The sequence below is a fragment of the Phaethon aethereus genome (genome assembly GCF_964289735.1).
Source record: "Phaethon aethereus genome assembly, chromosome: 5".
NCBI classification, from domain to species: domain Eukaryota; kingdom Metazoa; phylum Chordata; class Aves; order Phaethontiformes; family Phaethontidae; genus Phaethon; species Phaethon aethereus.
The window spans coordinates 19664062-19808240 of NC_138579.1; the positions used below are offsets into that span (position 1 = coordinate 19664062).

The 144179-nt window shown below is 38.0% G+C and overlaps 2 protein-coding genes across 6 annotated transcripts in view; both read left to right on the forward strand.

The window, feature by feature from the left end:
* Positions 1–23178: 23178 nt before the first annotated feature.
* On the forward strand, positions 23179–80097 carry RPS6KA5 (ribosomal protein S6 kinase A5; the record flags this gene model as incomplete). Of its 3 annotated transcripts, XM_082000480.1 has the most annotated exons (15): positions 23179–23350; positions 28036–28151; positions 28959–29066; positions 47904–47987; positions 51048–51151; positions 63563–63713; positions 65158–65319; positions 66558–66683; positions 67403–67536; positions 70757–70850; positions 73188–73358; positions 76762–76953; positions 77564–77723; positions 78712–78875; positions 79858–80097. In XM_082000480.1, the coding sequence occupies exons 1-15, from the start codon at positions 23194–23196 to the stop codon at positions 80095–80097; spliced, it is 2163 nt and encodes a 720-aa protein (XP_081856606.1). In that variant the 5' UTR covers positions 23179–23193. The 3 variants fall into 3 exon arrangements, with proteins under 3 accessions (XP_081856606.1, XP_081856607.1, XP_081856608.1); XM_082000481.1 differs by lacking the exon at positions 47904–47987; XM_082000482.1 differs by lacking the exon at positions 28959–29066.
* A 16627-nt stretch (positions 80098–96724) lies between these two features.
* TTC7B (tetratricopeptide repeat domain 7B) overlaps positions 96725–144179 on the forward strand; it is a gene marked incomplete at both ends in the record, with an annotated part of 151145 nt that continues 103690 nt past the window's right edge. For 2 of the 3 annotated variants that reach the window (XM_082000320.1, XM_082000321.1), the window contains 5 exons: positions 96725–97030; positions 116458–116612; positions 117750–117918; positions 134906–135036; positions 137227–137348. In XM_082000320.1, the coding sequence (XP_081856446.1) occupies positions 96910–97030; positions 116458–116612; positions 117750–117918; positions 134906–135036; positions 137227–137348 (698 nt within the window). Of the gene's footprint in view, positions 97031–116457; positions 116613–117749; positions 117919–134905; positions 135037–137226; positions 137349–144179 lie in introns of those variants that run through there. The other variant, XM_082000322.1, reaches the window with a different exon arrangement.

Sequence of the window (144179 nt, forward strand, 5' to 3'; positions counted from 1 at the left end):
TTTGGGCTTCTCAGAAGTTTCCAGGCAACTTGAATACTGCAGTAAATCTAGATTTTACTGTTCGTTTAGAAGTACTTTCAAAACATAATCAAGATGTGTATTCTCAGTGTTTATTCACAATGGAGGTGCTATTAACCTGTGTCCTTCATTCCTTTTTCCCTTCCATCTTCTTTTTTCTTCGTGATGAAATAAAAATAAGTACACGATGCTGCTCATCGCAGAAGTTTGAGAACCGCTCCCCTGGGTTAAGGTAGTTGGCATTCTCTAATAGGCCGATGGGCAAGGCAGGTGGTGGTGCTGGGCCTCTTTAGTCGCATTCAGCCTTCTGTCCCTCTGTCACTCGGGTCTGGGGGCTCTGTGGAGGTGCCCCAGTGGAACGTAGCTATCACTGCAACTTAAAAAAAAAAAAAAAAAAAGGCGCTCTTCCTGATAGCTACGCAGAAACCAAAGGGCCAGTAGTTTCCTTCTCTCAAAAAGAAGCAAGAGAGCTGGTGGAAAACATACTTGTTTCATTGGGTGTTGCTAGATTTCCGTGTGCAGGAGTAAAAGGGATAGAGGGGAAGGAAGTGGAACACATATACTCTGTATAAATACATGTATAAATTTACTCTGTAAATACCTAGCTATGTCTAGATTTCTTTTGTAAAAGTTGAGACAGCACATATCCCTGCGGGATAGTTATTTAAAGATAGATTGAGGAATAAACACATCATATAAACTAGACAAAGAACTGTCTAATATAGCATAATAAGCAATGTCCATTTTGATCCTGATCTTAAAGCTTTGTAGATTCAGGAAGTACGAATACTTGCTTTTAATTTAAAAATTCTCAAGCTTGTTTGTGTCTTTTTAAGCTTCTGAAATTCAACTTAATAGGAATTGATTGCTTCTCCCCTTCTCATTCTCTTCTCCTTATTAAGTATTTGGAAAACTCTGCTTTCTGAAAAATGCTTTCTAGCAATGGCTTGTCTATTTCTGGAGCATTAGGGTGGAGGAGTGTGCTGCTCTGTCATGTACTCCTGGGAGACTCCTACTCCTGAAGGTGTCAATAGTGTCATCGCTATGCAAGACATATCAAGATACTGTTTCAGAACTTGTTGCTACACGATGCCCAGAGATACAATAATTTGAGGAGAAAAACTGCAGTCAGATTCTATGTAAATAATCTGTAGGATACTTTGGATTTTTTTTTTTTTTTAGTTTTTTTTACCGTGTCTGGCTGTGTGGGTGCCTAGCTGCTGGCTAGGGTCAACCCACCACAGTTTTAAAGTGTGCAGCATGATTATTTACTTTTGGTAATAATTATTTCCCAAAATGATTGGGAAAGGGGGTGAGGGGACATGCAAGAACTAGAATTAGAGCCAGAGGATCTTTGTTGCTCTTAAATACTGAGGTTGTATACTATGAATATCCTTTTAACGTGCGATTTGTTTAGATCCCAGTGTTCCCCACCTTTCTGTGTTGTTTCTTTGATGTTGCTAGCTCTGTGACTAACTGAATGATTTAGAATTACGTATCGAAAGTAGCTGTCAGTTGGCAGATGAAAAAGAGGTCAGTCTCCACAGTGCTTTGAAAGAATGTACTGTTGTGGTAGAAATAGTGGCTTCTTTGAGAAGGGAGTGTCTCGTATAGTGGAAGTTGTTGCTTGAACCTCTTGATAACAAACTCAAAGTACAAAGAATTATGTATTCAAATCAACTAAATGCAGGTGAACCTACACTTATACTTTGCATTTGCAATTACTTGGATCTTGAAATTACTCTAAAAATATTAAACTAGTTAAGAGACAGGCATTGATTATGGTCAAGTGAGTAAGTGAATATACTATAAAACTTGAATTCAAGATGAAATTAGTATCTTCAAGAATGAAACAAATGATTGTTGTTACCTTCAAGCAAGCGTTGTGGCATATGAAAATGCACAGTTAGAGCATGTGTAGTGCTATTTTTACACAGCTCCCAGCTGATTGTTAACCCTATCATACCATGGTTTGACTTCTTTTAAACTTTGACTTTGAAATTACAGTGCTGGCTTTAATATGTAGGGTCAACCTTAATTGTAGCATTATATCTCTTAGGGCCCTGAAACTTCTCTATTGTGTGACCAAAAAGCAATTGCTGAGAAAACATCACTTCATAGGCATGTAGATTGGGTCTGTGATAGAGAGGGAACTGTGGTGCATAACACTTGAGTGCCTCTGTGAGATGGCATGTGATTTGGTATATTGAAAATACTGGGCACCACTTCGTGTATACAATTTTTATTTTAATGATGCAAAAAATCAGAATGTCCCCCTGCTGCTGGAGAAACTGTAAGCGTGCAAGGATTATTCCTTCAGTTATTTTTCAGATTAGACACAGCAGTGACTTATAGGGCATATTGAAGTTAATAATGATTTTCTCCTAATGTATTTAGTAACTTTTTTACCTTTCCCCCCCAATCACACAAGCCATTTCTTCCTTGATAGAAACCTAACAATTCAGCCACTTCAGAATAGTCACCATCTTTCTTTTCTCACTTTGGGAAGGAAATTAGTTTTTGGGGAAAGTGGAATCACCTTCTCTTTTCAGGAAGTAAAAGAAATAAAGATGCCAAAGATCAAATAGTAGGAAGTGGTGACTGTCTCTGATTTGCACTGAAACCCTCCAGTGAAAATAATAAGCAAATGAAGTTTTGTGCAGCATCTGTTTCTGGAATCTTATAAAGGAAAAGGTTTTATTTTTTGAAGGCTAACCTCAGAGTTAGTACAACTTCTAATCTTTTTGGAGACCTGAGAAGTTATGTATTATTTAGAGTGAAAATAGTATCTCTTCGTGTTTCCTGATAATGCTCTATAACTGAACAATAGCAAATATAAAGCCTATTAGAGAAATTTTTTTGTTTGATAGGGAAGGATATGGACAGAGAGGGAAAGACTTTTGATGTAGGAAGGTAAGAAGGAAATAGAACTGTTAACAGTGAGATTTCCACCCCACCTCCTGTTGGCTTCTGTCATAGCTGTTGTTTTCAGGGGAAGAAATAAAATAAGGTTCAAAGGATCCTGAACCTTCTGTGTATGTGACTAGGTAGGAAGTTACCCATCTTGCAGCATGCGTGTGCACTCTGTGCTTTGGCCAGTGAGAGGCAGAGATCAGCAAAACTGCGATCTTGAAGGGAATTTGTGATACATTCCATGACTTTATGGGCAATAGGCAGTATATATGTTGTTTGTTTTGCTTTAAGACGTTATTCTTGTCCTTTTGGCAGGTCTGTTTTGAAGAGGATACTGGATTCATTTTAATGCTCTCACAAACTTTGGACTAAAGAACTTGCTTTACTTTACAATTTTTCTGACTGTAACACGTGACATGTGAAAAGGCATGTATCAATGCAGGGCTCCAGAGGCAGAAGAATTTGGAACCTCTACTTGAGTCAAATAGTCAAACTTTAAACTCAGTATGAAACTATAAAAAGCTTTGGACAATAAATACATGGACTGTTTGAAAGGTTTACTATTGCAAATTCTTAGTTACTCCTTCTTGAATGAGAACTTAAACTAGAATTTGTAACCTTTATTTTTAAAGTTCATATTACATCGTAAGGCATTGTGAAAATTTCTATGACTAAAAAACCATGATGAATCACACATTAAATAGAGTATTCAACTTTTGCTATGGAGCTGTACCGGGCACCTCTACAGTATTCTGCTTTTTATTTTTAAAAGGAAGCATTCTTATGAAAGTTTAAAGATACTTTTTTATCGATATTTTCTGTAGACACAGGTTTATTTTTTCTAATTTGACTCTGTACTAGTTCTGTATATTGTTTAGAGAGCAGGACATATTAATAGTTGAATTATTTCAAAGCTCGGATTGCTTTTACTTCACTTTTCTCTTTTGAGCACTAAAATATATGTGTTCTCATATTGCTGTGGGAAGTATAAGGAGTGTTTGAAGAGAGTAAGTTTATGAATAAATTAATACAACTTAAATCTCTGGATTTTACTCTTTACAGAATCAATACTTCTAAAAAATGTTTTGTAGTCTAGGAATTTATTGTTATTTATCTTCTGTAACTTTGATTATGATAAGCTTTGATTATGAAGGAGGAAAATAACTACTGATCTTTTGTGTTATTTTGTGTTGTCATCCCTTGCGCGCCCCCCCCCCCCCCCCCCCGGCTTTGTAATTGTAACAAACCTGGCTAAAATGATCTGTAAAAGGGTCTGGTACCACTGCTCGTTTTGCTGTCATTGCTTCAGTGGTATTCTATAAAATGTCTAATATGAATGAGGACTAGTAGTCACAGTCTTCATTGTCAGCCTGTTTAGCTTTGTTCCAGTGTATTCTAAATGTGATGGTTTAAAAGCTCATGCTGGATTCCACAAAAGAATTAGGAGACTTACATGCCACTTTAACGCACTTTAGGATTCTATTCAGGAGGCAATTCAGAAAACACTTGCCAGAGTTGCTTAAGCATATGAGAGAGCCTGGGTATCTGAGGGTGTGATTTGCAGCTATATTCTTCATGTAAACGTTTCAGTTGGATCCCCCTTATTGTTTGGCATCATTTGATATCTTATGGTAAACACGTGTGTGCGCTCTGGCTTGCTCACGCATGTGTTCTCTCTCTCTTCATTATACAATCCTAATGATGAGGTGCAAGCTCTGCTAAGATTTCTTTGCTTCTGACTCATTCTGTAGATAGGCAGATGACCTGGTTTATGAAGGACTCATGTTACACGCAGTCACCTTACTTGTTTTTGTGTTTTGTTTTGAGATCTATTGTGACTGTTTCCTCTTTCCATTTTTTGTTCATGTCTGCAAATGTTTTGTGCTAGCTTGGACAGATGGTTATAAAAGCTTTACCTGTAAGAGGGTAATTCTGAAGATAATTCTTAAGCTTCCTGGTTAATGTCTGCATAAACTAATATGTAAATACCTTCCATCAACATTTAAATTGTCAGTTGCTCCTCTTTTGTTGATAAATTAATCTATGTTCTGTTACTTTTAATTCTGTGTCCAAAGTGCCTGTGCTCGAATAAATTGGTGTTTTTTTTGAAGTGTTGTACTGATTTCTTACGATAGAGAAGACCAATGTTGATTCATATCTTATACTTAGATATAATTTCTTGTTTGAAAAGATATGCACAATCTTTAGATACCTGATATTTTGATCTGACTGTTTCAATTCTGTTCAGTATTAGATTATCTATAGCAACTTTATTCATTAGCATCTTGCCTAATTACTTTTGGGTGTTTTTTGGCTATTATGTGATGTATAGTGTTAATGCAGATTAAGCTTCTAGCTAACCATGGAGGTGCTTCTAGGTTGAGTCTTGATGACCTCATAGTGATTCATCTCACAGTAATGACAAACCTCATAGCAAAATTACCTGTGTAATAGTGAAAGGGCTACTGCTGGTGAATGCAAGTGGATGTTTACATGCAGCATTTTCCAATTCAGACTGTTGTGAGTCTGGATTGTTACTCTTGAATGTCCGCACTTTTATCTTTATTTCAGCTTCTGATGTGCAAATGATAACTTTGAGATAGTCTTCTGCAGCTTCAGTCTATTTTCATAATGGTAACGATCATTTCCTTTCATGTGTCCCACAGCATTTCATGTTTCTGAATTGCCACATACTGTATTCTGCTTAGCTGGTACTTCAGAGGTCTTTGTCATCTTTGACTGCGTAAAGTTTTGGCTTCCAGGACTTCTAGAATGGGATCAGCAGCTTTGAGATTTTGAAATTTTTTTTTTTTTCAGATTGTCTTCTCCTTAAGCATTTAATATTATAGAGAATGAATTGTTGTCACCCCAGTTACCTTAGTTGTGACCCTAGAGTTCAGAGTAACATGAATTGCATTTTTTTCTTCTTTGATGTGAGTTCAGAACTGTGTGTATGTTTTACTTTTGCTCTAAATTCTTTTTTGGCCTAAGAAAAATGCAGGTAGTCCTTGAGATGCTATGCTTTTTAAATTCCATTTTAAGTCTTTAAGATAATTCCCTGTCCTGATTAAATGGTACTCTTGTTCAGTGACCTGACAATTACTAGTTGGTGATGGTCTGTCACGCTTCAAGGACTGTGGAATATTTTTCACTTCCCTTCACAAATAGTCCTCAGTTGCAGTAACCAGCTACAGTCGAAATATAATTTTATATATAGCAGAAAAACATTATGCATTTTCTTCAGTGTCTAACAAGCAATAGTTGTGTGGTTTTTGGTTTTTTGTTTCCCCCATTACCCCCTGAAAGGAATGTGCTAGTTTTGCTTAATTTCAAGGAAAAACACCCACCCTTCACTCTGAGTAAGTGATAATCTAGAGTTTGTGTTCATATAACTTTGAAAGCAGCATCTGTTTGTTGCTGTGACTTAAAAAAGTAGATCTGTTAGGTGAGTGGAGATGGGCCGTTCTCTGAAGTAACAGGTTAGAATCAAGTTGATCTTGGTACCAGCCACTGGACACCTAATAGTTTGAAATATTATAGAATATCTTCTCTCCGGTTTTCCTTCTTGCTTTCTCTATTCTGCTCTAAATTGTCTGAGGGTTCATTGTTCATTGTTTTGCTCAATAAAACAGCAGAGATGGTCTCATGTTGCACAGAATAGCAGAGACAAGTCGCAGCTTTCAGGCAGAGCTTGTCTTTGAAGGTTGCTTGATCTAGTTCAGTAGAGGAAGCTCTAGTTTATCTGCTTCAAAACCTCTACGCAATGGAGTCCAGAAACAGAGGACACAGCACATTTTAACTTGAAAACAACCACTGTTGAAATATTATTTCTTAAGATCATAAAAGTACAATTAAAAGCAAATAAGAGTCATTACACAGTACCAGCTTGCGCCGTTCTTAGTTCACACTTGGCCGTCTCAAAGTTCAAGTATAGTGCAGGTGACAGTCATGTCTCTTATGTCATCTGGAGGTCCTCCATCAAGTATAAATGCTTTGTTCTGGTTCCCAGAATTAAACACACTGTCCTACTTCTAGGGGGCTGAGAACAACAATACTGATCTCCATGCATTGGTGTCCCTGCATGTGGAGGTTTGTCATCTCAGTGGGAACATTTCTAGATATTTGCTTTCTTTTTGCCTTCAGAGGTGATGATTGTGACCAGTATCACTATTTCCTCTTTATTTTTATGGATGCCATGATGTCTTGGCCTTTCCCCTTTAGTCTCTGTTTCTGGGTTGATCTGTTGTATCTTGCAGTTGCCCTCAGCTGCATACTGTCCTTCTTACCATGTTGGTCCAATGCTGATATCTGTGGACTACTGTAGAAAATCTGTAAATGGAAGCTTTTCCTAATTGTGCACCCATGCATTTAGCTTGTCTTCTAGACGGTGCCATCAGTTTACTGCCTTTTTTTCATGATGTATGACCATCCTTTATACTGCTGTGTGATGTGTAGCTTCAGACTATTTGTGGAGAAACTCATCCTGTTGACTTGGGCAGTACTTTATTCTAGTCCAAGCTTAGTTCCCTTCCTTGGTACGCTTCAGCTGATGCATCAACAGACTTGAAGAAAAAGGTCATGGAGAAGTAAATTTTCTGTTTCTAAAACTGCTTTTCTTGTGTTCAATTCTTAAATTAAGAGCTTCCCCAAAGCCACTGTTTCTGAATGGCATCTTTGTGTACACTGATGTGTTATGGTACTATTTGCTAGAAATACTAGCTAGCTAGAAGCTAGAGTGTACGTCCTGTTGGCAGATACGTTGTCTTCATGCAGGTTGCACAGGCAGTTCTTGGGTCAGGTTCTGATACCGGTCCTAGTGTGGTGATGTCTGTGGGGTGCGAGAAGCCTTTCACTGTTCTGTCAGTGGTAGTAGTAGTGGCCTTCCTGTTGCTATCCTTTAAAGCCTCTCAAACTTGGAATAGTTGTCTTGTAATTGTGGAAAGTGTTCCTTGTGAAAGATCCCACAGCAGTGGTCATTTGGGTTCCTGAGAGTGACCAGTGAATACAATAACTGGTCTCTAGGGATTAATGCTCCTGAAAGCAAGTTCAAGGAAATGTCAGTGTAATGACTTCAGTTCTGGAGAAACTGTTCCTCATCTCGGCTAGAATGTCGAAAAGTGCTGTGCTTGGTTTTGGCAGATGAAGGCAAAGAACTGCTCTATCAGTGTCGTTGGAAAGAATGTGCACAGACACAAGCTCTTCGGCTTGCTTTTCTCAGGATATGACTTCAGAGATAGACTGAGTGCAGCTACTGAGGCTGGAGCAAGCCATTGCCAGCTGTGGCAACATTGTGAGAAGCACGTTCTGGGAATTGTTAATCTTTTCTTGTAACTTTGAAGATTTGTTATTTGTGTTTTTGTTTTTAATGGTAATTCTACTTCTTGCTTTATAAGGAGTAAATCTAACAGAGTTTGTATGTGCCAAGTGTCCTATCATACCTCTATGTGTTTTGCAGCACCTTTTAGCTATCTGATCTTACAGGATGGCTTTTTTCCTCAGTATAATGCAAAAACAATGAGGTGGGACTTATTTTATAGGGATTATATGCTTATTTTTGATTTAGTTTTCCCCTTTTACTATGAAAATAATATTATAAAAACCTTCAAGACATTTAACTTTTTTTTAGGATAAGGCAATTAAACATCCTAAATGGAAGTAAAAATGGGATTAAGTGGATAGTGCAAAATTACAGCTCACATTGAAACAAATACATAATAATTCAAACTAGCTGTCTCTTAGCTTTTTACTGTGGAACCTCATTAAGGTGGCTAAGGTTTTACTAATGTTACTGAATATGGAATGCGAGTTAAATTGAGTTTATGGTACAGTTTAGATTAATGAATTGAGTTTAGGACTTGATCTCTTTTTAGGACTACAGCCAGCACGACAAATCTTCAGCATGTTACTGGAGGTGCAGCATTTCTCCTTGTGTTCCACTCTCTGTCTTCCTATTCAGTTCCAAGAATATGGCAGGATTAAATGACTGTTTTGCTTTCTGTAAGGGTGTTTAATTGAGAAGCCTTCTGCTGACAGCTCTTAGAGGATGTGAGATGGTAAAACCTTTCTGGAGTACTCCATAATGGAAGATCCAAATCAGTGGGTTTCTCGGTGAAAAATTTCTTCCTATTCTGAATGCAGCATGCACTTTAGCTAGTATCCAGAGAAGTTCTATGTCCTGCATTCTTCAGTGACATCCACTGCTTCATTAAAACTGTGGACACTCTAGCCCTGGTCTCTTCAGGATAGTCCCTGACTCCTGCAGGAAAGACATTTTACAACTGTATACATGGAGTACCATTCTCACTACTTATTAAGAAGAGTAATACGTAATACTAAGTTGCTTCAAGGCAGACTGCTTTCTGACTGTGACATGACCTACTGTAATGATATAGACGCTAACTCAGTCTAGATTTGCCTTACCTGCTATTACTTCTTTCTTGGCATAAGTGCATCTTACTGCTGACTTCAGTGACTGTGATGTAGCACTAGCGACAGTGTTTGTTCTATTTGCAGTGAAAATAGTACAGCAAGCTCCAGTTCAACTCATGTGGTGCGTATTGCCTCGTTGATTTGCTAATGATTCTGGTTTGCCTAGTACAGATTATTAAAATGGAACTGATCACCAAAGTAATATTTCTCTAATAATAACTTCACTGTGCTTTGTGTTTTTTGTGTGTTTGTTTTCTTTTCTTACATGTAGCATTAGGATAGCTTGTAGATTCCCGCAGATTTGCAGAAATCATTGTCATGCGTACTTCTGTTTGTACAAGGAAAAAAGCCTGAAAGCTCTTTTAAGACTTTCTAATCTCCCAGTAATTTCAAGTAGTCTCTCTGCATGTACTCCAAGTTTGATTAATCCTGCGCAAAGATGAATGATAAGAATTGAAAATAATATTTTAGATACAATTTCATTCGTGCCTTGCATGGGAGCACTAATGTTGCCCTACCCAGACTAGATGCATTTTGTGTATGTGTACAGATTCCTAGGATTGTTGGAATAAGTCACGAATTTGCTTTTTCGTTTATTTAGTGTTTGGATTTTTTATGCTTGTTCCTCCTTTGCAGAGAGATGACTTTCTGAAGCTTCAAGTTTTCTGTTTGTTTTGCATTGTTGAGTTACTACAGTTCTGTGAATGGAGATTAATGATACTTAATTTTGATAATTAATTTGGAAAGCACACTGTCTTGATAAAGTTTCTTAGAAATATCAAACCAAATGAGAACTTCTGTTGAATGGAGTAAGGTAATTTCAGCATCTCCTATCAAAGCGGGTATCGCTTTTGGTTAGGAGATCTTTGTACTTGAAATCGGTGGTGCTACTGAAAGCTTCTTGCACATCTTTCCTAAGCCTTTTTTTTTCCCCCCCTTTCTTCTACTAGCCTGTAGACATACAGTTTGGCTTGAAGTTGCTCTTGAGAGGCGTTCTTTTAGCAGCCGTGCCAGCTTACGCAGCTTCTGCTGCTTGATGCTGCATTCTTAATTGTGCTAGTAAAACTGTTTGTGCAGCTGCTCGTTGAAGTGGATGAGGGAGCTGAACTTGGTTAAGAATAATCAAACTTTGTTACTTTTTTGCCTTGCTGCTTTTACCTGGATCATTTCAATGAGCAACTTTGCTGAATCGCCTGCGGTCATATTGATACCAATGGATGGGTGGTATTATGACAGGAATGAAAGATGGAAAAAATGGGAATGCTTAAAGCTTTCTTTTATCAGCTTATAAAAAGAAAAAAAACCCACAAAACCAACAACAAACCAACCCACCACAATTCCTTTTTCAAATAGGGCTCTTTAATTCCCTGCTTAGAAAAATGTTAGACAAAAAAAATACTCAAAAGTGGTTTAGATTTGTATAAATGTAGAACCCCCTCCTCCCAAACTCCCTGACAAATGAAACAACTTTGTAGCAGCTTAGATTTTTCCAGATTTGTTGATTATGTAGATTCAAGGTCTTTCCCACTCGATGGTAGTGGAGATTCTTTACAGGTTTACCAATCCTATATTAAATGCATGAATAGTTATTGGAGCTCTACTTAAGTCATCCTGAGCACCATATAATCCAGGAACATTAGAGTTTTTGGGGTGCTAGGGCTAAAGGATGAACTGATTGCTGTTTGTAACTATGCAATGAGAGATTACAGACAAGGTGGAACTAGACTCTTTCAAAGGTGCCCCATGGTAGCATTAAAGGTGGTGTATACAAGCTGGACAGGCTTAAGTTATTGTTCTGTGATTTGTATACATCCGGGAACACCGTTGTCGGGGAGAAGATTGCTCTCCCTTGCTTTTCAAGTTGAAAGAATACAGTATGCAACTGGAATGTCCTTTTAGTGGTGCTTATTTCATTCATCTGCTGTTTTTACTGAATCTGTAGTAATATGTCAGAATGATGTTTCAGTGTACTACATACCTGACATGAATTTTTTTTTTCCCCTGCAGCAAATTTGACAGGCCATGCAGAGAAAGTTGGCATTGAAAACTTTGAACTCCTTAAAGTTCTTGGAACAGGGGGTAAGATACACTGTTTTTCTAAGTTGAATGTTGGAAGCATTACTTTTAAGTATAGTTTTGTTTTCTAGCTGAGGTTTTGGTAATTGGAACATTCTTGAGGAGTATAGATCACTTGCATAGCATAATTTGCATAGCAAAATTAGTATTGCATAGCGTAATTTTCTTCCCTTTTTTTCTCACAAATTGCTCAAAATTTAAGGTCGTGTTCTAGCTTACAGCACTTTAGAAGATGAATTTTTTTCAAAAAAATGAGAAATAAATAGTCACAAATCAAGCTGTTTAATACAGTTCATGAAAAATCTGATCTAAGTTAAGGCATGGCCTTGATAATTTCATTAAATTTTTAGACTATGTCTTAATGAATTTCTGAAAATAAACCAGTAATGTTAGTACATAATTGAATAGGATACTCCACTCTGTAACTGTATGTTCTAGAGTTGGCATTGGCTCTAGTATTTGGTTTTTCTGTCCTTTTCTGTGAGGCTATAATTGCACAAGCTGCTACATCAGTGAGAAGAGGAAAGGTTTTTGATTCTTACATTTAGGTGTCATGCAGATTCTTTTGTAAATTCATTAAGCTGTTAAATCACCTGAGAGTATATTTTTCTGTTTCTGCAGGAATTTTTTTAAAATTTAAATTTAACAGGCTTAACAATTCAACCCTTGCTGTTCAGTAGTTAGTGGTAGAGGCAAGGAAGCTTTAATATTCATAGATATATGTTGCATATTCATAGTAGGAGCAGCTGTGCTGTTTTGAAGTGGTCAGTATTTGTCTGAGTGGGGTTGTCAAAAATGAAATTATTTATAATTATGCTTTTATGTGAGGATGCCTTTTTCTCTTGCTGATGGAAACATTGGCTGGATTTTTAATTATATGTATGTGTGTATAAGAAAACCAGTCCCATGCCTGAATTTTTTTCTTTTTTCCTTACCACTGCCATCAGTCTGAGATCACCTTAATATTATAACTATTGCATTTGAAATGCAAATTAAGTTTTGGTGGTTCCATAAGTGTCAGTCTTCAAGTTCAGACAAGTAATAGCCTGACCTTCTCCGACTGTCTTTAGGCAATACCTTTGAAATACCCCTTTTACTGCTGTTAAACTGTTGCCTGTCATTCATTTCTACCTTCCATGCCCTCCTTCGTGAACAGATTAGCCAAACTTCTCTTTGTGTTGCCCCAAAAGTGGGATCGTATACCTGGTGCACAACATGCCGATATACACATGGAGTAGAGGTATTTTATTTGTAGCATATTTGCACAGATATGGGTTCTAGGTGGTATTCCAGAAAGCTAGCACACCACTCAGAGGAATCACCATGTACTTATCCCATTACATGATTAGCAAACACAATAGAGAACCCATCCAAGTTTACGTTCATTGGCTAGTAATTACCACATTGCTTATTATTGGTTACATATACTCAAATTGGCGCACATGCTCCTAGGAAGAGTGGGGGGTAATTTACATAGTGCCTCAGTTGAGTTGGTGGTCACGATCTCCCCCTGCCACCTTTACCTTTACCGTAGTTACTGTGGATTCTGCTGACCTCATGGCAGGTACATTTTTCAAGAGTACAGAAGCAGCTAAGTCTTCACGGTTTACTGCTTAAGTACAAATACTTAATCTTCTTGACCACCAGATCCAGTTTCATTCATCTTTTTGATTATGTTAAATCCTACCAACCTGCCCACTAGAATCTTCCATTTGCCTCAGTTGTCATGGGATACTCTTAATCATAGCAGGTAGTTCTTAGGCTCATAGTGCAAAGCTATTCTATTCACTTGGGTTAACAGGGTAATTTTCGAGTGACGCCTTTCAGAAAAAGCTACTTCAATGGGTTGACAATGGGACTGTCAGTGTGTGTATGTGTGAAGAGGAAGAAAAAGCTGAGGAAGCATGCCTATCTGTCTTCATCCTGCTCTAGTAGTCACATTGCTCCAGAAACATCTTCTGTCTTAGCAGACTTCAAACTATTTCAAGAACTGACTACAAGATTCCTGCAAACTTCAGGAATCCAAGGTCACCTTGGGTATCCTGGAATGGCATTTGTAGGAAGAATAGTTAGGGGATTTTTTGTCAAGGAAATGCTAGTGGCACTTTTTAAATATATAGTTTCAATCACAGCCTGAGATTTTTTTGTTTGGGAATCTAGACCATCAGGACAGTCAAGAAGCTTTGTTCAGTCTTAAGTGTATCACAGCTAAGACTAGTGCACTAGGTGTGTCAGAAGTTGTTGCTTGCTGGACAGCATTAAATGCCACTGACCTGATCAGAATGGAGCTAGTTCTGTTTTTGGGAAGTGACCATCTGTGAATTGTCAGTGTTTGCAATAACATGGAATTGCTGAAAATAGGTCTGGAATGGACTTGAAGAGGTCTTCTAGTTGCTTGGCCCAAGACACAGTCAGTTATACCTGCATCATCCCTGACAATGACTTGTTCTTAAAAGCCTCCTAGTAGAGATTCTGCAGCCTTCCTAGATGTTCTTGCTGAGGATGTTTAATTTGACAAGCATTCTGGGGATTGCAATAAGCAAAAATCCCGTCTCATTCTTGCAAGGGGTTTCTGAAAGCACATTGTTTCACAGTAAGATCTACCTGAGTTAAGTTTCTTCTGTAAATGTCATCCAACAAAATTTTGATAGAGCTCTGAACACCATCTTCACTTTAAGTGTGTTTCTAATTGTTATGGTCAGAAGACTTGTGTCCTTTTCTTTGACTGGACAGAGCAGAACAGAAACTGAAGCAAGATATTAGCCATTTGGCTAAGATGATCCTGAAATGTTCTATTGTGCAATGAATTTTTGTATTGGGCCTACTGTTACAGAACCACGGGGAACTTGCACAAATTGACTCTGTTGTTAATTTAATACCATACAAGCCCCTTTGTGAAAAACTTATTTTTTAGGAAGTTCTAGAACTACCTTGTCAATAACAAGAATTACTGTGTAAGCGCTCCATCTTAAGTATGGAAAACAAATGTTGCAGACTTTGCTGCTGGATGTGAAAAGTCTGGGGCTATATGTTCAGTTACTTAGCTATCTTACTGAATGTATGCTTTTCCTGTGCAATGTCCCTTTCTTTTTTTCCCCACAACTTCCATAGCAGAGAGATTATTTTTCAAAAACTTTGTAAGTCTCTAACCACCTGCTTGCATGCAAGCTTTGCTATGAGATCTTAAGCATGTTGTGTCATGAGTCGTAGGGTCCTGTTTAGGCCTGCAACTTCTTGTTCTCATACTTAAATTGAGATTGGAGGAGTGAGTGTGACTACTTGGACTTCTCAGTTCTTTGTGCCACAATATATGTTTACTTGGGGAATGAGAAGAAGCATAAAGATAACTGTACATAACCACAGTAACAGAAGTCAGAAATATTGGAATAGCAGGCTCTTATTGCAGACTTGTCTTAAATGATGCTGTACAAGAGTAAGGCCTTATTTAGGACTTGTACTCTTGTACAAAACTACTTGTCTGCATTTCAGTTTTCATCTTTAGGTTTGCTCTCACAAAAAATAAGGAAAAAGTTCAGAAAATATTTGCATGCCTTCTGTATTGATACATAAGAGTTTGAATTATCTTGTTCTGTAGTTTTGATTTGACTAGAATAAGAAAGGAGGATATTTTCTTCAGTGTATATCTAACTACTTTTTATCTATGTATAGTTGGCAATCTGATTATGGTGAAGCTAAATGCCATCCCTTTGAACAGTAACTTCCTGTTGGCTACATTGCAAGTTGCAGGTGCTTGTTAGATGCCTTTCACTTTTCAACCAGGAAAAAAGAAGTAACTTCATTATTTCAGAAATTGGATGGATTTCAAATGGGGGGTGTGTGTGTATAGGAGGGTTGTTTTGTGGTTTGTTTCTTTATTTTTTTTAAACTTTGTTTTTAATCAGGGCCTAGGGGGAAGGCAGGGTGATTCCTGGAACCCAGAGACCCCTCCAAACAGCCGTTGTATCTCCATTAGTGACTTGCCCCCAAATTATGGTTGAGGTAATGAGAGAACTGTGGGTTTTTTTGTTTTGGGGTGTTAAGGTTTTCTGAAAATTGAGAACTTCTCTGTTCTTTTATACTAGTAAATTCTATGAAGTTGAAGATGGGGCTGGGAGTTGAGGTCATCTTAGACAACTTGATTCACAGAGACAAAAGGGATACTATTGCTTTTTTGGGAGCAGTTTAAAGAAAAATAAGGAAGGGGGCATCTGATGGCTTCTGTTTACATGTTGCTGTATATTTTTAGGCAGCAGCTATCTTTACTCTGACAGTAAAAGCTTTATCCTGGTGTGAGCTTTTGGGTATTACTAATATTACTGTAATATAGCTAATGCTAAATAAAAGCTGTGATGTGGTTTAAAAATTCTTCACTGTGGAGTTATGCAGCACACGAAGTGTTTTCAAACTGATACTTAAATGATCTACAGTAGTGCAAGGCAGAATATATTGGAACTTCTCAGTCATTTTAGGTGATGACTGTAGATGCTATTTTAACTAATTACAGTAGTTTAAATATAGTCTGCTATGAAGCAACTGGAATAACTAAAGATGATACCCAAAATATGTTAAATTAAATGATACCTTGCTTAAGTATATATAATTGTGGTAGTTTCATATAGACTTGGTGTTTTTTTTTCAGGTAACAGCAGTGAAGGTTTACTAAAATCTTCATTTTTAAGTTTTATTTTTTAAAAAGACAAAACCAGATAAGATTATTAGAAATAGTATCCTTATGTATTGATGTTTCTCCTGTGGAAGTGATTTTTTTTTTTTGGTGATAATTTTCTTCAGGCTATGGATCAGCATAATTTCATACTTCTTACTATTTTCTTTAATTTCTTTAATTTCTTTCTTGTATTCCTTTATGTCTGGTTTGTTCTTACACTCCCAGTTGGAAGCATGCTTCTTATATTTGGCTTTTTTGTGTTAAAAGAATATCATACTATACATGTTCCTCTTATGACTTGAGTCTCACAGAAAAAGACAAGGAAGCAAAAATCTGAGTTAGTAGCCTTTTAATCTAGGTTGGATCCTTTTACATTGCATTAAGGAGCTATTAATAGAATAAACTTCCCAATTGAAGAAATAAGTAAAACAAAATACATGAAAGTATGCCGCTGTAAAGAACGGGCTTGTTGCTCTTGGGAGCAAATTATTGCGTATTTGACTTCTATGACTTGCCCATGTTCTACTCAGTATATAGTTTCTGAAATCCCAGTCTCTCTTTGTTTAACTCCTTTTCTCCTGCTGTTACTGTGTAGCATTGCTAATTTGGAATTTTCAGATTTCCTGTCCACTGAATTTGTTTTCAGCTGTTCCTTCTATCTAGTTAAAGCTTTTTTCCTGTGACGTAGAAAACTACTGTCTATTCTATAGAACAAGGTTACTGTACAGCAAAGTAATCTGACTGCTTCTCAAAGCCATGAAGGGAACAATGCGAGAAGGTGGCTGTGTTGGCTTATGCACGCCCACTTGGCTTATTTGCTTCATTCTTTGTAAAAGTGTTTTTAAAATAAAATAAAAAAAGTTAATGTAGAGTGCATACTGGGTCACGCATTTTTCTACATACAGATTATTCCTTTTTTTTTCTACTTGACTGTTGCTTTTCCCGATTTTAATGACAGAACGGAAGTGGCATTTTTTCAACTGTACTTACGAAGAGACAATGCAAATGGTTCCTGAGCATGTACCCTAATAATCTGATCTGCCGCTTGAACTACAGTGCACTAATGAAGACATAAAAAAATAATTAGAAACAAAAATATAACTGCTATATATAAAAGAGAACATTTTACGTTACCTTTTGGAATTAAATGCTTACATGGGAAGGATATTCTCCTTACATGTAGAGATACTTAGAATCTGAAGGGTATATTCATATGAAGGGGAGAAAATTGGTAGGATGAATGTCAGATTTAAATAATCTGCTCAATAATCTTGTTATGCAAGAGGGTATAACGAAGTTCGTCTAAGAGGTCAGAAACTATCCTGATAAAATGAATGCTGTGAAACTAGGTTAGATCTTTCAAAGCATGTTGAAGAAAATATAAAATATTCTCCTCTCATAAAAGGAGGAAGAAGAAAGAAGCGGGGTTACTGTGCTCAGGAGAGTGAGCCAAAATTAGGGAGTATCTAAAAGTAATTCCAAACTCCAATAAATATTTTACTTTCTGCTGAGGACAGCTGTCATGAATACTGAATGGAAGGTGGGATGGCCAATAGGAGACAGTTTGGAAATAGGAAATTGTTCTTCTCTATGAAGAGCAGACTGGAAAGAGGGGACTGTGTACAATCTAAGAACCTGGAACCTGGACAAATTGGTCCCATTCGTCCATCAGAGAATTCTGAAAGAATCTGGACATCAAATTGCAGATCAGTAGCAAAAATTCTTACTGGAACTAATGTCAGAGGTGGTTCAGTATAACTGGAGAGAATAGCAAATGCAGTCCTACATTTAAGAAGGAAAGAAGGAAGTAAGAAGATGATCCAGGCAGCTATTGGTTAATTGTTCTGACTTCATCTGACTTCAGCAGTATGCAGTGTCTTCAAAGCAATTTTGAAGAAAATAATTTACCTTTAATTTTTGTAATAATTAAAAATGAATAGCATGCTTAACCAGCTGTAGATTGTCCTACTTATGAGAGCCTTCTTCTAAAAACTTACTTTCTTTAAAAAAGAAAAAAAGTTAGGCATATATTGCCTGCCATACCTGTTTACTGTAATTACATTTACCTTTAGCTTTTTTTAAAAAGTAAAAGAACAAAAAAAGCACAAAAGCAAAATGCTGATAGAAAGGACATTTTATGATGCAACTTCCTCTCCCCTGTCACTTTCTGCCTTTCTCTTTTATCATCTCTCACTCACTTGTTTAATGGGACAGGGAACTTGTTCTTGGGGAAATAATAATGTTGAAAAAAGTCCATTAAAGATTCTTGCCTATCTGATGTTTAGACGAAAGATGACAGGTAATGTCTTGTCTCTGACAGTTCAGTAGTAGACAAGAAAAATTGGAAATGCTTATTCAGAATGGTATTATTTGATCTTTGTTAAGGTTTTGGCCTGGCTTTTTTCCCTGTTTTTATCTGCTAGAGCTATATGCCTCTCTGACTTTGCCACATCCCAAATGTTAATTCAGATGGACAAATACCTTTGCAGTGAGAGTTCTGCCTGCAAATCCTTTAGGAAGGTTAAATCTAAAGACTATTTTAACAATAGAAAGTGCGGAGGAAAGAGGTCATTAAGAATATACCATGTAAGAATACAGTGAAAGTTATTCAAATCCTTAAATAGTTTGTATTTCTGAGCCTTTGGCTATTGTTGTCTCATGATTATTCTAACATTGACAGTAAAAGGTAATTGTAAGAAAGGGGTGTACCTTATGTTAACACTTGAAAACACTGCTTTCAAACTGTCCATATACAAATGTCAAGTTTTGATGAGTTTAGAAGGCTGCATAAACCATCCTGTGTGCTCTAAACAATAAGAATTTCTTGCCTCTTTCTCTGTAAGAATTAGCTGGCACGATGCAATGGCTTAATATGCTTCCATCTATACAGAAAGAATAAAGAAGCAAAGAATACTTTATATTTTTCATTCATTGTCTTTCAGCAAGTATGTACTTTAGAATATTCAAATGACTCGCTTTATTGTTAGTTATGATGATGTGTGTTAGAATGAATGTGTATTCAGGAAAAAGGCAGTAGTGAAAGGAAAGTTTTAACCCGCAATTATATTTTACTGCCTCACAAATTAAGTGGAAATTTGGTATAAATTGTTGGTATGAAATCTCTTATTAATCTTACAGACCTGATATCCATATCAATCAGCAACTAATAAGTGCTTTTTAAATTTTACTTTAGATCTTTATTGCTTTTAATAAACTGCAAAGTCACTGTAGCATAGTTTGTGTATGTATACTTATACATATATAGTATGTATTATATAGTCTTAGTTCTTTGATAATTTAAAATATTTTTAATGAATTTTGGGGGCAAATATTTGGTGGCTGTCTGCGTTTCTTTATGGCGGATATATTGCTGGCTAAAAATTTCTTCCCTGGAAGTAGTTGAGATGTGCATGCGATTATATGAGAATGAATATTAAAATATGTCTCTCTGAGAAATTAAAGAAGTGTTTCTAAAATAAGATGATCAGGTATGGGTATTCTTGCAGTTAGCTTATGTGCCTTTTCCTTGCTGCCACTCAAATGAATTGTTTTTGCCCTGTTGTCTTTTAAGTAGATTTCTCACAGTGATATCAGAGATTCTGGTGTTGAATATATCATGAGTCATTTGATTAAAATAGTGCTACTTAAGATTTGTTCTCATCAAAACTGCTGAGAGTCCTCATCATTCTGTCAGTCCTTTTCAGATTTCTGAAGAAACAATTTGTACCATGGTGAAGCTTTATGTTGCAAATTATTTTATGATAACACTAGTTTCTAGAGATTTCCTTACACCTATTACACTTACCAGATAATTTTCTCCTATGCTGTATGTAAAGCTGTAGTATGTTAACATACTGCTAGCATTCTGCCACTGAAGATGCATTATTGTATGTTTTTATGAAGTGTGGTTAAAGATGTAGGTAGCCAAGTGTTAAAATCTAGGGGCTTTTGTTTATTTTACTGTAGCTTAACTTAATGTGCTTCAACATTTCTGATAAAACTGTTGTTTCCTGGGAACCTAAGAAAACTTCTGCTGGGAAACACGAAGGAAACACTGTACCTCTCTGAAAAGCCCAATGTTAAGCTCCAGCTGAAGATGGGTGAAAACTAGGGCTGCTCCCTTAAGGAGTTGAGAAATGCAAGCTAAGGCCATTCTCCACACTGTTTTTGTTGCGTATTAGTAGAATGCAGAAGTGTTACCTACATTTTTTGAGAAGTAACTCCTTAAGATGTAAATGCTACTTTTGTAAGTAGCGTTCTTAAACCAATGCTCTTGGTAGTAGAGGTCTGTTTTTCAGATGCTGAAAATAATGTAACATCCAATACTGGACTAATAGGGTGATAACATTAAAATCATGATATGTATAACAGTATTACTGTGGTCACAATACTATGGTCTGTACAACTTTGATTCAGATCACTTGTGTCTGTACATCATGACAGGATTTATGGCCCATGCCTATTTTACTGAAGTAATCTGTTTACATCTATGATTATCCATTTCTTGAAGATCAATTGGCAACTATTGAGTCTGATTTACACATACTTGAGATCTCATAACTACAGTTAAGGTTGTGAAATGCTATATAATACTTAACATCTTGAAAAAGATTGTCCAGGGTATCTCACGTTTATCTCCCCAAAATAGAAAGATATGTTTACAACTAACCTGTTCTGATTCTATTTGCGATTCTTCACAGACGTGTTGTGAAAACCTGTTTTATGAAAACTTTCATTGGGAATAATGGGTTCTGTAAAGAGGGCGAGCGCATGATTCCTTAGGGTGTGATGAGTCAGGTAAAGAACTTAAAAAGAATTGTTCATTACATGAGCACTATCACGTTTGTACACTGAATGAAGCCCAACTCAGCTGTAGCAAAAAACCTGCATGTCATTTGATAACTTAAAACTGTTTATTACCTGTCTGGTAACTCCAGGTTTTCCCCAGTTTTTCATGTAATTCCTTACTGGGAGCAGTGTATGCTATGTAGCATTTCTAAAGACTAACTAAATTTGAGTGTCTTGCATTGGGACAGTATACCCTGTCTAGTGTATTTACAGTATTGAGATACTTGAGCATTCTCTTTGAGAAAGTAATGTGAAGATTAAATCATAGGGGTTGGACAAAAGACCCAGCTGGTTCAGTTTTCTGTCTCTCATGATGCCTTAAGGAGACCCTACAAGAACATAGAGAGGCATGCAATGATGGCTTCCTTAGTGAACCTGTAGCAGCCTGCAGTTTGGGGTCTGCCTGAGCCAGAGATTCTCTTCTGTGTTCCTCTCCCTCAAGGATTTATGTAAACTCTTTGAACTCATCTAGGACATCTGCACCGTAATGTAACAGTAGTTCCATAACCTAACCACATATTTGTTTGTGTGTTTTGGGCAGTTTGTATTTGTGATGCCTAATGATTTCATTTGTTACCTTTAGTTATTTCTACAAATAATGAAAAAATGTTCTTTACCTTCATACAATTTTTGATTTTTAACTCAAAAGAGACAAGAGAAGGGAGAGACCGAGATAGCATGCATCACTCAAGATACAAGCACACAAAGATTTCATACCACAGCATCAGGGATTGCTGGGTTTGTGTTGGAGGTTTGGGGGATTGTACATTTGCGTCATTTTCCCCCTTCAATACTTTCCTTGAAGTTCTAACATTCTATTTGCTTCTTGGATTACCACTGGTATTTTCTCATAGGGTTGTCTGTGGTAACTCCAGGTATTTTTATTTTTTTTCCCCCTCCATTATAACACTATGCACAATTAATTATTATCTTACTTCATGTGGATTACTCCTTTACCTGCTTGGAATTTTATCTGCCATTTTATTTTTCAGGTGCTTAACATTTTGATACTGTGGTACAGTTTTCAGCAGTCAGCTTTGATTTCTGTTGTAGTGGATAATTTACTAAACCAAGAAAATCAGCTTCCTCACTGTTCATATAGGACTGAATCAGGCAGGGTGAATTCTTGTGGTGACCTCTTTTCAGTGAAAAAAGCTGAATTTTTTTGTTCTTAACCTTTTTGGGGTTTTTGTGCCAATATGCATCTTCATTGTTGAGTGATTGTTTCGTGTCTTTAAGATCCTTTTTTAAGGGAACTTGAAAATCTAAAGGAGTCAACCATATCATTCTCCTTCCTCCTTATTCCTTTGAGCAATTATTAATAGAAATAGTTATCATCTACAAAAGTAACACTTTTTTTCACATAATATCCTCTTTGTGTATCTACTAATTCTAATCATTCTGTTTCTACAGATTTGCCTAGTAGAGGTATCAAATTTACTTGTGTAAGTTCCCAGGAGCTCTTTTTATTTTTTTTTTTTATAGAGTCCACATTTACTACTTAATACTCCAGGATGGAGTGTATTTTTAACCAAATATGTAAACAGAACACCTAGATTCAATAATTTAAAACTCTGGAAAGACTACCTTTTGGTCCTGGTGACTATTTGTTTTACTGTTTGTGTTCAGAAAACTTTCTTTTTGAGATAATTCCTCTAGCTTATTCTCATTTAAGTCCACTGTGGGAGACTCAAAGTTTCTATGTACTAAATACAGATGGGAAGAGTTCATTGGCTTTTCTATGGGTTTTGGGAACTTCAGTGGTATAAAGCCAGTAATGAAAGCATATAAGTTGTGCCAGTGTGGGCAAATTATTTTGAGGACAAAAAAATAGCAACTTTCTTACTCCAATCTCTTGATAAATTCTAGGTGTGGCAGTTTTAGGTTATTACAAAGGAAGAAATCGTGAGCTTTTAAAATTGTTTTTAAATACTGAAACTGTGATTGTTTTTCGCACTTCTGTGTTCAGTCACTAAGCTCATTTGGTTGAAATTTTGCTCAGAAAGGTTCCATCTGAAACAAAAAAGTGTTCTGTAAGATTTTAGCCTGAATAGTCACTGTTTTCCATAATAATGAGTAGTTTAAATAATGATATCGGCCAGACCTGTAGTACAAGTAGGTGACTGTTATGTGTTTTTGTTTTGTGTGTTTTTTTTTCTTCCCCACTTTTTCTTTTTTAAGCCTACGGAAAAGTGTTCCTAGTAAGGAAAGTAAGCGGCCATGATGCTGGAAAGCTGTATGCCATGAAAGTGCTGAAGAAAGCAACAATAGTTCAAAAGGCCAAAACAACTGAACACACAAGGACAGAACGACAAGTGTTGGAGCACATTAGGCAATCACCATTTTTGGTCACATTACATTATGCCTTCCAGACAGATACAAAGCTTCATCTCATTTTAGGTGAGTAGTTTTCAGGATTCAAGTCTTACGTTAATGAAAAAAAAAGTGCCCTTTTATCTCCTTAATATATTGTAGGGTTTTTTCGTGTGGTCTTAAGTACTGTGTGTTTGGAGATTGGATGAGAGACCTAGGAAGTAAAATACTGTTCATCTTCCAACAGTGTCTGTGTGGTTTTCCTGTTTGAACCTGTGTGCTACTCTGACTTAACCGGGGGTGGTGGTGGGAAGTATTATCTGTGACTGACTTACAGCAAAAAATGTATACGACAGTAAGTACTTAAACCTGAAAAATATTTTCTTGACCTTACCTAGAAGATGAAGTTTTGATTTGCCCTTTTTTAACCATTATTACATATTGCATTAGTTTTCTGCAGATTTTTAGGCAAACTGCTACCATGAATGAAAAAGGTCTTATCTTTATGAATATGAGCATTAAAGTGATTCAGTTTATTTTCTCTGCATACTGCCTTCGTGTATGTGGCACAGAGGTTGTTGGTAAGGTGGGATGACAAAACATGATTTTTTTAAATTAGGATTAGTTGGTTGGAAAGAAGAAAAAAGTAAGGAAGTATTTAAGCAGCAGAAAGCCTTCTAGTTGAAATAATACTGCACACTTCACTATTAAGAACATGTACATTGTCCTCGATGTGATCAGTGTTTTTGAAGTGTTGTCATCTGTCTGAGAGGTACTGTGTGGACCAATTAATACACTGTGTTAGCACTGAAATGCTGCAAACTGAAAGATTGTATCAGGCAGGTCTTTTTTTCTGAACAAATGCGCTCATAATGTGGACGATGCCAGTTAAAGATGATTGTGCCTTTATTTCTGGTCAAGTTCCTCACAACACTGGAATCTACAAGTTGTTAGTACAGTTTCCTGCTGTAAAATGCTGGTGAAAATACTTGTATTGTGGATCAGTTTCTTGTTTTATGCATTGTGATACTTCATTTTGGTAAGTTCTACCAGTAACTTTTGTAAATCTGCATTTACAAGAGATGCTTGATAATGAACTATTGTATAGCGAGCCTTATTAGAACATTCTTCATTCCACTTCTGTCCTTGACATTTTGCTTTCCGTTTTGATGTGAAGAACCACATCTATTTCTGTAGTATTTGCAAGGTTGGCAGAAGACTGGTCAGATGCTTTCTTAGGGTTTTCAACTCTGATATAACTTCTGTATGTGCCTGTCTCTCTATTCCTTACCTCTATCCATTTTCAGGACAGTAATGTTTTAGGGAAAGATGCTGAGATTAAGGAGTTGTATTCCTTCTGCTTTATTCCCCAGTTTCATTGCCTTCGAAGAGTCCTGTCTTTCTCAGGAAGATGAAGGATTTTTCCTGGTAATGAGGGACATGTTAATACTCTCTTCCAGTTCCTGGAGTAAATCAGCTTTAAACTTTACTGCTTCAAGAAACATTTGCTGCAAACACTTTTTGTTTTCAAACCATTTGGTTGTTGAGTATTGATACACTTGCATGTTTCAATTTTTGGGTGTTAAGAGGCAATGCAAAATCCCACATTTCTGTGCTGAAATCAGAGCTTGTTCATGAGGCTTGGTACCACTCTAAAATTAAAAAGCTTTCTACCTTTCAGGTCAGCAGCAAATTTTGTGTTTGGTATATAAGATGTATTTGTAAGAAAATTACAAGCAATTTTAAAAAAACTGCTTACTTAAGAGTATTTGAAAAGAACTGGAAAACGAATTATAAACTAATGCTTGGATGCAGAATACATATTTGCAGTGAATTATTTGAAGTAAATGGTCCTTTATTAGAAATACGAGCTTTGCAGTTCCTTTTAGCTCATCACTTCCATTTATTGAACCTTTAGTAACAGGCTGATTTAGACAAATTAATACAAATCTATTAATGTTATATGAATCTACATCACTGACTGTCAATTCTTAGGAAGGTGTTGTATGTGCATCCCTTAGTTTCATATACTACAGTGAGATAATACAGGTATCTGAGGAGCTCAAGCTTAAATGAGGTATTCACTAGATTGCTTTTGAAAATGAGAGTTGGTAACAGCAATAAGGATTCTTAGAAATTCCTCTGACTAGGACATTAAAGAAACATTAAAATATTGTCACGGGTTGGAAAATGCTAAAGAGACAAAGTTCGAAATAAGTTGATAGCTTTGCGGTTCCTTGATGATAACCTTTAATAATTAATATTTCATATTTTATTTTTTAAGTTATTGATCAGTAACTTGGAAAAAAGTATGAAAGATTAAATGAGATGTAATTTGAACATGTATTGTAAATACTATAGTACCATTCTTTAAATCCAGATTTTTTTGCCTAGAAGTAGTTTAGATCCCATTAGAAATCTTAAGAAAAATCCAGCAAACCAAAACAAAAAAACCCCCTCACACCTGAAATGGATGTAGTTACCTAAAAATAAATACATAGTAGTGGAGAAATTTAGGTGACAAGGATAATTAGAAGGCCCAAAAAACTTCTTATATGAAGGGAAAATTAAAAGCCTGACATTATACTCTCATAAAAAGAGGAGGGAGTCCAGTAGTTCTGAAGAACATTACATAGCAGATAGAGCAGACTAGGCACATGCCCACCATAACACAATGTTAAGGTGATGTTTAAAGCAGGAAATTCGAAGCTGATGTATAATTAAAGGCCTTTTGTTTTGTGTTTTGCTTTCCGACAATGGGTCTACATGAACCCGTTCTCAGACTATCAGTTGGGGCCAGAAAGGTCCTTATATTTATTCTTTTTTAGTAAAAAATGGGAATAATTAGAGAGGGTTTAAAAATTTTTTTTAATCACTTTTTGTAACAGTGACAATATCTCCTACCTAGCATGGCCTAAAGCTACTTTGTAATTCAATTTGGCTTCACACACTCCCTGACCAAAAAATAACTGTTGCAAGTTTGTCTGATCAGGTAAATCTTTGTAAATCACTTCTTTGACTTTGGTTTGCAATTTATGTGTTTCAGAGACTTCTGCATTTTTGCGGAAACGAGTCTCTGCTTTTGTTTTTGTACCTATCTGAAGTTGGTCTATGAGCAACATGTCTTTTTGGTTTTAAGAGGTTTTAGATTTGGAGCCTCAGTGCACTATTTAATACAGTTCTTCATGCCGTCAGATTATGTAGCCATATGAATTTAGACTGGATCAAGTGCAGACGTGCAGCTGCATTTCTGCCACATTTCCAGAAAACAGGGTTTGGAGTTGATTTCCAGTTTTTAGGTTGACTTTAAGCTATGATTGAAAGAACAAAGTATTTTGTCCATGTGAGTACCAGTTCTATACAAAGGTTTTTGCACGAGATTAACCTATTAATACTTAAAAAAACCAAAACAAAGCAAACACAAAACAAAACTGAACTGTAAGATAGAGCTTTTATTGAAGTAATTGATTCTTTTTTTTTTTTTCCCATTGTGCTAGCTGTGCGTTTGATCATGCACCAAGAATTTGAAGGACGGTTGTTTCACTGGGCTGTGGTTAGTGTTGTAACCTGAATAGAATTAGGCTTGTTCTGCCACTCCTGTGGCAGCTTTGGTTTGTGTCTGGCACACTCCTTTGAACACTGCCTGGGGATTCAGTTCTTATCTTGTATGAACTTAACAGTTCTGAATAGAAAGATTTTATAATTTGTTTCTGTTATCTTTGTTTTCTCTGTGATCAGAACACTGAAGGTTTTTTTGGAAGAAGGAAGCAATTGTAAAATATGGGTTATTTATACTTTATTATAATTTTTTCATACGCTTAGTGATCTAGTAAGATCTAATCTTCCTAACATTGTTTGATTCCACTAATATTCCTTCCTAAGCAGACAACTGGAGAACAAAAAAGAGGAGAGAGATCAGAATACATATAATTTGTATATATGCTTTCTCCTTCAAAGTACTTGCTACCTTTTAATAGGATTGGACTTTTTTCATGGATTTATGTATTAGACCAGTGAATCCATAGAAACCATATTGAAGACAATGTTGAGTAAGATGTTGTGGGGTACACCTCAAATACAATATGGTGGCTGTGGGGTTGCAAATTATTGGCTTTAATGTACACTGCTAGCTAAATGTGTTTGTGTTGCAGTAGAGCTCTGTTGTAATAATTACATTTTCCCCTCTCCTCCCCCCTGACTCTGGGAAAACTCTTGTGTCATAACCTGCAAAGAATGAAAGTGTGGTTTCCATGAGGGAGTGTATGTGGAAACAATCTCTTCCAGTAAGTTCTGCCACCAAAGTTCCGCTTGCAAAGGGTAGAACTTGTAATGGCCCATGGTTGATTATTTCACCTAATACCTGGTTTTTGACTTGCCTTTCTTTATGTCAGTCTGCCTGGTTGTTCTGAAGTATTTCATAAGAGTGTGCAAGCATTTCATTTGTAGATATCATTTGTGCTCCTTTCTTTCCATATTCCTAAATAACTGAAAGACTTGATTTTTGAAAAAATATTCATCTTTATAATTTATGGATATTTGAGACTTATTTTATGGTTTTGCTGCTTATTTAAAAGTTCTTCATGGTCTTCCGTCAGTCCTCTAAGAAGGAAATTGAGTATTGTACAACATGATGAGATACTACTGAATTACAGTAAAAACATCCAATCCCAGAATATTGTATTCAATAACTTACAAAGTACCTATTAATATTACAATAAGAAAATTAAGTGGTCAGAAAGTGAAATTATAAGGTTCTTTGTTTTACTTTTTAGACTATATAAATGGAGGAGAATTGTTTACTCACCTTTCACACAGAGAGAGATTCTCAGAAAATGAGGTGCAAATTTACATTGGGGAAATTGTTCTGGCACTTGAGCATCTCCACAAGGTAAAGTAACTATTTTAGTGCTGATTTTGTGGAACTGCGGCTGTATTCCTTTCACATCATATAAAGTTATTAAGGAGAACTATTTTTTTAGATTGTTCTAAATTCAAAGTAACTTAATCTAGCAATGGGATGTTAATTGTATAATTAGAAATACTTCCCAATGAAGTATCTATTCATGTGCACCAGATTAAGGCTACAAGTTTTTGTCTGCAGTGTGAAGTGGTGTTCTTGACAAATGATTGTTAATTTTTAGTAATCCTCATGAAGTGACTTATGTCTGCAAAACTGATTTGTAGTCAACATGAACGGTGTTTGGATTGCATTGTTGTTCAGTTGTCCTTGGTTTTGATACAATTAAACAGTAGAGGTCTCAAATTCTGGCCCAATTGTAGACATGAAAAATATCATTTTTCAGAGGTAATTAAGTAGATTTGTAGATTATTACAAAACATGCATGTTCAGTCTAGAACATACTACAGAAGCATCCATTTTCATTCTTAATGAAAGCAGAACTGAGTTTTGCACTCAACAGCAAGTATTTAGTCACTTTTAAAGGGCATACTACATCATTTGAATCAAAATTTTAAGACCTTAATGCACAGCATAATTATTGAGAATTTTTAAGTCTCTGGAAGTTATTTCTTCAAAGGCTTTTTAAAATTGTCCTTTTTGAGGTGCAACTTTCAGGTGTCAGATTACCTTAATAATGGGAATTTTGCTAGCTTCATATTTAAATGCATTCAGCAATGTCTCCTTGATGTGGTTACACTGATTTGGAAATACTTTTTTCTTATATTCTCTTTGCAGCTGGGGATCATATATCGGGATATAAAACTTGAGAATATTCTCCTTGATTCTGATGGCCACGTGGTGCTGACAGACTTTGGTCTCAGTAAGGAGTTTCTTACTGATGAGGTGAGTATTCAAATCTCCAGTAACTGTGGACAGAATCCAGCAAGAATACAAAGTCAGATTCTGTCTCATTGAAATCATGAACACATTTGAGAGGGGAGAAAAACTGCTTTCTAGACTCTTACTTCACAGAAAAAATCTAGTAGTCTGTTTTACTGGGTTTTGAGCTTTCAGTTGATTGGTCTCTGGCCTTCCAGTGTTGTCAGATGCTTTTGTCTGTTCTAGTTTTCCCTGAAATGCCTTCATGCTCCCTCCTGCTGCCCTTTAAGTGATAAAGGAGAGATCCCCATAAGTCTGAAAAGCCACTTACATTATTATTTTCAGATGCCTTTTTAAAAACTCTTGACTCTGCTAATACTTTGCAGTGACTAGGCAAATGGTATGCTATGACTCTTCTTTATGCTAATAATAATTAATGTATTATTATCTCGTCTCTTTCTCGTGTCTTTGTGTCACTTTTGATAAGCTTAATTGCAAGCTTTTAGGATAAAAGCTTATCTCTTATTAAATATGTGCATAGTACCTAACATAGTGATCTCTGACTGTTGATGTTAGTTGTTCATTATTTGTAAGGTACAGTTTTTAGCTCCAAATACTCCTTTTAGATTTCAGAGAGTCAAAATTGTGCAGAATTTTTCTTCTGAGAGAATTGAAAAATGGCTATTTTTTGGCTTTCACTTTAGATACCAGAGGTACTGAAATTTGGGACTGCAGATCTAAAAGTCTTTGTTAGAAGCAGCAGAGGGGTTTTCTAAAAATAGGTAACTGGTAGTTTCCTCTAGAATATTTGCATTTCAAATGGAGTCTGGTAGGATTTGGGAGGTACCATTTTAAAGGATATGAAATGTTACTTCCTGAAGCAGGGAAATAATACATATAATGTCAGTATATTCCTTTTAAATTATAGCATGAAGCCAAGGGATTAGCAGCAGATTGCCAGACCAGTGCAGGAGGAGAAATACAGAGAGATGCAGTTTTGAGCAGTAAAAAATGATAGTAAAATGTGTGGCTAGGGAGAGTAGGACCTGCTTAGAGCTGTGAGAGAAGCTGTGCTGGGCACAAAAGAGAAAGTAAAGAATGGTATTACTGAACTGATGGGAGAGAAGAGGAACAGTCCTCCAGCCTTTGAGCCAAAGTTGAATGAAGCTGAAATCTTCCCTGTGATAAGAATGTCATAATGAATCAGGACCTTCTCTAAGTCTCAAAACAGATGGTTTTAGCAGCTATACCCATTTCTCATCTGTGCTCACCTTTGGGATGTCATTTACAAGCAGTGCAAGGAAAGGGGAGGACTTCGATAAGCATCAGAGATGTCTGTTTGCTTTTCCCACACTCTGAATCGGATTCTTCTTTCTCCAGTCATTAAATAAAGCAGTCTTGCTGCTTGGTCATTTAATGCTGGTTCCTCTGTCTGTAATCCATTCTGGTTTTGGTATACACCTCAGAAATATCTTCATTTATCCATTTTTTTTCTTCATATTCTCCTTCACATTTTATATTTGCCTTCTGTGTCAAAAAAGCTCAAGTTGTCTAGTGTTTCTTTTAAGGAAAAAAGTAATTGCAATGATATTGTTTGCTTTCAAAAATCTAAGAAATTGTCTGCACTTGACTACAGTGTTCATGTGTGCCGCTGTAATTTAGCTATTGAGCCTAAACATGATTAGAATGACTCATTTACACGTAGAAATTGTAAATATGAAGTGTAAATTTCATATTGTACTCTCTGTAGACAATTCAGCTATTAGAACACTTACTGTTTACATTACAAAAGATACTTAAGTTTCTGAACAAGCATAGTTACGAGAGGTAAAATTTGCCTGTATAACTACATAGCTTTATCTCTGTTTTCATGCTCATTGAGCAGCACTCTTTCATCTGACTTACACAGTTGTGTAACTTGATTTAAGAGTGTCGCATTTGCAATTTAATAAGAGCAGTATGCTTTCCATTCTGCCCCTTTCTTCACACTTCTTTCTTGGCCCATCCTGCTTCTTAAAAGAACTTTGACATTAAAAAAATTCTACTTCCAGAAGTGGAATTTATTCTCTTTGGATTGTATTTTCTGAAACCAGATATACTTAGGTTATTAAGAATGTGTAAAAATTATCAGCAATTACAAGCATGTAATATGTTTAGAATTCTTATCAGAGAGAATTCTTTACCATGTATTTATGAATTTTGGATGATTTTGTAGTTAGGGATACGTGCTAGGAAACATCATTGTGCAACATTTTCATTATCCTTGCTTTAATCTGATGGGTGTTAAATATTTCCAGGTATCTGAGCAAGTATAGAATATTACAGAAGTTGCTTTGTAGTAAGAGTGCAGTATTTCTTGAGTATAATAACTATAGCAGGTTAATTGACTATTCAACAATGAAGAAATGGGAAGCTGCTTTTCCTAAGCACTGTTCGAGTGAAAGGAAGCAAATGCATGTGACTTCTAGGAAAACAGAAACCTATTGATTTCTGCCATGCATTTACTGAGGCATGAGTGTGAAGAATGCATTGTCAAGTATCCTCTTTCTTTTACAATTATTACGTGAAAGTGCTTATAACATGCAAGAATTGCAAATTCAAGGTGAAACGAGTGTGGTTTTAAGAGCTCCAAAGCATTTTATACTACTGTTTTGCTAAAAACTGAAATTTGTCTTGTACAAATGAAATGACAGTCTGGTTTTATCTTGTTTTATCTTTAAAATCAGGTCCATATGCTTGCATTTGCATGCAAAAAGAAGAAATAACCCAACTGGAATAAAGTAGTTGAATAAAAATGAATTTTCAGATAGGACAGTATTACGAGGTATTTAGGTATGAAATGACCACTCATATTCGAATTTGATTTAATATGTCATGAAGACCTACAGTTTGACTAGCCTAACAATAGATTGAGGTTAGATAAGGTATTAAGAGATTGAAATGAATAGTACCTTTTTAGTATTAAGTTTTATAGCATTTGCATTCTTAGCTCCGTAATGAATTTAAGGCTAGTCTTTCTGATTTTTAACTCTCAACTGAATTGCAAAGAAAATCAGGGTAAAAAGCACACTTTTTAGCCTTCTCCTTTCTTGCATCTCAGTTGAGTTCCCGTATATCTGGCACGTAGAATATATTTGCACATTACATTAATATAAATTATTATTGGGGTCTGGGGGAACTGACAGGACTGACAGACTCTATTGAAACTTCTACAACACTGTTTTGTTCATTGCATAAGTGCAATTACTTCAGTGTTGCGAGCCTCTTGAAAAAAATTGTGTTGCATTTACCATTAAAAAAAACCCCCAAACACCTAAGTTTTTGGGGTTTTTTTGACGTGCTATTTCTTGTGTAGCATTCTTATCTTCTGGGTTTGTAGTTTAGGCATATTTTTATCTTTTTATCTCATAGCTCTACGTGTGTGCTGGAATTGTTTTGATTTGGTTAATGTCAGTTTAACCTAGTCATCAGGTCTCGTCTTCATTTTATTGTTTATTGTTAAAATGCTACTTCATTTTTTTAAATCTTTTTTTTTCCCTCACATTTCCTTTAGTTCTGTAACTACACTAAAAATCATACTTGGTATATATGGAGATCATTACATCTTAGACAAAATAATCTGAACACATTCTTTGAATTGTAGTAGCCGTCTATTCTATTGGACCATGCATAACAATTAACATTTTTTTCTTGTTAATTAAATCCCACAAAATACACTTTCTTCTGGAGTATAGCAAAACAATCGATTCTTCTGCATTGGTACACATCTTCTGCATTAGCTTAAATTTGTTTTGAAGTTTTTGTGTTTGCTTAATGAAGTTTAAAAAACTTACGTAGCAAATACTGAATGTTGTCAGTTGTCAAACAATTTATCTGAGAGCATACAAATGCCTTAGTAATAATATAAGAGTAGATATTCTGTATGAAGGATGATTGAATTGTAATCTAAGTTAGCTGGATGGATATCTGCGTATTTGATGTGTAGAATGAATAGTTCAGATACATCATTGTTTTCCCATCTGAAAATCTCTTAATCAGAGTTGCAAATTTATAGAGTTGCAAAGTTATAACTGTCAGTTGCTTTTCACTGTTGAATTGTTGTTTGTTTTAATTTATTAACTGTTTGAGTGAACATTTTGTTCTGGAAAGAAAATTAGTATGTAATTTTAAAAGATTTTTAAAGGAAATTTCATTGAAGGGGAGGAAAAAAAAAAAAAAGGTGGTTACTCCGTGATGGATTTTGGTAGATAAAGTAGGAAGAGATCCATCCACATTCTCAGAGCAGTTTAAAGGTAGTCCAGAACAGAGACAAGCAGAAGGAACAGTGGGGAAAGTGACTACAACTTGACTTTTGTTCAGTGTTGTTTGAACTGTCATCTCACGAGTGACCTGGAAGATTAGTTGTGCATTTTTAAAAGACCCTTTATAATTGTGTAATTAAAGTAAAAAATGTCTGATCAAAATTTGATAGTGCATCCTCTGAACATTGAGCATTCCCACGCAAAGGTGAGTTAGAATAATTCATACTGCAGACGACTGTTACTATACCTGCTTGTGTTTTAGTTAAACAATTGTTCAGTCATGTAGACTTAGGACAGTTAAAAGGAGTATATTTACATTTCTGCAAAGAGGAAAAAGTAAGAACTGAACAGTGAAGTTAGTCCACAGAAGTTAACATTGGTTGTAGATCTGTCTGGACAATTAGTCATCATTTCCCTTATTTTGGAAAAGGAAATGAAACAATGGCAATTTTTTTTTCTTTAATTGGTGTACTTCTGTTGGTGTGTTAAGTGTCCTGAAATTGAATGGTATAGAACCTACCAAACACTCTAAAGGCACATAACTGAAGGGTAGGACTCATTTAATTGCAAACTCGGGTCATCAATGATCAGATGATTGTTCGTGCCTTAGCTCAGGAAGTATCCCTTTTTCAGTTCTTATCACGAAGATGATTGTGTTTTCTCAGCATGGAGCAGTAACGCAGAAGACTGGAGCACAAAATACATTCTGTCCAGATTTTGATGCCAAAATCTCAGTGTCATTAAGAATTGTTGCAAGACAGATCATGATTTCTTACAGTGACTGCTTTAGGATACTCTTTTCTTATTGTAATACACCACTTAAAAAGCACATTTTGGGGAGAAGTACTGATCTGTGTGTTAAATAGCCTGGTATCTTCTATCAGATCATAGAATAATATGTTGCTAACTTTATTTCTGTTTTCCAAGGGGAAAAAAAGTAACTTTTTGAGGACAAATGCTGCCATCCTCATTAATCTTTTTTCTCATACTTTTTTTTTTACCTCTTTAATTACTGCAAATACCTAACTTTAATTAAACTTGGGCAACCAAGTGTGAAAAGCTTGCATGACCAGAGATTCATGGCCATATGAAAATGAATTTAGAACCAGATGGATTGCATTTGAGCAAAACTGCCTGCTCCTACTTCTCTACCTTTTACATCTGGTGCTCTCTGATACTATAAAAGCTTATTTGGCATCTCTTATGCATATTTTTTCTTTACAGTCTCTTTTTTAAAAATAAATTTTTGAAGGATTGCAGTGGCAGCTAGGAGAGTTCTTCCCAGAATCAGTACACTCTCATACCTTATAATTTTGCCTCTACTTGAAGAAAGAGGACTTTTTCAGGTTTTGCTTTGTATACCATTCCTCTGTGTTTTGGTACTGTTACCTCTCTTCTCAAAAGACCATACTTTAGAAAACAAGTCTTCCAAAAACTGGAATTTTGAGAAGAACCTAGTACAAAATGTTCATCCGGGATGACAGTGATACATACTTGCATTCCTCCCACACAATAATGTGCTGTTTCTGATTTTTTTTTTTTTTTCCCCTGCAGAACTGAGACTTTTGTTTTCTTTTCTCTTAGTTATTTGCTTTACAAATCCATCATCAGGAAGCAGTTTAAAGAATCCCTTGCAGAATTGCAATTGCATTGCACAATGAAAGCAAACATAGCCATTGTATAAATATGTGAAAAGGGTTTCTTGAACCTCTGCTCGACATTAGATGAGGGCTTAGCCTTGCATTGAGTTACATTTTGGGACTACAGTTGTAGAGGTCGCATGTTTCTTGGCTGGCATACAGTAGCAGGTTTAGCTGTTCTTGCTCTCCCTGTGCCTATTCTGCTGGCAGGCAAATCTTATTGTTACTTGGGGGCTTTTCTGGCAATTTTCATGTGCCTTCCTAAACTGATACTATAGTTATTGTTATTTTGGACGACTAAAATGATGGCAAAGAATAATGTTACAGATTTGATTTCTATGGAAACAGTTTTGTTTTTCTTGGTGCATTTTTATTTTTGAGGTAAATATCAGTAAAATCACTTTCAGCTAGCATGACCTCTGAGGTTCACTGAAGGTACGTGTCCTGTTTCTGCATGGAATTTATACTCAACATTCTTTATTTGTGATTTTCCTGAAATGCAAAATCCATTTGGCAAGTCAGCTTGTTAGTAGCACCTCTGCTAATGTGGCCTCTACAGCACTGCAAGTAAATTTCTATTTATGACAGTATTCTTTTGATTTATCCTATGGTCCTGTTTTTTTCATTAAACTTACCCAGGAAACTCTATCTCACTTAATCAGTAGGTTATAGATAGTTTGCTGATAGCTGATGTATGGCATACTCAGTGTGATAAGGAGTTGAAGACTTCAGCAATAAGTTCTTCAGCCTTGTAATCTGTTTCTAGAGGAACTGTGGTTCTTGACTAGTTTGTCAGGGAGCAGCAGGATGGGAAGACGGCTCCCAGGATTAGTGAGCTGGGAACCAAGGGTGACAGCAAGGCAGACATGGATCAGTATGCTTACTGACCAGTGGCACAATCCCACAGCTGCCAAATGAGAAGATGAGAGCAAACCTAGTGGCAATAAGACAGGCTCAGACAACAGTCCAGTGGTTATCAGACAAGCTTGTCATGAGGAGGGAGGCTTGAGGTCAAGTGAGGATTTGAAGTTGGTGGCTCAGGATCAGTGAGGTACACAGCCAATTACAGGCATACCTGCATCACAGCTGACACAAGGATTGAGAATGGGAGCCTGAATTTCAGCTCCCACCTGAAGGTGGAGGAGAGGCCCCTGACAAGGTTCCACACAGGTTCCTCAGCTGCATTGTGTCAGTGTTGGTCTTCAGCCCAGATGCCTTAACCCCTAGGACTGGGGAAAGAGGTTGCAGAGCCTGTTAATAACCCTGACATGGAAAATTTTCACTATTTGTGCTTGTAGCCAAAACCTAAGTTATGTCTTTCATTACATAATTACATCCACTCACAGCTGTACAAACTAGCAACAATAATGATACTGTCCCTTGTATTCTAGAAGTTCTGCTTTATTTTTGTATTTCTGATTGATGGCATTTGCTATACTACTGATAGAGCCCAGAGAAGGTCTAATTAATGCAACCCAGAAGTTAACTTTGACTTTGAAGTTCCTTTAACAAAGGAAGGTGGACAACTTTGGACCTGAAACATTTGTTGAGAGGTATAAGCAGTTAAGGAAGGTAGTTTTCCTCCAGCATATTTTCCTGGGTTGGTCAAATGAAAAGCAACAGTGAGACTTCTGTAGTACAGGACAAATACTGGCATCTGTTCATACCTAGCAATGATCTATCACTTCAGGCATTTGAAGAGATTAAGAAATGGATTATATGTTACTGTTCAAAGGACAAGAAAATTATTTTGTTTGATAACCTGTGAAACTCTTTAGGTGGGCTCATACCCCTAGTTAAGTCTGAGTCTTACTCCTGAATGCAGTAGTGTAATACATCCTTTCTAGCCTTTATTATCTGAATTTGCTTATTTCTCAACTAATTACTTTTCTCTTTAATGATCTCATAAAAATAGTTGAATGAATGATTCTTCTGTCAACTTCCAAATATGCATTGAATAAATTAAAACTATTAGAAGGGACAGTTTAGTGTGTATTGTTTAAAATGTTCTTTATTGCTAGCTAAGAAATTGGTAAAATCGTAATAGAAGGGTTATTTGCCCTACTATTCTGTCTGAAGCTAATCCTTTTATATATGATACTGATAAATGTGCACACTAAGAGATTGGAGGAACCTCACAAAAATATATTAGCGTTATTCTTCAAGAGGATTCTCTGCCTATTTAGCATGTTTCCAGTACTGTTACTTCTTGCTGCCATTTCCAGTTCTGAATTGGAGTCTGCTTTTCTGCCTTACCCTCTTAAGTGAGACCTTCTGTGGAAGTGTAACATGCAAGTTTCATTTGGGAGGACTTGTTCTTCACTGGGTGAAGTGTCACAGTCCTAGCCAGGTATCAGTTACAAGTATTTATGCAAATAGAGTTGGGTCTTCTGCACATTCAATTTAAATTAGTGCCAGGAGCTTGTAAATACTCCTAAGATGAAGTTAGATACTTGGGGTCTTTTGGAACAGCATTGCTCTCCCAAGCAGATATTTGTTTTGTTTTGTTTTTTTAACTAAAGCCTTCATGAGAGCATACTAGGGATTTTACTTGCCATCATTTAACCTTCAAAACAGAATGACACAATCTATTGTATGCCTTTTGTTTGAGCAGACTGACTTTTCTTTTGCTAGACTCTTGTAGCTGATGCAAAAGAAAGAGCAGACTTCACCATGCAAAGTTAAGACCATGTGAGAAGAAGCTATGAGAAATCAATAGAAATTGCTCTATGGGTTTCCTGTTCAGAATTTGTATGAAGCACTACTTAAGAAATAGAATTTTTCTTAGGTATATTTAGTATGTTGATAATCATATCACAAAAGGGAACAGTCATTTAAGGAATTTTACAAGCAGTTCTGGATTTATCCAATATAACCTTACAGTCTGTGACAGTATCTGGCACAATTCACAGCAGTCTTTCTGCCGATACCAGAAATACCTGGCAAGGCCAAATTGTCTTGAAGACTCTGCTGTATTAAGTCCCCTTTTTTAGTTTTGTAAAGACTTGTGAAGCATTCTGTATACCTAAATAGTTTTGTACATCAGAGAAGTGTTTCCTGGCACAGTTGAAACATGCTATGCTCCGGTCTCACTGAGTCATAGAATATCTTGATTTGGAAGGGGCCCACAAGGTTCATCGGGTCCAACTGCTAACTCCACACAGGGCCACCTAAGGGTTAAACCATGTATCTAAGACCATTTTTCAAACACTTTCTTGAACACTGGCAGGCTTGGGGTCATGATCACTTCCCTGAGGAGCTTGCTCCAGTGCTTGACTACCCTCTCGGTGAAGAATTTTTCTCCTAATATCCAATCTGAACCTCCGCTCATGCAGCTTTAAGCCATTCCCGTGCCAAAGAGAAGAGGTCAGCCCCTCCCTCTCTGCTCCCCATCATGAGAACGTTGTAGACAGCAATAATGTTACCCCTCCATCTCCTCTGCTCTTAGCTGAACAAACCTAGTATCCTCATCTGCTCTGCAAACGTCTGTACTCCAAACTCCCTGTACTCCTTTCACCATCCTTGTTGCCCTCCTTTGGACACATTCTAATATTTTCATATCCTTCTTATATAGTGGAGCCTAAAACTGCACACAGTACTCAAGGTGAGGCTGCATCAATGGTGTGTATAGTAGGACAATCATTATTGTTTCTTTGGACTTGTTAGCTGTAATGTGCTTAATACACCCAGGATACACTTGGTCCTTTTTTTCCGCCTGGGCACACTGACAACTCATACTGAGCTTACTATCAGCTGAAATCCTGAAATCCTCTTCTGTAGGGCCATACTCCAGCCTCTTCTCCCCCAGTCTCTACATTGATATCTCACCGCAGGAGATATCAAGCGTGTTTGGTTTCCTTCATTGGAGATTGGTTGATGTACCTAGGAAACATTAACGACTTCCAAGGATGAAGGTTCTCTCTGGGTGTTTCTCCTCCTTGTGGTTTGTGCTATCCAGCAAGCAATCATCTTGGCTAGATTTCTTGAGAGCCAGAAGTACAGCATCCCTGCAGATCGTATTTACTCTAGAACGTAAGTTGGAGATGCACTATCTTGTGCAAGAATTACAATACTGTGGTGTCAAAGAAATTTTAACATCTGCCATTTTTTTCTATTCCATATGATCCCTTGTCCAGTTGTGAGTCTTATCCCTGTGCAAAGACACCTTTTTTTTGTCATCTTTATCTCACAAGAAATTCCCACATGCCTTGTACCTGGTAATGCAAGAAGGCATACCCTGCATCCGAGGAGAAAACTTGGGTTGTAAATACTTACAAATAACAATCAAGAGTACAAATCTTCATGTGCTAGAATGTTTATTCACTAAATAGAATTCAGAGCAAGGTCTTTATATTGATCATAAATTTACCAGTTTGGAAAGGTTGGTTTGAAAATTTTAAATCTTCTGGAGACTGGCTTTTTTTTTTGGTCATATATATATTACATGCAGACTGCTTCCAATCTGCTGTAGGTGAGAGGCCTTTTCATGGGAGAGTGGTGGACTTTACTTACAGCCCTGAGTATTTTACAGAAGTTGGAAACGTAACTCGTGATTTACATGGTGTACACATTCATATGAAGTATAACCTGTTAGATGATTGCTTAAAGAGAAGCCCAAGATATGCAGCATTTTAGCTAAAGTATGATTTTTATCAGTTTGATTTTTTTCATCTATATACCTGATCTGAAAACTGGTATGGAGAATTTTACTACCTATGCAATAAGGAGGAATCGTCCTTGACTTTACGTAGAAAGACTGTATCTAATCTAATTTTAGATTAAAAACCTTGTTTAAACTTGCTATGCGATGTTGTACCTCCAACAACAGTTAAGCGTTCCTCTTGTCTTGCTAGATTATAACATTTTGAAACCCTCATAATGATGAGGTCAGGTTAAGTGAATGGAGCAATTTAATTTGCTAAGTAACAAGTATGGACAAGCATAGGAATCTCATAAGAATGTTGCTGAAATCTGTGGAAGAACCCAGCCAAAACATGCATAGTAATTCTATTATTTCTCCATTAAAAAAAAAAAAAAGTGACAAGAACCAGTAAGTAATTCTTGCCTGGATTTGAGAATTTTTTCAGTGGACTTGTGGAGAGTCAGTTCTGAGAGCAGCCTTGAATGCCTTCAGCAAGCTTCTGTCTGGCTACTTGGTTCCCTTCTGTTCCATTGGGCCCTCCTGCTTTGTGTCACTATGTGCTGCTCAGTCAGAGAGTTGTTGCTGACAGATGAAATACATGCCATCAGAGACTGCAGCTCTGATTCTCCAACTCTAGAGGTTGTCTTTGTGTTCTTTGGCCCAACAGCATTTAGTGTTTCTAGGTTTTGGCTCTGTTGGTTTTTTGTTTTGTTTTGTTTTTTAATACTGAATACACAAAAGGAGTATTTATTAAGCTACTTGATTATGTTCCTTGAGTATTTTATATGAATACAGAATGCAAGGAAATTAAAGTCTGAGCCAATTCAATAACTGAAAGTGCCTGTTCTCTAACATTGTGTAGTTTCCATTTCTTGAAATACTTACACTAGAAATTATGTACTCTAGGATTTAATCAAGCCTTTTGACTGTATCCTACTGTCACTTCTATTAGCAAGGAATTCCCATTAGAGAATGCATACACTATTAAAGAACATTTAGAGAAGAGTAGCTTTGTTTTGGTTTGTTGTAGGGTTTTTTTTAAGTTGCAAAATTAATTTAAGGAGTCAAGTTTCATGATTTGAAGGAATATGATAGTAGTATGGTTTCAGAATGTGTCATATCTGATGTTCAGGGTAGTAGTCCAGCTCGGCTAAGAACAAAGTATTTGTACATTAAGTAGCTGGAGAACAGCAGCAGTCTGTTCTGTTTCAAAGGTGACCTTTCATGTAGTTGGAGAAGTGGGTCCTAATTGTGAATGCTGAAAAGAATGGCTTCAGTGAATACTTGGCTAATCCTCTGGCTAAAATATGTTTGCACAAAGCCTGTTATGTATAAAATAAGCCATAGGATTGTAGGACCTAAGTGTCTGTTGGAGCAGTGGCACGTGTTCAAATGCAATTCGTAAGGTTGAAGCACTTCAATGGCCATATATTTAAATGTTAAATGATGTGTCTTCAAATGGCTGAACGACTGTCTTAAGATACTTGAGTGCTTTCCATATCTGCATTCACACTTTGGAGATAAAATCACAAATGCTTAAGCTCTGAAGCATTTTCCCAAAGCAGTATTTGTAAGGCAGCTAGATTCTTTCCTTAGGCTCCACGCACATGTATAGTACAGTGTACCTGGAATATGCCTGAGTATTCTGAGCCAGATACTCTAGATAGAGCATCTGGCTATTCTTCGCAGGTATATGTGGGGTGTTTTATTTTTTTTTGTTTGGTGGGGGTTGTTGTTTTGTTTTACCTATGTTAGTATTCTGTTAGCTAGCTGTATCTCAACTCACCCTTTCCAGCATTCACACCTCTGCAGTCTTCTTTCATGTTTTTGTTTGGGTGCTTTGCTTTGATGTGTGTTTTGTTTTTGTTCCTGAGGCCTCCGAAACAAAACCTTATGGGTTCTTAAGACTCCATTTGATCTTTGTTTTTGTTTTTTCTCCCATTTTCCCAGTGGTCAAATGACATGCTCCAGTTTGCTCAGTTTGTTTCTTGTACAAACAGCCAATTTGGCAACTATGTGTGTGGTTTGTGCTTAATGTTTGTACAGATTTTATGTTCTTCTTGATGTAACTTCTAGTTACCTGCAGAAGTCTAAACAGAAATTTTATTTTCTTTAGTACTCAACAGCAAGATACTGATGACACCATTGACTCGGGAGGTACTCAAAACATCAGCCTTTGCCTGCTTGAGTCTTGAACCTTTCAATGTGGGTCAGCCTCTTTTGCTCTCGGGCTGCTTTGGAGCTTCAAAAGCTGTTCTCTGTGCTTTCCTTCAAGCTGAATTGGATGCTCTGTCTGCCATGCTATGAGCAAGCATGACAATCACAAGATGTGCTTTCCAGTTATGCAGATGACAAAGAGAGTATGGTTAATTTGATTTCTTGAGTCCCTGATCTAATGATGATCTCGGCTTACTGAAGGAGTTATAATACCATGTAACAGTCCCTTGGGATCTTGTCCTCTGCTCTAAGAAGACTTTTTTTTCTTTATGAATACTAGTTTGGCCCTGATATTCAGGTGGTTGTCTACCTCTGTCCTCCTAGCTGAAGATGTCTTCAGCCAATTATTAAAACAGAGTTTGTTTTAATAGATCTTTGGGTGCATGTGATAAAATGCTGCAGGCATTCACTTTCTAGGTGTTGGGAAACACTCATCCTGAATCTGTTGTCTCTTATTTCTTTGCCCAATTCCCATGCCCTTTTGGATGTGTTAGGACATTGGATCAGCCATTTTCAGTGCATCTGGACTGTGTGAGGGTTTTTTGTAGCACTGGAAACTATCCTCCCGGCACAGTAACTTCATAAATCATACGTAATGGAGTAGCCCTTTGTCCAAATAGTTGGCTGCCAAAAAGCAGTTTGGCCCAGTAGAGATGAGCCTTTTAAGAGCATGTTTTGTGTGTGTGTGTGTGTGTGTGTGTGTGTATGATTCCTTGTCTCTCCTGAAGTCTCCTCTAATTCCTGTGGTTCACTTCGGAATTACAATTCTTGTCCCACATACCCTGTTATGACCTGTTGAGCAGTTACGAGATTTTAACTGTATGAGCTACTGTTGCATATGTTGCTAAACTGAGTTTGCATTTCTGTAGACTGAGATGTGTACTCTCAAAGACACATCCTTGTATTATAGAAGTGACTGTTTCTCTGTCAGTCAGGCTTTTCCTGTACATGTGGTAAATTTGGTTAATCTCTGCAGAAAAATGGAGTTTCTTGCTCTTGCTTTTTTTGCCACTGTTAACATGCTTTTCTAGTTGGTGAGTGGGTTTATTACAGAACTCTGAAAGCCTAAGTCCTCTCTGCTTTGAGGAGAAAAGTTTACACATATGCTTTCTACAACTTCAGGTAGTTTCAAATGCCTGCCTAGCATTCCTTGGTTATAAAGCAGGGCCAAGTGATGATACTACAAGATCGTCAAGAGCACGATGGTGCAAGACTTGGTCAGCACTTTTGGTTGAATTCTGGAGCTAGGTTTTTTTCTGGAAATGGTGTAATTGTGGTCAGTGTGCCAAGATCAGTGTACATAGTTGTAGCGAAGAAGACAATGCTGTGAGGTTTTTGTGGTTTTTTTTTTTCCTTTGGTGAAGTGACTTCCAGGACAAATGCTAATCCACACTACACCTTTCCATCTTGGACAGTCACAGAATTCTAGTTCTCTGTCCTAAAGCTGCTCAGTGGCTAGGTGCTGTCAACATTTCCTGGTTGGAAGACAAATTGTGCCCTTTCTTTTTTGATGAAGGAAAAGGAAAATGTGATGCTAAAATAGATAATCTGGAGAAGAGGCTTCAGGGATCAGATAGACATGGTATTAAAAGTGCCCCAGCAAGTTAAAGCAGTTACACTTCACTAGGATGCTCAGATCAGTCAGAATGATTGCAAGGAACTCTGAAAGAGGGCAGGGCACTATCTTTTTATGCTGCCATAAGTGGATTGGGCAAAGTTAGAGGTCTACCCCATGTGTAGTACTAGAGTATTAGAAACAGTCTGGTAATACATACAGGCACAGCCACAGTGTCAGTGTATAGCTGATCTCAAAGAATAAGTGTTAAGGGAATATAAGTGTTTTTTCTAACTTAACAGGTGAATGGTTTAACAAAGCAAACTACTGTCTAAGTGAACCTGTTTATGTTCACGATAAAGAACTGTATCAAAATTCACTTTGTATCAGTGACTTCATGAAAAGTTGTTGCACTCTTAAGGTGCTCTGGGGTTTGAAGTAGCCACTTCATATACTTTTGTTAAAAACTATGCTATTGCATAAGCATTCAGGAATGATGCTGAACTTGGTAAAGAAAAAAACCAGAAATCAAAACCAGCTGTTGTGTGCTAGAAGACTGAAGACATTCTAGATTATCTGTAAACATGGAAGCACGGTTGATTGGGAACAAACATAATGACATTCTTTCAAAAACAAGATCAGTATTGTCGTATTGAGTTATTAGAGATGGGTTAGCTATACTTCCGTTCCCTTCCATTAGTGTCTGATTGCTTGCTGTTCCACAAATCAGAGGAGCGAACCACAATGTTTAAGACATGCACGCTGAGTGAGGGAAGAAAAGAGTGTTCTGCAAAAAATTCTTAAGCTTGAGTATTTGCAAGATGTGCAAGTTCAGTGAGAATTGACCTGTAGGTAGTCCACGTGCAGTTGTTGTTTAATAACTTCCTTTCTTGTCTTACCTCTTATAACATGAAAGTATTCATAATGTGGATTCTGGAATTTGGATTCATATTATAAAGTTGAATGAAATGTAAATTTGCAGGGGGGCAAAATACAAAATGGGTTTTTTGAAAATTTGGGGGGGGCTGCATACTTTATTTGTGAGTGAAATGTGATTTCACAAATGAAGTACAAGATTTCACAGTGAAATACAACTTACAGTGACTTTTTGTCACAGCATCACAGAGTGGTTGAGGTTGAAGGGGACTCTGGAAGTCATCTGGTCCACCCCCACCTGCTCAAACATAATCACCTAGAGCCAGTTGCCCACGACCATGTCCAGAAGTCTTTTGACTATTTCCAAGGAAGGGAGACTCCACCACCACCTCCCTGGGCAACCTGTGCCAGTGCTCATTCACCCTCACAGTAAAAAAGTCTTTCCTGATGGAAAACAGGGAACCTCCTGTGTTTCAGTTTGTGCCCATTGCCTCTGGTCCTGTCACTGGGCACCACTGCAAAGAGCCTGGCTCCCTCTCCTTTGCACCCTCCCTTCAGGCGCTTATATGCATTGATGAGATCCCCCTGAGCCTTCCCTTCTCCATGCGGAACAGTCCCAGCTCTCTCAGCCTTCCCTCATACGTGCCAGTCCCTTAATCATCTTAGTGGCACTTTGCTGGACTCCCTTTAGTATGTCCATGTCTCTCTTGTACTGGGGAGACCAGAAAGGGATGAAAAAGGAAACTTACTGGAGGTAACATTCTTTGAAAATGGTTTTAAACCCACATGTAATGCATAACAGTAAAGACAAGTAGTGACTCCCTGTAAGAGGCATTTTTAATGATGTCAAATTTACGTAAGTGCTCCTAGTGAGACTTATAAAAAGTTTATTATTAAACTATTAAGACTGTTCTGTAAGTAACAGCTAGATATAGCTGTTGGGGCTTGTCATTTAATGAAACACAACATAAATGGAGGTTTCTAACAAAGAAGTATCCAGATTTTGTGACTTCAACTGTCTGAAGTCAGGACTTTCTACAGTGTTTTATGCAGGCAAATCTGTGTCAATTTTTAGTCGAGTCAGAATGCTTTGCTTTTAGACAGTTGGCTTTATTAATGTTCTGGGGAGTGCTGTAGTCCTCTGAGCTTTTTTGTGGTGTTAAATAAGAATTTATAAATAGTTGATATCGGAGTGTTTTTTCTTAATGGTCTTCCTGTAACAGTCATAAGGTGGTTCCAACAGGGCTTCTGGAATATGGTGCTAGTACATGTGATCAGTGTTGATTACGAAGAAAATGCTCAGTGGGTCCATTTTTATTTTTTTACTACCTAATGCTGAGTTCCAATTTAGTACTTAATTTTTTGCCAAGAACTCCGCTTGTGATGATCATCTGCTTGCTGCTTCTTGGCTCTGTTCAGCCTTGAATTTCAGCAGTAGACCACTTCTAAACTGAAAAGGAAGCAAGAGTACAAAGGATACAAGTACTTACCTATGTGGATTAGAAGCTGGAGTTTTAATAAATGTATAAATTATATTTTTATAAATTTATAATTTATTAAATTTATAAATGCCTGTTTGTGACTTATAGTATGAGTTTTTATATTGAAATTTATTTATAAGACATTATTTTAAATTACACAATACAAATTTTTTTAAACCTCCAAAATTATTTTGGGAGTTTTAGACACTGAATTTTGCAAGGGACAAAAAAATACCTCACACTAATTTTCAGATGTTGGTTCAGACTTTCCATCTTTCATATTAAAACCGAAAATGATTATAAAAGGTAAAAGAGGTAAAAAGTAAATATAGTTGAAGATCAGAACAACCAATTATGTATTATAAGGATTGTAATTGTTCCTTAGAAAAGCAACTAATAATAATTCTGCATGTTTTGAAATGTTTTAGTGGGCCTTCTCACCAGCAAAAGGTACCTGAGATCATAAGGGTTCTGCTGTACCACTGTATGTGTTCATATACAACTCCCCAGTCTGCTTCTTGTCACTGTAGTATCTTGTAGCCTAGCTTTATTACACAATGTGGAGACAAAAAGGACATAATTTTGCCGATGATTTGCTGAATTTGCAGCTAACTAAATGATAGTTTTCATCCATTTCTTTTGATATATTAGCATTATAAATTGTTTTCATAAATCTCAGCTTGGCTGTATTATCTTTACTCTTTGGAGAGGTAGCAAGAGAAGAACAGTTGCATTTTGTATTTTATATTCCCCTTCCTTTTCCTTCTTCCCCTTCTTCCCTCCCTCCCTGCCAGCTAAAGGAAAAAGGAACAGAGGGATATGTGAATAGCTTTAGATTGGCTGATGCCAGGATGGAGGGCTAGGAATTTCTGAAAAATTTTTTTTTTGTTTTGCTTTTTATCATACTAGTTTTCTTTTAGATAACAGGTACTAGAAAAGATAATCAAAGAGGAAGAATAGTTGTGTCAAAAGAAAACGGAATCATGAAAAGTTTACTATTTTATGGTTTTGTCTTAGAAGTTAGTATTTCAAGTTAATATTTGAACAAAATGAGGCCTGTAACTATTTTGGGCTCAGAATTTTACCCCCAAAACCAGTCGCAGTATATGTATTTTAATAAATACAGTTTAATAATATGCTGTTGGACTGTTTAATTTTTATGCCTCAGGGTAGTACTGAGCACTATTTCTACTCTTAGAAGCTTCCTCTCATTAGTGTAGTACATTCTCTTATATAGCACCTGTTTTAAACTCCAAATCTGAATCTACAAATGTAAAACCTGACTTTTGAAATATTTGCTTTTTTGAACACTCTTCTTTAAAGGACCTATCAGGATCTCTCCCCAAAATGCTAGAAGCTTGAAGGATAAGGGAGGAACAATGTTGCATGGCCCAAACACATGTGCTTTCGTCATTAGCAAGGTACAGCATGACCTCATGTTGACCTCAAAGGTAAATCGCTAACAGGGAACAATTATACATGCCTGTGAAAGCAGCTTAGTTTTGAACATAATCAAGACAATAACTTCAGTGTGTAGAATAAAATTAAATTTACAACTCTGCCTGTCTGCCTTTCTCTTTCTCTCTCTTGTCTCTCTCCAAGTCTCTTCTTGAGAGAATGTTGTGTTTTTTATATATGTGTGTTGCGAAAGAAAATTACTTTTCTAGAGGTCATAATAAATTCCTAAATATGAGGAACCCAAAGGATCTTGTATCCAATTTAGTCAAATAATACATTTTACAGTGAAATGCTCTTTTTAATGGAAAGGTTTCATGTTGTCTAGAGTATTGAGATTGCAGCCTTCAGAATGTGTGTCTATATTGCCTTGGGGAATCTTGTGTAGTTCTGAAATGTATAGACCATTTAGACTTACGGGACAGTTTTTAAAATATCAATACGTTAATTTTTGTGTGCTTATCTTAGACTGCCACACAAACCTATGCCATTTTATTTTTTTGTACAACACTGTAAATATTCTGTAGCATTATGTGCTACATCTCTACTGATGATGTAATATGATTTAGCTAGCAGTTCCGAGCTATTTGGAGAAGAATTGCTGCCATCATCTTGGAACTGTTAGCCATATCTGTCCCATATGATTTGTAGAATACAATTGTTTGACATGAGTTTTATTTTCTTTTTTTGCTAGAATGAGAGAGCATATTCCTTCTGTGGAACAATAGAATACATGGCTCCAGATATTGTAAGAGGAGGAGACACAGGACATGACAAGGTATGTTCTGTATAAGTTTATAACTGAAAAGAAATTAATTCTCTAGGCAACCCTGTTGTTAGCTTGAGGATTTTTTGTAAAATACGATAGTGTCTTATTTAAACATGCCTTATTTCAGATTGTCCTAAAACAGATTATTGCTTGTAAAACATCGATATGATGTTGGCCTGGTTTCAACCAGGATAGAAGCTAGTGTGAGGCTGTGTTTTGGATTTGGGATGAGAAAATGTTGATAACGTGCTGATGTTTGGAGTTGTTGCTACGTCGTCAAGGACAGTCCAGCTTCTCGTGCTGGCCTGCTAGCAAGGAGGCTGGAGGTGCACAGGAAGCTGGGAGGGAACACAGCTGGGACAGCTGACCCAGGCTGGCCAAAGAGACATTCCCTACCATATGACGTCATGCCCAGTACATAAACTGGAGTTAGCTGGGGGGTGGGAATCGCTGCTTGAGGACAGGCTATTGATCACTGGGTGGTGAGCAATTGCTGTATTGGGCATCACTTGTTATTGTACATTCCTTTGTCAGTGTTATTATTGTTGTTTCCTTCTCTCTTGCTGTCCTATTAAACTGTTTTTATCTCAACCCACGAGTTTTTTCCCAGTTCTCTCCCCCGTTCCACTTGGGGAGGGGGAGTGAGCGAGCGGCTGTGTGGTGCTTAGTTGCCGGCTGGGGCTAAACCACAACAGATGTATTTTCCATTTTTAATCTTAAGTAAAAGGCATATTTATAAAGGTATTGAGGCTCATTTGTGTTTTATTCAAAATTTGTTCTAAACGTGCAGTGGGACAAAAAAGCTTAGCTGACGCTAACCTATTATCTTTCTAGAAGTATGGTGTGGGTTATTAATGTTATTACTGTTATAAATGTTCTCAGGTTGTAAAAATTAATTCTGTTTAGCTTGAAGCTCAAGTTTTATTATGAATTAAGTGTCACTAATTGATGGGGAACATCAAGGCAGCCATAATTCATAGATAATGTTTGAAACAAAACAAAACAACTACTCCCCCCAAAATTCTATAGTATTCCTAGATAAATTCTTCTGATTGTTCACTATACTGAGAAGTTTTGGAGAATAGTTAATCTGGGGTGTTTTGTTTTTTGTTTTTTTTTTTTTCTGTAGATTGAGTTGACTTGTCTTTTTGTTTGAGGTCACAGAATATAGTTGATCACAGGTCCTCTTATAAGAGCCTGCTTAAGCACTGGAAAATGTTATGTCACTCTCCATCTCCTTTTTCTAGACTAACTGGACTCAGTCTGACTTTGCCTGAGAAGGTTCTTTCTTCTCCTTCTCTATGCATTCTGCATTTCTTTTGATCTGAGTTTCCCTGTGTATTTCTTCAGGTAGGGAGCACTGTAGTGGGTACAGTGTTTTAGCTAAGAGTTGGCAGTTTGAAATACAGCAGAATGATTACCTCCCTGATTCTTCTATTAAACATAAAATAGAATGTGCTTTGTCCTTTCACTTAGTCGTCGTCTTACGCTTACTTGATATTCCACTGTAACCTCTTCATCTTTTTCTACTGTACTCCTTGCCTAGTTATTATTAAAAATGGAATTGTACAAACTTATGAATTGAAGCTCTTTCCTGAACTCTATTTCTTAGTCTTGCCAGTTTCAGAGCATCTCTCCAATGCGTCAGTTGCTTTGAATTGTGATTCTATCTTCTCAAGTGCTTACAAATTTAATGTTGTTACTTGATTTAAAGAGGAATCTCTGTTCTGTTATCTTTGTTCTATCTGATACTTTGGTTAGATGTAATGCAGAGCTATACAGTATTCTAGAAGAAACACCTTCACAATTTGATACCAAATGTTAGGTGATAAATAAGGGTGATTTTTCAGTTACCTATGTGATGGTAATTGTTTACACCACACACTCTTTGCCTCCCCACTGGCAATGTCATGTGTTAGAAAGTTTTTAGTGTATTTCATATCAACTGCATATTTAGTGACTTAAAGATCTTATTTAAAAAAAGAGGAAATGATATTGCTTTAGTATGCTATGCTCTCATTAGAAGAGATTACAGATCAAAAACATTGATTAGATAGCTGTATGAAAAGACTTGCTCTAGTATTTCAGTTTGGGGTTTTTTTAAGTTTTATTTTTTTATTCTGCAAATCCTTTGTTTCTTTTGGAAAAACACATGCCAAGAAAAAATTCTTCCTCTGGGATTTTTTTCTGATAATTGTGTATTTGCAAAGATAATTACTAACAGTACAGAGACTTCTTCAGCTAGTTCTTCCAGGGAGTCTTGGCTAAATATATGAAACATCAGATTTTGTGTATTTTGAAGCAAAAAACCTAAAATATGAAGCCAGATTGTCATCATTTCACTGTCTTCCTGTATTGTATTAATGTTGTCAACATAAGTAAAGCAGAACTTCAGTTTCATTGATTTGCAGATTTCATGGAAGTAAAACTGAGAAGTTCAAACACCTGTAGTTAAATCAATGTTGTTGAAATGACTAAACTGCTTCCTTTGTTATTCATAGTAGCATCTTTTCTTTTCAAAGAGAGAAATATTTTGTAAGTTATGAGGTATCAGGGATATGAATAATGTGGTTGGTATATGGGAAGCCAAAGTGTTACCAGGGAATATAAGATAAAATTCCATAGTATTTTCAGGTGCCCTGATTAACTGTGACCTGTACTGTTAAATTGTGCTTTTTCAAAGTTCCTTAGTTTCATTCTTGGGCTCCTAAAAGCTCAGGTTTGACTACTTCTTAGTAAGCCTTAGGTTCCTCTGTTATTTTGAGTAATTTTTAGAATTCTTATCACTTCGTAATTGTAAAAATAAAAAATAATTCTGGGGGAAAAAATTCAGTGGAAAGAATTCAGCAAGAAGCTAAGTGGAGAGATTTCAAAAGAAAATTAATTTATCATAGAAAATACCTCCAGTATTGAAATTGTTTATGCTTTATTGTATCCAGGTTTGCCTTTGTATTGATAGGTGGGCTCTTTCTTTGCTAGTTGCTTCCTGGGTGCATTGTTTTATTCCTTCTTTTGTTAACAATTTTACTTCAATGTATCATAACATATATTATTATTGTTGTTCTATAGGCTGTTGATTGGTGGAGTGTTGGTGTTCTTATGTATGAATTATTAACTGGAGCATCACCATTTACAGTTGATGGAGAGAAGAACTCCCAAGCAGAGATTTCTAGGTAAGATTCAAAACAGCAAAGTATACTTTGCATGCTCACAAAGTGATGCTTATGTCATAATACATGTTTTGTGAGAGTTCTAATCTAAAATTTAGGAAGAAAGTACTCTGAGGGTAACAGTTTAAGTGCTCCAGTTCTGTTTAACAGAATGACATCTGGAAGCACATAGGTTTTATTAACCTCTGCAGGTTATTTAAATAACAGAACTGACCTTTACCTGTTTTGAAAAGACCTGTTTTGTTTAAACTACAGTGGAACCACAGCTTTGTAGATATTCAGCCCTGTTACATGTTTACTGTTGAAAAGGAAGTCAAATGAGATATGAAATATTATGTAAATATAATTATCACATTCAAAATCTTGATACATAATGAAACAGTATATTTAGCCAGAGAGGTTTTTGTCAGTTCTTGCTAGATGACTCCATCAGACTACAGGTTTTAAGTGTCAGGATGTACCCTATTCCCACCTTTTTGTCACAGGTAATATTTATTTTTTTAGCATATAATGTGAAACAAAAAATGTGATCTTTTCTAGCCGTACCTGCATATCTGAGAAGAAATTAATATGATACTTACAAAAATGAGAGAACCTATGCCATTCTCTTATTTTACTTTTCCTGACTATCACCTTTGTTACTTTCAGTAATCTCTACACTTTAAAGGTTTCTTTTCAGTACCCATGTAAAAGCCTTGGAGCATTTTAAAAAAACAAACCAATAAGCTTGCCCAAAACACATTACTGAAATCTCCCTCAAAAATGAGCATTTCCTGTTACTGCATTTTTCTTGGAGCGGGGAGTTGAGGGCTTAAATTGCACAAATTAGTAACCATTGTCAAGATCAGCTTGTAAGTCCAGTCCCCAAACTAAGAATAGTCTTGCTCCTATTGGAATGTATTATCATGGTTCTGACCCTCACCTGAAGTCACTTGATATTTAAGGTTTATAATGGGCAACAGAACATGTATCAATTATTTAGATAATTTATTTTACCTCTGTTCTAAATTCAGACAAAATTTCTTGGAAAGTTGAAACATGTTTATTGGTTTCTAGGTCTCTACCAGAATAGGAAACTTAGAAGACCACTAGAAAAAAATATGTCGGGGAAGGGAATCCCTTAGCAAAACAGAATTCCAGGCTTTGCCCTCTTGGTCATTATGATGGAGTTAAAACTTAAATTAATTCTTTCTGACCTGTTTAAGATTGATCACTTACTTATGCCGTGTCTGAATTGGTAATTTTGCCTTACAAGATTTACTAAAAGGAACTCTGAAGGAGTTAGGAATTTTATAGAGAGAACCTTGTCCTGAATTTTACAGATAGTTTTTTGAAAAAACTGGGAAACTTTAGATACATATTCTACAGGATTTGACTGTCTTTTGGTAGGTACTTATGTGGTCTTTAATATTTTAATCTTTCTGATAATTTAAGATTAAATTCAAAGCTGAGAAACTGCAAGGTTGCTAACATCCATCCTCTGATGGCTAATAACCTAATTTCTGACCTAACTTTAATTGTGCCAAGTTTACTGTGGCGCTCAGTATGCTTTTGTTCTGGTTGGTGTTTATGCTACATATTTATAGATAGTGATCCTGTAGTCTTTCAGCTTTTATTTTGATAAATTTAGAAGGTAAATTCTTACAGTTTTCTTTAAATAAAGATATGCCCCTGACTTCCTGTTTCCTGACAAAACCTTTTCTGAACTCAGCTGGTTTTGTTCTTTCTTACATAGGGACAATGTATTCTTGTTGATGTTTCAAGAGGATCTTGTTTAAGGGAAGTTATAATTGACCATATGAGCAAAAAGATACACTTTTTTTTCTTGGGTTCCTCTTGTTGATGCCAATGTTGGACTGATGGAGCTAATTCCTTCTCCTTTTCTTTCACTTCCAACTGATAAGCCCCTGGTTTATAGCTGAAATCTCCGTAGTCCCAACTGTATGACTTCATTACAGACTTGATTTCATCTGTCTTCTCTTACTTCAGTACTCATAAGACCCTTGGTTTCTGAATCCTTTCCATTGATAGCAATTTCTGTGCTGGATGACATCCATTTTGTGTGTTTGCAGTTTATGTAATGAATGTTATGCTCCTCTTAAGAGTGTGGCTCAGCATGTGAGAACATTGCTGTTTTCTCTGTCCTGGCTGCTGCACTGAGTCATGTGGAACGTCCTGGGGAATGGTGGTTGCTGTGTGCCTGGGGGAGCAACGGGAGTGAGGTTAACCTACCCTGAGGTTAGGGTAGAGCAGGTGGAATGGATGTGAGATAGCAGCAGGCTGTGGTGCTCCTGCAGCCCAGGCAGAGGCTGAGAAGAGTAGGGAGCAGCAATACATCTCAGAAGATGGAAAGAAAACCTGTTTCCTAAGGATTGAAGGAGACTCTGTAGAGTTTGCTGCAACTTGGGAAGCTGTTGAGCTACTTGCTTGATGGCATGCCTGAAAGAAATGATCCCCCCCAATTCCCGACATGCTAGCTTGTTAAATTTAGAAGTTCTTGTTACCATATTCATGGCTTTTCAGAAATACCCTCCTTGTATTTCTCTGGCGTGAGTACACTGAGCTCTTTGAAGAAGTAACAGCTAAATTTTCAGGACCTGTCCTCATCCTAAGCCTGTCTTGCCTAGAAGCTATGATCTTGGTTTCCTTTTTTCTTTGATTATTTTGTCACTGAGGATACGGTTGCAATTTATACTTAATGTCCCTTTTTTTTCATTGTTAACTCTTTCAGTTATGTCTGCAGCCTTTTCCATAAAGTTTTTTGTTGAATGGGGATGCAGACTCTAGATAATTTTACACCTATGATTAAATAGGTTTTAAATTTTTTCCGTGACTGTCTTTGCTCTTTCTAGTTTAATTTCCTCTCTAAACTGATGAAAAACTGAGTTGCAGATAACTTCTTCAGATTTTTACAGTTGCCAGTGGTAAGGAAATCACGGTCACAGAGAATGAGTTGGCACAAACTTCTTTCTTGACGGCAAAGTTATTCTCAACAGAAATTGTATTCCCTAACCTGAACACCCTTTAACTTGCCAGTTGGAACAGACTTGGAGAATTCAGTTTTCTCTTACGCTTTCAGGGCTTGTGACTGAGTATTTTCCATGGCCTTTGATTTTTTTCTGAGTTTAAAGAAAAAAAAGTCATCTTCTAAAATTAATCCAGGCCCTTCTTTTACTCTACCTAGGTGGAAAGTAATCTTAGATATTTTTAGGTGATTTTATTCCCTTGAGTGGCACAGTGGCTATCTGTTGTTAAATTTGAGCACAAAGTTTTCTTCTGAAACATCTCTCTCATGGACAGAAATAGTCAGACAGAGAAAGTGTCAGAAATAGGTACTGTGTGATTTGTATCTTTTTTACTCTTTTTGAGAGGTTGTGTTCAGTTCGTTTATCATAACCTTTTTGACAATGTTGTAGACTTCTCTTTCATGAGAAGTGCAACTTAAGTGCGTACTTTAATTTCCATTATGTCTTTGTCTCTGAAGACACTTTTTATTCACATGCTTGGTGTTATGTGTTATTAAACTTGATTAAAAAAAATTTCACAGAACTATTCAAGTATCTCTCCTTTTCTAGTATGCCCTCCTGCCTTTCTCCTCCTTTATTCCCAAATCTTCCTTTAATTTTTGAGAATTCTGGACTTCTATTGTTGCAGAGCCATGGATTAGACCCATCCTGCAAAAGCATAGGCAGGAGCTGGGTTTGATTACAAACCCAGTATTTTCAGTTTGACTGTGAGTGATTTGTAGTGCTGACTTGAAAGACAGACAAATCTCCATTTCCGAGTGTTGGCTTTTGAGGGTCTTGTCATACAGGGATTTAAAATGATCATGAAGTTCTTGGAGTAGTATTTTGCTGCTCTGCAGCAACTCAGAAAAATCTTACCAAATCTTACAGCTTTGGCATTATGAATTGATGGATATCTTTTTTCCATTTTTATACATATGTACATCTATAAAATAATCTGTAGAAGCATAATGCCATATTATCATACTAATGCTGACAGCAGCCTGTGCTCTTTATTTGACATAGTTGGTTAGACTGTATTTAAAGTCCATGGAGGATGGCTAAAATTTGACCAATCTGTTAGATGCTATGAAAGTATTTTGTCCATGATTGCAAGAAACCTTATCATGATAAAACTGTTGGGAAGATGCGTAGCAGGTGTATACTGCGATTCTATTCTTTATTCTCTGCCTGTGAAGACTCCAGTGATTGCTAGATCTTTTAAAGGACAGAGCAGTCATTAAATCCGACTCTTAATTCGCATGTGTCTTCTGGAATTTTGTCCTAGACCCTGTAGCTGTTGACCTAGAATGTACAGCATTTACATGGCTAGATGGGAGTCCAGAGTCCAAGAACTAATAGAAAAGAATGTAATGATGCTTTTCTAACAGATAGCAATGAATTAGGAAATCTCTGCTACATGAAGGAAACCATTTGATGCTAGAGTTAGTGTGAATCACATCACATCAGTGACTCTGTCTCCAAACCAGTTCAACCTTTCAGTAAAGCTGATGTTTTTAAGAAGTCATAGGTATTGCATCAAAGTCTGACTTGCCTAGAATTGGGGATGCACATATAGATCTGACTGCTCAAAGCTGGAACAAAAGAATCTAGCATTAGTAGTTCTGAGATGACAGGGCATTTAGTAGAGTCATTCTCAAATGTGAAGGTGGAAGCTCTGCTTTGGAAGCTTGTCCCTCTGCCCTTAAACAGGGTTGCTTGGAATTGCTTTCTCTTACACATCCATCCTGATGTTCAGGGAGTATCTTTTTGGTGATGCTTATAATGCAGTTCTGAGGGCACTGATAATAGACTATAGTAACAGTTCTACCATAAACCTAATGATTCTGTTGGTCAGATCTATGGTGATCCTTCCTGTTTTTTGTGATCTGATTGTCTTTTAACTGGTAGAAGCTGAAAAACTTTGGGTTCTGCACTTTTGATGTTTTATTGTCATCTCTTCCACAGTCAGGTTCAGGCATCTGCTTTCAGGCTAATCACAGCAGAGGGTGAAGTGTTGCTCCCATCTCAGGACCACATATTTATGTCTGTATCTTGACCAAAATAGTAGGGTTTTGTTTTTTTTCTGTCTATAAACTATTTTCTTTGGCACCTAATTGTTACCACATCCTAAACGTTTTCATCCTTCTTTGTAATAAGTTTTGTTTCTCACTTGTTTAAAACAAGTTACATACCCCATCTTCAGTTTCTTTTCTGTAGCTTATGCTTTACTTATCAAAATGATCACTCAGTGGATATATTTAACAGTAATTTTTACAATATAATTTATAGATTGGTCAATCTAATGCTAAAAAATAAATTGGTCAGTAAGTCAAATTGGTCCTCTTATCAATAGTTGTTATCATATTCTTTGACATATATTGGATTTTCTCAGCTACACAGTGCATCAGAATTTTGACTAGTTTAGCTGTTTAGAGTTAATTAAAAATTAAGAAAATATCTTTCAACTTCTGGCTAACAGCATGTTTTCCCCTTCCGTTTTATCTTAATCACTAGAAGCAATCTGCCGTCTGTGTTGGAAAACTCCCAATGACACTGTTTGTCTTCATAAGGCCTTTATTGAGCATTGCAAGGGCATTCCTGCTTAAGTCCCTAAGATTATCACCCTGGAATGAATGAAGTCAGAATCCTCTTCAAATTCTCGTTAGACTGACATTGTAGTATAAGCCTTTGGCATATGATTTTTACATTTATGGTTGGTTTTAAATACTATGCCTTCTGTAGAAGGTTGTTTTATTCAGCCAGCAAACACATATCCCATCTCTTACTGTTCGTTACCAAAGCAGTAGAAACCTGTGGTTAGTATACGTAATTTTTAAACTACAATCTAGCATAGATCAGTGGTGGCAACTCTCTGAATTTTTCTTAACAAAATCAGTGACTTCCTTGGCTGATTTGCCCGGCTCAGCAGCCTGCACCTGTTACATAGAATGGCTCTGAAGATATGGATAAATGAGGAGGAGCATCAAAAGGTCCAAGTGTCATTTCCCTACTGTATCCCCCACTCACTGAAGATTAAGCATTTCTTTCTCTTCCTTATCATTCATTAGCATGTCCTTCACATTATCATGTATGCTCTTGGTCTGTAATATTTACGGGAGAAACTCATCAGTGCTTAAATTCCTGAAGAACAATACCAATGGGGTTAGTTCCTAGCACTGCATAGTCTGCCATAGAGAAGGGTAAGATGGAAATGATCAAGGATTTCAAAGTGATAACCTCCTTGACCTATGCAAGGGATGGTTTCCCTCAAAGTGTTTTCAGTACAGCCAGAGTGCTGTCATCAGCAGAGGTAATCTCAGCTCATCCCAGCTCAGAGGCATTTTACTAGGCTAGGAGAAGCAGAAAATAAGAGTAGTCCTTCAGCAGCTTTGAACACAGTTGCCACTTGGGATACGTAATTCTTTCTCCTTCTGTCACTGTTGTTGGACCACGTAAACATGAAGTGTGCAAGAGGATGGAGGTGAAATTCAGAAAAGGAAAGGCAGGTTGATGCTAAAGGCCATACCTTCTTCTCAGAAGCACAGATATCCTGGGAAGGACTTTGACACACGCAGCTTCCTTCCTCTGAACACTTTATGGATTACTGTTATAGCCTTGAGTGACTTACCCTTCAGTACAACACTTCACTAGTGTTGTACTGGTGAAGCCAGACTCTTTACTTGATCAAGCTACTTGATTAGTCTTCACCAATTCCTTCTCTCACATGTTGATCCCATATGGTCTTTCTTTTCTGGCAGCTTGCTTTCCATCCTAATTACTGTGTATACAGCTTCACATACTTAAATTCCATGATAATTGTCAGTAGTTCCTGGAACTTCCAAAGAAATTAGCTTCATTCTTCACTGCTTCTTTAGTGTGGCTCTGTGAACCAGTTCAGAGCATCATGAATGTTTTATAGTTTCAGTCAACCTCAAAAGTATTTCTGAACAAATGCCACTGGCATGTATAAATGCAGCTTACATGGAGTCTGCTTGTACAGCATGGCAAAATGCTGCCTTCGCTGCAGTGGACTCTAGGAGGGTCAACAGATGGAAGATATCCCTCAGTGTAATCATATCTTGCTTTTCACATAGCTAAATACCACTTCATTGTTAATTTTGTCTATAAAAAGAACTGATTTAGAACGGTTATCTTGGCAGAATACGGGAATTATGGATGCTGTTGCCACAGAAGTTTTCCATTAGGTAAAAGACAGTGTTATACCAAACGATTATTGGCGAAATATGTATGCTAATTGTTTTGAAAGATACAGTCTTTGTAGGGGATTACTTCCCCCAAGAGTTTAAGAAGTGGCTTCTACTCAAAGAGCAGAAAATTTACTTTAGAAACCTGTCTTAGCTTCAACAGGGACTCTCTGCTCAGTTACCCCATCTGATTGCAGTTGTACAACTGATTGCAGTTCTCAGGCTGGCTGAGGACATGCAATAAATATGTCACTGAAAATTTGCAGTTGGAAGGATGAGACTTACTAGTGGTGTTACTGCGGAAGTACTTCTTTTGGCTAAGAATTTTCTGGTAACTTTGCAGTGCAGGGTTCTATAAAAGAATTCCCACTGCTTATGTTTGCTTGTTTCACTCTCTTATTCTTATGTGAATGTATTTTCATCAGAAGCCGGAGGCATGGGCAAGAATCTTACTCCTAGCACTTCTCAGCATCATGAGTACTGAGACTGGTCTTCTGAGCCTGCACAGAGAAATTGTGCTCATTGGTTCTCTTTGTCACCCATGTTACCAATTGTCCCAATTCAGCATTTTTATCTGATTTGGCCATCTGTAATCTGACATTTTTCGGACAGGAAAATGCTCTAGAATTCATCTTTTGGATTCTAAGGACATCCCAGAGTCTCAATCCCATTGCTTTACAAATAAATTTAAAAGAATACTGACTTAGGGTTGTTAGGGGGTTTTTTTTTTTTCACCTTCTGAGAGCCCAAAGAGAACTTGTCTCTTTCCAGGATCTTTGTTAATATACCTTTCTGATTCTCTTATCAGAAAGGTTGATAAATACATTTCCTTGGACTCCTCCAACTGAAATGATTTTCAAGCTAAGAAGACATTACAGATTTTGTTGGCCCTCCTGTAAATTTTGCTATCAAGATATGCTGTCTTCTGTCTTACAACAGGAAGGTCTTCTTACTTCCTTACCCGCTTCTGCTTTCTGAAACTGTGCGATTTCTGAAGAGGCTGAATCTTTACTTCTCCACCAGTCCTACAATGTAAGACTCCTCTTGTTTAGCGATGTTTAGATTTGGTATTGACATCCCTAATTAGAAAGTCATTTGGCAATATTTTGCTGCTTTCTCCTTTTCTGTAAAGTGAAGTGTGTCCTGAAGTTGAAGACGAGGCTTGTGGTTGCTGTTACTTCTGCTAGCAGTGGCTGAGATTTAGACCCTTATTGACAGATCATCCTTACATCATTTAAAGATACAATCCATCTTAAAACTCAGACTGTATTTTCCTAACTCATTTCAGTGTTACTTAAACCAAGAGCTTAGCATGCTTTGTCTTTTTGTTTGCTTGAAATTGGATACTATGACACTAGAAACAACCCATGGGATATGTGCATATTGAACTTGTTTTTGTCCTTCCACACTGGCAGGACAAGATTATTTAGGAAACCATATGTTTGCATCTATTTTTGGAGTAATCCAAGAAGTTACGTATTTCAAGATAAAAAATTTCCCATGAGATAGTTGACTCTAAGGATATATTATGCAGTACCTTTAAAAAAATACTAGATGTCCTACAGTGATCAACCTAAGCTCTATCGGAGACATATAACAATCGAGGTTTTAGTGCTGCCACAACCTCATATAATTTCAGCTTCAGTCTCTCATAGCTTCAAAATCTTTCAGTCTGTGTTTAGCAGAGGCACTCTAAGTGCTTCTTCTATGTATTGTGCTTCCTGAAGTAACCACAGTGAGAGTATGCATATAGATCTGTAGACACCAAGCTGAACATAAGCCAGCAATGTGCCCTTGTGGAAAAGAGAGCAAACGGTATCCTGGGATGAATTAGTCAAAGTAGCAGCAGGTTGAAGGAGGTGATCCTTCATCTCTACTCAGCAGTGGTGAGGCCACACTTGGAATGCTGGATCCAGTTCTGGTTTCCCCAGTACAGGAGACATGGACATACTGGAGAGAGTCCAGCAAAGTGCCACATAAACGAATGATATTGTGGTAAAGGTGCTGAAGCATATGAGGGAAGGCTGAGAGAGCTGGGACTGTTCCACATGGAGAAGGGAAGGCTCAGGGGGATCTCATCAATGTATATAAGTGCCTGAAGGGAGGGTGCAAAGGAGAGGGAGCCAGGCTCTTTGCAGTGGTGCCCAGTGACAGGACCAGAGGCAATGAGCACAAACTGAAACACAGGAGGTTCCCTGTTTTCCATCAGGAAAGACTTTTACTGTGAAGGTGAATGAGTGCTGGCACAGGTTGCCCAGGGAGGTGGTGGTGGAGTCTCCCTTCCTTGGAAATAGTCAAAAGACTTCTGGACATGGTCGTGGGCAACTGGCTGTAGGTGACTATGAGCGGGTGGGGGGATGGACCAGATGACCTCCAGAGGTCTCTTTCACAGAATTGCAGAATCATTAAGGCTGGAAAGGACCTTTGAGACCATCAAGTCCAACTGTCTACCCAACACCACCATGCCCACTAAACCATATCCTGAAGTGCCACCTCTACATGTTTTTTGAACACTTACAGGATTGGTGACTCCACCATCTCCCTGGGCAGCCTGTTCCAATGCTCGACCACTCTTTCAGTAAAGAAATTTTTCCTAATGTCCAATCTAAACTTCCCCTGGTGCAACTTGAGGCCATTTCCTCTCATTCTGTCACTAGTTAGTTGGGAGAAGAGACCAACACCCTCGTCGCCACAACCCCCTTTCAGGTAGTTGTAGAGAGCGATAAGGTCTCCCCTCAGCCTCTTCTTCTCCAGACTAAACAACCCCAGTTCCCTCAGCCACTCTACATAAGACTTCTTCTCCAGATTCATCACCGGCTTCGTTGCCCTTCTTTGGACGCGCTCAAGCATCTCAGCATCTTTCTTGTAGTAAGGGGGGCCCAAAACTGCACACAGTATTCAAGGTGCATCCTCACCAGTGCCGAGTACAGGGGACAATCACTTCCTTACTCCTGCTGGCCAGACTATTTATGACACAGGCCAGGACGCTGTTGGCCTTCTTGGCCACCTGAGCACACTGCTAGCTCATATTCAGCTGGCTGTCAACCAGCACCCCCAGATCCTTTTCCGCTGGGCAGCTCTCCAGCCTCTCCTCCCCAAGCCTGTAGCGTTGCATGGGGTTGTTGGGGCCAAAGTGCAGGACCCTGCACTTGGCCTTATTAAACCTCTTACAGTTGACCTCTGCCCATTGATCCAGCCTGTCCAGATCCCTCTGCAGAGCCCTCCTACCCTCCAGCAGATCAACACTCCCACCCAACTTGGTGTCATCTGCAGACTTACTGAGGGAGCACTCGATCCCCTCATCTAGATCATCAATAAAGATATTGAACAAGGCTGACCCCAGAACCGAGCCCTGGGGAACACCGCTTGTGACTGGCTGCCAGCTGGATTTAACACCATTCACCACAACTCTCTGGGCTCGGCCATCCAGCCAGTTCTTTACCCAGCAAAGAGTAAACCTGTCTAAGCCACGAGCCGCCAGTTTCTCCACGAGAATGCTGTGGGAGATGGTGTCAAAGGCTTTACTAAAGTCCAGGTAGACAACGTACACAGCCTTTCCTTCATCCACTAGGTGGGTCACCTGGTCATAGAAGGAGATCAGGTTGGTCAAGCAGGACCTGCCTTTCATGAACCCATGCTGACTGGTCCTGATGCCTTGGTTGTCCTGCACATGCCCTGTGAGCACCCTCAGGATGAATCGCTCCATGATCTTCCCCGGTACGGAGGTCAGGCTGACAGGCCTGTAGTTCCCAGGATCCTCCTTCCGGCCTTTCTTGTAGATGGGCGTCACATTGGCAAGCCTCCAGTCATCTTGGACCTCCCCTGTTAACCAGATAAATGATGGAGAGAGGCTTGGCAAGCTCCTCCACCAGCTCCCTCACTACTCTCAGGTGGATCCCATCAGGCCCCATAGACTTGTGGTTGTCCAGGTGGCTTAACAGGTCCTTAACTGCTTCCTCCTGGATTATGAGTTTATTGTGCTCTCCATCCCTGTCTTCCAGCTCAGGGGGCTGAATACCCTGTGGATACCTGGACTGGCTATTAAAGACTGAGGCAAAGAAGGCATTAAGTATCTCAGCCTTGTCCTCATGCTTGGTGACAATGTTCCCCGCCATATCCAGTAGGGGATGGAGATTCTCCTTGCCTCTCTTTTTGTTGTTAATATATTTGTAGAAGCATTTTTTGTTATCCTTTACGACAGTGGCCAGGTTGAGCCAAAGTGACAAAAAGTCACTGCAAGTTGTATTTCACTGAGAAATACTGTATTTCATTTGTGAAATCACATTTCACTCACAAATAAAGTATGCCGCCTCCCCCAATTTTCAATTTTACATATTGTCTGCGTGTGCATGCTCAATTTTCCTTCAGAGTCCTTAGCTTCAATATCTACATTTGGAGCAGCTGAAGGAAAACTTGCCTTCCTCTTTATATGAAAGTGTGGGGACTGCACTTGTAAAAGATAGGTATTGAAATATGATTCTGTTTAGGCTTCCAAGATTTTGAACTTTCACTAGCTTTATTTAACGGCTCCTAGTTCTTATATTGAAGGAGACAGTGAGGTCCCTATCCACTTTTTCTTTATTGCTCGTCATTTTGAGGGGACGATATGCCCTGTCCCCTTAAGTGCCATTTTCACTATGCTGGATAGTCCTAGCCTTTTTTGTAGATCTTCATATGAAACACATTCTGTATTTCTGGTTAATCTTGTTACTCTTCTCTAAAACTTTTCCAGTTATAGTGCCTCCTTTTGATAGTAGGGTATGAGCACTGCATGCAACATACAAGGTACAGGCAAACCTCAAATGGCCCAAATGTGGGTGTTTTTCCTCTTTCTAATAATTTTAACATTTGAATTGCTTTTGGTTTTTTGTCTGCTGTTAGGCATCAAGTTGATGTTTTTGTGGAGTGTTCTGTTGCAGCTAAAAGATTTCTTTTGAATAGTAATAGTAAGCTCAGTATGTATGAAATGAGAATTGTTTTTCTTTTGTGAATTAAGTTACATAATTTATCCTCATGTCTGCATTTCCTCAACCTTTTCTTTATTAAAAAAAAAAAGTTTCACATTTGTCATCCTCTTGTCTTTGGGTACAGTAGAAGTTTAAGTGAAATGTTAAATGCTACCGTTAGTATGGTAACTCTTTGATTTAAGACTCAACATGTTATGTAATTACAAAATAACTGTTATTTTGTTTGTTTTGCAGGAGAATATTAAAAAGTGAGCCACCTTATCCACAAGAAATGAGTGCACTGTCTAAGGATATAATTCAGCGTCTTTTGATGAAAGACCCCAAGAAGAGGCTAGGTTGTGGTCCCACTGATGCTGATGAAATCAAACAACATCCCTTTTTCCAGGTAAAACAAACAACAAAACTCCCCAGATACCACTTACTCTACATTAGTGCCTTTGAAATCCAAGTCTAAAGAAATTCTGTTGTTTTTTTAACAGAATAGCTTAGAAGCATGTTAATTGCATGAATAATTGCATTGAAGTTAGTAAGAATATCCCAAGTGCTTATGTATATGGATTTTGTGCATAGGCACAAGAAAGGCATGGGTGACTCTTAATATATTCTCTTACTAGCAGTTACTCGAAGCAGCCAAAAGACACATTACTTAAACCCCAAGGTTTAATGGAATACACTTAAATTATATGTTGTGTGTTGTTTTTTTAAAAGAAAGTTTGCCACTAAAATTATTAGTAAAACTTCTATATTGATAAAACTCACCATTAGTGATAAATGCCTCTTCTGTATTTTCCTTTGCCTAATTAACTCTTTAGTCTTGTTTAGTAGATTTTAATTCTGTTCAGATTTTAGTGTATTAACATTTGGTTTCAACTAGTGATGAAGATTGGATTTCTGTACATCATCTGTACTGTTCCATCTATTGCAGTTAAAATTATGTCCTTTCTTTGAAAACAGACCAAGTATGTATTTCCAGTGCTTCTGAAGTGAAGTATATTTTTAATTAGTATAAATTTTGAAATCTTTAAAGTTGGTAGTATAAATGAAACCTTTCAAATAAATAGTTTCGATTTAATTATCGTAGCATTCAGCATGGACAATATCTTGGCTTTTTAAGTTCTAAATTTCTTCTCATCCCTTCTGTATTTCCTTCCTCTTACAAGAGAGTCTGACAAAGTAGAGTTAAACTTCCTTTATTCACTGCGGGGGGGCGGGGGGGGGGGGGGTTAAGTATGTTTTTTTCCTCATACAACGCTTTCTAACCTTGACTTCATTTCAGTTCCACTCCTTTACAGTAGTAGGGCTATTTTCTCGTAACTACCATATCTATGCTTCCTACTTCTAGCCATGCATTTAAGTAAGAACCCAGAGGCATTATGCTCTCAGGGCTCTGGAAGCTGAGATAGTAATTAAGCATAGAAATCAGCAATGAAAAGATGAAGATACTGCATGCATGCATGCACTGTGGCTTACAAAAATATACATGTTGTTTCCTCTGAAATAGAGGAAGAAATTTAAGAGCTGTCACACTAATTGCTTGCTTTATCTCACTGTTAAATTTCCTTGGGTTATTTTTTGGTTTGGGTTTTTTTTGTAGGGTTTTTTTTTTTTCTTCTTTTAAAAACTGGATTCTGTCTACTTACAAATAAGTATGATACTTCTTGCATTTACCTAAGCAAATTAGTACAGCATGATTTAAATGCTTTTCATATGCCTGTGGAAAATAGCAAATGGACTTAGGATTGTTTGTTTCCAGATAAGTCTCTCTTTCCAATATCTGTTTCCGGTAAATTTTCATTTAATTCAAACTTATTTTTCTGTTACTGGTTTAGAATATGAATTGGGATGATTTAGCTGCCAAAAAAGTATCAGCTCCATTTAAACCGGTAATCAGAGATGAATTGGATGTCAGTAATTTTGCAGAAGAGTTTACAGAAATGGATCCGACATATTCTCCTGCAGCAACCCCTCAGACTTCAGAAAGAATATTTCAGGTATTTTAAGAATTCACATTAACTAAAAAAAAAAAAAAAAATCTTGAACAATTCCACAGGTATAGCTAGCTTTCTTCCCTCGTCTTCTATGTTGTAGGGAATTAATTATGTAATTTCCAATCCCAGTTCCCAGGGCTGTGTGTTTAGCAACTGCAAAATGAGAAAGGTGGAAACAGTCCTACTGCAAACATAAAATTACATGTGTCTCCATTCCCAGCTGAATGTCCTACCTGCTGGGCAGAAGGCAGTCTGTCCTGTATTGATTATGCATACCTTATGAGTCTTGTCATTGTGACTCCATCAGCCTGGGCTACCAGCTTCATCAACAGCAATGTAGTTTGCCTGTGTCCACATTATGCTCTAGTTGAGATAGGAGCTAACTGCAGAGTTGAAAGGAGGTCTTCCATGTCCTTTTAGAGTGCGCTAATTACTAGACTACTCTATATAAATCAGTAGCAAAGCTTTGCTTACCATGCTGTCCTTCATGCTTTTAAAGAATGATTCCTTCTTGGACTACACAGTCTGGATGTCAAATGGGCAGAAACAGCCCATGTGCAGCCTTGAACATAGTACCAAAGCTGCGGAGGTCAACAGCCATTCAGATTGCTGTCTCTCCTCCCCCTTCTTGTGTTTTGTTGGTTTTTATTGGCTGTTCTTGATCTGTTTAGTGTAGAGGAATATAGCATCATATTTTGGAAGCTGTTAGGTTTGTAGTGACAGTAGCAAGCAATTTATGCGTGTCATAATATGGTCTGTTTCATCCTGCAACGGTAGTCACAGCTGTTCTTGTTACGATACTCAAACTGGGTGCATCATTATACGAAGTTTTGCCATTCAAAATGGTTTGATGCTTACATCACAACGTAAGAACTATCTCATGCCTTAACTTAAAGGTGATCTGGGAAGCTAGCTGGTTTGAAGTATGAGCCTTTATCACTATTGCAAAACAATTGAAGCTGAGCCAGATTGTTATCATTGTTTACCAGAATTTTTGTATTATTATTGTTTCATCTATAACTGTGGAGAATCATATAACTAATTCCAGGAAGATATCTGTTCACATTGAACAGAGTAGTATCTACCCATCAATGAACCAGTTACTGTTTCTGTATTATGTTATGAAAATTCTAGTTTCTTTGAAAAATTCTTCTGAAACTTCTAATCTTTTGTACACAGTATGATATTTTGTGTGCAACAATTTCAAGCCATGCCCTTTTCTGATGCCTTATATTTCATAGGGATATTCTTTCGTTGCACCTTCTATTTTGTTTAAACGCAATGCAGCTACAGTAGATCCTCTTCAGTTTTATATGGGGGATGAGCGGCCTGGAACTACAACTATTGCCAGAAGTGCTATGATGAAGGTAATAATAATATAAAAAGCTGAATTAATTTGGTTAACTTTGAACTGCATATAAATTTCAAAGCAGCAATCACAAGCTAGGCTACGGATTACAAAGTAGTCATCATTCATTTATCTGTTCTCCATAATGGCTCCTCAGATGATCCAACGATATAATTTGCATGTGGTACTGTTGAGAAGTGGTTGAAGTTTAATCTGAAAAATGAGATAATTGTCTAGTTTTCCAGAAGACTAAAATATAGTAGTAATAGTAATTTGACTCCTGATAGTTTTTATTCAGCCAACCATTGTTGGAGCTGAATTTAATTATATCAGAATCCCTTCTGTGATGTATTTGCCCAAAAGTATGTATAGTTGTGTGAAGCCTTATAAGAACACATACTGTTGTGATGTCTTCAAATGAGCATATAGTTTTGTGGATAAATGTATGTATAGCCATCTTTGATCCTGTTTGTCTGAATATTTTGTATCTTAAGCTATTGTAGTAGTAATGATTTATTTAGTGATTATGTTTGTTTAACGTAACATAACGTTTACTGATTGTTAGAATAAATTTTATGCAGTTTATTAAATAGAAGTTAAGATTATATTTTATCAAAAAGAGAGCTCTTTTACAATCTTAAATGTAGATGGAAAATTCTTACAAAAGTTTACTCTTTGTCTTTGAATGTGTATACTAAAAGTATTCTGCAGAACTAAATACAGACAGTTTCCTAACAGGACTCTCCATTTTATCATCATTATGAACTGGATCTGAAAGAGAAACCATTGGGAGAAGGAAGTTTTTCCATATGTCGAAAGTGCTTACACAAGAAAACTAGCCAAGAGTATGCAGTAAAAATAATTAGCAAAAGGTATAAATATTCTATAAGACAATAAAAATATTTTCTTTGCTTACTGTCACCAATGGAATAGAATAATGTTCGCTATATTTTTGGAAGTGGAAAAATAAATTTAAAATAATTTCCTAGCTGAAGAATCTACAGAAACCCTATAGTAACCTTATGACCTTTAAAAGATGCTGAGAGTCTTTTGAGACAAAATGTTATTCTTGTTGGGGAGGACACAAGAAGAAACCTAACAAGTACTTTTCTGGTTCCTAGTTGTATTCTACCCTAATTTCCCCTAATTTTGCTCCTAGCCAGAGTAGGGTATAAGGCCTTCCTGTCTTTAGACCTAAGTGAACCGAATGTAGGCTTATGCTAGCTCCCTTTCCTAAGCAGCCCAATTGATTGCCTAGGAAATTGCTTTTAAGAAGGATCTGTAATGTGGGTTGCCTCAGATCTAATTGAGAGAGAGAGAGAATGTGTGTGTGTATGTGTATATAAAAAATGGAATTAGACTATGGAGTTGTTTAAGTTACATCTTGTTTCGTGGATGTTCTGAAGAGAACACCACAGTGGAGGCAGCTGACTTGCTTTGTACATGGGGACCATCTGGTCCTCTTCCAGAATAGATACCTCTGGCAGTGTCTGCACAAAGAATGAAGATAAGGCATTCCTTGAGGAGTGGATGGATTTTTAGCTTTATTTTGCAGTATTCATCAGTAAATATGTCCCTAGTGTGTTGTAGAATGCTGGCAGGAGAGGGAAAGTGTAGAAGTTCTGCTATCAGAATGATAGTCCGCAGTGATCTCTTCTCCAAGACATTTGGCTGTACCTCTGTTTTTCCAGACTCTAGAAGTAACTGTCCACCTTAAGTGTTTCATCACATGCTTTTTGGACAGGATAAGGTCAAGAATAAGACACGTAAATACAGGTGTGTGAGTCAGTTTTCTTAGGTCTGCTGTGATTAATGAAGGCCTACTCAAACCTATTAGTGGAGCCTACAGAGAGACTCAATGACCAGACACTAGCATTGGGATTCAGTAACTTAAACATAGGCATCTACGTAGTGCCATCTGTTGGTGTCCTCTCTGTCCTCCAGTTCCCATCAGTCTTGTGACTACCTTTATGTAGATATTGTCATGGCTGATGTCTTCCAGGCTTTCCTATGCTTAGGCCACTAAATCCTACTCTAGGTATGCATTTTACAGTGAACTAATTCACCCTGTAAGAGTCATTAACTAGAATTTCACTCATTATAATGAGGCCTTAGACAAGTAGTATGCAATAGACACCTAAATTGGGTATTTTAATCTGGAAATCTCTGCCTTGTGTCTACATTCAAATTTTTTTTTTTCTGTGGTGCATGCAGAGCTGCAGAGGAGTAGTCCCATCTCATCTTAAGCTAATGGATTTTTTTTGTTTCTGGATAACAGTGAGCAAACTAGTATTGACTTTTCCCATAGAACTAAACTTTTAGGAATTACATCCCTAAATGATATTACTCACAGGTTCTTTTGCTCTTTCTCCTTCATCTTGGTGGAGCAGGCTAAATGAAGGTAAGAAGTGGCCTGTATACAGAGATGTTTTTGGGATTGCAGGCTGTGAGCAGACTCGGAACATGTTTGTATAGTTTTTAGAGGTAGCAGTCAAACCAACACTCTGAATGACTGGACACAAACGTGCCCTGAATTAAGAAACTGTTAAAACTGTAAATAATATTGCTCTGAGGACCACAGTAGTAATTCTTGCTAAAAGGAAAAGTATAATAGGTTATTAGTAACTTCACTGCCTCAAAGTCAGACAGCATTTCACTCCTACCTATCAAAGGTGCCAAAAAAAGTGAATCCTACACCTAGGAAAACCTTTTCATGATACTGAGGTGAAAGCTCAGATCAAGAATTCCTCTGTGGTGTTGCTTTGTTAGTAGTGCTGGACCTGCCTCCATCCAAAAATTTGAGGTTTTTCTGTGTGTCTGAGGGCAAATGAAACGGTGGAGTCCTGTAAACTTCCTTGAGTTACTGTTCTAGAGCTTCCCATTTGTTTTTCATGGTATTGTGTGTTTAAAATCGGAGATGGTAACTATTTATAGAGGGGAAATAGTTAGAATAAGTCCATGCACAAATTTCAAAGGTTTATGTTCATGACACTGAACCTTCTTCATCTGTTTCCTAGGTCCACCTTCTCCTGGTAGTAGTTTAAGGGTAAAGACTATCTGAGTCAGTTTTTTAATTTCTTAAGGACCTGAAATCACTTTCAGTTTAAACAACAACAACATCAGCAGAGATGGAGGTGGAACAGCTTAGTTTACTTGCTGATTTATATGATGTTGCAGAAAAACGGAATTCTCTTGCACAAAATTCTCATCATGGTTCTGGTCCTAATTGCGGGGGGATGGGGAGGTGGGGCAACCAAAAATTAAGAACACATGTGGTGAGAGAGGTTCTATCTGTGTTATCCATAAGGCTACTCTCTAAGTCAGTATAGGATTAGCCTTTCTTGGAGAGACTTTTGGCAAAAATTTTCAGGCATTATTTGCCCAAAATACATCAACACATGTATTAAGTGGAAAAGAAAGTATTCTGCTCTGTTCCCATTCACATAGTTTTTATAATATTCAGTGTTCCCTTTTTTTGGGCTATAGATTTCAGTCTTGAAATAGAACTTGTGTGATCATTTTTGCTCTGGAGCTAGTCTCTTCTTATGTCTTCCATTTCAGATTTTTACAATGCCCGGTTTAGGGGGTTATTTGTATAACACAGCTCATATATAGATGATGGTACTCTTTTTTTTTTTTTTTTTTTTTTTTTCCTAGTAGGAGCTCATAGTTTCCATACAGCTTATCTCCTATAAGAATGTAAAAAGATTGGACCAATAATTTAAGTCTTCAAGATACAGATGAACTAACAAATATTTGTAGGAACAGAGGTGAAGTCAAAATGCCCTGGACTAAGGGAAAGGTTTGTTTCAGATAGAAACTATTCTATAATATCATTTCAACTTTTGCTGTAGCAAGCTGTAGTTGTATCGGAAACATTGTGTGATTTGGGTGTGGTTTTTTGATGTCCTATCTTGCAGGGTTATATGGGGAGTTTTGCTCAGCTTACTTTGAATATGCTTTTAACTGTGTTCAAGTGGTTGTGATATTAAAAAATCTGGATTGCAAGCAATTAAAAAAAATAGGGGTGTCACTTTGAATGTGCAATTTGCTCAGTAAAATTGGTACAGAATGACTGCTTAATTTTTCCAGAATGGAAGCCAACACCCAGAGGGAAATAACAGCTCTGAAACTCTGCGAAGGACACCCGAACGTAGTGAAGTTACATGAAGTTTATCATGACCAGGTATTTTGAAGAAACTATAACCAGCACTTGCCAAACACACTGCCATGTGTTTTCTCAAGAACTTTTAGGAGTTAAGCATACTGTTACTGTGGAGGCTGCTGTTTTCCTAGCGCTTTTGTCTAGTCAGTATAGAAGATGAAGCAGAAGTTCTGCATTCAAGGGAACTTGCAGTTACTCTAGCAAATCGGAAAAGTGTTTGGAAGAATTAGAGGCCTGGATTCCGTTTCTCCTTTTGTCCTCGGTCGACTTTGTTAATCATCATACAATATGTTCATGACCAGTTTCCATATCTATGATACTGAGATACCTAATCACCTTCCCTCGGGGTTGTCATGAATCTTAAAATAATATTCGTGCAATAGTTTGGAAGTCTTGCATATGAAGGTTACATAGCTAGTGTTTTTTTCTTACATATTAGTAACTTAATGGAGATAACCAAATAGCTTGCTAAATTACTGAATGTGAAAGTAGAGCCTCCATTTGAAAATATATTGACATCAGTTTAGGATTTATTTAGAGACGTTAATTGTCTTTTTCCTTAGTGTAATGCAAGCTCCAAAGCATGTAATAAGCCATAATTTGATCTAACTGGGAGGTTGGCCCTGGTTTGAGTTGGGGGTTTGGACCGCATGTCCTGCAGAGGTCCCTTCCAACCTCTAATCTGCTCTGTGATTCTAGTCTATGATTTTGGAACGGAACATGGGCTCTCTTGCTTCCCCCACATATCCCAGTCTAGCCCCATCATGCTGTTTATTCAAGGACCAGCAGAGGTGCTCATATGGAGTACTTCTAAATGAGTTGAGAGGATGAAAAATCTGTACTGTAATCTTTAATGAATGCCTTTTTTTGCATTCATGTACAGTATGAGTACATGTGTGTAGAACAGGGCACTTTTTCCACTTTTTTTCCACAGGCACTTTTTTTTTACTCATTTCCTTTGAGTAAAATGACTATACTTAGGAATATCTGAAAAAGATGTTCTTCAGGTTGCTCTGAAACTGAATAGGCTACTCTCAACCAGCCAAACCACTGTATTTTTAGTTGCTCCTCATAGCTCCCAGGTGCTATCTTCCAGATCACTCATACACAATATTCTGAAGACCAGAACTGATCAAAATTTTCTAGTTTTGATATGTCAGCAGTTTGTCTTAAGATTTGGAACTTTTTCTTTAACTTGTTCTAGTATCAGCCTGATCAAATTCTACATTAGTAATCCAACCTTAGAGTATTGGGTTGCAGTCTCTTTTGGTGAGCCACAAGAAGTTTTCTAGCAGAGAAAAGTCTCTTTATCCTTTCCAACTTTCCTGTCAACTATTCCCAAGACATAAAGAAAATTTGCAGGAGAGGATATCTTAAAAGCGCTACTAGCAATGTGACTAGTAGACACCTTGTTTGCTCTGAGAAGCGTTACTGCTTTCTGTCCGCATAGCTCTGCTTCTGTTCCTTGATATCTAAATAGTATGCACCTTCTGTTCCTGACTATTTGAATTTCATTTTTTGACCTTTTCACAGAACTTTTTTCTTTGCTTGCAAATAATACTTTTGTTACTGTCATTCAGGGGAAGGAAATGCTAGAAGCCATCACATGCCTACATCAATTGCCTTTTGATAATACTAACTTCACTTTCCTGTCCTGAGAAGTCTGCTGTTTGATTAATGGCAAGACATTTCAATTGCAGTTGATTGTGTGCTAATGTTGTCTTAAAATCAAGGAAGTTACTACTTATTATTTGTCTTAAAAAGAACAACGATCTAAATGATTGTTACTTTTTAAAATAAAAAAATACTCTTTAATGTTTGGGAAGATGTCTGTTGTGATTCTAATGATAGAGTAGCTTTGGCTACTACTCTGTAGAGGATGAAATCAGGAGAAATTCTAGATAATCTTTGATTTCACTAAAGTTTCAAGGTGGTTTTAAATGATTTAGTACCATTAAATGGCTAACTCCTTATGCATATTAATAGAAATGTACCCCTGTATCAGAACAAGCTTAAACAGCAAAAGTCTAGCTTTCGCCAGTGTTGTTTGTTAGCCTAAAGAGGAACATTTTGTCTCCCTACAAATTAATCCATTTACATGATGGCATTGCATTTTTGTAAATACATCTGTGTGCACACGGGGAAGACATCAACATTCTTCAATCTCAGTGAGATTTATGGGAAAAATGTCATCTGAGATACAGTTTGGTGCTTCTTATTGGCTTTCCGAATTGCTGTGAGTAGCAGTTTTATTTATTAAAACTTTGGGAACCTATCAGACTAGCACCTAGCTCATGAATGAATGTTGATTTGTAATGTTACATTTCTAACATTCCATATTTTTCTTTATTATTTCAGCTTCACACGTTTCTAGTCATGGAATTACTGAAGGGAGGAGAATTGCTTGAACGTATTCAGAAAAAGAAACATTTCAGTGAGACTGAAGCCAGTCACATTATGCGCAGACTTGTTTCAGCAGTGAGCCATATGCACGATGTAGGAGTAGTCCATAGAGATCTGAAACCTGAGGTATAGTGACTTGCTTGTGTATGTTTAGACATTAAGTTATTATATATCTGGAATGTGACTTATTTCTGTTGCTCCAGCTTTTTCTACTTCTGTATTTCTAATAAAATGTTACCACATTTACTTAGCAAATTCTGTAGATATTTTTCTGTTCATAGGTAAAAGTAACTGTTAGGAAACACTTTTGATTTTTGTAAGCAATTTACACTCATTCAAAAACATTGCCTATTTGGGCACAGTTTTACTAGTAGTAAGTATGTATTTGTTCTATGAAACAGTTCACAAGCAGAGCTAGGTTGCTTGGGTACTTTGCCTGTACACTTCCACCTTTTGTTTGGTCTTAATTCCCTCGGTAGGGCTTCTTTTGGAGGTAACTGCAACACCCTTGCACTGTCTTCTGTCCCAATTAAAGACAAAATGAACCACAAACTAATGCAGCCAGCTCATAAAGATGTGTGATTTGAGTTCAGTGAGTTTAGCAGTTTCTCTAAGGAAACTATTATTTAATATATATTTTTCAGTAATTACTTGTTCCGGTATTTTTATTGTGGAGCAACATCTTGCCTTCCAGACAATTCAGTTTACCATGGTAAGGTTGACCACTGGCTTCGTTCTGCTTCCTGGAGCCAATATTCCTCCTTTTTCTTTGCCAGCAATGGGCTTGGATATGTGTTAGTTTTCTTTAGCCTAAAAATAGTGTAAATTGATGTTTGTTCATCCAATAAGGATGTTATATTGTATTGGTGATTACAGTCATTGTACCTCAGGAAAGAGCTACTCCTTTTGTATGTGGAGTTTAAAATGATCCACCATTCCTATCAATGTTTCATCCTTTTGTAACATACCTTCTGATATATTAAAAACTTGCTTCTTTTATAGTAGTTCCAATTCAACAGGTAAAGAAGTCTGCTAGGTGTTGGTATTAAACTGAATTTGAAAATGAGTCCAAACTCTGTACTAAAAAACCCAATTAAATAAAGAGGGACTATTGTGAAATTCTAATGTGTCAGTTGAAAATAGGACTTGGAAAAAGTTTCTCTGCTGATATCATCAAGGAAAGAAAACAGCTTTTGAAACAATTTACTATTAAAAGGATGAAACCCAGAAATCCTTTCTCTCTTCCTATTCTCATAATTTCAGTTATATTACCATCTTGAATATAAAGGCCAGATTCTTTAAAGCAGAACTTCAGCTGCATGGTAAATTAGGCAGTCTTCAATTCTACATGATGTTCAAGAACAGAAGTCTGGGAAGTCCAAGTAATGAAGGGTTAGCAAACAGCTTGCAGAATGCATTGCCTCCACAAAGTTGGACTTAGCCAGCCTGTCTCCTTCCTGCTTGTTGTTTTGAAAGTTACTATTTTAGGTTCAGACATGAACTTAATATGGGATATGCAGGCTTCCCAATATAGATGTGGTTAGTCCACCTTTCTGTAAAAAGATATATAGGAAATTTTGTTGCTTTTCTAACAATTCCAGTCAGATTTGTTTGTTCAACTTTGACATCTACTGTGATACTGATAAGCGTATTTTAACAAATGTGTCTGGTTACATGTCACTAAGGATAAGGGGTTTTTTTAATTGCATGGACTGGAAGACTCTTTTGTTTAAGCAATAGTAATTAGATTGTGTCTATTGCTCTGCAAGATAGAGGAAAAATCGTGGACAGATTCACAGAAATAAAGAATTTGGGTAGCATATGTAACCATTTCGAGTCTCTTAGTAGAGGATTTGAGGACTATTTCTGGGAAGGGAAGTGATCATTAATCTGTAAACTGGGTTCTAAAGATACTAGAAAAAAACATACCAAGACAGATATAATGTTGTTCATATATCCTTAAAATATATGTGGAATATAGCTTTAAGTGTAGGTTTTTGTGAAACACACTTTGTTCACCTAATCAACAAAATAGTCTGAACCCAACTTAGGACATTTGGACTATATCTTTCTTTCTCTACATAACCAGTTGCATTTTCCTCCTAACAAAAGGAGATCTCTCTTAAAACCAATGTTACTGCAGTTCTTCATTTACTTATTGGCTATATAACATCACCATAGAAAAAAGATTATTGTATTAATCACCCTCATTGAATTAATAACTTTGTGAAATAGGCTTCATTCAGATCAATTTTGTGCAACATTTTAATTGAAAACCTGACTTTTCTGATTGTGCATTAAGCTATAAAAGCAGTACAGAATGCAAAAATACTGTTTTGTAGCAGCTGTTCTCTTTTATCCTTAATGAATGCTCTCAAGTTCTCTTTATTGATCTGCCTGCAGTCTAGGAACCATTTGTTTTTTCCCCTTCTTAGTGAGTTTGAAATTAATTATTTTGTGTTGAGTCATTCACCTTTGTAATACAAAATTACATGGGGCTATAGGATTTCTAGTATCGAGACTTTTTCTAGAATTGCATAGGTTAAACAGCAGGGGCAACAGCAAAATTGTGCTGTTCTCTCTTCTCCCAGAAGTTCAAGGGCGGAGTAGAAATCATTTATAATTCATCTTATCCTTAGCCAGTTCTCCTAAGACTTAGCTTCACTCTTGTATCTTTCTTGACAAATGTAAATACTCAGGGAAGAGAACAACAGGTTGCCTTTAAATCTTCCTCTGAACTGATAACAACTTGTCTGTCTTTAAGTCCGAGATGCCACATTCCATTCTGTAAAGCTGGAATTCTCAGGGACTACTGTATCAAGGCTTCTTTGCCTTGGTGTAAGTAATAGGCCATTGGTTCGAGGCTGGACTGCTATGTGGCCTTCAGTGCTTGAATGCCGTTGGTCCCAGGTCTCGTCTATACTGACTTTGAGATCCATGCCAGACAGCAGTCAGTACAACTACCGAGCTATTGGTGCACTTTCTATTCCACCATCCTTGCTTTCAAATTATTCTTTTGCATTCCTGTGCTCATGGCAATGTGGCTTCAGCGTGTTACCACTTGAGGACCAAAGAGTATTCAGTCACAAGACAAGACATGCAATAAGAGTTTCACACACAAGAAAGCTGTTCTTTTGTCTGAGGAAGAAGGCAATTCTCCATTTATGTTGATGTCTTTGGTTTTTTTCTTGTCAGTGTTCCCCAGATTATTTTCCCTACTGTTCTCTGCTAAATACCCGTTTGTATTAATAGTCTCAGACAGAACTATCCTGACTTGCAGATACACAGGAGGCACATAAGCACATCACATTTTCTTACATCCCAGAGTACTGTTATTTCTGCTTTTCCTTTTTTCCCTGGCCACTGGGCCCCTTCCCCCGCCCTCCCCCCCTTCCCCCCGCCCTCTTCCCCTTTTCTCTAGGTAATGGGAGGTTTTCTGTAGTAATCAATGTTGGGGAAAAAGTAGCTATTAAGTATTCTAACCAGTTTTCTAACCAGTGCTGGTATTGATTTTGTCTTTGTTTTTCAGAATTTATTGTTTACAGATGAAACTGATAATTCAGAAATAAAAATAATTGATTTTGGCTTTGCTCGTTTAAAACCACCTGATAATCAGCCTCTTAAGACTCCATGCTTTACTCTTCATTATGCTGCCCCGGAGCTCTTGAATCACAATGGTTATGATGAATCTTGTGATCTGTGGAGTTTGGGGGTCATTTTGGTGAGTGATAGAGGTTTTTAATTGTACCTTTTTATTGTATGTATTTAGTTTTTGTTAAAATGCAAAGGACTTCATGCAATTTCAGACTCGAATGGGGAAGATGCTGAATTCAAATGAAGTTAAAATACCGCTGCACAAATAATAGGTTCCAAAGATGTTTTGCAGGGGTGGAGATTTTTTTTTTTTTTCTGAACAGTAAATTAAATTCAGCATTTCTGAGAATGGAAAAAATACTTGATACTGTCTAGTTCTTAAAAAGAGATATTTTTGTTAGGAGATTTTACAGGCATCCATATAATCTTCCTACAGTTTCAATTTGGAGAAGGAATCAGCCTGGATTCTGGTTTACAGATAATTAATTTCAATAGCTATAAACTGGATAGAAATACCATTGTGTTTTGTTTATAGTTTCCTGAAACTTATTAAAGTTTTTCCTAAGAAGGACTCCAGAGAGAGTCTTGCATATTTTAAATTTTCTATAACCTTGAAGTTAATGCTAGTCAGAGTTGTGTTGTATAGCACTGATGATGCAAACAATACTCCCTATTTAGTAATAGCATTGTCAATAAATATTCTGGGTTTGTTAATACTGCTTTTGTTTTGATGACAGTATACAATGCTGTCGGGACAGGTACCATTTCAGTCTCAAGACAAAAGTTTAACATGTACCAGTGCATTGGAAATTATGAAGAAAATAAAAAAGGGAGAATTTTCCTTTGAAGGAGAAGCTTGGAAAAATGTTTCTGAAGAGGCTAAAGAGTTAATTCAAGGTATGTATTCACAAATATTTCATGTACCTTATATTTTTACCTCAAAAGATAAAATTTAGAGAACTATCCAGTATCTGGATGCTGTGATCAGCGTCAGAGTGCCTAACCTGACAGAGTAGTATCCACAGCTTGAGCTATGTACTGACCCCTAATACAAGTTGTGGGTGAAAGTGGACACATTAGAATGGCATTACAAATTGCTTGCATGCCTAGCAGAAAGCTTTCTAATGCAGTGAGATGCTGATGGAAGGGTAGCGGGGTTAGAAGTAACTGAAGTGCTTCAGAAAAAGTGAAGTCACTCTTTTAAAACATATTATAAAGCAGAGTTTTTCTTTTACATTAGTTTTGCTTTTGTAAAAACACCAGGTTATGAGATAAATGTTGTAAGCTGAGCTTGCAGAAAATGAATATATTACTATAATTCTTTTCCTTGGGTTGTTTTGGAATGTGTGCCAAGACTTCTGTATTTCTGAGCTGCTTCATTCACACTTGCCATGGTTTGATTTCCCTTAAGCTTTCGAGCATCTCATTATGTTTTCAGCATGAGGTAGACACCAATCTTCATTCTACTGAGATGGAGTTCTGAATTTTTGTAGAAGCAGGCTTCTGAGGAATTTTTCTGCCAAAAATGTAGGCATCTCCAGATTCGGATTTCAGTGGATCATGCAGAGAATCTGAGGCTTACTCTCCTGAACTTCATCATAGTCAGGTTTTAAGTGAAGGAATCATTTGGTAATTCTGAGTTCGTGTGAAAAGAGATATGAGTTATCAAACAGTTAAACAGCAACTTCTTGCATTTAATGATTCTTCTGGAGAGGATGATAGTATGACATTGTGTGAGCCTTATCTAGGATAAATATTGGCATGCCTGGGATAAATAGTCATTAGTTATCAAAGCAATGTATGAGATTTTCTTAAATAATTGCATTTTCTAGTAAAAGAATGGAAATAGCTCACAGTTTAAGAGAATGTGATATGTTTCTATTAGGACTTCTAACAGTGGATCCAAACAAAAGAATTAAAATGTCCAGCCTGAGATACAACGAATGGCTTCAGGATGGCAGCCAGCTGTCATCCAATCCTCTAATGACTCCTGATAACTTAGGTTCTTCAGGAGCTGCGGTGCATACATATGTCAAAGCCACTTTTCATGTAAGTTCTAAGAAGTCTTATGTCCTAAATTTTGTAATGTGTTAATCTATATTTTTGTATGTTTTCTCTTAATTAAAAATATATATTTGTCCTTATAACTCCGTGATTGGAGGAAAAAATTGCAGCTGTAAGCATACCTAACATCTTTGAGTGAGTACAGTGAAAACATGAATGATGAGACAAGAATTAATTTCTTGAAGACACTTATACTAATGGGGCTTGGGGGACCGAGGGACAACTGTTCATGAAATGGCTATTATAAATATTCTGTTTCTTAGAGAAATCTATTAAAAGGTCTTGAAACTTTATTAAAAAAAAAAAAAAGAAGAAACTTTCTATTTAATATAAGTAACTGTGTGATTTTTTTGTCCTTATGGCTACAAAAGCAAGGTAAAATTCCTGGAACATATCTACTTCATGTTTTTAATATCATAGATACTTTTTTTAATGGACTTGCTTGTCTACCACTTTATATTTACGAAAAACATTTGAACTGCAACTGTATTATACAAACATAGTGTTCATTCTCATGATTTCTTCTACAGAGAGTAAACAGAAATTGAGCAGATTTATGCTGAAATATTTGTATTCTCTTATTACCAAGAAGAGAAAAATAAAGGAATTGTTACTTGGAGAGGTCCCAATAATGCAGCATAATATGGACTGGAAGAAAAACTGTAATTTAACTAAGTGTGGTTTCTGAAAATGTAGTCTTAAATAGGTTTAAGGCTTAATAAAACATACTTCTAAATTAAAAAGAACAAGGTGGGAAAGATGCCAATTAATAATGTTATGTATTGGCTTTTAAATACATGTAAAGGCTAGTAAAGTTATTGTAACAGCTATAGTAAGAATTAGTGGATGTGTCAAGATACTACAGTTTATCTTATGACTTACCATAGAACATTCACAATCAATTACAAGCCATAAAATGTCTTAGACCTCTTGAAAAAGCTTAGCATTACCTTTTATTTTTAAACAGGCCTTTAACAAGTACAAAAGGGAAGGATTTTGTCTCCAGAACGTTGACAAGGCACCTCTTGCAAAGAGAAGGAAAATGAAAAAAACAAGTACAAGCACAGAGACACGTAGCAGCTCCAGTGAAAGTTCACATTCTTCTTCCTCCCATTCTCATGGTAAAACTACACCTACAAAGACACTGCAGTCAACAAACCCTACAGACAGCAATAACCCAGAAACCATCTTCCAGTTCTCTGACTGAAAAGCAGAGAGTATCTTATCTTGAAGATTTAAGTGGTTATAGACTTGGTAGTACCTATATTGTCTTCTCCCACCGTTCCTCCCTGTGGCTTACAGGCTACAGGAATATGTCTGTTGCTTTAAAAATGTATTTCAATCATACCTTTTTAGCTTTGTATATCAGTACATTTCTTTTTAGCATTAAGTTTGGTATCACTGGTTATGGTATAATACTATTATACAACCAACATTGTATTCTCTTAGGGCTAAATTACTAGTGTGCAGTCAAGCTCAAGGTAAGGAGCTGTGCTGCTCATGGTACAGCTTGGAGGAAGACTATTCCTCAGTGTCAGAATCTTCCTCGCAGTTTCTTCCCCGCTGTTCAATGAAAGGAAAGCTCTGTAACACTTGGATCTTCTGCTTTTACCCAGCTCTGTGAAGAATGTCATAGAATTTGATCTTTCATGCATGTAAGGAATCATTGGTACAATGCATCAAAGCAGTATAGTAATTTTAAGACCTTTTAAATTTGTGGTTACATTCTATCCCATTTATTTGAAATTTAAGAGCAAAATGAGGCGTTATGGAACTCTTACGTTGTTTTTAAAAGTAACTCCATATATCTTGTTCTAAACAACTGGGAATATAAGTCTTAGATTTTTTTTTTAAATTTATTTAATTTTTAAAAACACATCTAGCTTAAAGTCTGATAAGGTGAGGTGTCTAGTACTGTGATACAATAATTTTAATTTCTACTTTTTGAAGTTACAAACTTTTAAAATGTTTTACAGATTCTGAAATGTAATGCTATAAGAGAAATTTAAATTTCATATTGAATGCTTTGGAAAATGGTCACATGTTAAAATATCTATTTCAAGAATGAATTATAATTTATATTTTCTTTTTATATTTACACAATAACTTTAAAATACTAAGTTTTTTTTAAAGGTGCAAAAACTCCAGCTTCAACATTTGTTGTTATAGGGTCCATACAAATTGTATACCAAGCTATTTGAATTTTGTGTTGTGCAAATACGGCCGTTTAATAGTGACTGTAAAATACTAGAATATATGTTTTCTTTTTTGCACTTTATAACATCAAAAGGAGATGTTTTATTATAAAGTGTAGTCCAATCTCTCTTCTTACAAGGTGCTGAGCACTGTTTTACGGGGGTGAATGACCTGGAATCCACCTTATTTGGTGGTTGTGGTCATTGTGAAGGAGAATTCTGTCCTGTGCAGGAGTGAATCCCTGTATATTATCCGCTGTTTTCATTCCTTACTTTAAGCTGCAGAGCTCTTTCTATCTTGCTTTTACATTGTATATAACAAATACTAGACCTGGGCACCTTGTGTAGTGTAGATGTTAACAACTTATGCACTGGGAATACTAAAGGGAAATTATATTGAACACTGTGCTTCACAACTTGTTCACTGTGGTGTTCTACAGTGAAGTATTTCCTACTGTGATAGTATAGTATGTACATAACTGTTTGGAATCATAAATGTGACTTACAGAAACATCAGCATAAACTTTTAAATCAGCATATTTTATAAATTTATGGAGAGCTCTTTTATTGCTCATATTCTCAATGACTAGGGGTAACTTAAGTGCTAAAGATGACTCCAGTTTAGCAAATGCTTACAAGTGTAAGTTTCCACTGAAGTCAGAGAATCTCCTTGTGTAAAGTTAATCATATGCCTAAATTTCTGTGATGGAAGACTAATTGACTGGGGGATTTTGTTAACAGCTTGCTCTATCTTAAAGTAACCTTAATCCAAATCCTATGCAAAAAAGGTTATAGGAATTGTTTATATCAGCGGTTTTATTTATAGAATTATATCAGATATCAGTATTGACAAATACAATACATCCATGTTTACAGGGATTGTGTGTATCAAAACAAGGCTTTGAAGCCCAACATGTTTGTTCTGTGTTTCTTTAATATTAATAATGGCATTCTGAGGTTTTGGAATTGCTCATGTGAAATAGTTTACTACTTTCTTGATGTGAATGTCAACAGTAATTGCAGCATTAATTTCAGGTTGATGTGAATATTGAGATTTGCACTGTTTATGTAGAAGTAGTATATTTAAAGATCAGTATATGTGCTAATAACACAACCAAGATTAAGTGGCCAATGTTAAAATACTGAAAAGTAATTGTCAATGTAATATATTCAGGTTTGCTTTCTGAATGCTCTTTGGAAGTAATCTTAATAGTGAACATGGCTCATTTGTAAAAGAATACTTTCCTGCTCCCCAATAAACTTGCTGTAAATACAACAAACAATCCACCATGAATACTTGTTATGCAGACAGTACAAGTAAATTGGGAGGTTGGAGAACAGGTTGCTTGTAAAGTTTGCACTTAGAGCTGAGTTCTTGGAGTTTGTTGTCTTCAGGGTGAGGACAACAAAAAAGCAATTTTTGGGTTGATTTCATTTAAGTGTAAGAACCTTTTGGATACCAGATGGATTTGGAATATTGTGACCCAGCTGAAATAAATTCTTAAAGTTAGGAACACGGTGCAGTTGTTTCCCTGTTGGGAAATTTAAACTTTTGCTCGACAAACTGATGAAACGAGAAAAAAGAATGCTTGCACAAGATACTAAATGCTAGAGATAATGGCTGTATCATCAAGAGTTTTTTTCACACAGGTTTTGAGAGACTGTTGTGAGACTGAAATTATGAGAATGCAACATTTGTATCAAAGACAACTTGTATAGATGAATATTTGTGTCCTCTTTGCTCTAACACTAGTTATTAAATAAGAATTTAAAAACAGGGTGATATTTTTTGGCAGGGGTGAGTACATTTAAGCATCTCCTTGCATGTGGTTTGAACCAGTTACCTGGGGTACCTGAATTCTTTATCACCTCTGACTTTCTGCTGCCTCCAAGTAACAGAGCTCTTGAGGAGATGTGTTTGGCACTAAGCTGTCTGAATTTTTCGGTTAGCATCTTTACATAAAAAACTGCTGATCTCCATTTATGTTGATAAAACTGAGTTGCAAACTAGGCAGCTCAAGAGCAGGTTCACTTCTTGTTCAGACGTCACTGCAGGAAACTAGTTACTCTCAGCAGAGCGATGTTGTCTCAACTTAATCTGTTGCCCAGCCTAGTACTCTAGGTCATAGAAAGACCATGGGCCAAATTTTTCATACTCATACCACTATTTCAAATCTGAAGTGTACAAGACAATCTTCATTAGTACTATATAGTTTATATTGCCTTGGTGAAGAGACATTAGACTGTAAATTATGTTTATACTCAGATGTTTCCTTCACTGTGCTGCTATGCGTCAAGCAACTTTAATGTCTAGTAATGATATCTCTCTACTGTCAGAAATGTAATGCAGTCAGCAATATTTTGGGTAGATTTGTTTGAAAAATCAAATTTGTCATCAGTAAAGATTTAAATAACTACTGTGGTTATTAATCTAATCTTTAAAGTACTTTATATTCTGTAAAACTATTTTTTGTAATACTTCTAGAAACACAAATATTAGTGATCAAGAGGTAATTCTGCTGAAGGATTTGGAAGAGTAAAAAGGAAGTAACATGACACGGTTCCTCTGGCTTAGTGAAATTTCTACGCTTTTATCTAAGGAAAAGCAGCTGAAATAGTTACTGTTACTTAATAGAAGGGTCAGTGTATTTGGCATATGTGGTGTTTACTCTCACCAAAAAAAACTTTATTAAAATTCTTTATCAAGCAGTTTTGACTTAAAAATACAGTATTGCATCAGAATGGATTGAGGCTTCACATTGGCATTGCTGATGCACGTATTTTCTTAGCCGTTTTTCATGGCTACATTTCTGAACAAGGTAACAATACCTGCACAGCCATGTTCCCTAGTGCTCATCCAGGAACAGAATAATTCTTGTCAGAAAGTGTTCACAGAATGATGATGTATGTTTATTGGTTGTGATGAAGTGTTACACAAGTGTCTTACGTGTTGAGTATGGGCATGTATTATGTGCATGTATGTAGATACATGCTGTATTGCCCCTCTAGGCCTCAATTTAAAGTAATATGCCTTGTTGAAGAGAACCCGTACTTAAAAATGAGTTCTTGACTCACACAGATTCAGAGAACCAAACAAGGAGGCTACTACAGAAGAGGAAGAAGGTTATGGGAAGTCAGAGATGAGAGGCTCCTGGGAAGATGTTTTCAGGGATAAATTTCTCCCCTTGCTATCTCCGTGTGCGTGTAATATTCACTGACACAGAACTGCAAGCTTTCTTGCCAGTTACCCAGCATAAATGCATTTCCTAACTGCAGGTCTGTGAGTATGTGTGTGCATTTCTACACAGATATGTGTGGCTTTACATGACATACTGGTCTTCAGTTGGAACTTTTTGTTATTAAGTATCTTCCCAGGTGTTATTACCAACTTGGTGGTCTTTGTTCTTTTCCCCCATACATGACAGTCTTTCTCAGCACCAATTTTTATATTGTGAAACATGACATTGCCCTTCTTCAGTTGAGATAGTTGACTGAATATTCTGGATTGAGAGAACAGGAAATAACATGGCTGTTTCTGCTGTAAAGAGATAAAAAGTGTTTTGATCTTTGTTTACCTGTGAGAAACACTTCAGTTTGCTCCTTTGACCCACAGGGCACTGGATTCTATAAAAAATAAGAAATGCAGAGCTGTTGGCTAGCTCTTGCCTGCCATCCCGCATTTTTAAATATTGCTCGTTCAATAGATTCTGGATGTTCAGAACACCTATGTAGAAAAGAAAACTGAGGATGATTCCTGTAGCCTGTACTAGTAAATAAAGTGGTGCTTTCAATTACATAGACCAGCTGGAGCTGTCTTGTTGTTTGTACCTGGAAGCAGCAAGAGCAGACAAATGTGAGACACCTGGAATTATGTACATTTGAAGAAAACCCTTGTATGTTGGCAGCCTTCGTGTTCTCTATGATGGAAAGGGAAGCCTGCAACTGCCTGGGAATCAATGGTAAGTGTTTAGGTAGATGAGAGAGTATGGGCTGGTCTGACAGCTTACTGTCACCCACAGGGCCATTCCTGATCCTTTCTTCTGGCCACATGCTCTACCTTTTTCTTGATTCCGGTGTTTGCATCACCTCTCAGTCAGCGGGGTGGGGGGCGGATAAGTGTCTTATTAGTTAAGGTATTTGGATTAATTGATTTCATAGTAAAAGTAAACTTTACTTAAATTGATAAAGTAAAATTAATTTAATTACTCAAATTGATTTCAAAGTAAAAGTAGTAATGAAGCATTGCAGAACCTAATACGGTATAATGCTATGATTTTTGAAAACTAGTATTTTATTCAGAGATAGAAAGGAATCCATACTATTCACACAAAATTGCTTTTTAAAATTGGCAACCAATCTTGGCTGTATTCACAAAATTCAGGAAGAAGTCTACTAATTTCCTTTGAAATGCCAACAAAGCAGAGAAAAACAGCTCTTCTTTAATTGCTCAGGAACTGCTCAAAAACCTATCACAGATGAAACTGTAAACTGATTGCAAACTTGCTGCATTTTTCTTAATACAAAGATAATTGTCAACAAATCAAGCTTCAAATCTTAAAATTGGCATCTCATTTATGTTAGTGTGGTTTTTCCTAGGGTTTTGGACAACATGTAATTGTCTTAGTATGATTGTGACTAAAGGATTATTTTCATAAGTAAGAGAAAATCTGAGGATTTAGGCTCAGGCCTTGTGCATAACCAGAAGTCATCTGCTGGGAAAGGTAATCGCTGTCTTTTAGTTAGTTTAGTTCAAAATACGTATTACTGATATTTGCTGATACAACCACATGTAGCCAAGTACATTTTACATCAGTTATGGGTGTGATTTTGTGTGCCTCATTCAGCTATGCTAAAAAAGCTTTCAAGTAAGCTAGTCTTTGGAAGAAAGGTGTGTGGGAGAGTTGCATTTAAAGATGATGATGCACAAAGGGGGACAATGCTCAAGGTTTGTTTCCAAGTTTCGTCGACAGAGGTGACTAGGTGATAGTAGGGTCCTTCAGACAATAGGACGATACTCAATAACAGTATGTATCCTTTTTGCCTTTAAAATCAATATACAGTGGAGAAACTAATTCACAAAAGCAGCAAGTACCTCAAAGCTTTTCTCATTTGTCGTCTTAATGAGTTCTCATCCTTTAAATATATAGCTCATCTGTACATAATAGTCTGTCGAAGCTATGCCTACTTGAAGGAACAGGACCCACTGCCTGTTGATGCATTCATTGTACAGTGACTGTACAAATTCGAACTCAATGTCCTATCCCTCCTGCTTTTACGTTCAAGTGTTAATACTGTTCTATTTAATATGTATCGCTGTATTGGGTCTGGCTGAGATGGAGTTCATTTTTCCCACAGCAGCCCTGGTAGTGCTGTGCTTTGTATTGGTGGACAGCGTGCTGATGATAGCACACCAGTGTTTTGACTACTGCTGGGCAGTGCTGGCACAGCACCAAGGCTGTCCCTGCAACCCCCTCACCCCAAAGCGCAGTAGGCTGGGGGTGGGCAAGACCTTAGGAGGGGACACAGCCAGGACAGCTAACCCAAACTGGCCAAAGGGATATTCCATACCATTTGACATCAGCTCAGCAATAAAAACTAAGAGAAGAGAGGCGTGGGGGCCATTCGTTTCTTACGACATTTGTCTTCCAGAGCAACTGCTATGCATACTGAAGCCCTGCTTCCCGGGAAGTGGCTAGACATCACCTGCTGATGGGAAGTAGAAAATAAACCTTTTGTTTTCCTTTTCTTCTGTGCGTGGACTTCCCTTTTGCTTTATTAAACTGCCTTTATCTTGACCTACATGTTTTTTCATGTTAACTTCTCCTGCCCTGTCCTCCTGAACAGGGGAGATAGAGCAGCTTGGTGGTACCTGGCGTCCAGCCAGGGTCAACCCACTTCCATCTGTATGCAGCCCTGGCAGGTTACTTGGTTCAATTTTAAAGCTGTCAGATTAAAAGGAAAACTTGATCTACCTCAACACCAAAGTGACAATAGGCCTTTAATCTTAACCTACATCTGGATTACAAAAATGAATAAAAGCTTGGCATTGGCTTTCAACCTTGATAGTCTTATCATTAAGATGCTACTTCAGTAAATTTTGATGCTTGGATACCTTTACTGTACTGATCTTCCACCTGTAGAGAAAGAATCCTCCAAGATTATTTCCAGTCAGAAAAAACTGTCTTTTGCTAGAGTCCCAGCAGAAGAGATCATCTGTAATTTCTACCTTTACCTCAAGCTGTAAAGGCAAGAAATGAATTGGTGACAGGTTCTGACTGCTGGTTATAAAGGAGCAGGCTGTGTTCATTTGCAGTAAGTGGAACAGGGCGTGCTGTTTTTTGTGTCTCTGTGGGCGGGGAGGGGGAAGAGGGAAAGAGGGGAAAGAAGGGAATGTTGAGCGCTTTGCCTCATTGTAATGTGCAGGACATTCTGGTTGCATATCATTGCTTTTGAAGAAGCGATGGTCTCCACATTTAACTTAAAATATTTAAGGAAAAAACAGATTCACTTGTCAACTTTTTTCTTGGAGGGAAATGGTGCCATCTTCAAATCGTAAAGGCAGCAACATGGACATTGATTTCTTTAACTCACTATATGCCAGTTATCAACGTATTACAGTGAAGATTTCTTTGACAAGTATGCACTTCTCTAAAATTCTTAGTCACATCAACAAAGCACAAAACCTTGTGGCAGAAGTTTACCAGAAAGCAAGATAAATAATTGTAATGATTTCTTTTACGCAGTATCAGGATATTCAGAAAATGAATGAGGATGAGTTTCTGACTTGGGATGTGGAAAAGCACTAGAAGAGGATCATTTAGTGAATGCAGTGGTGGAAGAAATAAAAGCAAGCTGTTTTCTGGAAGACTGACCAAAACTCATTGAAGGTTTGCAGAATCAGATTTCAGCTGAATGCTCCTGTCTCTAGAGCTGTTAAAGCCTAACTGTGCTGATCTGGAGGGTGGTAAGCCCAGCCTCCTGTTGGCCAGTCCTGTCAGAGACACTGGTTTATGAGAAGCCCCAAAAACAGATTTTGTCTTGGTGGTGCTTCCCTTATTTGTAAATCTTGCTAACCACCAGGGAACGAACAGTGTTTGGGAAATCAGATTCCTTAGCTGTGTTGGAATGATAACTAAACGAAGGTTTTGGTCTTAGGTTAGCCTGTTTTCTTCTCTAGGCCATGGTGTTCAGATTTTTTTTTTTTAATTGTTGCCCTAAATTGTGTGGTTAACCACTGTAGTGGCTTCAAAGTTAATGCAAAGCAACCTGGAGAAGCACATCATGTCATTATTAACAAGTCAGCCTTGGTTTCCCTTGGGAAAGATTCTTGCCAGAGCTGCGCAGAGCGTAGAGCAGCAGCGTGGGTATTCCCCTCGAACAGCTAGTGATCTGCGTGTCCGTTGTTCCTCCAGCTCCTGAAGTCGTGCTGGGAACTCTTCTCGCAGAGAATTAAAACCCGTAAGTTGAACATCTGAATGCTAGGCAGATGCTACTTGGGTGAAGGCAGTTTTGTAGGTAATAACCAAGGATGTTTATTGGCTGGGGCATTATGCATATCTTTTATAGCAGTAGGGAGAAGTATCTGAACAAGTCTCTAAGTCAGATGGCTAGTATATTGATCTCCAGCACTGTCAGGAGCTTGTTTTTGGAGAAATACGTGTGAATGTACCTATGTGTTTAAGTCCTATGGTGTAATGCTATCAGTATACCTAAAGAATCCCACGTTCTTCTAGGGTATATTTGGGTTAAGTAGGTTAAGGCGGGGGGGAGGTTTATTATTTATTTTCACTCCCCATATTGTATACTTAGTTCAGTTCCTTTCCTGAGCTTTCAATTTGTATTAACCCTCTTGCCTCATTGATTTCTCTAGCCTTTATGCTTGTCCTGAAGGGAAATGCATGGATCTTTCTGCCCCAAAAGAACTGTAGAGTCAAATGTCCAATATATAGAAGGAATAAAAATATGAAGGAAGGCTTTGCAACAAAACCTTTCCTTGATGAAAAGTGTAGAAATACCTAGGTTAAAATACACTGGCCAATGAATAGGTATCTTACTCTTCAGGCAACTGTTATATTTGATAAATTGAATGAATAGTGTTAGAAGTACAAAAAGAACAGTTTAAAAAATAATTTTTAAGAGTAAAAAAAAAACACTTTTGGGTTGCACTTATTCTTAAAAAAAAAAAAAAGGTACAAACTCAAATAGCACCTTCAAACTTGGTTCTAAACATACTCTGAACAACAGGTGTCAGATCTGGGTTTGGTCAGAACCATGCAGGAGAAATCTGCTTTGTCCTACATATGTGAAACTTTGGATTTTCAAGAACCTGTATGCAGCAGGAGCCCAAAGAGGCTGAAAGCTGGCCTGAAGCTGAAATTCCTCAGAAACTTTGCTCGTTTATCATCTTTGTGAACTGAAGACAGATAAAGCCCTCACATCTGTCCCCAACCAACTGTAGTCACAGTAGTTTTATTGCTATCTACTTTAGTTTTTATCCAGCAGCTAAAAAAAGCATGTATGTTCTGTTGTTACATGGTCTGTGTGGATAAGTAGAAGGATTTCCAGGGCAGTGAAGCAGACTGGAGATGATCTGTTCTGTGGTTTCAGGCAAATGCTAGACCTTTGGAGGCTTCTTTGATCATTTTAAATAAACTCAGTCATCATCTTCCCTGGAAATATCTAGTTTAACTTCTCATAGAAAGGAGCTATGACACAGCGGAGTATGTGAAGAGGAAAAATTTTGATTTCTGGAAGATCTCAGAAGGTGCAAACAGAATTTGTCTTTCTACTGACGAGAGCAAGTGTTAGGCAATAGAATTCTGAAACGTTGAGGAGGGCGAGACAAAGTAAATAGCAGTGTGTAAAGCCAACTGAATATTGCGAAAACATGAGAAATGTCCTGCTGAGTCAAACCAATGAGACCAGAAATGCATGCAGCACTCAAGATGCAGGTGTGCCATGGTTTACGGGGTGGCAAAATGATGCCTGCTGCTTTGTTCTCAGTAGCCTCCCTGGTGATGCCTGGTGTTTTGTAGGCTGCCACCGCAAAACGCAGCAAGGATTTTGGGGCTCTGTGATTTCCTCTCTGACATCCTGTGTAAAACAGGATATCAAATGTAAATCAGTTCGTCTTCTAGAGAGCAAGTAACTTGTGTTTGACCAATTCACGTTACCTGAAAAGCATGCAGTCTTGTTTTGGAGACATCAAAACTTAAAGAATCCACTACCTCTTTGGTATTTGGCCAACTAGCTAATTATCCTGATAGCTTTTTAAAAAGATCTAATTTCTTATATAACTTTATTTGCTGCACATCTCCAGCTTTGTGTTCTTATTTTATTTTCTCTATTAATCTTCCTTCTGGAAGATTAATTCTTCCAGAAGAATTTGTGACATAAAGGAGTGTTCAGCAACTATTTTTGTTCCACATTTTGAACAAATTAATTCTTCGCTATTAATTCCTTCCTTCTGGACAGCCTTCAAGAAGGAAATCTGAAAGGTGCAGGAGCAGGCGGTTCCCATGTGCCATAAGAAGAGCTGGCGGGGAAGGCGACCGGCCTGGCTGAACAGGGAGATTTTGCTGGGACTCAGGGAAAAGAGGACAGTTTATCACCTCTGGAAGAAGGGGCAGGCAACTCACGAAGAGTACAAGGATCTCGTTAGGTCAAGCAGGGACAAAATTAGAAAGTCAAAAGCCCAGCTAGAGCTCAGTCTGGCCACAGTTGTAAAGGATAATAAAAAATGTTTTTACAAATATATTAACAATAGAAAGAGAGGCAAGGAGAATCTCCATCCCTTATTGGATATGGTGGGGAACGTTGTCTCCAAGGACGAGGACAAGGCTGAGATACTTAATCCCTTCATTGCCTCAGTCTTTAATAGCCAGACCAGGTATCCGCAGGGTATTCAGCCCCCTGATCTGGAAGATGGGGATGGAGAGCACAATGTACTCCTCATAATCCAGGAGGAAGCAGTCAAGGACATGTTAAACCACCTGGACACCCACAAGTCTATGGGGCCTGATGGGATCCACCCGAGAGTACTGAGAGAGCTGGCGGAAGAGCTTGCCAAGCCTCTCTCCATCATTTATCAGCAGTCCTGGTTAACAGGGGAGGTCCCAGAAGACTGGAGGCTTGCCAGTGTGACGCCCGTCTACAAGAAAGGCCGGAAGGAGGATCCTGGGAACTACAGGCCTGTCAGTCTGACCTCTGTACCGGGGAAGATTATGGAGCGGTTGGTCTTGAGAGTGCTCACAGGGCACCTGCAGGACAACCAAGGCATCAGGCCCAGCCAGCATGGGTTCATGAAAGGCAGGTCCTGCTTGACCAACCTGATCTCCTTCTATGACCAGGTGACCCGCCCTGTGGATGAGGGAAAGGCTGTGGATGTTGTCTACCTGGACTTTACTAAAGCCTTTGACACCATCTCCCACAGCATTCTCGTGGAGAAACTGGCGGCTCGTGGCTTAGACAGGTTTAGTCTTCGCTGGGTGAGGAACTGGCTGGATGGCCGAGCCCAGAGAGTTGTGGTGAACAGCGTTAAATCCAGCTGGCGGCCGGTCACAAGCGGTGTTCCCCAGGGCTTGGTTCTGGGGCTGGTCTAGAACATCTGTTGTTTATAGATGATCTGGATGACGGGATCGAGTGCTCCCTCAGTAAGTTTGCAGATGACACCAAGTTGGGTGGGAGTGTTGATCTGCTGGAGGGTAGGAGGGCCCTGCAGAGGGATCTGGACAGGCTGGATCGATGGGCAGAGGCCAACTGTATGAGGTTTAATAAGGCCAAGTGCAGGGTCCTGCACTTTGGCCCCAACAACCCCATGCAACGCTACAGGCTTGGGGAGGAGCGGCTGGAGAGCAGCCCAGCGGAAAGGGACCTGGGGGTGCTGGTTGACAGCCGGCTGAACATGAGCCGGCAGTGTGCCCAGGCGGCCAAGAAGGCCAACAGCGTCCTGGCCTGTATCAGAAATAGTGTGGCCAGCAGGAGGAGGGAAGTGACGGTGCCCCTGTACTCGGCACTGGTGAGGCCACAGCTTGAATCCTGTGTTCAGTTTTGGGCCCCTCACTTCAAGAAGGATGCTGAGGTGCTGGAACATGTCCAGAGAAGGGCAATGAAGCTGGTGAGGGGTCTGGAGCACAAGTCTTATGAGGAGCGGCTGAGGGAACTGGGGTTGTTCAGTCTGGAGAAGAGGAGGCTGAGGGGAGACCTCATCGCTCTCTACAACTACCTGAAAGGGGGTTGTGGTGAGGTGGGTGTTGGTCTCTTCTCCCAAGTAACTAGTGATAGGACAAGAGGAAATGGCCTCAAGTTGTGCCAGGGGAGGTTTAGATTGGATATTAGGAAAAATTTCTTCACCGAGAGGGTGGTCAGGCATTGGAACAGGCTGCCCAGGGAGGTGGTGGAGTCGCCATCTCTGGAAGTGTTCAAAAAATGTGTGGATGTGGCGCTTCGGGACATGGTTTAGGGAACATGGTGGCACTGGATTAATGGTTGGACTTGATGATCTTGAAGGTCCTTTCCAACCTAGTGATTCTGTGAATCTATTTATAAATGCTGTTTTCTTCACATGAAGTTTAATTTCCAAAATGTAAAGCCAGTATTTTATTGGTTCTGCCAATTATTATGGCAGAGGTAGAGTGTTAATTGGCCAGGTCTCCTAACTTGTATTTGCTGTGCAGAAATAGCAGCTAGAACTCTGCTACTGGGTCTACATTTTGCCAGTTCTTGGTGTTTCTGCCCATTTGAAGTACAGGTCTCTGGTGTTTGTCCCAGCTGATCCCAGGAAGTCTCCTTCTCCCTTCTCTGCTACGGACCTTGCTTTTGGAACATCATACTGTACCCTTGTATCCACGTTTCCAGGAGTTTTCTCTTTGGGTCACATCAGGCTGGGCAGGCTATACCCTACCACTGTCTTCTGCCTTCCGCTGGCACTTAGTCACAAGCCCAGTGTCCTCACGGATGCCTCTGGCATTCCATGGGCTATTCAGAGGGATGGGATGGACCCAAGGGGGCAACCCTTTGTTTTAGGACTCTTGTGTATTAATTCTGGATCTACTGATTTTTAAGACTTCTCTCCAGTTATTTATGCCATTGAAAAATCTGATTTAAATGCATGATTTTCATTCTTTCGAAATGCGGAACAAAAATAGTTGCTGAACACTCCTTTATGTCACAAATGTTTTTCTTACCTCTGGATAGTAATCAACTGATGAGGTTGCTAGAATTTTTTCATTATCTTTATCCACAGTAACTGCGGATCTCCATGGACTCCTCTAATTTATCTCAAATTTCTTACTTATTTGTTGTAGTACTCACAACGTATAGCTGTTTCTGTTAATGTTTTGAACTGTAGCCTACAGGTTTAGAAACTTTCAGAAATTATATGTAGTTTTGGACTCCCTCTGGTGGTCTGACAGGCAAGTTGTTGAACTGCTAACACTGACGGTAGCAAGGAAAATGTTTGAATGCAGTATGACACTGTAGATGCTTCAAATTTAACCATCTTTATTTGTTCCAGATGCATTTAAATAGCAATGGGGAAAATACTGATGTTTATTAATAATATAAATAATTTTTATTGCCAATTAGTAGGTAGGAAGATTTAAAAAAAAGAAAAAGTGAAAATTCAAAGCTTTTCTTCTATGTAACAATTGAATTTACTTAAAGGGATTGAACTTAGGAACTGAAGAAGAGATGTAACTCAACTGCTGCTCTCTGCTGTATCAGTAAATTCAATGCGAGAAACACTCGATCTTCATCTTCTCTTAAGTGGTCACAGAAGTGCAGGTTGAGACAGCAATTATGTGAAGACAGTGATTCCTGTGCAAACAGAACCTGATGTGCGAATAAAACCTAAGTATGATTTCAGCCAAAATGCAATGAAATCAAACAATTGTACTACAAAGAGAAGAGCTGCCACTATTGCTTTGCTAGTTAAAGAGCCTTTATTTAGACTTAAGAATAGGTTCATCTTTACTAAAATCTAGTATTCTAATTGTCTAACATGTAATAGGTATCTTATTCTTACCACTAAGACATAGTTAAAAATGGTATGTGGCTTATTTTCTATGTGGATAGAACAAAAGGAACTGAAAAGCAGTAGGCTAATTAAAGTGTAAGAAGCTTGCATCTTTCTAAAAATATATAATTACTATTTTTAAAAATTCAGAATAGTTCTATTCTGGACACTTTTTGCATAAAATGAATCAAAAGAATAGGAAAATATCTTTGCCACTGAGATTCAATTTCTATTTTGAGTTGAAGCGAGAGTTTAAGCTACAATCTGGATCACATCTAGAATATATCCAATTTTTAAATCAAATTTTTAGAATTTTTGTTAGTTACTATATTTTAATATGGTAATATAGCTTTGTAAAAATACATTTGTGAAACAAGTAGCAATTCAGATATAAATACATCTGCATGTACAGATGTAACTGCTTTATCTTTTTAAAAAAAACCAAACTCATCTGAGTACAAGACCTTGAAATGTTGGAATATTTTGATGAAGCATAATTCACTGCTTATGTGACTTTATTCTTTGCTATGAGGCAATGGTGGCAGGTTTTATAACATGCATGTTGTCAAACTGCTGATTTTGTTGATGGTCTTCAGTCTCACTTTACTTCCCTTTAAATTTAAATTTACTTCCCTATAAAGTGACACTTGGTGTATGTTTAAAGGGAAGTGAGACTACTCCAGTAGTACTCCACTGTATTTCTTAAACACTGTTATGTTCTGCTACTGTTTCTATTTCACTTTTTAAAATCTGAAGTATACTTTGTTTGAAATTGGACTGTAGCCTGAAAGTGCTACTAGCAGCAACGGTTACAGTGTCTGACTTTTGTGCTACTGTGCTTTCAATAGCACTGGGAATGAAGAGTAAATTAGTTGAAACACTAAGAAAAGCCGTCTGGTCCTGTCATAACGTTGCAATAGCTGTGCTGGTGTCAGGATAGAAGCAAAGCAAGGTTTGTAGGAAGGGGATTATTTGTTACGTTGAGGATACAGCCGGGGAACACAAGAAGACAAGCTTTTAGTCACACAAACCTTGGTCAGTTCCTGATAAATTAATGATTTGACGGCAATTGTTGATTTCTTGTCTTTAAAAAGATGCACCCTTCTTCTGATCTTTCAGTTGATGGTCAAAGCCAATTAAAACTGCAGAAAGCAGCTGTGCCTACTGTATGTGACACACTAACTAGAAACTTGTTTAGACATTCTGTTTTGTAGACAGTGACTCTATCAATGCCCACATGCATGTCATGTTTACATTTAACCAACCTATTTACATAACAGCACATAAAGGTGGCTGGTGATAGTATTGTTCCCCAAGAGTTTGAATTCATGGGGTTTCGGGAATAAGATATATTGTTCTTAGCAGTTATGGAACAATGATTGATTTGTCTCAGGCTGGTAATGATACGTTTGCCCAAATTTGACTTCTGAGTTTGTGGTCTTGACACTTTTGAAGACTAAAATGTATTGGATCCAGGGGAGTGCAATGCATTAACAGCAATAATAGCATCCATCCTGTATTTTGAATCTTCAAACCATCAGGCAGATAGTCATCCTCACAAACTCAACCAAACACCTATTGGCTTCACTGACTTCTCCTTTCTAGGGATGAAGAGTATTAATTGTACATGTCTGCACTATAACCCCAGGATGCGAAGGAAGACACTTAAATTTTTTAAATTCATACTGTGTCTTAATGTAGCAGATTACACTGCATCTCTGCGAAACCTATTCTTTCCGTCAATGGGCTGTATCCTTATTTTGGGAAAAGTAAATAGCAACTTGTGAGATTTATCTTTAAAGCCGTCTTGGTCTCTGCTACATTTTTTGGTGAAAAATCAGTCATGGCATTTTTGAGGCGTTTGAACTGGTGTGTCACGTGTGTGATGTAGCATTGCCAAAGATACGTGATATTTATTGAAATCATTTCAGCTAGTGTCTTTATTCCATCCTAATGTTGGAAATGCATTTGTTTTCTTGAAACATAGGGCATAATCTACGTACAGTGCAGATCTTTGTTGCACCCTCTGCTGTGTAACTAGGGAGCAGGTGAGTGCTGAGCTGGTGGGCCAGGCTCAGGTCCACCTTTCTCTGGGAGAAGGTGTGAGAGAGTGCATCAGCTAAATGAGGCCGCAGAAAAAGTGTGGTGTGAGGTGTGTGGATGGAGAAGACAAAAAGAAAACGCCTCTAAATGGATTAAAAACCCTAGAGCGAGTGTGGATGAGCGGTTCCAAGGCGGGGAAGAGGTTGTGTAAGTGGAAAAATATAGCAAGCAGGGCCATGGTGCGTGTTCATCATTAGCCTGTGGAAGAATGAGATTAGATGAGTTTTTCTTTTTTCTTTTTTTTTTTTTCCCCCCTCCCCATGTGTAATAGAGTAACCCGTTTTAAAGGAGCGGTTCCTGCCGCTCGCCACAGGTCCTGGCTGTACCGGCCCTGCTACGAGTAGCAGTGCGGCTGTCTCGCCAGACAGCCTTCGTCCCCTCCTCCGTTCCTCCCTCCCTCGTCTCCTCTGGGCTCAGGGCGGCCAGGGCAGCGCCCGGCCCCGGCGGGCGGGCAGGGCCGCCCCGCGGCCGCACGCCCCGGGCGGGCTCCGGGCCGCCCCCGCCGCCTGGCCCCGCCCCGCCGCGCTGCCCCGCCGCTGCCCGGCAGGTGGCGCCGCTCCCGCCGCTCGGCCACCCGCGCGGCGCGGGCCGCAGCTCTCGAGTTCCGCCGCTGCAGTCACCGCCGCCCAGGCGCCCGGTGCCGCCGCCGTCCTTTCCCCGGCGCCCCGGCCCCTTCCCCGCCGGGGCCCATCGGCCCAGCCTGGCCATGGCCACCAAGAAGGCGGGCTCGCGGCTGGAGACGGAGATCGAGCGGTGCCGCTCGGAGTGCCAGTGGGAGCGGATCCCCGAGCTCGTCAAGCAGCTCTCGGCCAAGCTCATCGCTAACGGTGCGGGGCCGGGCAGGCGCAGGGCGGGAGGCGGCAGGCCGCGGCGGAGGGACCGCGGGGGGCGGCCGGTGGGGCTCCGGGACGCCAGGCCCGGCAGGTGCAGCCGGGCGGGCCGGCGTGAGGGGCCTGCGGGCCGCCCCGCGGTGCGCGGGGAGGCGGCGGGGCGTGGGGTAGCTGGAGGGGCGGGGAGCGGGCTGGGGTGGCCCGGCCGGCGCGGCCTCGCCGAGCAGGAGCGCCGAGGAGGGCGGCGGGGAGGCGGTTGCCGCTGAGGGCCTGACCCCGGCGTGCGGGCGCCTCGGGAGCCGGCCCCGGGCGGTGAGGGGGTGCTCTCGTCCGCGCTGGAGCACCCCTCTGAAGCCCGCGGGAGGCCGCGCTTCGTCTGGCCGGCGGCGGGGCCCGGTGGATCTGCGTCCTGAACTGCTGAGCAGTCGGATGGTTTGTCGTGGGTGTTGCAGTGTTGCGGGCACACATGCTGACAGTGTGCATAAAGCCCCAAGTATCCTTCTGGCTTCAGTGTGCAGCCGGAGTGTCTGTGCACAGTGTGTCGTACGAAGGCTTCTCTCCTTTTTCTCAAACATACCTTAGTAACATAGTGCAGCTTTATTTATTTTCTTATAAAAAATATGAACGGTTTGCTCGGTCTCATATTCCTTATATCACAAACTTTTAAATGTTTAGCTAAAGGATGTGAAAAGCAGTGCTTCATTCTGAGGTATGGAGGTGCCTAATGAACAATGGAGATGTAGGGAAGTTCTCTTTGGTATGGATTCCTGGGCTGGCTTCATTCTGTGTGTGAGAAAAGACATGGGGATAGCGTCTACCTTTCTGGGATCACTTATCTGCTTGAGGCGGACCTGGAGGTATTTTTAGAGACAAATCAAAGTCTGCGTAGACAGAACTTGAGGTGAATTCAGAGGTGAATAAGTTAACATAGAGAAGAGGATGAGGCATAAGGTTGGTGTCACTGGGACTGTGTTGCGAAGGCAGCGATAGCTTTGTGCGTTTAGGCAGAGAAAAAAACCTGCCTGATTCAGGTCTACAGAAACACAAATAGAAGAGGAGAAGCCTGAATCAAAGTAAAGAGAAGAGAGAGAATTTAAGACTAGTTGGATGGGTAGCAGATAGCATTACATGCATTAAAAACAACTGGGTGATGATCCTGAAACACACTGGTGTTACACTGACTAAAAATAAACACAAGTGAAAAGGTAAAAGGTATTATGTTTAGTTTAAGGACATGCTTCATTAAGTTATAGACTATGGACTAGTCAGAGATCAGTTCATGCAAAGGCAAACGTTTTTTGGCTGGCTGAGAAGAATAATCTTCATAGTTTTAAGATGCATCTTAAGGTATTTCAGACAGGTAGGGAGAGCTAGGCAGAAGATGTCATTGGCAGTTTGACTTAAATTTCTCTGACCTGAGTACTTTTTACCTAACTCAAGCATATCAGAGAAGATTATGCAGTCTACATAACTTTAGACTTCAGTGGTTTTCCTATTATGGTATCTTCTAGACTCCGTACCAGTCAAAATAGATATTATTGGAGCATTTCCTGATCTTTAAAACATGGGAAAGTATGATATGTAGTTTTTTGTCTCTTTCTGACAACACAGGAATAATTAAATCAATGTCCACGGCTTACAAGTTCTAGCTAACTGAGAACATCAACAGTCAGTAAGCTAAGTGATCCTAAGGGACTCTCCTTTTGTAGTGGAGTTAGACAGGAAGAGAGTAATTTATTTAATGAAATACATGCTCCTGCTGTTGAGAGTGTCTAAAACTGTAAGTTTGCATTTTAGGTCCTGGTGTACCTAGCAGGTTGCAGGCCAAGGTTATGAGCTAGTGAGACTATGAAGGTGAGGCATAAAGACAGATATGAACTGAAAGGTGCTCCGGTGCGTATCCCTGTTGTTAGTTAATCTGAAGTGATTAATTTAAGAAAAAGTGCTTAGAACTTTAGTGCTTCCTTTCAGTTTTACAAATCAGCTAGGGAATGGATAACAAAAGATCTGGTTTTTGGCTGAATGTGGAACAGTATGTCACAGGAATGATTTAAAAGTGTGAGAGAAGAAAAAAGGAGCGAGAGGATCTTCATTCTGTCCATATACTGGTGTGTAGGGAATTGGCTCTGACTCTTGAATGCTGGAGCATTCTAAATGAGGATATCAATCAGCATTGCTAGGAATAGGGTTTATTGCTCTTGGAACACAGATTGGGAAGGGATCCTTTGGGGAAGCCCTCTTTTAATCTCTTCAATCTGGCACTATTGCAAAATAATAGACTGTTACTTTACCAGGACTTAATTAGCCCTCCAGTTTGGAAATGGGAATTTGAGAACTTGACAGAAATTTTAATAGGCCAGATTATTATTTGGGCTCTCTGGCATTGATATAGTATTTCCTATTATCAAGTTCCCATGCCCTGAAGCTTACAACCCAAAATAGATGAAGGAAGAAATAGCTATGACAGCTCCCAGGATGAAGGTCTGTGTGGATGCATAAGGCAATAGTATATACTTCTGGAGAAGCACAGCACTTGAGAGGTACAGTATTTTGAGTGGACTTGATTATCATATTGTTTATTCTGTTTTGTTCTGCTGTTGGATCCTATCTACTCCATCATAGAGTTAGGAGTCTGTACAAAACCTAACAGTAGATCAAATATAAATGATAGTTTATGTAGGATTTTGGATGCACAAAAATAGCACTTACTAGAACCAATTTCTGTATCTGATGGATTGTATTTGAAAGGCTTTGTGAGCTTTCTGTGCTTTAAAAAAAGAGGGAAGAGAACTGTTAATGGATTGGTCACTGCCTTTGCTATTCTATAAAAAATAGTCACAATTTGGATCATGGAAAATGTGTGCTCTGTGTCAAGCCTGTGACTTGCATTGTTTTTCACAAAGAAGGGTATTTAACCTAACTCAGAATTGTTAGGCACTTATCCAATTTGTATTATGTTTCTTTTCTTCAGGACCCAGCAGCAGTGATAAGATTTATGCTATGTAACACAAATCTCCATTTGAGCTCTTGCTTCATCAGAACTCCCATAAAAGGTTGGGTCAAAGCTGTTACGTGCAGGTGTGATGGGTTAGCCTTGGCTAACAGCAAATGCCCACCCAGCTGTTCAGTCTCTCCCCTTCCTTAGTGGGGCAGAAAATAGGGTGAGAAGACTGGTAGCTTGAGATAAAGACAGGGAGATCACTTACTAATTGCTATTGTGGGCAAAACAGGCTCGACTTGCGGAAAATTAATTTAACTTGTTGCCAGTTAAAATATATTCAGATAGTAAGAAACAGACAGACATGGAAGCAACACTTTTCCTCCAGCTGTTCCCAGGCTCCTGTGCCCCTCTCTACGTGGCGTGGGGGGCCAAGGGGTTATAGTCAGTGTGAGGTGGTTTCTGCTGCTCCTTCCTTCTTGGGTTGTTCCTCTGCTCTGGCATAGGCTCCCCGCTGGGTGCAGTCCTTCAGGAAAAAAAACCTGCTCTGGCACAGGCTCTCCATGTGCTGCAGTTCCTTCAGGGCATATCCACCTGCTCCAGCTTGGGTCCTTCCCCGGCTGCCACGGTGGCTATCTGCTCAGGCACCTGGAGCACGTCCTCCCCCTCATCCTCTGACCTTGTTCCCTCTGCTGTTTCTCACTCCTTTTGTTCCCTCCTCCTCTCTCTGGCATTTTCTGCCCTTTCTTACATAGGCTTTCCCAGAGGTGCCACCAGCTTTGCTGAGGGACACAGCTGTGTCTTGGTTGTGGGTCTGTTGGAGCCAGCTGGGCCTGGGACAGGGCAGCCCCCGGCCTCTCCCACAGGGGCCACCCCTGGAGGCCCCCACTGCCAGCACCTTGCTGTTAACACCCAATACAGCAGGATTTACAAAAACTGTAGCAGCTGGCAGAGAAATCATTGTGCTACTCCGAGTTTCATGATGATGTGGTCCTTGGCTAGTCTGTAGGCTGTCTGGTTGCAAGGAGGGTGCCATCCTCAAGTGTTCACATCCTGACTATCACTTCTGACATGGAACTGAGACAAACACAAAGTTGTTAGAAATAAAATCTTAAAGCAGTTTTCACTAATGAAACTTTGTGAGTGTTCCCAACTCATTTAACTAACTGAAAAAGTTTTTTTCTAAGAAAATGCTCTGAAGACATTTTGATTCCATTGTTGAATTTTGTCTAACATTGCAAATGAACAGCGTGGTAGTGAAGCATGGTCATGAGAGTTAGCAAAATCTCCAAGTACAAAATTCCTTGTTCACACATTATTGGAAGAGGTAAAATAGTACATGCTGAATATCTGAAATTAATGAGAATGTATTTTAAAGTGCGCCCAGAATTGGGAAGCATTGGTTATAGGATTCTTTTCTATTTTAAGCCACTCTGAATGGGCTGCTTTATTTATTAAAGTTCTTAATCTGTAGGAGAACCATGTGCAACTTTGTCCTGGAAAACTTGGTTGGCATCAAAAACACAGTTGTGTGAATGAAATGCAACATGTTATAAGAGGGAGATTTTTCTCTTAAGATCATGGTTTAGTGTAGCAGTCCCCACATTAGCTAGTGATGACCATAATGCTTTGATGGTAATGATCACATATATTTGAAATCCCCATAGATTTTTTTTTTTAATTAAAAGCTTTTAGTTTTTAAGGGATCGGTAAAGTTGCTCTTCTCAAATAATGAAATACCAGCAATGATTCTTTTTCAGTAAGTTTATCATAACATATTGGTCTTACAGATGACTCGTGTATTTTATTGAAGTGTTCAGGTTTATGAGGATTGTGTTTTGAAACGTCTCTGAAAAAATTTTAATGAGAGTATTGTGTCATTCATAGATTTGGGAACTGGGATTCTCAGGGGACCTGGAATTTTCTGGTGTTTGATAATTTTGGAAGCTAGCAATCACATTGCAAAGCTGATTGCAAGTCTGTCATGAATTTTTAATGAAACAGTAGCATCTCGAAGGAAGCGGCTACAATGGATCTCAGTATGAAGGTTGTGTCTGCTCAAAACGTTCACAGGACATCAGTCCTCTAATGTTTTCTTTCCTTCCTTCGGAAACACAGTGAGGAAACCTTAGGTCAGTTCAGTGGTAAGCTGAATGAATAAAATAAAGGATTCATGAATTTCCCCGGGTATTTCCTGCCATTCATTGTTGCTGCAATTGGAACGTGACCTTGCTCAAGTTCAGTGAGATGTATGGCTCTATCTGAAAAAGCACTGAGGAGGCGAATTTTTATAATTCACGTGAGGTAGAATGATGTAGTTCTGTAGAAACCTTAGCCAGTGTGAAATATTGCATTACTGTAGGGGGGAGAGCATGCATGTGCTGGAAGTTCGCGGATCTATACGCTACCAAGAGCATTGTGACATTGCCATGAAAATAGAACATTACCTACAGGTATCAAGTTTGCTGATGGAAATACACCAGTCTTTTAACACACTGCTTTCTTACCAATTGAATTTCTTACTATCATTACTGTCCCATTTCTCTTTGTTGTTGTTTTGTTTTGTGTGCTATCTTTTCTCTGACTGCCTTTCCTCTCAACACCTTGTTTCTATAGTTTCTTGTTAGATCTTTCCTCACATTTATCCTTGCAGAATAAGGGAGCAGAGAGGAGTTAGGAGCAGAGTAGCAAAACCAAAGTATCAGGAGGCCAGCGGAAAACTGTATGCTGCTCTCTATTTTTTATTTGCCACTTTCTATGCTGCTTCTATATCTGGATATAAATAGGATGTAAAAATAGAAACCTCATATCAGTTTTCATTTGTTTTGCTCCCTTGTGAAATTCAAGACCTCAGATGTATGGTTAAAGCTTATCCTCAGAGTAAACCAGGGATTTCTAAACCTCTTAGGACTCATGCCCTGCTTAAGTGTTTATCAAATTTGTTTGTTTTTTATACATACACCTTGTAAAGCAATTTATATATGCAAAGCTTTCCAAAAAGATCTACATCTCTTCCAGAAAATCTTGCAGACCGTGATGTGACATGCCTTTTTGCATTTCCACAAAAGTGGAAATGAAGCGCTCTCTTAATTTGTTATCTGTTGCGTTCACTGTTGTATTTACAGGACATGTGTACTAAGAACACACATTTTTCTGAATGAAGACCAAAGATGGTTACAGTACTAAGATGTGTTGTCTTATTTTTGACCGACAGCTTTGTTTCTTCAGATAGCCAAGGGTGTTACAACAGTGTAAGTGATGATGTAGATCTGCTGCTTGTATTCTATCTGACTTATCATCTGGAAGAGAAAATGCTGGCGTGGTCAGTATGATTTCACAAGTAACCAAGCTGGTCTAACACCTTGCTGCTGTTGCGTGGAAGAGCTCTTTCTTTCTACCTTTGTTCAAGGTGCTCCTCTGTGCAGTTTCTCCCGGTTATGTGTTCCCTTGTGTTGATGAACATCAGAGGCAGGACTTACTGTGCTGGGCCAGTGGAAAACTCTATGCTCCTCTTTTTGGGGTTGGTTTCTGCTGACTTAGTGAGCTGATTTACCTCCCACAGGGGTCTGAAGAGTAGTGTAACAGCTGGTGGAAAATGAACAGTGGCAGTAGCCAGTGAAGGGCAAAGGCAAGGGGAACTTTCTTCTCCCACTGTGAGGAAGCATGTAATTGGTCTGAGTGGAAACAACCAAGTACTTCTGGGTACTTGGAGCTTATAGCTACTTACATTTATAAGGATACTTCCATATATTATGAATGTCATTATTTTAGAAATTAGATGTCTTGCATATTTATGTTGCATTGGTTGCACCCTCTTGCTTTGTTTAAGTTATAAGAAGAAATGGTAGCCTGACTTGGTAGTGTATATACACTGGTGTATGTCTGAATTATATCTGCTCTAGGTTTCTTTAACTGAACTTCAAGGTTTAAAGGTTAGCATTAACTTTCCTATAGGGAAGTAAGTTCATTAGCATAAACTCAGGATCATTGGTACCACTTTTGTTTGAAGTTGATCTGCATGGTAGTAAAGAAGGGGGCAGAAGGTCCTTCAACATGCCAAATGTTAGCCATTCTCCTCCCCTGCCAAATCTGGGCCATTCCCTCTCCCCGCAAATCTGTCTTGTAAATAATTTGATTTTAGAATTCGATGGTTACATTCCCTGCAGTTTTCTCTGCACTGAACAGAATTTAATTGGTGATCTAATAAGGAATGATTGGAGATGATAACTTTGTAAAAAGCAAAGTGGCAGGATGTTGAGATAAATTGGAGGGCGTGAGGATGTCTGGCTAATAGTGCTAAGTTTATTGGTAGTGAGACCTTTAATCATTGGAGAGCATTTGATCTCTCCTCCAGGCTCTGGAGGGAGAGTGCTGAATCTGGGCATTTCTCTGGTGTCAGCAAATGTGTGACAGAATGCATAGTGGCAGTTATTAGTGTAAGCTGCTGCAATCAGAGATGTTATCAGTTGTTCTGTTGCTTCAGGAGATGTTCCATGAGTTTCTACAAGTTCCCACCCCACTGAAGATCTGTGTGTGGTACGATTCCACTCAAAATGTGTATGCCTAAACAGAAATCCTTTCTTAAAATCTCATATTATTTTCAAGAGAAGGGAATGCGTGAAAGATGGTGGGTTTTTTTAAGGTAGTTGTAAAGTAATTTTAAATCTCCTTTTTACAGATATTGCTACAGCTTTATAGTGTTTATACTGTTTTTTTTCCAACAGGATCTTGCTTCATTCAGTTCACAGAATAGACCAGCCTCTGGAGATAGAGCCATAAATCTTAGGGCCAGAATCAGTATTTCATCAAATCATTCATTCTATCTTTATTATTATCTTGATCACTGCCTGTGGAACTGTCACATAAGAAATCTGTAAAATCTGTAATATTGTAGTAGGAAGAAAACTGCTTGCTTCAAGCACTCTTACTAAGTTTGTCACCTATATTAGAATCCTGAGAGATGGCATATTAACAATGATTAATCAACAACTTGAGTTTTGATACTGCTGTTCTACAGCTGATCTTTCTGATGTGTAACATGTAAAGGGCGATAAAGCAAAGGAAGGACTTTGAAATATGTGCTTGCATTGTCTGGAAAAGAGGAGAGGATCAGGATCTAACCCTAGCAGATACTTAGGAGTTGTTTCTTTGATAATGGAAGTAGATCCTGAATGCTTAAGCTGCACTGAAAGAAAGGAGGAAATAAAAGGAGACTTACGTGTTACAGGACTTGGCAAATGCTGTTCTTCCACTGTTAAGTTCCCTGTTTGTGTTTAATCTGAAATTGTGTATTATTCTGTTTTGGTTACTTCCTTGGCTATACGAATTAGAGCTTCCCTTGATCTTATTAGGTGCTGGAGCCTTGGTGCAGCCAGCTGCTTGGGGAACTCTCACCTATACTGTAGTTAGGCAGAATCCTGATGTGGGGGGTGTTGCCAGGTTTCACAGAAAAACCTTTTACCCATCCACTTCCCAGAAGGAGGTGTAAACTGTGCTCCTTTCACAAAAAGTGGGTGGGAAATCCCTTTTGACTCTGGACAAATCCTGAATGCAGCTCACATGAGCCCAGTAGCTTGTTTTATCTCCATAAAACTTTTGCAAAGGCAACCAAGATACGAAAACACCAACAGCTTCCAGGCCCTCCCCTATTTTTTCTGCAGTTTATTATGAGAACAAGTTGTTGCTTATTTTTCAAGTGTGCCTTATTTCAAATTCAGGTTTGTCTGGGCTCAGCTTCCAGCCACACTTCTGTTTTTCTTTTTACCGTTTAATTACAGTCTCTTAATGGGGAGAAAATGCTGTACGTTAATCAAGGCTCTAATGGGACTGCTTTAGAGCCAGGTTTAAGGAAAGGCAGAAGTAGGGGACCTGCTGCTTTTAGAACATCTGATAGAATTAAAAAAAAACCCAACAACAAAGTTGCTAAAAGGTGCTTTCTGTCTTAAAACTGGTGGCTGTGTACCTGAGACGATCGTCTCTGAGAGTGACAGGCATAGGCTGCTGCCTTTCTAGAATTTACTTGAGGTTTCCCAGGTGGAGCTAGGTGGGGAGGAAGAGGATGAGAAGAGGCTGTTTTTTGTGAGTGACTGGCTTTTGGAAATGGTAGAGAACTGCAAGATCTCCTCTTCTGGGGAACAGAGGCTCATCTGTGTGCTTTCATCTGAGCTCTGGGTTATTCCATACATGAAAAATGTCCCTCTTCTGACCTGACAACTAATTAGTGATTAATGTAGAGAGAAGTTCAGGGAGTGAAGCGTGAACCAAAATCTCTAGATGGTGAGGTTTAGGAGTAAGGAAGTGTTCCTGATCTATAAGTTGGGCAGAGTCAGGATCTCTGCAGTCTTCTGTTTCTTCTTTTTTTGTCACCATTTTCTTTACCTTATTGGGATAACAAAAGTTGGATTCCATTGTAATCATCTGTCAAATTTGCACTGTACTGCAATGTAGCTGTTTGGTAGAGCATGGACAAGAACCACTGTCCCCATGACATTATTTGATTTTGCCTTCCATCTAAATAGTCTCTAATCTTTTTCGTTGTAAGTAGTGACAGGAAAACTCATTCGTCCTTTGAGAAACAAAGAAGAAGCAAGACTGAAAAGAATTCCTAGCTATCACAGCATGTGTTTTTCCTGTTCAGTCTTTGATCTTCTTTGTAACCTAAACAAAACATAAATGGAAAGAAGCTGGATTTTGATAATTCTCCCTCAGTGTGGTTACTAGAACTGTTCCCAGTTAAACACCCAAAGATGATGGTGATCCTGTTTCCCACACTTTGTGCTTCCCAGTCTTGGGTATGACCCTCGTTTTTATTTCTTGGTTTTACATTGCATTTGATGGAATGGGCCAAGTTTAATTCAAACACCAACTTATCAATAATCTAGATGATACATTGTGGCTGTCCTGGCTTGATTATTTACTGCTCTGATGGTCTTAACATTTCACAAAATTTGTGAGCATGAATATTAAAAAAAAAAGGTATAAAATAATATAATTTAAAACAATTGCTGCAGTTTTCTGTTCCACTAATATGTCCCCTCATAAAATAAATTTCTGTAATTGTGGTACTTTGGAAGTAAATTTGCATGTGCATAAATAGACTGGGAAGCCTATAATATTGTACTTCAAAGCGAGTTTTGGCTGTTAAGCAGGAAAGCTGCCTAGATACTGCATAGCTGCACAGTAAAAGGGTGCCATGCCCTCTGTGTGCTTAAGAGGCAGAAGAGTGAATGACCGTGTATAATTAAAGGTGTTAATAAGTAGAATTAAGTTTATTTGAACAGCTGACTCTGTGTTTTCTGCCTCTGGTTTTACATGTGTATCGTCTGCATCAGTCTGCAGCCTTTCTGCTGGTGGTGCCTGTTGGTCTGCACATGTTCTCTAACTATTCTTCTACTGTCCTCAGAGACCTGACTGAACAAGATCCTGGGCAACCTGTTTTAGTTGACCTTGCTTGGAGCAGGGGTGTTTGGACTTAGATGATCTCCAGATGTCCCTTCCAACCTCAACCATTCTGTGGTGCTGTGAATTCTTGCTATTTAGTAGTCAGTGACGGACTCATAAGTGACATCTGTATATCCATATATTGTTTTTATTTTCTTTAATGTAAATCTTGTATAAATCTAAGAATAGTTTTAGCATTCATTTTAATTTAAGTAACTTCTGTTCAGAGTTACTTGAATGAGTACTTGGAGACGTCTGCTAATATTACTCTTCAGGTACAGCCAATGGTCTTAGTGATTGTCACATGCATCGTGAAGAAAGCAAATGTCTTTGTTTTAAGTGTATGGTCAACTTGTTTCCAGTTAGAAAACCTGTGTTTCATGCTGTTTCTGCCAGATGAATATGAAATCAGCTCTGGATCTAGGATTTCCAGATCTTCCTCTGGAAGAAAAAGCCATTTCACAATGGCTTTCTTAATAAATGTTCTGTGGGGTGGTATAAGATTTATCTCCTCTTCAGCTGCTTTTATAGAAACTTTACTCTGAAATCTTTGTCTGGGTACTATAATGGAGGAATTGACCCCTTTGGGGACTTTCTTGCTGCATTCCACTCCTGGATAAAAATTCCTCAGTTTGTTTTTTGAGATTTGGGCGTAACTATAATCCAATATGTTTTAGGAAGCCTTAAGAAAAATCCTCTGAAAATACTGCAACATGCATCCCTTCAGGTACTCTGAGCCTTTAGTTTTACCTTTAGAAAGAATAAGAGTTTTAGGGATCGAGTAGGAGGAATTTCCTTTCTCACTCCCAAGCTAGTTTCCCTCTGGGAAGATTTGAAGCACCAGAACAGATATTACAAGGCAAGTCTCGACTTGCTGGAATCCTGCACATAAACTTATGGTCCCATTGGGATACTGGAAATCTCGTACTTGTCCTCTTCACCCCTTGACCCTTTCCTCCCCTGCTTTTTAAATTTTTTTTATTTTTAGTCCTGAGTTAAGACTTGAGTTTTTTATTTATTTCTGTCTCTGGAATCCAGTACAGGGCAAGCGAAGCAGCAGCGTCTTTGTTCTTACAGGTCCATGCTTCATCTAATTGATCTCACCCAACTGATCACCTTGAAGATAACACAGTAACTTGATTTGGAAATAATGAGAACCATGATCTTTTGACTCCAATGCATTTGGACAATTCTGCTTTTCGAGAGTCTGAAATATGTTACCTGAAATACTGAAGATTTTGGTGGAGAGTGGGTGAAATGATACAATGTGCTTCTAGATTTGTTATCTGATTGCTTACAAGGAAAGATTAAAGTTTGTTTGGCCAGTCATCTCAAATTTTGTAGCTAGTTTGCTCTGTATTTCTTATTCTGAAATACTTCCTATTCAAATTCAGATCCTCAGGGCTTGAGTCTGATGTTGAGCCTCTTTGCTTAAATCTTTGTGGTAGGAGATTTTATCCTAATTCTGCACAATTTTCTTGTAGCTGTGTAATACAGAAGAGAGTGAAACAAAATACTAAAAAACTTCTTTTAATCTATGCCATTTGGCATATGAGGAGGAAACCACACTCTTTCTCACTTTAGATGTTGGGCTGTTGAGGCTCCATAATGTGTAACTGTCTTTGTTAGCACAGGATCATGTGTAGTCTCGCCAGCGTACCACAGCAGTATGACACGGATGTTTGATTGCAGAGGAACATCTCGTGCATGGAGCCTTGACGCCAGGAGCAGGGCTGTTGATAGTTGTACCACAGAGGTGATGGCAACTATGTTACCTGTGAGAGGCGTGTTTGCATTGTACCTTTCAAGTATTTCCTTGTTAAAAACACAACTGAAGTAAATAATTATCAGGCTCTTTTAAAAAATATTAAGTTTTCTGCATTAATATTAGGAACACTTGAAAAACCACATAGACAGTAGCTGTGGCCTAGATAACCTTCCGTGTTTTGCTGTGGCTTTTATCCAAGACTGTTGAACCACCACAGGAAAGGTAATACTTTAACAAAGCAGCTATTTGGTACCCCACAGAACAACAGGTAGCAGGTTCATTAGTTCTGTTGAGAACACTTAATTGTTTACTATGGATGTATCTTGGTGTTGATCAGTTGAATAGACTTTTAAAGTCACCTCTTGAAGAGGGATTCTGCAGGCAAGAGACAGAGCTCCTAATCTGTATTCAGGTGGGAGGGTTTTTGGTTTTTTTTCTGAACTGTGTGCAGTGTTGCCATTCTTTCCTTTCTCTCCCCTTCGCCTTAAACGTACTTTTAGAAAGGAATTTAGAGCTAGATATTCTTCTCACCTAGCCTGCTAACAACCCCTGGGTTCTTCAACAAATGCCTGGAGGTTGTGGTAGCATTTGTCAGAAAACTGGATGTTTTGTATTTTAGCATGTGATTCAGTGGATGATTCAAGATGGACCATGGTTTTAAGCTAATAATAAGTATTCTTAATAATTCCTGACCCAGGATAAATGAAGATTAACTGCTTCAGATCCCGATGGTGTGGTAACAATTTTGCTTCAAAAAGCAGATGTTAAAAATCAAGTAGCAAAGCAGCTGTCATTATGTTATTTTTAGACACTATTTTACAAAGACACATCATCATGTGTGTTTTTCCCCCACCTCATATTTATGGCAGCCTTTATTCTCATTTTGAAGATGGTTAGGGTTGATCCATATTTCAAAGAGGGACAGGCATGTCTACACAAGGTTCTTCAAGCATCCTTCAGTTTATCTTGCAGTTCCAAGGTGCTCAGATCTGTCTTTGATTGTAGGCAGAGGACATCCTATTAGGCAGATGGATTATTTCAGTGATGCTGCAAAAACAGATGGGGCAAGCTGGGCTGTGCTTCTCCACTTAGTAAATGGTTCTGCAATGCAATTGTGATGTAATTCATAAAAGATCCCCTAATTCTACTAAGCAATTGTTGAACTCTTCAGCGGAGGAATGGATGAATAAGAGGGAGTCTTTCCTTTGATCAAGAATTTTATATTGATCTATAACTATTTCAGTTTTCTAAAAGTGGGAGACTGGTTTTCATGGTATTGAAACTGTTTACTAACAGGTGGGGTTTTTTTCCTTCTGAAACATCTGTTCAGACTGGCTGAAAGAACAGTAGGCTTCAAGGCATCTAAAAACTTTACACAGTTTAATTCTGTCTTTATTCTCTTCTGTGAGACGCTTTATAATCTACATCATTCATACTGTGCTGGAAGAAAAAGAAAAGCAATTTCTTTTCAAACATTACTTACATTATTTCATGACGTCTTAAGGATAGCTAAAACTGATTAAAAACTCTGCTAGAGCTATGGTTTCATAAATAGTTTCTTTCAGAAATGTCCACACCATTGGTGCTTATAACATAAGGCTCAATCTTACTGGCACAGAATGGTTGACATGCCTCGAGCCAATACTTTGTTAATAAAGCACTCAGTCATAATTTGATTTAAAAATTTGTTGCCAATGCCTGGCCCTGACTTGACTTAGCAGATGAGTGACTCAGTAAATAAGAAAATCCTACTTTGCAGTAACTTCTGTGGTTTGTGTTCTGTGACCTGTTGTCTTCCAGCGTTAGTCACCAGCAGCTAAGCGAGTGCAGCACTTCTGTGATGAAAGCCAGTCTGACGGTAGCTGTTTCTCTTAAGGCCTAGAGGGGCTGTGTCTCCTTGATAGACAGCAATGGTGCAGGGAAAGTGTGTGTTGTGCTGTGTACGGGTGACCTAGAAGAACAGCTTTTGTTTTGATGCTTAATCGGATCTGTGGGTAAGTTGTGGCTGTTTTTTTTCTCCTCTCCCACATTTTCTCTGAAGGAAAGTATGTGTAATACATGTTGCTGCACTGTGACTGTTCCCTAATTAATGTATGCATAGTTAGCTTCTCTAACTTGCATCAATGATAGGAACAAAATATCTTGGCGCTATAGACTACTTTGATTCTCATCTTAAGGTGTGTGGATAGTTTCTGAGTATATGTCAGCATGAACTTAAGGCTTTGCTCTTGCTTGTGTCCTGTCTTTAGAGGTAATATAATATTTTTTCAAGTAATTGTCAGAGAGAAGAAATTTATCCTGGGGGGGGGGATCAGAGAGGCTAAATTAAATTTTCCAGAGGTGGCTTCTTGTTTCTCTCCTTTTACTTTCCCCAGTGTGAGAAAATCTGCTGTGTATGAGAGAGGAATAATCTTACAAACTTTCTGCAGAGTGCTAGATCTGTGTCTATGCCTGTTTTGTTCTACTGTGACCCCACAAATGGGTGAGAATTGGAGCTTCTAGAGCTGGTCTTCCTCTTTCTGTGGTGCTGCTTGCTGTCAACTGTTGAGCAGCTGGAGTATGGAGGGGAGTATGGCTATATGCTGCTTTTGCATGTGCCAGTGCTGTTTTTTGGTTATAGGCTGAATGATTATTTTCCCCTTTAGTAGTAGGGATTGTTTCAGCACTTCATTTTAAGAATGCTCATGCCTCAGGGAATGCATTTTAACATGTAACAGTGCAAGGTTTATTTTCTTTTTCCTTAGTGTCTAAGGAAAGTTATCTTCAAGATATCTGCTAATCTATCCATGATAGTTTTGCAGTTTATATAAACAAAACACCTCTGGCAGCTAGTGCACAGTCTAGCTGTGTTTTTTACCTGTCTCTCCATAAAGATAGATCTACTGTATTTAACTTAAAGAAATGCTTGCTACAGGAGTGTGGGCCAGAAGAATTTTTGAGACCTACTTAAAGGCAAGCTTATGTGATACTTTCTTCTTTGGCATGTTTAAAGTCCTGCTATTTGAAGTGTTGAAGAATGTCAATGGTAGACCTCGCTCTTTTCATTGCATACAGCTTTGATATTTCAGCTCCTGAACCAAAGTACTGGTTTTAGAGTGTCATTTGGATTTCTTGCTATGTTTGACATTTGTGTTTCCTCAACCTTCTTTGGAAATGAAGTTTGGTCAGTGAAGTGTTAAACTGAATAACAGGAGAGAGTAATGTTGCTTGTTAAATGAAATGCTTTGGTTTTGATGAGTAGAGATCAGGGAGGAAGTATCTACTTGCACATCCGTAAAACTTAGGAGTAAACAGTTTGACATATTTTTACCTGTTTTTAAGTTGCTACTTAGCTTTAAAGATACAATTAGCAAAATTAAAAATACAATTAACAAAATTAATCTTCAGTTCTTTTCCCAAGTAGGACATTACTATGCTGACCTCAAGGATTATTTTCAAGGCCCATTCTTTTTTTAAGCACTTTTAAAAAGAGGCTCATAAACAAAAATTGTGTACTTGGAATACTCTCTGGAGTCTTCTGAGTATTATTAGTAAAATGCCTGTGCTGAAAGGACCCCTCAGTGAATTATTCTTTGCAAGGCAAATAATTGCATCCTGTGAAAATCTTCTGAAGCACAGTTTTGTAAGTTTGGAACAGGCCTCTGATCTCTGAGACCCTTTCACACAGCACATGTTAAACTCCTTACACCGAAGACTAACGTGCCTTGCACTGGTGTACAAAACCAGCTGTCTTTTCTGTGCATGCAGTTTACATTCTTTGATTTCCAGAGAGACAGAACAGTTGCAGAAAGTGCAGTCCTACAGAGTGCTATGCTAAAGCTATCTTTGAGCAGGGTAATGTCATAGTATCTGACATTAGCATAGCCACGGTATTATTATAAACAATAGTAATGAAATGTGGAATTTGGAATAAGGCTGTAACAAAAGGGATTTGGTCTGAAATGCCAGGCTTAGATTTGGTCAGTTTAATGTTGTGTTTAGTTTGCAGCTTGAAACTGAAGCTACACAAGCCGTTGATTTTTATCAGTTATACTAAGATTTGTGTTTGAAGGAAAAGAAAGAACATGCAGAGAAAAACCTTCTAACAAAATAGATGCTGAGTATCTTTTAAAATAAAAAAATCACATTTTAGCATATTGCTTCTCTTGGAAAATTTGCGTTATTGCAGCAAGTGACAACTGTCTGTACCATTTGTGCTTTTTAGTATACTGTATCAGTGCTTGCAGAAAATCTGTTGATACTGATGGAAAATTACTCCATTTGATGGAAAAGTCTTATGGAGTGAAGCATTATGCCCTGACAGAGGATGACTCTGTTGGTCAAAGGGGCGCATGCAAGTCTCTGATACCCGGGTGGGTTGTGTCAGAATGATGAAAGAACTTGCCAAGGTCATTGTAAGGACACTCTCATTTTTTTAAAGGTCCTCATGACCAAGGGTGATTCCCGGTGACTGGAAAAAGACAAATGTGGCCATTTGCAAGAAGGTCAAGAAGGAGGATTCAGGGACTGCAGGTTGATCAGCCTAACCTCAGGCCCTGGGAAGATTAGGAAGCATGCCCTGGAAACTGGTTGGAAGGATAAGGACGTGACTGGGATCAGTTGACATGGGTTTATCAAGGACTAACAAACCAGATAGCTTTTGATGAGAAGTGACTGACTTGTATGGATAAAGGGGAAACAGTGAATATTGTTGGCTTTGACTTTGGCTAGACTTTGGACACAGTTACCCATAGTATTCTTGTAGCTTAGAAAAGACAGGTGGACTAGGAGGTAAGTGGAAAACTGGCTGGGCTCAGAGGTTTGATCACAGGTTAAAAAAAAAAAAGTCCACCCTGTGATGTATTAGAAGTGGGGCCTCTCAGGGGTTGATACTACAGTCAATACTGTTTAATATTTTTCTTGGTGACGTAGATATTGAGAATACACCCTCAGTGGTTTTGTGGGTGATAGAAAACTGATGGGGGGGAGCATATGGCTGCTGTTTAGAGGGATCTCAACAGGCTGCAGAAATGGACTAACAGCAAAACTCCTGAAGTTCAGCAAAGGCAAATGCCATTGCCCTGTACTTGAGAAGGAATAACTGTAACAGTATAGCCTGGGGATCAACTGGTTAAAAAGCAGCTTAGCAGAAAAGTATCTGAAGGTACTGGTGGACAACAAAAGGAGCATGAGTTGGCAGCAAACCCTTGCGGCAATTAAGACCGACTGCACACTGTGCTGTATTTAGCAAGAATGTAGTCAGCAGTTTGAGAGAAATTATTATTCCCTACTGTTTGTCACTTGTGAGACCACATCTGGAATGTTGTATCTAGTTTTGGGCTCCCCAGCATGAGAAAGACATTGATATAGTAGAGTTAGCTCTGTGGAGGGCCACCAAAATGATGAGGGAGAAAGCACATGACCTAAGAGAACCAGTTGAGAGCTGCATTTGTTAAATCTTAGAAAGGGGAATCCTAAGAGTGGATCCTACTTCTGCCATCTCCCACTCCCCCTTGAGTGTGGAGGTGGCCTATTCTCAGAGATGCACAGTGAAAGTATCAGAAGCAGTGGACAAAAATTGCAACAAGGGGAGTGCAGTTGACCATGACTGTCAGACTTGGTGGCTGCTGCTGCTACGAGGTGGTAGAGCAATGGAGGCCGTGGACAAGAGATTTTAAAGCCTGGTGTTGATCCCTCCAGGTGCTTATGCTCGGAGCATCTGCTGCCCCTTTCCCTGCTTTCTACTTTGCTCTGATGTAATGTATGGGTATAACTCATGCTGTAGTAGAGAATTTTATTTTCTCTTTGTTTTCTAAACACAGGAAAGACTCTGCAAGCCATATTAAGTCATAAATGTGTTTAGTCCTGATAGACCAAGTGCTAAACTCCTCTTTAACTCACTTGTTTCCTGCTGCAGCTAACAGTGGGCTTCTTGTGCGTTATCAAAATAATTCTTATTTACTGTAGAACCTTCTCATTCCAGTTCTATTCAGAAATGTTAAATTTCCAGTGTGCAAGAAAATTAGCTAAAGTTGTATCTAAAATACTGTGTACAAACTTTGGGCCTTTATATTAGCCAGAACTTAAGTTTAACTTCTCTTATTTGTTTTGTTAAACTGTAGGTCAGGTGTTTCAGATGGAAACATTTCAGTCAGACTTTATAAACTGATCAACTTCTTTGTTAGGGGATGTGCAAACTGTATGATGGACTGATGCATGTCAAACTGTGCCATTTGTCATATGAGAATTGAATAGGTAAATAAAAGCATTTTCTTTGTTGGCAGTTAGTGGGTATTAAGATTTCATTGTTATACTATACAGTCCTCTATAGTAACACTGAGTTCTGCATGTCCTGGTCTTTCTGTTCCTTCCCATAATCTCTAAGGACACTGCTAAATGTTGTAGGGGGTGAGCATTTTTCTGATTTTTAGCTTTTTGCCTTTCCTCTTTTTTAAAATCTTTTTTTATTATTATTATTAGTTCAAATTTGGGTTATTCAGACATTGTTTGCAAGACATGATCTGGTCTTCTCAAGTCCCAGATAGTGAGGTGATGATTTTACAGCTCTCTTCTTACTAGGGGAACTACTTAATATGTTTCAGCAAAATAAGTTCAGTGGTCCTGGGTTAAGGGCAAGGTAGAAGATGACCAGTTTCTTGAATTTCGACAAATGTGGTTAGCTGCAGCTTTGCTGGGCAGCCTGGTACTACAGTCTACCTTCATGCCTGAGAAGTGGTGGTATGCCTTCGAAGACACGGGGAGAGTGATGACAAATGGACTTTCATACTGAAGACTTGGGATGGCTGGAGCCTTAACAAGATCTGAGTGATATCTGTGTTCTTACAGCCGCAGATCTTACTGCGGATGGTGATCAAAGACATCCTGAGGGACATGTAACTTAAAACTAGTTGCATAAATGAATCCCATATCTCTCGATATTCATATTTGAAACTACAATAGGCATTTTGTGAAACACACTGTTTTTTGGGTAAAGTGAATATCAGAAGTGTATCTTGTCACGATTCAAAAGCCGTATGTAGCTTTCTGAATACATGTTGCTTTCTAAGGCAGAGGGGGAGAATACTGACTTAAGGTTAATGTTCTAACTCATTATGGCTTAGAACGCAGCACACTTGATTCTGCAATGAATCAGGCAGGTAAAAGATAAATTGAGAAGTAAAATGAAGCACCACATGACTTGTGGTTAGTTGTGTTTAAAATTCAGACAATGGCTGCCTCCACCAAAATGTTAGTGAAATAAAACATTTTCTAGTATTTCACATTTTCTTTTATTTGCAGATGACATGGCAGAACTTCTTCTTGGGGAGTCCAAACTAGAACAATTTTTGAAGGAAAACGCTCTTAAACAGAGTAGTAGTCCACGGGGTCCCCGGCCAAAGCTGACTGAAGTCAGGAAACATCTCACGGCAGCACTTGATAGGGGAAACCTAAAGGTATGTAAGTCAGCCTGAGCAGGAATTAGGAAAGCTGAAATTGACTGGAATACTTTGCTGATCATGGGGAAAAATGGGGAAAGTGCTGTGTGGTGTTTTATTATCATTGCTATTCCCAGGACATCATCAACCCTATGCTATTTCATGGCTTTTTGTTTCTTCGTGGATTTTTGTTCAGATAAATTTCTCAAATCTTCTTCCATTAGAAGAAAACTGTCATTGACTTCTGGGATGCTTAAGTGAAGTACTTACAACCTGTTTTGTCGAAGTTTTTATTGGCATATATAACTATATTGTTCTTTGTGATGCATTAAATAGAAAAGTTAGAAAAATGCAAAATACTCCACAAATTTCTGTAACAGTCTCTTAAGTATTCAGGAAAGGTTCCTTAAGTAATGGTTGTGGGGGTGGAAAGTGAGGTTAATACTTGAGAGCTATTTTCTGCTATAATCTTTTGATGTTCTTAACCATTCTGGCCCTTCTTTGCTTAACTATTATTGTAGCTACTACATCAGCTTATCTTTTCTGTACTGTGTCCATCTTGTGAGAAATCAAAAGGACTTTGTTTTACAGTCATCTGTAACATTTTGTTTCCTGTGTTTGTGGGAATGTTAATTTCTCTTCCTTTCTTTCTCCATTCTTCCGTGAATCCTTTTTTCAAGACATTTCTTCTGCCTTGATACTTTGAAATTGTGCGAATTAAATACATAGGCCGTGGAACCTATATCATTAAGTTTTGATGCTATGTTATTTTCAACTGTGCTTGTGGTGTTAGAAAAAAAATCATTGGTGGCGTTGTAATGATAGGCTGCCTTTAAATAGTTTCGTCACCTGGCAAAGCTGGATCCTGACTGAGAGGTATTTCTGGTGGATGTGTTAATAAATATGTGAATACATAAAATGACTGGTAATGGTTTTCAGTAGCTTGGGGCAGTGAGACTTTGTGGATTCACCCCCTACTGCAAGTTTCCCAAATGTTACATGAAGACAGAATTTTGTTGGTTTGTTGCTCTGTTACAAGAAAAATCCTGAGGGTTTCTACAGTGTGTATATACAGAAAACAGACCAAATAATTATTAGAAAGTTAGGTGCGTTTTCTCAGGAAAAAAACCCCTTTCTTATTCCTCTTCCTTCTAGCCAGAATTCTTACAAGAAGCTAACCTAATTATGGCCAAGTTAAACTATGTGGAAGGTGATTACAAAGAAGCTCTGAACACATATGCCAGAGTTGGAGTTGATGATTTGCAGCTAGCTGCAGTGCCACCATATAGGCTACGGATGATTGCTGAAGCATATTCTACTAAAGGTAAGATTGCTTTTTCAAGTATAATAATGTGGAAATAGTTTTTAAAATGTTAATTTACATCTTGTCTGAAGTTGAAGACATTTTTGGTGTGCATATCAACACAGTGGTAGAGTACCAGTTTTGTAGATGAATAAGAGGATCGCTTGGCTCCTTTAAATTATTCGAAGTTTGTGCTACGTTGACAAGACTTTTACTTCAATTAATATTCTAACTGTGCTGTCATCCAATTGAATTTTTTTGATGTGTGTATTTAAAAGTTCTTCAATATGTAAATGTTACAATAACTGTGGCTAGATATTAAAAGTATTATTACTATTGCTGAAAGTTGAGTTACAAAAGTAGTTCAGTTTTGCAGTTGCTGCGGACAGAATTGGGGAACCTTGATTCACCACGATGCCTTTTACTGAATGGTAAAATGCTCAACCTCAGCTAAATTCCTTGACTAAATTGATACTTAATTGAGAAAAATAGTAATAACATGATAAAATGACTTAAAGCAGTGCATTTCTTGTGCAGTTTTATTTTTAAGTTTTTCTTACCTGACTATATTTTTAAAAAATTCAGAAAGTGCAGTTAATTTAAAATGTATTTATTTTTTTTATATTAGTCTAGTATAGTGAAAATTGTAATGCTGGCCTTGTGTCTTAAGGTGGCAGTGCCACTTCAGTTTAGAAAACTCAAATAGGCTGTAAGCTGGGTCAGTATGTTGAGAAAGTGGCAGTTTGTATGGCGTAGATTTGTTAGAATTTACTGTGTTTAAATGTTTGCTTTGGTCTCCTGTGTTTAAGGTTGGGTTTGGTGTGCATATGTACTTTTTGTTATGGCAAGAGGAGTGTCAAAGTCAGCAAACACAATTTATGAGACGCTTCAATAGCATTCACTGACAACTGGTCAAGGATTGTTTCTAACATTAGTTTTGGAAGAGAGTGACTGTTTTCCACCAACACAGTCCTCTAGTGAACATTAGACAAGCATGAATCATTCTCTATAGAGATGTCAAGGAAATAAGAGAACTAGCTGGTAGCAGAGACAAAAGGAAGCTTCCTAAATCTGGGCAATATTTAGATGAAAGTGGGAAGGGATGAGGACATGGGGAGTTCTTATATGTGATGAAAATCAGCCCAGTTCTCTGATACAGCATCTGTGTGGGCTTTTTGACAATGTCTGGTATGGGTAGACTTCCACGAAGCTTTGTGATTTTTGTTTTGTTTTTTAAATCTTATGGGGGTATCTATCAAATTTGTCATGTTCTTTCTATGAAATGCAATCTTGGACTTGATCAATGTTAAGTACCTACATTTACTTATATCTCCAAGGAATCCAGGTAATTTAATTGGATCTTTTCCCAGAGCTCAACTCTTCTGGCTCTGTTTTATTTGACCTCTTAAGGATACATTACAGCTGAAGCATAAAGGTGCTGATCTTGCAGACAGGATTAGTATTTTTAACTGAATATAAAAATAATTTATTAGAAAATAGTAAAATATGTATTTTTTCTACCCTGGAATGTTTTGTAGGCTCAGCTTATTTTCCAAAAAAAAAAAAAAAAAAAAGAGAGAGGGAAGAAAGAAGAAAGTCTTCTGCCTAGATGTGGTGGGGTTTTTTGCTTCTGATTTCAAGTTTTATACTTAAACATTGAAATCTGTTATATCAAGTCTGATCTAATCTTGACCGGACTTCATTAGTATGGTCACAACTACTGAGTGGCTGGCTACTGGTTTACCTGAGCAAACTGTTGTTTTTTTTGTTTTTCTGTTCATGTTCAGAATCATTTTTTTTTGCTACTACGTTTCCGGTTTGAATGGAAGATTAATAATATTTAATATTACTTCTTCCCATGGTAGCAGGTTGCAAGAATATCATCTTCTGTGTGCTCTAGAATGAGGTAGAAGTCACAGAGCAGTCTTAAATTTAATATTCAAAGTCTAATATCTTTCTAGACAATAGTGTACAGTTAATTCTCCTCTTCTCCTCCTCTCCTCCTCTCCTCCCCCTGGAATTTCTTCTTTCTGCTTGTAAGAGTGGACTATACAAGTTTAGAGTTTGAATTCAGAGTCTCTTCAAGAGGTGATTGAGACTTGTAGGCATTACCCAACTAAATACACGTTATTCTTACAGGGATTTTGTGCTTTACTAGGATTTGTATTTTTGCTTGCAAGTTCAAGGATAACCTTATTATATAAAGACAAAACTCTGTGAGTATTTAAATTTTATTTCTTTGGCAGTTGTGAACATAGCACCATGTTATTAAGCAGCGAGGTCTGTGCTGCCTGGTTGCAAGCATAAGCTCAGCTGTTTCATGTGGCAACCTGCACAAAGGCAGTTAAAGATACCTGCTTTAGTTGTCCCATTTCAATCCAGTTTGGGGCAAATCCAGTTCCAGTGGATTTGCAGTCTTGTACCCTATTGCGCAGTGGTCTGATACTGATGTACTTACCTCTGACAAAGACATAGGGCAGATAACTAATAGTAGTGTTTAATTGCCTTAAAATTTTTTTCCTTGTTTAAGGACCACCTCCAAGTGCTGACCTCACTCTGAGCTTTCATTCTGTAACCTCAGAGGTGATAGATTGAGTTGACATGTTTCTTCTTCTACAGTTGTTACAGGGTACTTACATGAGCATGTTATGCTGTAACCCTAGACAGTTAACAGTTCACAACAAGCCCTTAGAAATTACCTGCTTTCCATGTGTCCCATCTTACTCTTGCTTGTGGAACATACAAAGTATGTCTTTCTGTTCTTCACAGCAAAGGAAGATTCAACATGTGTGTATGGATGCAACAAGGTGCAAAAATGGGTCCAAGGTCAGGTTCAAGCTAAATTTTGCTGGAGTCTTATCTACTGATGTCTAGAAAGAAGGGGAAGAGGAACAGCAGTAGTTACAACTGGGGGGAGAGGAAGTGGAATCGGAAGATAGCAGGGGAAGTGAGATCCCTAAATACTTGCTCAACTGTGGAGGGGTGGGTGTGTGTATTTATGTATGTGTGTGCACATATATAAATATGTCTGTATGTATTCATGTTGTTAGAAAGTAAGATGTGACAAAGATCAAAAGGGGAAAATTCTTACTGCCTCTTCAGACTCTCCAGAGTGACTGTGTCTGAATGCATTATCCATCAAGTTGTTTGTTTGTAAATCTCTACAAAATGTTCATTAAATTACAATAGTCTTCATTAAAATAGTCTTCATTACAGTAGTCCAGGACGTGAAATTTAGTGTCTTCGCATCCCTGCAGTCTTCAACTTGGAATAATCCTGTCATTAAACCAAAGAACTAAAGTTATCTGCTGCCTGCAGTGCACTCACATAGGGGATCCTCAAATTTTTTATTACATAAATTAATTAAATGCATATGTGACTTTAGGAGAATGCTTTTAAGTTTCTGTGCTGCTTATAGCTTTAGATGAGGATGGCATATTTAGAAAAATATAAGCAAGAGGAATGGAATATAGAATTGCATTCCATATCATTCCGTATATGGAATGATAATAAGTCAAGCAAAGGATTCACAGGCTCTCAAATCCAGCAAGGAAGACTAAATGATTGTTATGCTTTTCTTGGAAATGTCTAATTAGTGAAATGGTGCTTCAAATCTTCCAAAGAAAGCTTCTTGATAGATTTGTCAAAATGTATCATTGTAAAAGTTAAAAAAAAAAAAAAAACTGAGAGAAAAACCTATCAAATTACCTTTGAAATCTTTTCTGTTTCCTTTACATGTGTCTCTTTAACAGCCTGTGATATGTGGGGAATCACAGGGCCTCTGTGCCCAAGCAGTGCTGGAAAGTGATTCCTGTCTGTCACTTCTCCTCGGGAAAATGTTCAAAATTGTTAGTGTGATGATAAAAGATCTGCTGTATTTCATCAGACTGAAAAGCTCATGGGCAGTTGTTTATAATGGTCAGCAAAAAGAACGTTTTTGAAAGAAATTCAAGGGACAGGACAAGTTGTTTGGTTTTGGTTTTTTTCTGGCTTCTGGCAACAAAAGCCACTGCTAGTACTGATGTCTTATGCTTTGTCTTGACTAGAAGATGCAAGAGTGGTCTGATGAAAAGTTATCTGCTGCTGTGTCCATTAAAACAGCAGAGAGTAGACTGGCCATGTGAATATGCATGAGACAAAGCCTCAGAAACTTGATTAACTAACATAGTCCATTAACTAACAGGACTCAGCACTGTTTAGACATCGCTCATGCAAAAGTTGCAAGGAGGTAACTACCACATAGTACACTGAATGTAGTCCAATTCTGATATTTTCCTGCCTTTCTTCACCATTTCTTCAAATTCACAAGTTAAAATTAGAGGTGTAGTGGAGGATGGTCTTCTTTTATGTGGTTAACTTCATGGACAGGCATACATTTTTGACCTTACACCGATACTTTTTTTTTGTGCATGTGTGTGTATGTGCCCACACATAGAATCCAGTTCTGGATTAGATGTAGTGTTTTCTTTAAGACGAGAGCTGATTTTGATGCTGTGCTTCTGAGTAATGCCTCTGTAGACTCTGTATGTTTATGTAGAAGGTGTTGTGTGAGATAGTTGGAGTATTAATAAAATCATAGTTTTGATATTAGATACATAATTTTCTTAGATCCAAAGACTTACTTAAAGAAATCGAGTAGGGTAATTTGGTAATTTTTAAATGTCACATAAAACATAGAAATGAAAAGATAGAGGTTTTCAAATCAACGGGCCACTTAGTATTTGCAAAAAAGTGAGAATACTTATTTGGATCTGTTTTTTAGTTTTTCCCCCTGTCTGCTTGTAATTACATTTGACACAAAAGCTGAGGAAAAACATCTTGATAAAACGGTTTTCTGTAGTGAAATGTCTATGGTTGGAGGTGCAGCTTATTTCAAGAGGGTGTGATGAGGGGAAGAAAAATGGTATAAAAGGAGGACATTCAGGCAGGTTTGCATGATTCCGTTGTGGTAAAGTGCTGGCCTGAAAGCAGGTGTATGAAAGTTGCTGGAAGCAGCTCCCTGAAGCTGTTGCCTTTTCCTTCTTTTTTGGTAACAGTTAAGGTGGTAGCTCACAGGAGTGGGTCATACCTTCAATATGAAGTTTTAAGAAACAGTACAGAAAAAAGCAGATTTTTTTTTACTTCTGCCACAGGTGTAGCTTAGCCATCTGTATCTGTTATTAGAGCTGTCTTATGCAGGAAGAGCAAAGCTAAGAAATGAGGCTGACCGGGGGGAGGAGTGGTGAAGGACAGTCTTGAGGTTGTGGTGGCACGTCTTGGTTCAAAGTAAAATGTAGAGGGGTTTTGCATATTTCTGGCTGTATTACATATTTGATATTTAAGTATCTTAGGAATGACTATCTTCCAATAAGTAGAGCAGGTTCCCTTGTTATAAGAAGTAAATTTTGTCTCTTAGTGTCCATTTGTTTACTTTCTTTACTAGATCAGTTTAATTACTAGATCAGTTTAATTTGCAATGCTCAATTCTGAGACTGAGGAAAATCTTAACTTATGAAGAGTTGAAATAAGACAAGTTAAGAATCCATAAAGAAGAATTAAAGACTGTATATGTATGACTTTTTCAAGTTAGGCTTGGGTAGCTAGCTCCAAATTTTCCTACTCCCTTCTCTTCGAAAACCAACCAGAAAAAATTCTCTATACGCTATTACCATATAGAAGCATATATTTAGAATCCATTTTAATAATGGCTGAAGCTAATATTCTCCTAAGGATATGGCCTCTGGGAACAGGACAATTAAGTTTCTGCAAGTTTTCAGCAGTATATGAATGAGGTAATAATACTGCAAAGCACACACAGGCTTTATTCAAATACTGTGCATGGCAATATCTCCTATGTTTCTAAGCAATTTTTGTTTGCTTATGGAAGCAGAGATGAGATGCATGCACAGCGGGATATCGAGGTGTTAATTTGGGGAGGTGCAACTTGTCAGTAACACTGAAATAACAAGTATATATTTAACTGGGATATAAGCTTATTGAAATCTTAGGTAACATGATTCTGATACTGCTGCATAAGTCAAAAGACATGATTGAAAAATGAATTTATAGTATGTGGCATTAAAAATTAGTGCTTCTTTCAACAAATGCTTATAGATGAGCATAGCAATTTACAAGTCTGACTTTTCTTAAAGTCTGCAACTTTGTAAGCTTGATTTTAGTAAATAAATTGTGTTTATATTTACTATAGTGTAGTAGATTTGTAGACTACTGCAGGTATCTGTCAAGATGGCTGTGTTGTATTGCAGTAACAAATTCTTGTTAAGTATATGAGGGATGTCATATGTAAGTTAGACTGCAGCATTACAGCATTGTAGCCTTTATTGCTGCAGGCTGTTTTACGCCTCATATTGCCTGTTCAAATAACTGTGTGTATATTTAGATGATGTATGTTGAGTAAGGTGACACTGTCTTTACTGCTGCTGACCCATACTCAAATTTAATGTTGCATTTACCAAGTTAAATGATTGGCTATTAATTAATTCTATTTGCAGAAACATGGAAGTACTCATTAGGTTCAGTGGAAGTGTCAGGTGCCTGTGAATTGCTACTTTGCAGTTAGCAAAAGATGCTGCACTTAACTTTAATCATATACGATTGTAATGAGATCTTGTGCACTGCTAGCCTGTGTCGGCAGACACCAAGCAGCTCTTCATGGAAGAATGCTAAATGAAAGCTGTTTTAGTAATTATGCCAGGGATCTCTAGCCTCATTAGGCAATGGGTCAAGAACTAAACTTCCTTAAGTTCCCTCCACCTATATGGCTGTGAGAACGTTGCAGCCCATCAGCAAGCAGTTTGCAGACCATGACTAGGAGGCCTGTGACATTGGTACTTCAAACTTTGTGTGTTAAAGCTTGTCTTTTACTCCATCTGTTGTTAGGACTTCTGCCCTGCTGGACCAGGGACTCTGGGGGGGAACCCAGGGGTTGGTGCTGCTTTCCTCAGTGCTGCTTTTAGCTCTGATGTTTGAAATCCAAACACTGAATGAAAATAATTTGCTGCTTATTAAAATAGGCTTCTTTAGGACTTGGGTGTTTTGGTGGTGTGATATTTCTTGTTCTTAGTTTCTTCAGAATCTTTGTAATGTCTTAAAATTCTTGCCTTTGGCAGTGTGAGGAGAGGGAAAAAATGTTGGGCCAAAATTAAAATTAGTGATTTTTGGCCTTTTTCTCCTCATGTCACAGGAAGAACTGGTCTCATAGTAGAGCCTGATCTTTTTTCCTCAGAGGTGCTTGTAGGAGCAATCCTGACACTATACAGCAAAACGATTCAGTATAAATTCCAGAGTTGAACCATCTTCTTTCTCCTGAATGAACAGCTTTCTTGATGACCACTCCGTGCAGTGGTGTGCAGCTCTTCTGTTTTGGGCAGGGATTCACTCGCTCCAGGATCTACAACAACGATCAGTCCTTTTCCCAGGTTTTATCTGTAGTTTGAACTTTTTCAGCCTCTCCAGAAGTTGCTTGTCTGTCAAAGGGCTGTACTGTAAAGCAAAAATTGTCTGGCACATGGTTTGTAAGAAACAAATGCATCTGTGAAAATTCTGATCTCTTTGGTTTAAAAATACTGTAAAAGTCTGTTTTGTGCTTTTAAGAAAATGCAGAGATTTGAATGCCGTTACATTTAGAGGAAAAGCGTGACCAATCACTTCACAACAGTTATCTCAAATGACATTACAAGAAATCCCCAAATACTCTTATGGTTTTATTGATTGCTTGGATTAATAAGTAGTTGTTTACTTCAGAAAAGAGATGAATGTTCCTGTTTGTTTTTGTTTTTTTTTTTTAACTTTTAGAAACTTCAAGACACTGAGAAGCACTAGCATAACTATGGTACTAGAAAAGCCGTACCAATGAAATAACATTGCAGTATGAGCATACATGATAAAATGCTGTCTTCAACTCCAGAAAGTTGTGCTTATGTTGCTCGGGGTTTCATTTAGGACAGAATTAATTCTAAGTAGTGTGTGTTTAAAAGAGTGGTTGGCCGGAGCAGCTTCCCTTAAATTTAAGTATGCTGAGAGAAGAGGGTATGGACCTTCTTTCTGATGCATTTTCTGGAAAGCTAATTGGATATAAAACTAGCATCCTGACAGTTGTTGGTGAATTTTTTCTCTGTGTCTTGGCATGGGGGGGGGGGAGAAATACAAGATACTCAAAAAATCAGAGAAATTAATTATTTGTATTTCCTTAGATTGTCTAAAAAAATAGGCGATTCCTACTAAGACAGTGTATCTGCAGTAACTGAAAGTAAGGAGTAGTTTATTATAAATATATTTCTCTACTTTCTATTCTTACTTTTACTCCTTTCCTTTATAATAATTACTTTACAAATACCAGTAGGAATTGAAGAGGAAAAAAATTCGTGCTTTACTTTCTAAAAGAATTCACTGCACACAAGTCATAATCTTTGATTGAGGACTTCTAGAAATAAGTCCTTCCTTTCAGTGAGATTAGCAGTGTTCATTCTAAAGCCAGAAATAAACTGTGGGAGTTTCTTGATAGCAGTAACTCTAGATTATTTCAGCTCCTTTTTTAAAATGACTAGGAAATGTTTGCCATAGTCTATATAATTGTTTGTACTAAATATATAAGATAAATATGAAGTTTCTTTAAAAGGAGGTGAAAGGGTTTTTTTTTTGTGTGTTTACAGCATTTGGAACACTTACCAGTGTTGCTTTGCATATCATATAGGGAAGAGTAAGTGCTGTATACTAAAACACACTTAGATTTTATGTGTCCGTTTAAGGAAAACAGGAAGCAAACCCAGAAATCTTTGTTTATTGATGTGACTCTTCCTCTCTTGCAGAAGCATGTTTATTTACTTAAGTATAAAATAGTCTTTCACTGATTTTCCTCTGTCCTTTGGCTTGTCTACTGAAAACAGTAGATAAACCATGAGATCCATTATTATTCATGATCCCTAAAATTTAGTAGCACTTATGCAGACAAGGTACTGTCTGGCATCTTGGAAAATCCTCAGCTATACCATGCAGTAAATGTGATAGGCTTTTCTCAGCCTTGTGGGATTTTTTTTTAATGGTCTCAGTAGCTGTCTGGGTGGTGGGAGTACTTAGTAAAGATCTGAACTGTGCTATGGATTCTCTTTTGACCTTAGAGTAACTTTTGTTTTACTCTGTATAATGAAATATGAGTGTTAGTTAATTTGTTTTCCTACAGAAGTTGGGTCTGCTTTTTTTTTTTTTTTAAGTGGTTTGTAAATTAAAAGTTTTACTGTCATTGTCCTTAATATAAAAAACAAGTTGGTTATCTAAGAGTAAGCAAATCTGTTGCATGGGGGCTTATTAAAATTGTTAGTTTGTTACTAGTTCTTACTGAGTCCTCCTCTTTTTTGAGTAGTGGTTAGTGTGTGCATATGTGGTGGTAGGTAGAGCTGATCTGTTCTTGTATTTGCAAAAATTAAATAGTTTACTTGGCATAACCTTGACCACTGCTTTGAGACAAAGAATGCCATTTGGAATAAGTGACAAAATGGTCTACTGTTTGCTTTCTGAATCTGTTACAAAATATGGACAATTTATAAAGTTTTTGAAGCTTTAAAGAAAACCTTTGCAAGTTATCATGTAATTTAAATATCAGGCATACACTTTTCTTGTCCAAATACTGTTGCTGTTCTACTCTTTAAACAAGCAATTTTAGAGTTACTTTGCAAAACAGGTAGGCTTAACCAGTATGGATTTGTATTCATTTCACTGCTTCTCAATTTGTTTTCCCTCGGGAGTCATCTTGCTTGATATCAGGACTAGATATGTATTAGATAAGTTCCTTCCTGAAATAAAACTGACCCAGTTTGTTGGAAGCTTTTACTTGAAGGTGATTTTGACTGGAAGGGCTTAAACTTAAAAGCCATGAATATCAAAGTCAACTTGTGATACCAACTGATGTAATATTCTTGAATGCAGACTAAAACAAAATAACCAATAAAAATTAAATAAACCAGTAGCTATGACCTTTACAACAAATGCAGTAATATTTTTGTAGCAGTAACATGAACCTCTTTTCTGAATATCTCAAAAAAGTTTAAACAGTTAAACAAATTCTCCCCCTTTTGAGGGAGAATAGTAGAGATTCCTGCTTGGCAGTGTGGGAGCAAGCACAAAGAGGAGACTTGACCTATCTAAATGTATTCAGCAGTCTTCAGCAGATAATTTCGGGTGATAGGTATTTCTTTGAAATTCAGAAACACAGAATCACTAAGGTTGGAAGGGACCTTCAAGATCATCCAAGTCCAACTGTTAACCCAATGCCACCATGCCCCCTAAACCATGTCCCGAAGCGCCACATCCACGCATTTTTTGAACACTTCCCGAGATGGTGACTCCACCACCTCCCTGGGCAGCCTGTTCCAATGCTTGACCACTCTCTCGGTGAGGAAAGTTTTCCTAATATCCAATCTAAACCTCCCCTGGCGCAACTTGAGGCCATTTCCTTTCGTCCTATTGCTAGTTACTTGGGAGAAGAGACCAACACCCACCTCACCACAACCCCCTTTCAGGTAGTTGTAGAGAGCGATAAGGTCTCCCCTCAGCCTCCTCTTCTCCAGACTGAACAACCCCAGTTCCCTCAGCTGCTCCTCATAAGACTTGTGCTCCAGACCCCTCACCAGCTTTGTTGCCCTTCTCTGGACATGCTCCAGCACCTCAGCATCCTTCTTGGAGTGAGGGGCCCAAAACTGAACACAGTATTTGAGGTGCAGCCTCATCAGTGCCGAGTACAGGGGCACGATCACTTCCCTCCTCCTGCTGGACACACTATTTCTGATACAAGCCAGGACGCTGTTGGCCTTCTTGGCCACCTGGGACACTGCCAGCTCATATTCAGCTGGCTGTCAACCAGCACGCCCAGGTCCTTTTCTGCCGGGCAGCTCTCCAGCCTCTCCTCCCCAAGGCTGTAGCGTTGCATGGGGTTGTTGTGGCCGAAGTGCAGGACCCTGCACTTGGCCTTATTAAACCTCATACACTTGATCTCTGCCCATTGATCCAGCCTGTCCAGATCCCTCTGCAGGGCCCTCCTACCCTCCAGCAGATCAACACTCCCACCCAACTTGGTGTCATCTGCAAACTTACTGAGGGAGCACTCGATCCCGTCATCCAGATCATCTATAAAGTTATTGAACAAGACTGGCCTCAGAACCAAGCCCTGGGGAACACCGCTTGTGACCGGCTGCCAGCTGGATTTAACGCTGTTCACCACAACTCTCTGGGCTCGGCCATCCAGCCAGTTCCTCACCCAGCGAAGAGTAAACATGTCTAAGCCACGAGCCGCCAGTTTCTCCAGGAGAATGCTGTGGGAGATGCTGTCAAAGGCTTTACTAAAGTCCAGGTAGACAACATCCACAGCCTTTCCCTCATCCACTAGGTGGGTCACCTGGACATAGAAGGAGATCAGGTTGGTCAAGTAGGACCTGCCTTTCATGAACCCATGCTGGCTGGGCCTGATGCCTTGGTTGTCCTGCAGGTGCCCTGTGAGCACCCTCAGCATGAATTGCTCCATGATCTTCCCTGTTACAGAGGTCAGGCTGACAGGCCTGTAGTTCCCAGGATCCTCCTTCCGGCCTTTCTTGTAGATGGGTGTCACACTGGCAAGCCTCCAGTCTTCCGGGACCTCCCCTGTTAACCAGAACTGCTGATAAATGATGTAGAGTGGCTTGGCAAGCTCTTCCGCCAGCTCCCTCACTGCTCTCGGGTGGATCCCATCCGGCCCCATAGACTTGTGGGTATCCAGGTGACAGGTCCTTAACTGTTTCCTTCTCGATTATGAGGAGTTTATTGTGCTCTCCATCCCCATCTTCCAGCTCAGGGGGCTGAATACCCTGCGGATACCTGGACTGGCTATTAAAGACTGAGGCAAAGAAGGCATTAAGTATCTCAGCCTTGTCCTAATGCTTGGTGACAATGTTCCCCACCATATCCAGTAAGGGGTGGAGATTCTCCTTGTCTCTCTTTTTGTTGTTAATATATTTGTAGAAGCATTTTTTGTTATCCTTTACGACTGTGGCCAGATTGAGCTCTAGCTGGGCTTTTGCCTTTCTAATTTTGTCTCTATTTGACCTAATGAGATCCTTGTACTCTTTTTGAGTTGCCTTCCCCCTCTTTCAGAGGTAATAAACTCTCCTCTTTTCCCTGAGTCCCAGCAAAATCTCCCTGTTCAGCCAGGCCGGTTGCCTTCCCCACCAGCTCGTCTTATGGCACATGGGGACCACCTGCTCCTGCGCCTTTAGGATCTCCTTCTTGAAGGCTGTCCAGCCTTCCTGGACCCCTTTGTCCTTCAGGACTGTCTCCCAAGGGACACTCTCAACCAGTGACCTGAACAGGCTGAAATCTGCCCTCCGGAAGTCCATGGTAGCAGTTTTGCTAACCCCCATCCTTACTTCGCTCACAACTGAGAATTCTATCATATCATGGTCGCTAAGCCCAAGACGGCCTCCAACCACCACATCTCTCACCAGTCCTTCTCTGTTCATAAACAGCAGGTCCAGCAAGGCACCTCCCCTGGTGGGCTCACTCACCAGCTTTGTCAGGGAGTTATCCTCCAGGAACCTCCTAGACTGTTTCCTCTCTGCCGTGTTATACTTCCGACAGATGTCTGGTAGACTGAAGTCCCCTACAAGAAAAAGGGCTAGCGATTGCAAGACTTCTGCCAGTTGCTTATAGAATGTTTCATCTACCTCTTCATCCTGGTTAGGTGGTCTATAACAGACTCCCAGCAGAATATCTCCCTCATTCGCCTTCCCCCTCATCCTTACCCATAAGCACTCTACTTGGTCTTCAGAATCGTTGATTTCTATACAATCAAAACTCCCTAACATACAGAGCCACTCCACCACCTCTCCTTCCCTGCCTATCCCTTCAGAAGAGTTTATAGCCATCCATTGCAGCACTCCAGTCATGAGAAGCATCCCACCATGTTTCTGTGATGGCAACTACATCATAGCTGTCCCGCTGCACAATGGCTTCCAGCTCCTCCTGTTTGGTGCCCATGCTGCATGCATTGGTGTAGGTGCACTTGACCTGGGCTATTGATTTAACTCCCAACTCCGGCATGCCGCCCCTAGGCTCATCTCTAGTGAGCCTGGTTCTATCCCTTTCCCTCTTCAAATCTAGTTTAAAGCCCTCTCAATGAGGCCTGCCAGCTCGTAAGCAAGAATCCTTTTTCCCCTTGGAGACACTTGTACTCCATCTGCTGCCAGGAGGCCCCGTGCCATGTAAACCACCCCATGGTCAAAAACCCCAAAATTCTGCTGAATTCATGTGTTTCTCGGTTCTCTGTGTTAGCACTTGTTCTTTTTACAAGGGCCTAACATAATAATCCCTTATTTTAATTCATTTTTTATCATTTCACACTATTCTTACGAAGAAGTGGGTGTTATATTATGCGGTTGTATATTATTGCTATGTTGCTATTTATATTTAGAATTTAAAAATACTTTTATGTAATTTAATACATAATTTTTTAAATTTCTTCTGGTTTTAAGAAAAAAATTAAACAAGTAACCTATTACAGAAATAATAATTTATTCCACGTTTTTCTTCTAGTTGATCTTTTTTCATTTTTAATGTAGTATTGAATTGTAATTATTCCTTGTGTCATCAAACCAAATAAAGTGTCCAAACCATCCTGTTAAGTGGTCGTTTCAGGATAGTTCTCCAAATGAACTTCCTGCTCCAAAGCATTGTATGCTTAAAATAGACATACTTTCCTGGGTTGTAATAAACATACAAGGAAAAATACATTGAATACTAACTGTATAATAAAGTTATGCTAAGAAACAGTATTATGTACGTCATCAAAGGACACTTAGATTTTTGTCTTTCCCTTCGGTATTACTTAAAGTTTCTGGCATAGCACTGAGGTGCTTTCATATTTTAAAGAAAATTCTCAGCTAAAATGAGAGAGTGTTCTTACAGTGAGTTTTTCAATGAAAATGATTATAGTTGTGGCCATAAAATACAAAAATAATAAATCCAATTCAAATCTACAAATAGCCAGCTGAGTAGTATGTTTCATGTAGTGGAGGATTACTGTGGGGCACTGGCTGTTCATGTCATGTGAGAGAAGGGGTGAGGAAGAGTGATCCACTTACCAACTATCTCATGCTTTCAGTCATTTGACATTTTTATTGCAGCTCATTTATTATATTTTATGGTCAACTCTAAGTCTGAGTTTGAAAGCATTTGTGTAGGTAACTGCAAACTTTGTATCCAGCATCAACCTTACATTTAAATATTCTTATCAGAGGGTCAATTCAAGCCTACTGCAGGATCAGGGTAACTGAGCTTTTTGTATAGTTTAATCTTGCTGCTTTTGGGTCTATGACTTACAATTAGCAATAAAACCTCTCAGATATTTGCTATTTGATTGAAAAATTGAAAGAAAGCAGATTAGCACAGGCTACTCTAGACTATTTTCAAATATGGTTTATTTTTAGAGATAAGGTAGGTGGAAACCATAACATGTTAGAAAAGTCCAGTGTCTGTTATATACAGGTTTGGCAGTTTTTATGAGACAGACTACTTCCATGTGTGGGCTCTTTAGGAATGTGTAGGTTTTTGAAAAGTATATTGCATTTTATTTTGTCTTTAGCAGAGCAGTTAGTAGTGGAGTCAGGATTTTGTCTTAACTGGGTGTATAGCTAGCAAATAGAGCTGTAGGATATATGTTGTTTGTACTGGTAAAAGGGTGGATTGGAGGGTAAAGGTGGCCAGCAAACTCTGATACAGACTTAATTCATCCTCTTAAGCTGGAAATATGGCTTGCTGTTTTTTTATACAGATGAATTCATAGAATCTTTGGGTTGGAAGGTACCTTTTAAAGGTCATCTAGTCCAATCCCCCTGCAATGAGCAGGGACATCTTCAACTAGATCAGGTTGCTCAGAGCCCTGACCAACCTGACCTGAAATGTTACTAGGGATGGGGCATCTACCACTTTTCTCGTGGTTCAGTTCACCTGTTCCGGTGTCTCACCACCATCATCATAAAAAATTTCTCCCTTCTGTCTAGCCTAAATCTGCCCTCTTTTAGTTTAAAACCATTACCCCTTGTCTTGTCACAACAGGCCCTGCTAAAAAGTCCATCCACATCTTTCTTATAGGTCCCCTTTAAGTATTGGAAGGCTGCAATAAGGTCTCCTCAGACCCTTCTCTTCTCCAGGTTGAACAACCCCAATAGAATTATACTTCTACAGGGAGATATTGAAACTTAATAGATGCTTTAGAAGAATCTGGAGGCCACAATATTGCATAAGTTGATTTTATCCATAAACAAACTCCGATTCCATGTCTGTGTCTTCCCAAGTTGTTTTAGTAAGAAAACTATTGTAATTCCAATGAAACATACTGTCCTCATCTTACAGTATTGATGGGCAGAAATCCTTTGATAAACTGTTGTCCAAACTGAGGTTTTGTACTACCTGTCATTCTACAGGCATCCAACCGATACATAGGTATGTGTTTTCTTGTTGTTTTTAGTTTCTCCAGCAATGGAATCTCAGAACCTTGGATGATGAATTGAGAATATGGTCATTTAAATGGTGAATTATATTAATGTGGGAGAAGTTGAAGGCACTTTAGGATCAGCATTGACTGCTGACAAGCTGGAAGAACGAGCTGAAATAAATCTCTGAAGAACACCTGGAAAGTGCTACATTTCAAATAATTCAAGCAAATATAAGATGGGGTAACTGATGAGGCAGTTGGCTTGCAGAATATGATCTGGTGATCTGTTGCAGATCATAAGCAGAAGAGAATGTTTTACTAATATGTAAGGGAAGGCACTAAAATTCTGCTGATTTGAGTCTTTTTTTTCGTAAGTATCCTATATCAAAACCAGGAAGTCTTTCATCTTCTCTGCTCAATGCTATTGAGGTTCAAGTGGAGCCGTGTATCCAGTTTTGGCACAGTGAGTCAAAACAGAGGTAACCGATTGGAGAGTGTCCAGAGGAGATAAGAATGATTAGCTGTCAAGGAAGCATGAAAAGAGAAATGAGTGGGAATTGACATTCTTTGTTGCACGCATGTCTCTCTCTCTAGATAAACATTGACAAAACGTTTTGTAAAAAAAGGAATAATCTCTCTGTGAAAACAACTAGGAGTAATTAATCTAGGGAGGGAGATGTAGATGTTAGGAAAACATACTAACTGTGAGAATAATTGAGCGCTATAATAATTTGCATTGGAAGGCTGAGGCATCCCTATTGTCAGAAGCTTTTAAGAAGAGGTTAGACAGGTGTCTGGGGTTGGTTGATTCCTCGGTCAGACAGAGGGATTAGTGTTCTTGAGGTCCTTTCCAGCTGTTTTCTCTGATTATCTTGAAAATAACTGTAATAGAAGTGGCTTGTGTAGAGGATAGCGTCGATTAGTAAGAGTTGTTGGGTTTTTATTTTAGACAAGCAAATACTTTTTTTTTTTTTTCCTTCTAAGTGCCAGATAATGTATTAGTTGGGTAAGTTTAATAAAGTCCTGAAAGGAAAAGACTTCTGTACCTTGATGAGAGCAAGCTACCTCCTACTAAATTTAAATACCAAAATTACAGTTCCTAAACCCTTTTTTTTTTTGAAAATATATTTGTTTTTATAGGTGCTTCTGCACTTTCTTGTGTGGTTACTAAATTTCATATTACCTTGAGAGCCTTTTTACACCCTGTCTTCGTTTCTGTGATCACTCTGGAAAAGTGAAGATGTATTCAGTAATTTAAAACTGGTAAAGAAAGACACTAGGTACTTTTGTGGTAGACTGTCCTAATGTCTTTTAAATCAAAATTGCTTTAAAACAATTGCTGTTATTGGTTTTATAATTATTAAGGAGGAGTCACTCTTACTTACATACTTACTAGTGTCAGTATGAGAGGACCATGTCTTCATAAATATTTGGTAGTTATTTTTTTTCTTTGTTCCTTCTCCTGATCAAAGGGGCTTAGCCTGGACTATTTGAGGTATAGTATTATATGACATTAGTTTTTAATGCTTCATTTAATTTTACAATTTTTTTCAGGTCTCTGTCTTGAGAAGCTGCCAATTTCTTCTTCGGCTAGCAACCTCCATGTGGACCGTGAACAAGAAATTGTTACATGCTATGAGAAGGCTGGGGATATTGCTCTTCTGTACCTTCAGGAGACAGAAAGGGTAAGCTAGGATGATTTGCTTAATTGAAGAATTGCATGGCTCGTCTTTCATGTGGTGTTACCAGCATTTTGGTAACTCTAATACGTGTTTTCTAAGGACTTCAGTGCACGCTTACAATTGGGCAATAGTGTGACTTAATGGATGTCTGGTAGCTGCCCTTCTGACTGTTCTCTCATTATGACCTCTAAAAAGGGATAGAGCTCCTCTGAACTATTATGTATATTTAAGATGCTGATCTGTGGCCTCTGTTATCCTATGGTAGTTCATTTATGAACATAGGATTACAGTGTCTTTCAAACACACATGTAGGAATATGTACATTGTGTGTATATACTTACTAGCTTTTCAATAATTCTTGAAAAGAATTTATTTCAAAACAAAGCTATGAAGATTGAAAATTGATCTTGTTGATGTTTATTTGTAGCCAAAAACTTCACTGCTCTTAAACCTTCTTTATAAAACTACTCAAAAGTGAAATTCTGAAATAACATTGTTACCTGTCAACAAGATGCTTTATGTATCAGTGGGGTGTCCAGAATAGTAAATGAAAGAGTGTTTGCTTCAACTAATAGGCACAATCCTGGGACAATGAAAAAAATCACCAGATATGATAGACAGAAAAACATATGATTTTAAAACATAGGTGAACTTGAGATAAATCTTCATAGCTCTATAAATTGGATCAGGACAGTGTTCTAGGACTTGATAGTCCGTTTGTCATTTTATCTCATTAATATATTACTCATTTGTATGTATGAAACTACAGTTACTGTTAAAAGTACTTGGATATTTTTCCTAAAGAGACAGTTGTCTACATCTGAATCTGGACTCCAGAGTTGGTCTACTTTTCATACTATGAGTAGAAAGATAGCCAAAAATCTGAGGTACTAGGTATGTAGAAAACCTCTTTTTTACTGCTGAAAGCTTCTTCACGTTAGACAAAATGTAACCTACAAACAACTCTGCAGAATATTAGGCAAATTACTGTTTTCTTCCCCCTCCCCCATTTATAAGTTATGGATTATGGAAATTTAAAGTTAGGCTCTTTATTTGTAAAGAGCGTAATGCTTCATGATTTAAAAGCTTCAGGCTTTATTTGAATTTAAAGTGATACATAGGCTTCTTTATTTCCTCCTCTTGTTTTCATTTACACCATTAACCTGTTCCTTACCACTTAGCAGAAACCCTTCAAGTGTTATAAATGCTTCTTTTTAAAGAAAAGAAAATCTGTGTACCCTTTATTTCTAGGGGTTACACACTACTGCATTTTATTTGGACTTCGAGATATGTCTCAACAAAAGACAATACACTTGGGGCTCTATTCTTTGTCTTGTGAATACTATTAGAATGAAGCAAGCTAGCAATATCAATCTGACCCTCTTTTTCAGACCTATTGCTTACAAGTCGCAGACCTGTCATTTGGCCATTGTCTTTGAAGGGGTTATTAGATACAGTTAGGGTCACACAAGCAAAAGAAAGCGTAAAAGAAAACTTCAATGTGATGGGGGAGAGAAAAGTAATTCACACTGTTTTTTAATACATACACTGTTGATTTTTTTAGTTGTTTTTGCTTTGGGTTTTTTGTTTGTTTATTTTGTTACTGTCTTTTAGTGGCTGGTAGACTATGCACGGTGAATATGAAGCCAAGTGAAAGCTAATTGCTTTTCATTTTGAGAGAGCATTTTTGCTCTCTCAATGTTGATGTAATACAAATTGTTGATGTTGATGTAACACAAATGAAGTTATTTCTAAGTTGTTTTTTGGAAAGTACTCTGGAGACCACTTTTGATCTTCTTGCTGCTTTCTGCAGCAGTCTTTCCTGACCTAACAGGGTTTTAGATTTTGAATACCATCACCTCCTGCTACTGAGTAAGGTTGCAAATATGCATTTTCATACACTTCTCTTTTGTATACCATTCTTCACAAAAATTTCTGAAAAAGTATCATAAAATTTTTCTTAGTGGCATTTCTGCTTGGTGAAGAAATTATCGTTAAGGGCATAGCCAAGAGCAAAATGATTTATGTTTAGGTGGGAATGGAGATAAGGATAGAAATACTCTACTAGCCACTGCCTACAAATGCAAAAAGACTTCTCCGACATTATGTATTAGCTTCTGTGTGGAAGTCCACAAAATTGATTTTTATTTTTTCCTACATACATGTTTTTTCCTTTTTCTTTTGTTCTCCTAGGTAATTAATGCAAATATACAAAACAGAAGCCCTAAGCCAGGGCCCACTGCACATGAACAAGAACTTGGTTTTTTCTTGGAAACAGGCCTTCAAAGAGCACATGTTTTATATTTCAGGAATGGGTAAGACTTTATTCTCCTTTTTTTTTGTTTGCTCTTTTGTTTAGCTTTTGTATTTGTGATCTAACTGGGCATCATAATTTTTAGCAACTGTGGATTGTGTAATCATGAGGCCTCTTTATGAATAAGTAGTAACATTTTGATTGAAATAGTAAGGCTGCCCATATTGTATTTATTTACATATTGTAAAATCATATAATCAAAGTATATTAAACAGAATACATTTTATATTACTTCCTAAATGTGAGAACTTAAAATACCTTAAAGTTTAGCGATTTGAAATTTTTTACTCTATTACTAGACACTGTTAGAAAGTGATTGACAACATTTTTATAATTTTGATTTTGTAATTTTTTTCCAAATCTCTTCAGTTATCACTTATTTTAACATTGTGCTGCAGGATAAATGTACATGAAGATCAACAGTATGTATACAAGTATACACTCTCCATTGTACCTGCTCTATAGATCCTTTTAGATTCTGCATGGAAGATCCTTCATAATTTATTTTAAATAAGGCTTCCCTTAAAAGCCTAAAAATAAATTCAGATGTTACAGAAAATTAAAAAAGAAACACAACTGTCCATTTTTAAAGAGCTTCAAAACTTGGCACAATGGTTTTTAAGTACATTTCTAACATTTGTTGTTGAAATCACATAGGTTAAAAATTTGTTTGGAGAACTTCTTATTTCACTATGAAATTATGGTTTGCTTAAAATATTGGAACTCTTGACAGGGCTACTGTTTTGTACCAAAAATGTTTCTTTCAAATACATAAAAAGGAGATGAAGGGAAATTGTGCAGTGTCTGTAAAGAGTTCGAGATTTTAATGTAATGATAGGAGGTTGACAAAAGGCTGTCCAAGTTTTCAGACCATTCAGGGATTTCAGCATGGAAATGATCACTAAACTATTGAAATCTCATTCTTTAAGTAATGAAGTAGCGCTGCAATGACACATGATCTGAGAGTTATATTTTAGTTCCATTTTCATAATTTAATTGCGGGAGGAATGGAATGTTCTGAACGTTCATTTTTTTCATTTACCGGAGCTAAGAAAAAAATTTCTGTTTTAAAGCCTGCACAGAGGATAAATAAAATACACACGATGAAAGAATCCCAGTGGCAATCATGATTAAGAATAAGCTAAAAATTCCACATTTTGAAGAATTTTGATTGAAGGCTAGGAATGGAAATGGTCCATTTAATCTGACATGCGCCTAAAAGCAATCAGCAATAGACATAGCAGATTAAGATTACTTAAAAAAACAAAAAACAACCCCACAAAAAAGTCATGCAGTGGGTTATTAAGGAACATCCAGTCCATAGGAGTGTTTTTCCTAGACCATATCAGTTGCTCTGGTGTGAAATTTGAAAGGTTGATTGTATTCCATGTACACTTTAATACTTCACAGTGAAGCTGTTGGTGTTCTTGTTACCTCCTACATAAGCATATAATGTTTTTTGCAGTCTTGAGTACAATGGTCTCTTGCAGTCTACAAGCTAATTACACATTATATATTTAATTTTATATTTCTTCCCATTTCATTGGCCAGTGCTACCTTTTTTTTTGTGGTATGAGAGGAAGCAAGGTGTTAGGAAAAACATCTCCATGCCAGTCATTATTTTACATATTCCTGCCATTATATCTTTTAGTTTCCTTTCTTAATTTAGAGCCAATTCCAGTTCTTTCAAGATTTCCCAGTATGGTCATTGTTCCAGGTGGCTAGTTATGTTACTGCTTTTATGGGTCCCTTCTGTTTTTTTTTTAATTTTTAACTTGGGTTTACCAGAACTGACCAGAACTTTAAATATATATTTTTCTAATAATGACAAATTTATAGCATGCATTTTAATACATTTATTTTAAGGATGCTTCACTTGGTTTTTGATTTTGTCACTTCTCCTGATGCTAGGTTTATAAAAATCAGATTCAAGATCTTTCCATTAAGTTTTGCTACGTACTTCAAATTTGAATTTAATCTAAAATTTTAAAGATGGTGATTTTAAAGGAGATGAAATGTAGATATCTTTAATATAGGCAGTTTAGAAACTTTTCTTTTAAATAAACTTTTTTTGCAATTGAAGCTGTAGATGTTAAAAGGGCTTCAATCCTGTGGAGGAGGCAGGGAATCACCAGAGTTTAACTGCTTGTGAGTGACGGGCGAGAAGGAGAAGAGGAAAAGTGTGCCTGTCGGTTTTTACAGGCAGACTAAACCTGCTATTCATATTGCAGTGCAGTGGAATCTCTTATTTGTAATGTTCATGAAGTGAGGCTGACACTCAGAAGGGTTGAATCTGAAATAAAATTATTTTCACCAGACTATAACCTGGCATTTGTCTGAGTTCCAATGTTATCTTGTTATCAGCATAGTGGCTATAATTTATGTGTTAGACCATGCTTAAAGATCTGAGTAGACGTCTATGGATAAAATTATATGGATTTTTGGTGTTTTTGTTAGACTTCAGTTCCAGTCCAGTAAGTACTAATAAACATCTCTCAAAATCTGCTGGAGAATTGAATTTGTCTGAAGTCCTTTTGCTATGGAGTGGGTTTTTGTTCTTGTTGTATATCTAGCGGTCAGGTGGCTTATCACTGCTTTTAATTACACTTCTTCCACTAGAAGTAGAAGCATAGTTTTTGTGCATGTGTCAAGTATAAACTGGAAAAGCAAATAAGATAACTTTTATACTAGCCTGAAGAGCATAATTTTATCAGTAATGTAGGGAGTATTGCTGCCTACCCAGAAAACTGGTTGATCCACTTTACATTTCCCCTTTGTTCACTAATTCTACAGAGATTTTCTTTCAAGCCAAGAAATTAAGTGACTATCTTTCAGGTATGCATTATCTTGTATGAAAAACTAGGAATTGTTTGAAACCTAACAGCCTAACTGCTAAGTGCTGCCATTTTGAAAATACATGGAAAAGCAATTATCTAAAAGTGCCAATAGTCTGAACAGAAGAATGTTATTTTAGTGCTCTGTTAAGACACACGCATCTGAAATTAATATTTTCTTCCAAAGGGTACAGAATTTCAGTAAAGAGTCAAACTACACATCCATTGGGCATCTGCTCCCACTGGGGAGCAGAGGAATGTTTCAGCTTGGAAATGAGTAACGAAGTAGTTCAGGAAGCTGTTCTAAAATTTAAAGTAAGGTTTATGTGCTTCAGAAAAACACATTCTGAAATATGTAACTTTAAATGTCTTTCAGGCTGATTATACAACTTCCATTTAATCTAGTAGGTGTTTTGTAATTTCACATTGAAGGAGTTCAAAGTCCTGATGTTTTGCAAGAAAAGCTATGAGCACAGGCACTTTGACATTAGTGCTTTAGCATAGCTATTTTCAAGTAAAATGTCCGAGAGAGAAAGGACAGCAGTTTATGTACGCAGTAATCCTTTTATCCTAGTATTTGCTTTGTATTCATGTTATGAGAGAAACAAGACAAACCTAAATTGTAAATAGTTTTTATTTTTAAGGTAGTGGTGTTCAGAAATATACTGTAAGCATATGCTCTTAAAGCAAAAGAGCTTTCATGTTGGAATCTAAAATCAGGTGGCTGTCATGTGAAAAACAGACTTAACGAGCTTTCAGAGCTCTCTTTTGTGGCTTCTCCTGTATTTCACACCCTCTCCAAGGATACTGCTCTGTCAGAGTCCAGGATCCAGACTGCAATTTGGTCTAATCTTCATCATGGTTCACATGATGAATCAAAGCCTGAGGAACCTGGACCTGATCAGTACTCCTCATGATGCCATTACCTGTGCTGGCACAGCTGCAGTGAAGCACGACCTTCACAGTCTTCTCCATGAAGTTGTTTCTCAGAGGCTGGCTTTTTCTTAGGAGAAAATTAACACTCCCCAAAGCCATACCAAAACAAAAAAACCCCAACCAGCTTTTCTGCATATAATCAATTTTTACTGGGTTACAAAATGTATGACAAACACAACAAAAAACCCCAGCTCCTCAGAGTTACTCATGTAAAGGACTTGTCTATGTAGAAATTGTTTCTTTTATCTGTTTTTCCACCATAACACCTACAGGAATATAGCTTTCGTGTTAGTAAATGAGGGCAAGTGGATGGAAGCCAATCCATAAATGCTTCTCTTGAACATATATATCTATACAGTGCTCACAGATGGAGATTTTACAGTGATTAAATCCATAAGGGAAAGATGTATGTAAATGCTTGACATAAATGCACATAAAGACACTGTATGACCAGTTGTCCACTGTATTAGAATGCAGCGGTAGCTACCCATGACTCTCTGAATCTGTTGAGATCTTTGATGCAGGATATGCAATGTCTCAAAACAAATTGGTCATTAAATAAAGAATAGAAAGTAAGATGAAATTCAAAAACTTTGAAATTTTAGGAAGTATCGCATTCTTTATATGTGAGATACCACTGCTGTATTGGAAAGTAAACTGCAAATTACTTCTCTTGCAGTTTTCAAAACAGCTTTGTCCTGGACATGACTGCTTTCATGTTTGTGTGGTTAAGAAAGTAAGGCAGAAGGTATTCAAGATACAGACAAACATCACTGTTTTGTGACTGCTAAGAAAAATGCATTTTCAAAAGATACTTTAATATCTGTTGTATCAGATGTTTTCCTCATCCTTATTTAAGATACTGTTCTTATTCTATTAGTTTTCATTGAAGAAACGGAATCTATTTGAATGTGAGGGGAAATTATTATTCCCTCAGATATTCAGAAAAAATCATCCGTCAACAATGCTTTCTCTTTCAGTCCATGTGTTGTGTGTTTATTGCTCAGAATCGTGTCTTCAGAAGTTTAAAATAAGATTCCACTGTGAAGTTATAGATAGAAAATCAGGCAGTTTTACATGGAGGACTAAGGTGGATATAAACATGAAGGAATCACCTTTATTAAAAATCAACTCAAATAACCTTTGTAGTAATTAGTTATAAAAGCGTGCTGGAAGAGTAATGTTAGTATCTGAGCTGATACTGAATTTTGGTAATTTGCAGTTGGAAATCTGACTCTAGCTCCCTTTTTCCAAAAAGACAGTTAGTGGTTTTTAGCCCATCTTGCTGACTGTGGCTGTTCCTTGCTTTTGCATCAAATTCAAGGTTTTGGTTTTATGTTGTGTTGTAATAATGGGCAGCAAACAAAATGCTATTGGAGCCTTAAATTGGGGAGGGAATATTTAGTGCATTTCCCCTGCTCCCCTCATAATGCTTGCCTAACTGCTATATTTAATGCTCTTGTTTTTATTTCCTTCTCTGGTTTTGATACTGTTCTGAAAAATGCTGCTTCACATGCCAGGTATCACATGGCATGGCTATGCCAGAAGTTTTTTTTTTTTTTCTTTTTTTTTTTTTTCTTCCCCCCCCCCCCTTTTTATCCCTTCCCTTGCAAATTGTATGATATGGTTTCATAGGAATATAGGTTGAAAGGGACGCTGAGGGGCCATCTGGGCCAAACCCTTGCTCAAAACACAGTCAGCGTAGAGCAGCTTGGTCAGGGCCTTGGCCAGTTGTTCTGCGTGTCACCTGGAACTTCAAATTCTGATGAAGTTTGGGGCTTGCATGTTTTGTGAACAATCTTCATGAAATATATCACCTGAATGTGAGCTGCAATAACCTACAACTAAGTCTTTCGAGTTTCTGTTAATACTTATTTTTCTTTAAAGAACAGTTAGTTGCTGGGCCTGGATGGTAGTTATTTTCACCAAGAGAAAGATTTTGTTCTATGAATGCAGCATTTGGCCATTTCTATTAAAGCTTTAGTAACAGTTTATCATGGAGCTTTTCAGTATTTTGAATTACTGGTTACTAATTAGATCAGTTCTTTTTTCATATTAAAATCGTGTTTTCGAATGGATTGAAAATTACGGAAGCTGCCAGTTTTAACTGCAAAAATGTTAATTGACCCTGTTAACTTCAAAAAGAGGAAATTAGCAGGTATGAGGACTAATTGGTGCTAGATTTCTTTGTGATAGTAGTAGAAAGTGATTTATTAAGCATTAAGACAAGTTTGCCAAGGAAACAGTGCATGTATTTTGGTCACAGTGGTGATAAATTGGCTCTTGGAAGAACTAGGTGACTAAGTACAGAGCTTTTAAAAAAAAAACAACAAGAAAATGGTACTAAAGGATGATCCATCTTTATTTTAAATAGTAATAACTATTCATAAGCTATTTTTGCAAAGAGTTACCGAATTACATTATTTGACTCTTCAACAGTATCCTCTTAAGCTGTACGCACTAGCAGTCAAATTGTACCAGTGTGCTTATATCAAAAAATCGATGAACAGAAGATTGGTTCAGTGCTAAGAAAACCTGAATACTGTGCAGGTGTTTGAGGCAGCGTGTGTCTACTTTCATCTGTTACTGACATTAAAGGCATTTGAAAACTCATCAATTCTTTCAAAGTAGCCATTACTCATATTATTTTGTTGTCATTGGGCAGACAAATTACAAAGTTGTTTCTAATTTTTTAGGATAAAAAGCAGTATTAAACTGACCATGGCAAGTATTCACTGCTGTGAATACCTTGGAGACATAATACATGTTACAGAAATGCTACCCACCAGTAGAAGTTTCAAAGGCAGGCAAGCTTTACACTTATGTATACAGGTGAACACTGGAAAATTCCCCTTCCCACCTCCTGATTTCTACATCCTTTCCTTTTAAAATATGTAACTGCCAGGATAATGTATTATACAGCTGGTTTACTGAGGAGTGCTTGTAAATTTGTTGTTGTTGTTGTTGTTGTTGTTGACCTGCAGGCATTTTGGCGTTTGTACTGAAATAGTTTTGTTTGGGTTTGGTACACCTGGAGATCTGAGTGTTTCTGCCTCCCAGAT